Source organism: Pleurodeles waltl, chromosome 8 (genome assembly GCF_031143425.1).
Source record: "Pleurodeles waltl isolate 20211129_DDA chromosome 8, aPleWal1.hap1.20221129, whole genome shotgun sequence".
Lineage (NCBI taxonomy): Eukaryota > Metazoa > Chordata > Amphibia > Caudata > Salamandridae > Pleurodeles > Pleurodeles waltl.
In genome coordinates this window covers 992,602,161-992,746,339 of record NC_090447.1, presented here as the reverse complement: position 1 = coordinate 992,746,339, position 144,179 = coordinate 992,602,161, and positions in this window count along the sequence as shown.

Below are 144,179 nucleotides of genomic sequence, written 5' to 3'. Positions count from 1 at the left end.
GGGTTCGGTGAGCCTTCATGTCCCCAGATATAAAAATGTTTTTTTTTCTTTAATTACCCCAAAACTACTGAACAAATTTACACTAAATAACAAAAAGGCTGGGACTGCGGAGCCTGAAGCTCCTCTCGCAGTCCGGTTGCAAACTGGGTGCCTACAGAGCACCCAGGAGAGATGGCTGGGCTCTGGGGGATCAGGTCCCCTGGACAGAGATCAGCCCAGGAAGGGAGCCATGAGGCCCTCCTACCCCTTTTAATAGAGGTGGGTCCTGGGGATGGGGTCCGCGAGGCTGAAATCGGGAGGGGGACCGCATGGCCCCCTCCCCAACTGCTCTCCTTTAAACTTGCTAAGAATATGCAAATGTGCAAATTACCTGGAAGCTGCACCCGCTTGGTCCCGCACTGTCTACCTTAGTAGTATACATGTGTCTTACCCCCTTTGCCAGGATGATGGACAGCTTCCTAAAGCCCCCCACCAGTGCATTTCCCACTGATTTTGATGGTGCGTTCTTGATGCCGAGCAATATGAGGACATCTCCACAAATCAAAGAAGCACTTCGCATAAATAAGAGGATGGACCCTGGTTTGGTGGAGATTTAGGCCTTTGTAGTCTCGTTGGCCTCTCTATAGGAGGATTCATCTTATCACAGAATTCTGGAGATAGATGCATGAGGAACAATCACATTGCCAAATGCACACAAGGTCACTGGTGATGCTTCCTTGTGCTCCATTTTACAGCTGTAGTGTAGAATACATAATGGACATTTACCCAAAGAGGCATAAAGAACTCCACTTAGGTAGATATTTCATGCACAGCTGTAGATTCTTGTTGGATAAAAGGGAAATTGAGGTTCCTCTGTGACAGAGTTACTCACATAACTCCTGATGCACCTATACAGACACTCATATACCCACTCACAGATTTACTCAGACACTCACTCAGACACCCATTCACCCACTCACAGACCCACTCAGAGACTCATGCACCCAATCACAGACCAACTCAGACACTCACAAACCTACTCACAGACCCACCTACACACTCAAGCACCCACTCACAGACCCACTCAGAGACTCATGCACCCACTCATAGAAACACTTCAAGACTTACAAACCCACTCACAGACTAGCTCCAGACTCTTGCACCTGCTCACAGACCCGCTAAGACATTCATGCACCCACACACACAGACCCTCACACATAAACTCACAGACCCACAAAGACACTCACACACCCACTCAAAGAGACACTCTCACCCCCACTGCCACACCCAGAGACACCCTCTTACACCTCTTACAAATAATTATTTAATAAAACATTTACCATGATAAAATGATCTATAGAAATAAAAAAGCAAGCCCCTTACAAATCTAACATAGCACCACTAACACATGAGATACATTTACAAAAATAATAATGTATTACAAATGGTTAGATAAAATATTAAAAACAATTATTCATTTAACCAATAAAATGTAATCATCATTAATGATTATGAAAATTTGTTATGTATAATTTAATCATAATTATTGTGAGAAATTGGGTGGTTGGTTCACTGGGTTGTGAGCCCTGGTCAAGCACCAAACACAATCCATTTCATGGTAAGGCACAAGCAAAACCCCAAATAACATCTGCTTACCCTCTGGTAGCTTGGAGCAGAGCACTTAGTCTTAACTTGAATGCAATGTGTAAATTATTTGTACAAACCTTCAAAGAGTAAAACAATGAAAACACCACACAAAAAAGATCCCACACCAAGTTAGGAAAATAGAACTTATTTAATAAATAAAACAAGACCAAAATGAGAAAAGCCCAATAAGTAGAACTTGAGTTATGATTTTTAAAAGAATAATGTAAAATAGTGCTTAGAAGCAAGAAACACCAACCACGGATATCTGGTTGCACCGCACTGGGACAAAGTCAAAAGTTCAGGCCGACTGTAATGGAGCACGGGCCGGCGGCAGAGATGAAGTTCGGTCCGCTTGACCAAAGTACCTTATATTCTGGTTTCAGAGCGTTGCATGGATCCGGAATAAAGATCCATCGCACAGCGGAGGTGATGCATCCATTCTGAGATATGCCAAGACTGCGTTGCGAGATCCTGATGCATTGCCATCAAAGATCCTGTCAACGATGCCTGTAATATGAAGGCAGCAAGGATGTGTGCAGCAGTTGAGGCACTGCATTGGTTCAGATGAGCAATGAAGCTGCCATGCGCCGGTTTGGGGTTGTCGTTGAGGCTGCTATCAACAGAAGATGCAAGGAGCTTGACAGTGGGAAAGCGATGCGCAGTGGCGGTTCTGAAGTCGATACACTGGTCCCAAGATGCACAGTGCAGCAGTGATGTGAGTCTGTTGCATTGATTCCAACCCACGCAGTAGATGTGGTGTATCAGTTGTGCGCCACGCAACAGTGGCAATGCATTGGTTCTACTCCTCTAGCGGAGGATGTATCAGTTCGATTGGAGCAAACACCTTAGGCACACTTACAAGGCTCCGAGACTGGAGCGGCACCACTTGGCCGGGAAGCTTCACAGATGGCAGAGTCCAGGAGCAGAAGGAGAGTGGTTGAAAGTCTCTTATGACCCTGAGACTTCAGTCAGGAGACCAGCCAGCTTGCTCTTGGAGGCACTCTGGGTTAGAAAAATGCAGGTCCAATCTTTTTCACTCCCAGGCAAGAGGGCAACAGTTATAGGTCAGCAAAGAAGGAATCCAGCAAAACAGCAGTCCAGCAGTGTGGCAGTCCTTCAGCAGCACCGTGGTCCTATGTCCTGGCAGAGTATCCACATGTCCAGAAGTGTTCTGAAGTGGTGGTGTCTGAGGTCCAGTTCTTATACTTACTAGTGCCTTTGATGTGAAGGACCATTCAAAGGTTTGCCTTTAAGGTGCACAGATGCCCTGCCCTTCCTGCTCTGGCTCCAGTCTCACAAGTGGGGTGTATGCAGCCATTTGTGTGGGGCAAGACACAACCTATTCAGGTTTAGGTGTGGCTGTGTCCAGCTCCTCCTGCCTATCCTGCCCCGGATGGCTTATCAAGGCCCATCAAGTCATACCCAGCCTACCATTGCACAAAGCCCAGCTGCCACCATCGCAGACAAGTGATCAGAGACAGGCTGCAGGCACCAAATGGCTAAGGCAAGAAAATGCTAACTCTAAAAGTGCCATTTTCAGAATTGTAATTTAAAATCTGAACCCATCATAAGGTGAACTTTTGTGTTATCCTATGGGGAGATAGCACTTGCAGTAGTGAAAAATTAATTTACAAGTGTTTCACTACTAGGACATGTAAAAGTACATGTCCAACTCTGAAGACATTACGCCCTGCCCTTGGGGCTGTCTAAGGCCTACCTTAGATGGGACTTATATGTATCAAAAAGGATATTTGAGCATGGCAAAAGGTTTACTTTGTCAGGTCGACATGATAGTTTAAAAATGTACACACAGGATCTGCAGTGGCAGGCCTGAGACATAATCAGTGCAGCAGGCCCACTGTAGCATTGAATTTACAGGCCGAAGGCACAGGTAAGACACTTAACTAGGGACTTACAATTAATTAAATATGCCAATGTTACCACATTTTAGGAAAAGAGCACAAGCACTTTAGCACTGGTTAACAGTGGTATAATGCACAGAATCCTAAGGCCAGCAAAAACAAAGTCAGCACAAACAGGAGGTCTGAAGGCAAAAACGTTTGGAGAAACCACACCAAGGATGCCAGTTCTAACAATTATCATTATCCATAGAGATGTATATTATAGAGGTAATGAAGCAAAACAGTGGTGGAACCTGTTATAATGTCATAGACAGGGTGGTTTACAAAAAGAGTGTCATAATATACCGAGTTTTGCTGGAGGAGATAAAGGAGTTGTATAGCACTGGAAAAGTATTGTTATCTGAGAAATACCTTTCTCCACTTACCTAAGGTATATTTGCTCCCTGAGGTACATAAGAACAACATCAATCCACCTTGAGAACAGTAGATAGATGGACAATGAAGAGTCTGAAACCATATGCATGGTGACAACATCCAGTAGTTGTTCCAAGGAAGTACGTAAAGTAATTCACAGCAATTAGGTCACCCTTAAACGTAACCCCATCCTAGGTAATCTGCTAAGTAACAGGCCTAATATGACATATCACAAAGGGCCATCTCTTAAATACATGTTGGTACACAGTGACATCACTGTGATTAGCAAAGCTAGTAAAAAGATGTGAAAGCTTTCCACTGTGGCAGACGATGGCATGTAAAAACAGCTGCAGCAAAAAAGAGTACTAGGTCACCAACGGGAAAGGCTATGTTTTTACATACAACTTGTTTGGGTTCATGAATGATTTATATTTATTTAATCTGTCCCAATTTTGTTATGAAGTGGATGGGTCACTCTCACTGGGTGCCAGTACTATACCAGTCTCAATTTAATATGTTTTTTAAGAATCATTAATATTTGAAAAAATGGATTTACTTGTATTTACATCCGTATCACAATTGGGAGACATTTTTATACAATCTGAGAACATAGGTACATTGTTCACCATGTATTTGTTTATTTGAACTACTCCAAAATGGCGCCCATCCTTTTTGTTTTTTATTCACCTTGTATTCACTTAGTCCTCTTTTGATGTCACGAGGATATATGTTTGGATTGATTTGCTGTGTTAATTAGGTGATCATTGCACTTTTACAGCAGAAAAGTGTCAGGAGATGCTTTGCAATAAAACTTCTTTTCATACTGTAGCTGTGTCCTGAGTGAGCATATACGTTATTCACGTTTTTGAATTAAAAACTAATGTACATATTAATTACATTAAAATTATCAGCAACAAAATCCCCCAAAACTCAACAATCCACTACTAAAAGTGTAAATGATAAAATTCAAACAATAATAAACTAATTCCTGCTTATATACAAACACAATTTACAGTACAGCACACTCCAAATTAAATGTACAGTCTTCAAAAGGTATTCCCTGAGTCCGCTCTGGAGTACCACTTCCCTTAGGACCACCATAATTTCCCATTCATATGCAGAGACATCGAAGCTAGACACTGCTAGTAAATCCAATTCTTAGAAGCTCCACAATGGGTTTGAGAAACTCAGAGTCCCCACAACAGAGCGGTGTAGAGGAAGATCCCCCAGCGGTCCAGTGGCCTAGTATTTAGTGTTACTCACTCTCCCTGAAGTAGCAGTGTGGAAGTCCCAGGTGCATCTGCGGTCGGTGATGCAGCAGTCTAAATGCTGCTGTCAAGGCGCAAGCATCCATGGTTCTCCTCCAGTTACACTGTAAATCTCAGGGAGCCTGGTGGCAGACCTGGGGATCCCCTGGATTAGGGTAGTTAAATTGCTGCTCTTCCATCACAGGTCAAGACCTGCTTCTTCTTGGCCGCATGGTTATCTATGGCAACAGCTCTTTCACTTCACAACAGTCCCCCCCCAGGCAGGATGGAGGAGGGATTTATACACAGAGGCACACAGGGCGACGGACTCTTCGTGTCACAGTTCTGCACAGGGCAACGGTTCTCCTCTTCTTTGAGGCAATGCGCTAGAGTGAAGGCCGTCTGTCTTCACTGCGGCCCCTAGCAGGCATATAAGGGTTACAAGTTGCACAAATTAGGAGACAGCACTCTTCAGTTCATAGTGCTGCACAGGGTGATGCACATGGGGGTCAAGAACAGCTCACACAGGCAGACAGCCCAATCAGTATGGTGGTTCGGCAGGACCATATTCTCACACTCCACTCTCAGGATCCTCTTGGCAGAATCAACACTGGACCTTGAACAGAAGTGGATGAATGAAAATACTTCTAAAGCGCACTGCTTCTACAAGAGTGTCCCAGCACTAAGGCAAAAGGAAAAGAGACATCGACCACTTTACAAGTTAAACAAATAGTTTTTAGTTGCTTCCGAAAGATGGTTCCACTTGGCATACATCTGAGTTGAAGGGGTAGCTCATCCCAGTGCTAGGCTGCCAAGCCAGAACACGCTGAACCACCAAACGCCTTCTGTTTAGTATGTGCAATAACCAACAGCCGGGCAGACTGCAAATGTAAAGTCCCAGGTAGGTGATATTCTTGTAGCCTGTTGGGCAGGTATTTAGATGCAGCCTTGTAAAAAGTTCCCTGCGCAATTGTTAAGGCATTACAGATAATTCTTTTCCTGGCTGGTAACCAATGCAATTGGTTAAGATAGTGAGATACTGAAGCACATTTGGTAAGCTTGAACAAAAGTGAATTGTGTATTCTGAACGATTTGCAGCTGATGTATTAAGAAATCCGGAATCCCAAGATAGAGAGCATTGGCATAATCTAGCCTGGAGAGAATCAGGGACAGGACTACTGATTTCCAAGCTTTCCAGAGCAGGAAGTTGAGAAATGTCCTTTACCATTGCAGAGATGTGAGGTTTAAAATAGAGGTGAACATCAGAAAGCATTTCTGAATTCTTTGCCTCCTCCGTGTAGGGTAGAGGGGCAGTGTACAGCTGACCTTGTTCCGTCTAGATGACCTCCTTCTCCTTACAAGCAAAAAATTTGGTCTTGGGTAAGGCAGATGCTGGAGCTCCAGACTCCAGCATCAGTGTTCTTGATTATCTTAGGTGATGTCCCCTCACCCAGAGGTGACACTGGCAGACTCCCAGTCCCCAGTTCTGGAGAGCTTCTCCATACTAATGTACAGCTTCTATTGGGAAGACTAAGGCCCTCATTATGACACTGGCGGTAAATCCCACTTACCGCCATGCCGACTGCCGCCAACATAATGCCGCCGCCACGGATAACCGGCAAGCATATTATGACACATACATACCAATCTGTCACTAAACAGCCACACACACAAGTCCGCCAGCACAAAGGTCAGTGATAAACTGGCGGTATCCAAACCCACACCGTTACGCCAACAGAACTACACTCATAACATTATGACCCATGAATCACTGCAGCGGTCATTCAATGGCGGTAAACCATTGGCGGAAAATACCGCTGCGCTCAAAATACACACACCTAAACAAAACTACTCCACATTGAACAATTTAAACTACACACACCTGATACACATACACACACCACACCCACACACCCACAGCAATATAAAACACACACCCACATTACCCACAATCCTTTATGACTAGAAAGAATTGCCACCAGAGAGACATATAGCAAGAGCACCCACACAACCAGAGCCACACAACATCATCACCTATACAAAATGCACGCACCTTACATCACACACTCCAACACATCACCCCACACACTCTCACCCACACCACTCACACTACACCCATGGCACCACAACGACACCTCAGGTTCTCAGAGGAGGAGCTAAGAGTCATGGTCGAGGAAATCATCCGGGTAGAGCCACAGCTATTTGGATCACAGGTGCAGCAGACATCCATTGCTAGGAAGATGGAGCTATGGCGGAGAATCGTGGACAGGGTCAACGCCATGGGACAGCACCCCAGAACAAGGGATATCATGAAGAGGTGGAATGACCTATGGGGGAAGGTGTGTTCCGTGGCAGCAAGACACCAACTAGCTGTAAAGAGGACTGTCTGTGGACCACCACCTCCTCCCCCATAACTGACAACATGGGAGGCGCAAGTCTTGGCAATTATGCATCCTGAGGGCCTGGCAGGAGTAGGAGGAGGCCTGGACTCCGGTAAGTCAAATCTCTATTACTATCACCCTCCCTACCTGCATGCCATCACAAACCCCCACCCTCACCCTCACTCCCATCACTTCACCACCTCCCACATACCCCACCATCACAACCCACTCACCCCAAAACCAAGCCCTGCATGCAACACCAATCCATGGACACCCTCACAGACCTGCATAGACACCTATCACCACTGCATGCACACTTGAGGGAATCACCTAGCCTACCAAAACACAACTCACACAAAGGCAAATCTGCCAGGGCAACAACAACCATAGAGGGCAATACACCCATGCACATGATGTCACACGCAGAAACAATAACACTGCAATCACATCCCCACAGGTACCCCAGCCAATGTCACCGGAGAAGAGGTGCCAGCAACATCCAGTCCCCACCCGAGAAGAGGCCCACAGTGATGATAGCATTTCTGCTCGCCTGGATCTGGATGACCAACCTGGCCCATCAGGGATCTCTGGATAGTCGGTTACCCAGGCACAGTCACACACCACCACAGAGCCTCCCCCCTCAGGAAACACCACCACAGCACCCACCCAGCGGTCCCATACCTCTGCCCCAGGACACGTCAATCAGCAGTGTGTCCACCTCTGCAGGGACCCCAGGCCAACCCACAAACACAGGATGATCAGGGACCCGGGGTCAGTGGCAGTGGGCACACGGTTCAGGGGACAGAGGCACAGGACAACAGGGAAGCTGGGGGGACTGCTTTGCAACAGGGGGAGGAGAGGCCTAGGAAACCGTCTCTCCAGGAGGCGAACCTGGGAGCATACCAACATTCCCAGGATACACTGGGACAGATACTGGACAAGTTGCAGGAGAACATATGGCTGCAGGAGGGACAGTACCAGGGGAACAGGGAGGACTTGAAGGACATCAACACCACCCTGGTCTCCATGGCAGGGGTGCTGGCTGACATGGCCAAAAGTATGAGGGAGGCAGTGTCACACCATCGGGCCCCTGACACTAGCCAAAACGATGAACAGCCCTCCACCTCCCCTGCCGCTATGGACAGGAGGCCCCGCCACAGGACCAACAGGCCTCTAGCACTCCTCCCCCTGCAAACGTTCCCTGCGATCCAGGCAGAAGCCAGAAACTATTGCCACGACCCCCGCCAGGAAATAAGACTCTCCTGATTGTCGCCCTTGTGTCCCACTCTGTCACCCTGTCCACCTTGAACTGCCATTGCTCCCCTTCCTATGCCCCATTAGAAAATGCACCTGTGATTCCAAAGAGACTAGACTCTACCCTGGACTTTCCTCCATCATCAACCCCGCCCATTCCACTACCCCCTCTACTTCTTAGCACTTAAATAAACACCCTTTGAAAAAATACAAGTATAGAGTATGTCAAATGATTTAAGTATGTATTCATTTAACAAGGTTTAAACATTGCACTTCAACTGTACAGTAATATAGATATAGGAAAGACCTGTAGTTGGCTGCAGCAACACACCAGAAGCGATAGTGGGGCACAAACATCGTGAACTAGAGATGCCAAAAGGTACAGTGAGTGGTCATAGAAGTGGTAAAAACAGCCTGCCAGTGACAATGTCAAACACAAAACTGTCAATTAAATGTGAAGTTACACTGTCTTACCTGTGTGTCATTGGAAGTATTGATGAATTATTGCTCTTCTGTTGTCCTCATCCTCATCCTCTGCCTCCTCATCTTCACTGTCCACAGGGTCCACTGCTGCCACACAGCCATCTCCAGCCTCCTCCTCCTGCAGAAAAGGCACCTGGCGACGCAAGGCAAGGTTGTGCAACAAACAGCATGCCACGATGATCTAACAGACCTTCTTGGGTGAGTAGCACAGGGATCCACCTGTTAGATGGAGGCAACAAAACCTGGCCTTCAGGAGGCCAAAGGTCCTCTCTATAATTCTTCTTGTTCACCCATGTGCCTCATTGTAACATTCCTCTGGACTTGTCCTGGGATTCCTCACAGGGGTCAGGAGCCATGAGAAGTTAGGGCAACCAGAGTCACCTGCAAATATTGAAAGACAACTGTTAGCCACACACTAACCCTTAGGGCCCACACTATACCCATACACCAACATATACGGGAACCAGGGCTCACCTATTAGCCACACCCTGTGCCTCTGGAGTTGAGCCATCACATTTGGGCTGCTGCTATTCCTCAGGATAAAGGCATCATGCACAGACCCAGGATATTTAGCATTGACGTGGGAGATGTACCGGTCCGCCAGGCACACCATCTGCACATTCATGGAGTGAAAGATCATTCGATTTCTGAACACCTGTTCATTTAGCCGGTGGGGGGGGACAAATGCAACAATGTGTTCCATCAATTGCCCCAATAATGTTGGGGATATGTCCCATTGCATAGAAGTCAGCTTTCACTGTGGCCAAATCCTCCACCTGGGGGAAAACAATGTAGCTGCACATGTGTTTAATCAGGGCAGACGACACTCTGGTCAGCACTATTGAGAACATTGGCTGAGACACTCCTGCTGCCAAGCCCACTGTCACTTGGAAGGAGCCAGTTGCCAGAAAATGGAGCACTGATAGGACTTGCACAAGAGGGGGTATCCAGGTGGGGTGACGGATAGCAGAGATTAGGTCAGACTCCAATTGGGCACACAGCTCTGTGATAGTGGCCCTGTTCAGTCCATAGGTGAGGATAATGTGCCTGTCCTCCATTGTTGCCAAGTCCACCCGGGGTCTGTACACGGGGGATGTCTCCATTTCCTATTCATCCACAGTGGTTGCAATCTAGGGGGCAAAATGGTAAGTAGCTGGTCATTACCTCTTAATTCCAACCACTACAGTTCAATGCATGTTGTGATTGTAACGTTAATTTGTTGGAGATGTCCAAATGGTGCATTTGTGTACTGTGACGCAGTTAGTATCCTTGGCCTGCCCCCCACCGAAATGGCGTCCGCCTGTCCTGTATAGATTTACAGGTGGATATGAGGTAATTCCGCTGATGTTGTGTGCTGTTGCGGGAGGCAGTCGAAAATCGCTGTGCAACTCCTCATTGGTTAACATTGAGCCCTTTGGGGTACAGTGGCCAATGGTGATGTACACCGGCGGTGTCAGTATGTACGGTTGCGGACGTCACCGCCATTTTCTGTCTTGCTACCTGACCTTCAACAGGAGAGGACCTACACTGCATGTGCTGCTGTGACCTGTGTCTGGAACTGACCATGGCTTGTGTTACTGGGGTAAGAGCCCCTGCCTTCACCTCAGCGGAGTTGGAGAGACTGGTGGGTAGGGTCCTACCCGAGTACCGAATGCTGTATGGGCCTCCAGACCAACAAGTGAGTACACCGTGAGTACGATGCATGGTGCGTGAATGCATGAAGTGCTGTGTGTGAAGGCCTCATGTACGGGGTGGGTGGTGAATGGGCCCTGGGCACCGTGCAGCATGTATGGTGGGCCATGTCTGTGCTATTGGGGATGGGAAACGGGCATGGTGGACAATGAGTGTAACAGGCAGGACGGTCGAACTAATACCTTTCCCTGTGTCCATTCACTGGCAGGTCAGCACCCATCAAAAGAAGGGTATATGGCATGACATAGCCAAGTACGTGCAGACCCTGGGGGTCTATGGCAGGCAGAACACCCACTGTCGGAAACGCTGGGAGGACCTGAGACGCTGGGCACGGAAGACCGCGGAGGCCCAGCTGGGGATGGCCTTCCAACAAGGAAGGGGTGCCCGTTGAACCCTGACCCCCCTGATGGCCCGCATACTGGCGGTGGTCTATCCGGAGGTCGATGGGCGCTTGGGGGCATCACAGCAGCCCCAAGGGGGTGGATACAATGCCCCAATATGCAAATTTCGCATGGTGGGGTGAGATCCGGGTGGAGGTGGGGGCCCTGTGGGTGCCCAAAGGCCAGGCCTGGCAGGGTTAGTCCCATGTTGGGCAGGGTTCTGATGTGAAAGTACTCCAACCAAGCTAGTAGGCATCCACTACTGGGCAGGGGGCTGTGGTCTCGGTATGCTGCAATTGGTGTTAGGTGTCCCTATCCATGGCCTGGTGACTAGCATTGTGACTGGTAGTGCATTGCCTAGTGCGTAGGGCTGTTCCCTGTGTGTGAGTCTGTTGTGTACTCCAAACGGTGGTGTTGTTGGGGCCATTGACCAAGTGAATCCTTTGTCTATTCCCCCTCCTTTTTGTTTTGTCACCCTGCCCTTATGTGCATTAGCATAATCTGGCAGAGGAGCAGAGGCACCGGCAATGGAGGGAGCTGCATCCCACAGGACCCAGGATGCCGAATCCACCGGTGGTGAGGGCACCAGTGGGATGGAGGGCGAGGGAGCACCATGGCAGAGACAGGAGGGGACAGTTTGGACAAGGATTCCTCCTCCGATGGAAGCTCCTTGGTGGTGGTAGACACCTCTGTGCCCACCACATCTACCGGTACAGCTGCCATCCCCGTACCAGCACCGCCCTCCCAGCAGCCCCTCATTGAGTTTCCCGGGCCCATTCACCCAGGAGGGTGGGCATCTCCTTTGCTCCAGGCACCTCAGGCCCTGCCCCAGTTAGCCCTGCTGCCCTGAGTGAGAAGGCTATTGACCTCCTGTGATCCATCTCTGTTGGGCAGTCAACCATTGTGAATGCCATCCAGGGGCTGGCAGCCCAAATGCAACAGACAAATGCTTTCCTGGAGGGCATTCACACTGGCATGGCGGCCCAACAAAGATCAATCTAGGCTCTGTCCTCCTCTCTGATGGCAGCCATTGTCCCTGTTTCTAGCCTCCCCTCTCCAACTTCCTCTATCCAATCCTATTACCCTCAATCCCAACCTATCTCAAACACACAGTCAGACGAGCATGCACCCAGGACAACACATAAGAGTGGACATGGCAAACACAAGCATCACACTTCATCCCAAAGGCACTCACACAAACACCATCCAGAATCAGACATATCAACATCCACTGCCTCCACTGTGGCCCCCTCCTCCTCATCGTCCACCTCCCTCCCAGTTGCGGCTCCACTCACACATTCATGCACTACATCCTCATCCACTACCCATATCCCCAGCACACCTAACAGCTCATGCCCCTCACTGGCAGTCACTACCCCCACTTCAATGCACACGTCCCCTGTGTCCTCTCCCACTGTGCCTGTGCCCCCTTCTCCTAAAGTACACAAACGCAAGCACTCAGACACCCAACAGCCATCCACCTCACAACAGCATCCAGCCCATGCACCTGCACCCAAACACAGCAGACTGATGCCTCCTACCACCACTCCCTCTTCCTCCACTCGCAAACCATCTCCCTCTTCCCGCCCCAATGTCCCTAAGAAGATTTTCCTCTCCACCATTGACCTCTTCCCTACCCCTCCCCAACCCCGTCCCTCACGTCAGGCCAGGACGGTCAAAACCCAGGCAAGCACCTCAGCCACCCAGTCCACGGGCACAGTAGTGTTCACAGCTACTCCAGGTGGGAGAGGATCCCGGGCACCAGGCAGCCACACTGAAAGGGTGCCTGCATCAAGTGCTGCAAGGAAGGGCAAGAAGGCACCCCCAGCTACTAAACGGAAGGGCAAGGAGGCACCCCCAGCTGCTAAACAGAAGGGCAAGGAGGCACCCCCAGCTGCTGAAAGGAAGGGCAAGGGGCTTGCACCAGCAGGCAGCAAGGCCAAGAGGGCGAGTGCTGGGGCTCAGTCGGAGCCCCCACCACCAACCATGGTGGTTTAGCCATCAGAGGCTGCAGAGGAAGGGCTGGAGCCTCCCCCCACCACTGCCAGCACAGCCACCAGCACCGCCACCAGCAGCATCCCCAGTGGGCAGCTGTTCGAGGCTGCAGGGGATGGGCTGGAGCCTGCCCCAACCACTGCCAGCACCGCCACCTGCACCGCCACCAGCACCACTGCCAGCAGCAGCGGCCCCAGTGGGCAGCCATCCAAGGCTGCAGAGGGATGGGCTGGAGACTCCACCCACCACTGCCAGCACCGCCACCAGCACCGCCACCAGCACCGTCACCTGCAACACCACCAGCACTGCCACCAGCAACACTGCCAGCAGCAGCAGCCCCAGTGGGCAGCGGTCTGAGGCTGTAGGGGAAGGGCTGGAGCCTCCCCCCACCCCTGCAAGCTCCACCAGCAGCGCCACTGTCGCGTAGGCTCTCATTATACTAATGAGACTACTGGCTTTTGAGCAACAAGATCGTCCACGATGTGGGGGACTGAGTCTAACCCACTGTGAGTGACACTTGTCACTCCAAATCCGGGTTTTGTTCCGGCTAACTAGCAGGGAAGTCGTGGTCACTCACGTCACAACCGGTTCTCTGGAACACAGTACGGTCTCACATATAAATGACAAAGGCAGTTTAAGTTTTAAAGATTTGTTTAATAACACGACTGCATTTTAGATAGCGAAGCGTGAGCTGCAATAACCAGAACTATACAACACAGTAAGATTAAAATAGTAACGATGGGGGTGAAGCACAAGAATAAGGCTATCATAGTGCCGCTAGATTATTTTCTCTCAAAGTTCTATTTCGAGCATAGCATGTTAAGCTCTAAGCCTGCCTTTCAGGTTCCCCCGGGAGGACATCAACCCTCATACCTGAGCAAAGGCCTGTAATCTGCATCAGCATCTGCAACGGGGCATTCAGCATCTAATTGTAGGTCCCGGGCTAGAATCTCCCTTTTGACGTGTACTAAGACTAGGAAGTGTTTTAATAACTAACACGCAGATGTTCTAAGAAAATGTCCCTATGTAAGGATGTGTATTTTCTACGAATACTGGAGACTAAACTTCTACCACGTTTACCGGCAATGTACCAGACTGTAGCCTTGACCGAAGCACAGGGCGATCAAGAATGCATTATTTGAGAACACAGTGCTGAACTAAGCTAAACAGTGTGATAGAAGAAATTAAAACAAGACAGTAAAAACTGGTTATTGTAAAATAACAGTGCAAAGCCAAATAAAATATATCTAGGGCAAAGTGCACAGCGGCCTAGTATGTTAAACTAACGTGCATGAAGCTATATTAAAAATGGCTACACTACACCACCACTACAACCACTGAGCAGCCGTCACCGCCAGCAGACAGTGTGTAGTCCTGCCTCCATGGGCTGTTGTGCGGCCTGGCACCAGCAAATCCTGTGTGTCTGACACCTAGGTGTGAGACTGTGGCATTGCACTCCCCAAGATCTGCATCACAGGGTACAATGCCCCCTCCAGAACCAGTGGAAGAAGCCATCCACTCACCCAATCGTCCACAGGATGAAGCTCACTGGGCACAATGCCCCCTCCAGAACCAGTGGAAGAAGCCATTCACTCACTCCATCCTCCACAGGAAGTAGCTCACTGGGCTCAATGCCCCCTCCAGAACCAGTGGAAGAAGCTATCCACTCACTCCATCCTCCACAGGATGAAGCTCACTGGGCACAATGCCCCTCCAGAACCAGTGGAAGAAGCAATCCACTCACCCCATCCTCCCCAGGATGACGCTCACTGGGCACAATGCCCCCTCCAGAACCAGTGGAAGAAGTCACCCACTTGAGAGACTGTGGCATTGCACTCCCCAGTACCAGGCATTGGGCAAATCACCCACTTGAGAGACTGTGGCCTTGCACTCCCCAGGACCAGGCAGTGGGCAAATCACCCACTTGAGAGACTGTGGCCTTGCAATCCCCAGGAACAAGCACATGGCATGTTGCCGCCTCCAGGACCAGTGGCATTGTACCATCTTCCGGCTAAGGTGCCCCTCCATTCTCCATCCCCCTGAGGTGCCTGTCTATTTTCAGAGAGAAAAACTATATGGGGGATCCCTACAAGAATGCTAGTAGCTCAATCAGGGAAAAATACAAATGGGAGAAATTACAACATGAGCTACAACTGTAATATAATATCTGAAGATATACTAAACTTCAGAATCAGATCCTTATCAGACTTATAAAAGCAAGCTAATAAATTAAAGTCATTCCAAGAAAAATAATACCCGGCTGCTGTACAAAATCAAATAATAACAGGAAAGAACAAAGAACAGGTTCACAATTAGAAAACCTTTAATAGAAGAGTGTGAATAAACATATTATTGTGACTTATATGTGTTATAAAAAAATGAAACTCTAATCTTAATTCAGACACACCACAGTCAGACTAGGCGACAAAAGACAATATATTACAATGGAGCCAAGTATTTAACTTACACATGTAAAAACATGGAGAGACTAATACATGATAAATACAATAAATACAGACATATAAAAACATATAAAAAACAGAAAAACAATACTCAAACTCTGATAGTATGATACAGAGATAATCTATATTTGAAAAAGAGCAGGTCCAAATTGTGTCGCTACAACAAATATATGCTGTGGGAACCAACGGCCTACGCGCGTTTCGGTGTTCCTAGTGATTACAGGTCACCTTCTTCAGGGCCATTCCCATTGATAAATGACAGCAAAAGTCTAATTTAAGCAGCCAGGTTCTTAAATTAATTGAATATTGGATGCTTGATATACTGAAGTCACATAGTCATGTCATTTGAGTTGACTGTGTTGGTAATACGGACAATAGTGTAATCTCTTATTAAATCCGATTCTTTATATTGACATGGCAACATCCGTTGTGCCAAAAGAAGATGGTCTGGCTGCCACGATTGAAAAAACTTCGAACTAATGTTCTATATTTGATGATCTCAATTAAAATTTCGGGCTGATGACACTTTGAGTAGAGAATCCGATATGCCGATAAGTTCCCCTTTGGTCGGTATTTTCAACCTGATGCCCCTGCAGTGTTCTCTCCGTGTTGTGGGGCCTTGGACTATGTGATGTGGCCCTGTGGCCCACGGACATTGAAGACTGGGCAGTGTCCCTACATTTGTAATTATGTATATACTTTATGATTTTGATGCACGTATTTATAGTATTTCATCTTGTTACACTTACTTTAATCTATTCCTTTTGTCCTTGCATTATTACTGAGGGGTACGGGGTGTATATGTAATATTACTGCATCTGGGTATGTGTATGGTGTTGGGGGTCGGGGGTTGTGTGTGTGTGTGTGTGTCACTCTCTTTCCACCCCCTCCCCTGTGTGCCCGGTGGCAGTACTCACTGTGGTCGTCTTCCCCGGCATTGGTGTTCGTAATGGAGCAGAAGGTAGAAGATCATGGGGAGCACATGCAACTTGGGCTCCATGCCTGCGTGGTTCTTCCCTGAGTCTCCACAGGTGAGTCCTTTGACTTCTGAGATCTGTTTCCGCCAGGCTTTTAATGTCATTGGTACCACCCCAGAAAAGCTGGCGGATTGGTGTCTCATAAGTCAGTGGACGGAACATTGTCTTCCATCTGGCTGTAGGGGGTTACCACCGTGGTGCCTGTTGATTTTGCATTGGCTGTCGGTGTGTTAAAGTGGCTGTCTGTCTGAGCGGTTTCGGCCATGGTAATAATTTCATATTTATTACCGCTGGCCTGTTGGCGGTATTACCGCCGCTTTGTTACCAACCGCCAGGGTCATAATGAGGGCCTAAATCTACAATTTTTATAATCTAACACTCCCATTTTTATAATCTGTTCCTAGACACAAAATTCGATTTAGTGTCTCAGTCCCTAAAATTGTGTTATGCATGGTGCTCTTTTTGAAGTGCCCTCTCCCCTATTCTGTCACTTGTACTAGATGCAGCCTATCTTAGTAGGGGTGACTCCAGGTTTGAGCGCCTCACAAAACAGGCCGTGAGAGGATCTTGAGGTTGACACATGAATGTCAACCTCATTGATGGCTACACAACAGAAGGTTGGCAAAGGGCCACAGCCCTACTCTTTATGATTCTTATATCAGATCCATCTGTTTCCTGAAATGTGCCCGGCCTCTTTGACCTGTGACCGCCTCTAGAATCAAATAGCATATTTGAAGTGCACAAAGGGTCTGGCTCCTGGCTCTCCCTTCCTCCAGTGTGTTCATACCACTCAGCTCTCCTGAATGTAGCAATCCACAAATCTGTCTGGGAGGCTCCTCTACCTTTACCTGCCTTCTCCAGCCAGCCTTAGGGTTCCCAATATGGAAACTACAGCTCTGCATACCCTGTACCAGTCACAGGCACACACCCATACTTAGGCACCACATGCAAACATGATTGTAGCCTTACATGTGCTGCACCAGTCACAGGCACACATGCATACCTGATCTCTGTAAACAACACACAAGCAGGCAACCATGCACTGCAGCCACAGGCACATATATATACCAGCATGCTGCATACTAACACATGTGCAGCCCTCTATGTACTGCACCCCCAGGCACACATATGTTCCAGCACAATACACACAAACACACAAGTGCTGCCAGCCCTTTATCCATCCTGTTAAAGGCCACGGGTGAGTTAAGCTCACAGCAGTGGAACTTTACTGAATAAGTCAGTCGGCCCAATCCCATGACTGAGGTAAAAAGGCCTAGTCTTATTACTGATTACTTATTATAAAATGGTATACTGCCAACGCAGTGCTCAGCGATGATGCATAGGAAATACGGCCGCAAATTGACAAGAATCTGCACTGCATGGGGTTTGTGTCATTTTCAGCAGCCGCAAGCAGATCTTGCATCTTTTCTCCAGCCGTGATGCAGGTGATGCGTCGATTTCCCAGCCAAGATGCAGGTGAGGGGTAGTTTTTCCAGCCGTGTTGCAGGTGGTGCATCAAAATGTTCCCCGCTCGGCTCCTGAGCGTGGATTTCAGTCTTTGTTCCACCAGCTTCACCTTTCAAGGGCCCAGGGACTGAATAGTGCACAACTTGGCAGGGTAGGAGTCGCAGCAGAGAGTCCAGGTGCTGGCAGAGGAAGTCTTTGATGGCCCTGAAACTTCACAACAGGAGGCAAGCTCACTCCAAGACACTTCACAAGCAGGAATTTACCACAAAGTCCAGTCTTTGTCCTCTTTCGGGCTACTGCAAGCCAAATCAGCAAAGCACAGTCACAGGCAAAGGGGCAGTACTCCTCAACCAGCTCTTCAGCTCTTCTCCTTGGCAGAGGTTCTTCTTTTATCTAGAAGTAATCTAAAAATCTGGGGTTTGGGCCCACTACTCATACCCCTTTCTGTCTTAGAAATTGGCAAACTTTGAAGGAAAGTCTCTGTTGTTCACAAGAGCCTGCCTTTCCCATGGCTGGGTCCATACTCACACCAGGGTGTTAGGGACTGCATTGTGTGAGGGCAGGCACAGTCCATTCTGGTGTGTCAGCTCCTCCCTCCACTCTAGCTGAGGTGGCCCATCAGGATATTTAGGCTACATCCAGCTCTCTTTGTGTCACTGTCTGACCCAGACAGGGAATACACAAGCAGGCTGAGTCACAGAATGGTTTACGCAGGAAAATGCACACTTTCTAAAAGTGGCATTTTCAAACTGACAATATAAATGCTAACTTTACCAAAAGATGTTTTTTAAATTGTGAGTTTAAAGACCCTAAACTCCATTCTCCTTCTGCTCCCAAAGGGAAACTGCACCTAAACGTTATTTAAAGGCAGCCCACGTGTTAACCAATCAGAGAGATAAGCATAGCAACAGTGAAAAACAAATGTGGCCGTATTTCAGGACATGTAAAACACATCACTACATTTCCTACCTTTAACATACACTGCGCCCTCCCCATGGGGCTACCTAGGGCCTACCTTAGGGGTGATCTACATGAAAAAAAAGGGAAGGTTTGGGCCTGGTAAGTGGGTACACTTGCCAGCTCGAATTGGCAGTTTAAAACTGCACACACAGACACTGCAGTGGTAGGTCTGAGCCATGTTTACAGGGCTACTCATGTGGATGGCACAATCAGTGCTGCAGGCCCACTAGTAGCATTTGATTTATGGGCCCTGGGCACCAAAGTTTGGGGATGACCCTGCAAAAAGGGCCAGTTCCAACAACCCTCATGGTCTGAGAGAAGCGGGAATGGGTCTTTGGAGGCTGCAAAGGGTTCCATTGCTTAAAACAACAACAGGGGTGACAGCGGATAGCCCTGCTGGGTCCCGCGTTCGATTGGGAATAGTTCTTACAGGAGGCTACTACAGTTGACCTGAGCTGTGGGGGAGTCATAGAGCCAGTGGATCTTGGAGATGAACCTTTCTAAATTGTAAAGTATTTATACAAATGTACTTATCTGAACTCATTGATTCTGGTGCCGAAACATACATAAAGATACATTTTTGTTGTAAATTGGTTTGGATGTCCTTATTGAGTCGTGTGTCTCATTTATTGACTGTGTGTGTATTTGCAGTCATCTCACACTCCTTTCCGATAACCCTAAGGCTGCTTGACCACACTACCCCCTAAAAAGAGCACCTTGGGACTGCTAGAGCAAGTACCTGGCCACTGGAAAAGAAACCCATGGACTCTTTGCACGGTTTACCTCATTTTGGTATACCATATAAAGAACCAGCTTCCTTCAAATATTACATAAAAGATTTTATAGCAGGTTTAAGTTGAAGTCTCCAGTCAAGCGAAAGTGTGTAATTGTATAATGCATATGTTGCATGACAAAAATTAAGTTGAAGAGAGATCTTTAATGGTCACAGTCAATGGCAGCTACTACATCAACTGACAACTTAGATCCTCAGCCTTGCCCCAGCACTCTACATTCCACATTCCACTGACAACAAGTCTAGAGTTTAGAATGTGGAGTGCAGAAAAGAGACCAGATTGCCATAACATCTTCCTCCTTATATAACTTAAATAGATTTTAAAAAAAATACATTATGCACAAAAGAAATAAACTATAGAATGTACATAACATTCTGGATTTCTATATTCACTTGAAGAATATGCAATGAAAGGCTGACACAATAAACATGGCTAACAATCTTAAAAAGATCCATGCATCTCGATATCTGGCAGGTTTTCTAATCACCCGTTTGGGTATCATATAATTCTCATTATCCTCATTTGATCTATTTTCACTTGTTGACTCCTGTCGACAAAATGACATTTCTTTCCTCTCTTTATTATCAGAACAAAATGCATTGTCGCTTGACACCCCTTTATCCCTCTTGTTGATTTGCACCACCCTATTTCTATTCCACCATTCATGACCCTTAATTCATATAGCATTTTTTGAAATGGCATTAACTCTTTATGGATTTCTGAATTTGGCAAACCTTTAGCAACCTGTGTGGGATCTTTCACACGCACTCAAACTTATGCTTGACTTTATGGCCCTCATTTTGACAGGGCCTTAACATTGCAGCCGGCTCCTAATGGAGCTGACGGCAATGTGGTGGTGCGCTGGTTACACCAACACCCGTCGCGTATTCGCACCAAGGGGCTGTGCACGGGGGCCCCTGCACTGTCTGTGCGAAGTGCATGGGCAGTGCAGGGACACCCAAGGCCCTCCTTAGTCCCCCATTCCGCCAGGCTTTCCATGGTGGTGTTTACCACCATGGTCAGGCTGGCAGATGGGGACTCGTAATCCCCAGGGCAGCACTGCTTGCAGCGCTGCCCTGGCAGATTACAACCACGGGACCATCAGGCTGCAGGCTGGCGGCAGCCTGGCGGTGTCAGCCGTTTGACCGTAACGGTCATAATGTCACGGCTGGACCGCCACTTTGGCGTCAGTCCAACTGCAACCGTGACCCTGGCGATCTAGTGACGCCCTATATTCATTTTTCATTCCGCTTTGAACTTCTGTACACAAGGCCTTTTGATCTCATCCAAAGACTTAACTTTCTCAGGTTTTCGCAGAAGTTACCTCAGCTATGTGGACCACAACAGAGAAGCTGGGATTCAACCTTTCATAATTTCAAAAGGACTCAAACCTGATGCAGCATTAGGACTTGAGCAACGTGACCATAACATGTTTTCTACAACCTCATTCACATCAATGTTGTTTGGTATCACCCATTGTATGCATTCGCTCAAGGTGTGATTCATTTTTTCAACTTAATGAGTACCCTGTGGGTGATACAATGCTATTCTTTTGTGTTGAGTAGCATACTTCATAAAAATTTGTTTCATATCTTTTTAAACAAATTGTGTCCCATTGTCTGATACAATTACTTTAGGGCTTCCTTTTCTCAAGAAGAGTTTCTTTAGACATTTTATAACTGCACGAGTGTTGGGTTCCATGATAATCTCTGAAATTCACAGTACTGGCAGGTACTTGTGCCCAAAGTATGGCTGCCATGCGTGATTAGCATCGCTCTCTAAAGGGAGTGGAGCTTGTCACATCAGGAGTAAACCTTCGGCGTGAAATGTTGCTCGAAGCTGGACACATCGCAGGGTCTGACCCTGCAAGAGCAGTCAGCATGAGACAGAACAACAGTACGAGCCCAGAAACAGTGATAAGACATGTGTGGGTAGGACGTTGGGCACTTAAATAAGTGCTTTGAAATTGTTATATTTCCAAAAGTTCCATGGTTCACACCTCAACCAGATCGCAGTACTCTGTGACAGTTAGACATCCAACCACAATCATGAGTTCATCAGGTCTCCACAGCACCCACCAAATTGGTTGTAGTATAATGAACATTTGCACAACAAAGATTGAGTTCATCACAAGGTGTTAAGATGGTTGTGCTTCACAATTAATTGCACTAGCTCATGCACCTTTTGATTGCTTCCTAGTGTTGCTGGGTGTATGTACACATTTAGCAGAAATAGCTTGCCCCTCATCAGATTGTGTTTCCTATTCTTACTCTCAATGTGGTCGGTGGGGTACTTGGTGACTGCAAGGTGCCAATGGGATGTTAAACAGAGGAAGAAGTAGCTACTCATAGAGAAGCTGTCCTAAGCTGAGGTACAGTCGACTGCCCACGCTCTCACCAGCAACAGAGAAGCAGAAGCGGGTGGGATTGTTTAAAATACATTTAAGGATGCATATAGCCCTTTCTTCCCAGAGCTATCCAAGATTGCATATTAACATGGTGGCACCCTCAAAAACATGTTGTGGTCATCATTAAGGTCCTCATTATAACTCTGGCGGTCAGTGATAAAGTATTACCTCTAACAGGCCGGCGGTCAAAATAATGGAATCACGACCATGGGGGAAACTTCCAACACAGACAGCCACTTTAACACTCTGACCGCCACAGCGGTAGCAACAAACACTGCGGCGGACACCGCCAACAGACAGGCGGAAGACAATGTACCGCCCAGACTATTACAAGGCACCAATCCGCCAGCTTTTCCGGGGCGGTACCAACGCCACCTCAGCCACTACCTCCATCACCAGCATGCCCATCACTACACACCGCTCACGTGTAATCACCACCCCACTACCATTCACACGTCCCCTGTGTCCTCTCCCAGTGTGTCTGTGAGCCCTCCTCCCAAAGTACACAAACACAGGCACACACCCACTCAACACCCATCCACCTCACAACAGCCTCCAACCCATGCACCTTCACCCAAACACAGCAGACGTACACCTCCTACAACCAGTACCTCTTCCTCCACTCCCAAACCCCCTCCATTTTCCCATCCCAGTGTGTCAACAAACCTTTACCTAGCTAACCTGAACCTCTTCCCTACACCTCCCCCAGTCCTTCTGTAGGGCCAGGATGTCTAGATCCCAGCCCAGCACCTCAGCCACCAAATCTGCATCCGCTCTGGTCTCTGCTACTCCAGTATGGTAAAAGGGGGCACCCATCAGAGCTGCCAGTGTGCCACTGACAGAAAAGAAGGAACACCCTATTCCATAACCTGCAAAGCTCAAAAGGGGACCGGCTTCAAGCAGGGGACAGTCACACCACCCACCCAGCAAGGCCTCACACAAACACAGAGTGGACAGTGCCAAGGTCCCTGCAGCGACTGTCAAGATGGGGACGGGCCACAAGCCAAAGGGCACATCACCTCTGGGCACGATGTCACCTGGTGAGGGGCTGGTGACCACCAAATCATCAGGGATGGCAGCCACATGCACCACAGTCACCACTGCCGCTCCGACCGCCACCTGCACCGCCACCTGCACCGCCGCTGCCACAACGTCAGTCTGCAGCATTCCCCCCAAGGATCAGCCATCCGAGGCTGCCGGAGACGGTATGGTGTCTTCATCCACCCCAACAGTCACTCGCACCATGGCCAGCACTGGCAGCATCTCCGCCGCAGCCACCGCCACCTGCACCACCATCAGCACCACCACGTGCACAGCTGATGACAATCTGTCGGACGTCAGCCCCATCCCCAGTGTGCAGCCCTCAGAGTCTGCAGGTGACGTCCTGGACCCTGGACACGCCACTTGAGCCACCACCTCCACCTCCAGCACTGACACAGACCAGCAATTGGCAGCCTAAGTCACTGCATGATGGAGTATCGGTCTTCCTCCATGGGGTATCATGCTATCTGTTCCGGGTACATTGCGTGGCTGTAACACCCAGGTGAGACAAAGTCAACATGCCACACCCCGGGTGCAGCATTACTGGGCACAAACCCCCCTCCAGAACCAGTGGAGAGAAGCATCCACTAACACAGTCCTTGGCAGGATGAAGCACTCTGGGCACAAAGCCCCCTCTAGAACAAGTGGAGAAATGCATCCACTAACACAGTCCTTGGCAGGATGAAGCACTCTGGGCACAAAGCCCCCTCCAGAACAAGTGGAGAAAAGCATCCACTAACACAGTCCTTGGCAGGATGAAGCACTCTGGGCACAAATCCCCCTCCAAAACCAGTGGAGAAATGCATCCACTCACACAGTCCTTGGAAGGATGGAGCACTCTGGGCACAAAGCCCCCTCCAGAACCAGTGGAGAAAAGCATCCATTAACACAGTCCTTGGCAGGATGAAGCACTCTGGGCACAAAGCCCCCTCCAGAACCAGTGGAACATGTCACCGACTTGAGAGACTGTGGCTTTGCACTCCCCAGGACCAAGCAGTGGGCAAACCACCCATTTGAGAGACTTGAGAGACTGTGGCTTTGCACTCCCCCGGACCCAGCAGGTGGCAAACCACCCACTTGAGAGACTTGAGAGACTGTGGCTTTGCACTCCCCAGGACCATGCAGTGGACAAACCACTCACTTAAGAGACTGTGGCTTTGCACTCCCCAGGAGCATGCAGTGGGCATGGAGCCCCCTCGAGGAGCAGTGGCGTTGTACCATCATCCGGCTGAGGTGGCCTTTCCCCTTCCCCCTGAGGTGCCTGTTTTTTTATCGACCTGATGCCCCTGCAGTGTTCTTTCTGTTTTGAGGCAGGTGTCATGTGTGGGCTTTGCCCATGCTTTTTGGGACCACTGGTCCACGGACATTTCATGGGACAGTGTATGGACTTGTGTACTTGCTGTAAATATTTGTGTATACTGCTTATTTGCTGTTCTCTTGGGCTATCTGATTGTTTGAATATTACACTAGTTACACTCATTTCGTTTGGTCCTTGCGTTCTTCCAGGGAGTGACGGGGTGTATCTGTGATGTTATTGGAGATGGGTGAGTGTGTGTTGTTGTGGGTGGGGGTTGGAGGTGTTACGTTTTGCGTGTGTGTGTCACTCTCTTTTCCATCCTCCCCTCTCCTGTGTGCTAGGTGCAGTACTCACCGTCGTGGTCGCCGCCGCCGCCTTCTTTTCACTTCGTGGTGTATTAATGGATACAGCTACATGAACAGGGCCTGTAACTCGGGCTTCATGGCGTCCTGGTTCTTCGATGAGTGTCGAGAGGTGAGTGGTTTCCCTTCCAAAGACTGTTTCCGCCGTGCTTTTGCTTGTGTTGGTACCGCCCCGGAAAAGCTGGCGGATTTGTGCCTTGTAATAGTCTGAGCGGTACATTGTCTTCCGCCTGTCTGTTGGTGGTGTCCGCCGCAGTGTTTGTTGTTACCGCCGTGGTGGTCGGACTGTTAAAGTGGCTGTCTGTGTTGGTGGTTTCCGCCATGGTCGTGATTCAATTTTTTGGACTGCCGGCCTGTTAGCGGTGTTACCGCTGCTTCATCACCGACCGCCAGGGTTGTAATGAGGGCCATAGTTTGTTGGCAGCATTTCTTGTCTGTAATTGAACAATGCAGTTTATCATACACTTTCTAAAATATTGTTTGCAATCTATATATTGCACCTATTTCTCCAGTCTATGTACTTCAAACACCATCGAAACATTTTCAAATCCAAAGAAATAGGAATCAGTTATTTTCTTTATCGTTTTTACCAAGCTCTATTAATTTATTTTTTTTAATCACCAGTTGCATATTTTTTTACTATGTACACTACGATGTATCTAATGATCTTGCAACTTGCGGTAAACCTATCATCATCTTCACATTGTATCCCGTTTTAGCTTTACCTATCAACAAGCACTGGCAAAGCCAATGGTCCTCGCCCATGACAAATGGGCATAGACCAATTGTCTTTGGCAATGTTTTCTTTTTGTGCACACCTTGTGGTGGCCATCTTGGAATGAGTTTTTCTTTTGCTGTATGAAAAATCATTCCAAGATGGCCACCATGCATGAATGCCCACATGTGTACATGTGTGGCATTCATCTTACAATACAATTTTTTAATTCTTTAAAAAAAGCATTCCAAGATGGCTACCATGCTTACGCAGACATGGACTGCTACCTTGGAATAGTTTAAAAAGCATTTAAAGATGTCTGCATGCCGACATTGCGGTAGCTGGTGGTCTTAGTGCAAGAGGGCTATGAGGTGCAGGTAGGGGCTGGAGGACCAGATTGCTTTAAAAGAAGTAGGGCAGGTAATGGAGTGGGGAGTAGGAAGAGATAGAGTGGGACAGAAAGCACTGCAATGCAACATGTGTTGTCAGTAGCAGAAGAATGCAACACATGTAATCAAACATTTGAAGCCAACATACTCCTTGAGAGGGTCAAACACAACAATAGGGAGCAAAAGCATTGACTCGGGCGCAGAGTACACATATAGACAAAAAAAATCATTGACTAAGGGCACAGGACAGAAACAAACTAAGACTGCATTGGATTAAATAGGTGTGTAGCCAACAAACATCTAAAACTGTCAGTAGGCGAGTCCTAAAACTGGTGTAGTTCAATATGGACAACTGCTATTCATAGGACGGTAGCACTACACAGATGCTATTTCGCAAATATCAGCCTATCAACAACAACAACAAGCTTTATTCAGTCCATGGACCATAAAAGCAACACAGTACAATAAATAATCACAATTAAATACAATTAAGTACAATCATCAATGATCTAATATAACAACTGTAATACATATTAATAAAATTATGTTACACATAAAAATGTCATCTGTGTCAACTTCATGGGTCCTTGTTTTTAAGAGACAGCGACGTATGTGCCACGCTGCCACTAAAACCTGCTAACTGAGAGAATAAGGTCACTTGAACTATGACTTTTTAGGATCTTAATTGCAAAAGTACGGTTATTTAATCCCATATCTCGGCAGATCTTACGGATCCATTTTGACCGTGGGATAAAATAAGCAGGACAAAAAAAAATAAAGGGGGTCATTCTGACCCTGGCGGTCGGTGATAAAGCGGCGGCCAACCCGCCAACAGGCAGGCGGTCAAAAAAATTTTATTCTGACCTTGGCGGGAACCGCCAACACAGACCGCCACTTTAACACTCCGACCGCCACGGCGGGACAGACAAACAGCGCGGCGGTCACCGCCAACAGGCAGGCGGCAGACAATGTACTGCCCACCCTATCACAACTCACCAATCCGCCACCTTTTCCGGGGCGGGAGCCCCGCTGATAAAAACACGGCGTAAACAGACTACGAACGGGAAAACGCTCACCTATACACACTCCACGAGGAAGGAGGACAGCATGGAACCCGAATTAAACATCCTACCAGCTATTGTCTACCTGCTCATCTACAACGAGTACAAACGCCGGCGCAGACGACAACGGTGAGTACTGCACCTACGACACAGGGGAGGGGGGAGGAGGAAAGGTTACGGGCACACACATACACAATACCCCCCACTCCCCACCTCCCCCCCCCAAATACCTACACACCAATGCAGAGCAACAAGTCAGAGTGACACCCCCCAAACCCCCTGGAATAATGCAAAGACATAATTAAAATGATCCATAAAATGTATGTATAAAATAGGTTCATCTAAGTCGTGGTAAATATGCAATATGAAATATACAAAATAACGAATGAACATAGTGTAAATTTGAAACATAGGCAATCAGTCCTGCACAGTCAGTTAAATTTACATAGTCCGTGGGCCAATGTGTAAAACACATGGGCAAAGCCCACACAGGAGACCGGATACCATTGGAGAGAACACTGCAGGGGCATCAGATGATAAAACTACAGGCACCTCAGGGGGAAGGGAAGGGGGGGCACCTCAGCCACATGAGTCCACGATGCCAGATCCACGAGGGGCCTCCATGCCCACTGTACCATCCTGGGGAGTGCAAAGCCACAGTCTCTCAAGTCTCTACAGTGGGTGGGTTGCCCACTGCTTTATCCTGGGGAGTGCAAAGCCACAGTCTCACAAGTCTCTACAGTGGATGGGTTGCCCACTGTACCATCCTGGGGAATGCAAAGCCACAGTCCATCAGATGGATAACAGACTCCACTGGTATAGGAGGAGGCATGGTGCCCAGAGTGCTTCGTGAACACCTGCTCGACACAGAACCGGCACTGTCAATGGGCCAGCGGTGCTTGAGACGGCGGTGCCCAGCGGAGCGGTGCTTGAGATGAAGGGCGGAGCGGTGCTTGACAGGAAGGGCCCAGCGGAGCGGTGCTTGAGACGGCAGTGCCCAGCGGAGCGGTGCTTGAGATGAAGGGCCCAGCGGAGCGGTGCTTGAGATGAAGGGCCCAGCGGAGCGGTGCTTGAGACGGCGGTGCCCAGCGGAGCGGTGCTTGAGATGAAGGGCCCAGCGGAGCGGTGCTTGAGATGAAGGGCCCAGCGGAGCGGTGCTTGAGACGGCGGTGCCCAGCGGAGCGGTGCTTGAGATGAAGGGCCCAGCGGAGCGGTGCTTGAGATGAAGGGCCCAGCGGAGCAGTGCTTGAGACGGCGGTGCCCAGCGGAGCGGTGCTTGAGATGAAGGGCCCAGCAGAGCGGTGCTTGACAGGAAGGGCCCAGCGGAGCGGTGCCCAGCGGAGCGGTGCTTGAGATGAAGGGCCCAGCGGAGCGGTGCTTGAGACGGCGGTGCCCAGCGGAGCGGTGCTTGAGATGAAGGGCCCAGCGGAGCGGTGCTTGAGATGAAGGGCCCAGCCGAGCGGTGCTTGACAGGAAGGGCCCAGCGGAGCGGTACTTGAGACGGCGGTGCCCAGCGGAGCGGTGCTTGACAGGAAGGGCCCAGCGGAGCGGTGCTTGAGATGAAGGGCCCAGCGGAGCGGTGCTTGAGATGAAGGGCCCAGCGGAGCGGTGCTTGAGATGGCGGTGCCCAGCGGAGCGGTGCTTGAGATGAAGGGCCCAGGGAAGCGGTGCTTGAGATGAAGGGCCCAGCGGAGCGGTGCTTGAGATGAAGGGCCCAGGGGAGCGGTGCATGAGAGGAAGGGCCCAGTGGAGCGGTGCTTGACAGGAAGGGCCCAGCGTAGCGGTGCTTGACAGGAAGGGCCCAGCGGAGCGGTGCTTGAGACGGCGGTGCCCAGTGGAGCGGTGCTTGACAGGAAGGGCCCTGTTCAGCGGTGCTTCTCACGGCGGGGCCCTGTTCTGCGGTGCTTCTCACGGCGGGGCCCTGTTCAGCAGTGCCTGTCTTGGCGGGGCCCTGTTCAGCGGTGCCTGTCTTGGCGGGGCCCTGTTCAGCGGTGCTTCTCACGGCGGGGCCCTGTTCAGCGGTGCTTCTCACGGCGGGGCCCTGTTCAGCGGTGCTTCTCACGGCGGGGCCCTGTTCTGCGGTGCTTCTCACGGCGGGGCCCTGTTCAGCGGTGCCTGTCTTGGCAGGGCCCTGTTCAGCGGTGCCTGTCTTGGCGGGGCCCTGTTCAGCGGTGCTTCTCACGGCGGGGCCCTGTTCAGCGGTGCTTCTCACGGCGGGGCCCTGTTCAGCGGTGCCTGTCTTGGCGGGGCCCTGTTCAGCGGTGCCTGTCTTGGCGGGCCCTGTTCAGCGGTGCCTGTCTTGGCGGGGCCTGTTCAGCAGTGCTTGTCCTGTCTTTCTAGGGAGCCAGACCTGGCCAAGACTCCCCGCTTAGTCGCCCTCCGACCTTGCGGTTGTGGGGCCCTCCTGTGATGGAGTCCTGGGCCCGTGGGTGTCGTCCGTCACACCCGGAATGGGGCTGGTGGGGCCCTTCTGGTCAGCTCGCCTGCTGCATGACTTCTCCGCCCTGCTGCCCTTGCCCTCCTTCGCTGAAGCTCTCTGGCCCTTGCCTCCCTTTGATGATGTGGCAGGTGACGGGGCAAGGCTACTGTCCTTGGTGGCAGCCGTCTCAGGCTTCTCGCGCCGGCCCTTAGTTTTTTTTGTCCTCTTCCCAGGGGGTGGGCTGGCTGTCCCATTGCTGCTGGCCGATGTCCCTGCCCTAGGAGCTGGTGGACTCCAATAGCCCTGCACAATGGTCATACTAGATGCAGGGCTGGTGGTGGCTAATGTGCTCTTTGGACTCTTACCAGATGGAGGGGGTGGGTCAGGTGATGCAAAGAGTTTAATTTTGAAGAGGAAAAGTTTTTTAGGAGCAATGGGAAGGGTAGGTGCAGTGGGTATGGGAGTGGAGGAAGAGGATGTGGTTGTAGGAGAGTCAAGTGTGCTGTCTTTGGGTGCAGGTGCCTGTGACGGAGGCTGTCGTGAGGTGGATGGCTGTTGGGTGGGTGGCTGCCTGCGTTTGTGTGTTTTGGAAGAGGGGGTGACAGACACACTGGGAGAGGACACAGGGGACGTGTAAATGGCAGTGGGGGTGGTGACTGCACGTGTGCGGACTGTACTGGAGGGTGTGCTGGTGATGGAAGTACTGGCTGAAGGTGGTGTGCATGCATGTGTGAGTGGAGACGTGACAGGGAGGGAGGAGGGAGATGAGGGGGAGGGGGACACAGAGGTGGTAGTGACTGTTGCCATGTCTGCATCTGGATGTTGCTTGGGTGAATGCTTGTGGGATCTGTGGTGCTTATGTCTGGATGAGGTGCCCTTGGGTGTTGAGGTGTGTGCAGGCTGGTCTGATGGTGTGGATGGGATAGGCTGAGGAACAGGAGACTGGGACTGGGTGGAGGCAGTTAGAAGAGGGAGGCTGGAGACAGGGACAATGGCTGCCGTCAGTGCTGAGGCCAGAGCGTTGAACGATCGCTGATGGGCAGCCTGACCCGAATGAATGCCCTCCAGGTATGCATTGCTCCCTGGATGGCATTCAAAAGGGTAGACTGCCCAACAATGATGGTCCTCAGGAGGTCAATGATCTCCTCACTGAGGGCAGCAGGGGTAACTGGGGCAGTGCCTGAGGTGCCTGGGGCGAAGGAGATGCCCGCCTTCCTAGGCGAGCGGGCACGGAGCGAAGGCTGAGGGGCTGCTGGGAGGGCGGGGCTGGTGCGCTGGGTGGCGGCTGTACCTGTTGTGGCGGTGGGCACGGATGTTGCCGCCACCGCAAGGGAGCTCCCTTCCGAGGACGTGTCGGTGTCGCTGACGTCTCCACGGGTCCCCGTTGTGGAGCTCCCCTCGCCCTCCGTCTCACTGGTGAACTCGGAGTCGGTTGCATGGCCCTCCGGGGCCATGTGAGATGCAGCTCCCTCGTGCGCCGATGCCACTTCTCCTCTGCCTGATGATGCTAATGCACACATGAACAGGAAGACAAAGAAAATGGGGGGGGGAGAAATAAAGACAGTTTGAGTGCATGCATTGGCAACACCGTTGTCGGAGAGGACAGACAAAGAAGCCCCCAACACTACGCCACGCAATCGGGGTACACTACTCAGTTGTTGTGACTAGGCCTACAGGTCTATGGACGACAAATGCACACATGGGTGATGCAGGACCATGGATAGCTGTACTTGGCACCTTACAGAGGTGGGGGGAGGGGGCACAGGACCATGCCTAACGGAGGGGACTAGCCTACAGAAAGCGCCCTGGCCTAGAGTTACCCACAGCCCTCCTCCCCAACCCAGACACCTCCACTGCGCGCAAAGATAGCAGAATGTGCAGATACTCACCCCCTTGTGCTGCTGTGATGTCCTCACGCGCCCATCCAAATCGGGGTAGGCCACCGCCAGGATCCGGGACATCAGTGGGGTCAATTGGCGGCTGGCACCCCTCCTATGTTGGGAGGCCATCCCCAGCAGAGACTCGATGGTCTTTCTGGTCTCGCGGCGGATGTCCTCCCACCTCTTTCGGCAGTGGGTGCCCCGTCTGTTGTGGACCCCCAGGGCCCGGACGTCCTTGGCGATGGCACGCCAAATTTCGATCTTCTGATGGGCGCTGACCTATGTGATATGTACAGGGTGGGAAAGGAAATATCATCACTTTTCTGCATGGTCGATGTGAGTTACCCCCCCTCCCCAACCTTGCCATGTGGCACATGCTCTCATCTTTCGTGCGTTGCACTCCTCATTCGCTCCCCTCCCCACCATCTTACATACACCCCACTCAACACAGGCACAGCCCATTCAACGTGCACCCTGTGTACTAACCTGTTGGTCTGGAGGACCGTAGAGTAGCGCATACTGGGGTAGGACCCCATCAACAAGTTTCTCCAATTCTTCGGAAGTGAAGGCAGGGGCCCTTTCCCCAGTCGCAGCAGCCATTGTATCTCCCAGACCGAGGTCACAGCAGCACTTGCAGTATAGGTCCTCTCCTGTGGATGATCAGGTCTCGAGTGATTAATCAGATAGAAAATGGCGGTCACGCCCGTGGCGGTGCGTACCGCGGCGGTGCGTACCGCGACCGCCGGCGCACATCGTCATTGGCTCCTGAGACCCATAGGCTTCAATGTTAACCAATGCGGCTTAGCACCGCGGTCTTCAACCGCCTACCGCCACGGTGTGCCACGCCAGCGCATTGACCTCACATCCCACTGTCACACTTCACAGGTCAGGCAGCCGCCATTTCAAGGGCCCATATGGCATAATTTCAACTGCGTCACACAGGCCTAGGCCGTGCATTGCCACTCATACAAGCCTTTCTATGCATTGCGAATCTTTTACTGTGCAAGCTGTGTGAACGAACCTGTGGTTTGCTTGACTCTGTGCTCCATGTTGTCCTTCCTAAGCACCGTCCGCTGGGACTTGCGAGGAGAAGGATGAATCCTCCCGTGTACCGACCGCTGGTGGACCTGTCGACAATGAAAGAACGACATATTATACTTAGATACAGGCTTGACCGAGCCACTATACATGAACTGTGTGCCCAGCTGGAGCCAGACCTGATGCCCTCCATCCGCCAACCCACAGGGATTCCCCCTCTGGTGCAGGTTCTGTCAGTACTCCATTTTTTGGCAAGTGGGTCTTTTCAGACAACAGTGGCCATGTCATCAGGGATGTCTCAGCCAATGTTTTCTAAGGTTTTGGCCAGAGTGTTGTCTGCCCTGATGAAATACATGCAGAGCTACATAGTTTTCCCTGAGGTGGATGAATTGGCTACAGTGAAGGGTGATTTCTATGCCCTTGGACATATCCCCAACATCATTGGTTCCATTGATGGGACCCATGTGCCTTTGGTTCCCCCCAAAGGAAGTGAGCAGGTGTACAGAAACAGAAAAAGTTTTCACTCGATGAATGTCCAGGTGGTCTGTTTGGCTGACCAGTACATCTCCCATGTAAATGCCAAGTTCCCTGGGTCAGTGCATGACGCGTATGTTATGCGAAATAGCAGCATCCCTTATGTGATGGAACAGCTACAGAGACATCGTGTGTGGTTATTAGGTGACTCTGGTTACCCCAACCTGTGGTGGCTACTGACCCCAGTGAGGAATCCCAGGACCAGGGCAGAGGAAAGGTACATTGAGGCCCATGAGCGTACTAGGAGGGTGATCGAGCGGACCTTCGGCCTCCTGAAGGCTAGGTTTAGGTGCCTGCATATGACAGGTGGATCCCTAATGTACTCACCAAAGAAGGTGTGCCATATCATCGTGGCCTGCTGTATGCTTCACAATCTTGCTTTGCGACGCCAGGTGCCTTTTGTGCAGGAGGATGGTCCAGATGGTGGTGTTGTAGCAGCTGTGGAGCCTGTGGAGAGTGAAGAGGAGGAAGACGACGGGGACGACACGGACAATAGGGATACAGTCATACAACAATATTTTCAGTAGCACACAGGTAAGAATCACCCACGCCATTTCACATTTACTTAAGGCCTCCTGCGTCTCTACTGTCTGTGTTTCCCCCCAGTTCCTTTTAACTGAGATGTGACTTTCCCTTCCCTTTTCAGAGCTGTATGACCCACTGCGTGACTTCTGCTTTGTTTGCCCATGGACTAGAGCTTATTGACATTGGTATGTTGTCATCACAATGTAACTGAACATTATTGCACCGTTATGTGTAATACATTTGTGAAAAATACAAGCAGACTCCTGTTATTGTAAGTGCAATAAGTGATTTATTTCAAGTGCTACATATAGGTACAGGATTGTAAAACGGTGATGGGTGGGGGTGGAGTAATGTCCATGGCAGAGTCCAGTTCTCAGCTTCACAGGTGCATTGTCCATATGCCTGTGGAAGGATGGAGCAGGAGCAGTTTAAGGTTGGACAGGGTGACAATGTGGGACAGTGGGAAGACATCAGGGGGTATCTTATGCTGGCGGGGGTCTTGCAATCCTACTCTGTCTTCTTGTGAGATCTCAGGTTCCGCTTGCGGGTGGTTGTTCTTCAGCAGGAGGTGGGGTTCTGGTGGTCTGTCGTTGTGTGGGGGCCTCCTGTCCACTAGCGCCGGCGGAGGTGGTAGGCTGTTCCTGGTCCAGGCTAGTGACAGGGGCCCTTTGGGGTGCCACATGGTCCCGCAATGTGGTGACTATCTGGTTAAGGGTCAGGACTATGGTCCCCATTGCGGAACCAATGTTCCTCAGTTCCTCTCTGAACCCCATGTACCGTTCCTCCTGCTGTGCCTGGATCTCCTGGAACCTGGCCAGTACCGTCGCCATCGTCTCCTGGGAGTGGTGGTATGCTCCCATGATGGTGGTAAGGTCCTCTTGGAGAGTGGGTTCCCTGGGCCTGTACCCCCCCTGTCGCACGGCAGCCCTCCCAGTTCCCCTGTGTTCCTGGGCCTCTGTCCCATGGACGGTGTGCCCACTACCACTGCCCCAGGTCCCTGTTGTTGTTGGGGTGGTGGGTCAACCTGGGTGCCCTGTAGTGGCGGACACACCGCTGATTGACGTGTCCTGGAGACAGAGGCATGGGCCCGCTGGGTGGGAGCTGTGCTGGTGTTCCCAGAGGGGGTTAGGTCTGCTGTAGCCTGTGGCTGTGTGTGGGGAACCGACTGTCCAGAGGTCCCCGATGGGCCGGGCTGGTCATCTGGATCCAGGGAGACAGAGCTGCTGTCATCGCTGGGGGCCTCTTCTGGGGGTGGGATGGACATCTCTGTACCCTCCGTGGCGGTGTGGTGGCGTTCGGGTCCTGCAGGGGTGTAAGGGTATGGTTCTTGCTTCTGTGTGTGGCATTTCGTGTGATGGGTGGGTGTCCGTGTACCCAAGTGTAGGCATTCCCTTGTGGTGGCTTTTGTGAGGGTGGCTTGTGTGGGTGATGTGTGTGTGCAGTGGGCATGCTTTGGTGATGGGTGTCCATGCTTTGTGGTCGCATGCAGGGCTTGGTGTTGGGATGGGAGGGTTGTGATGGTGGGACATTTGCAAGGAGTTGGTGTGATGGGGGTGGGGGTATGTGCTGGCAGGCAGGTGGGGTGGGGGTGGGAAGTAGTAGTTAAGAATTGACTTACCAGAGTCCATTCCTCCAGATACTCCTGCGAGGCCCTCAGAATGCAGGATGTGCAAGACTTCCTCCTCCCATGCTGTAAATTCTGGGGGAGTAGGTGGGGGTCCGCCGCCAGTCTTCTGCACCGCAATGTTGTGCCTTGATACCATGGAACGCACCTTCCCCCGTAGGTCGTTCCATCGCTTCCTGATGTCCTCCCGATTGCGTGGATGCTGTCCCACCGCGTTGACCCTGTCGACTATCCTCTGCCATAGCTCCATCTTCCTAGCAATTATGGTGTGCTGCACCTGTGCCCCGAATAGCTGGGGCTCTACCCGGACTATTTCCTCCACCATGACCCTGAGTTCTGCGTCAGAGAACCTGGGGTGTCTTTGGGGTGCCATGGGGTGGTGTGGATGAGGTGAGGGAAGTTGTATGTGTTGTGGAGTGTAATGTGTGTGGTGGTGTATGGTGTTTTGTGCGTGGTAATTGTGTGGGTGATGTTGCGATTTGCCTCTGTGTGATGGTCTACTCTAAGCAGTGCTGTCTCTCTCTGTCCTTGATTCGCAATTGTGGTAGTAGGGGTTTGTGGGTGATGTGGGTGTGTGTTTTATATTGTATTGGGTGTGTGGGAGTGGTGTGTATATGTGTCTCAGGTGTGTGTATTTCAAATTGTCCAATGTGGTTGTGTTTTGTAAGGGTGTGTGTATTTTGACCGCGGCGGTGTGTACCGCCAATGGAATACCTCGTTTGTAAGACCGCCGCGTGGATTCGTGGGTCGTAATGGCATGGGCGTATTTCTGTTGGCGTGGCGGTGGAGGTTTGGTCATCGCCATTTTTTTGCTGACCTTTGCTGTGGCGGACTTTTGTGGATGTCGGGTTTTTGGAGGTTTTCAGGTGGCGGGTCAGAATGACCGTGGCGGTTAACCGCGACCGCGGCGGTGTTATTGCGGTCTTCTGACCGGCGGTAAGCGCCTTTTACCGCCGAGGTCAGAATGACCCCCTAAAAATAACTTACGCACAGTGGTTCCACTACCATTCTGGAATAACAGTTTCATCAAGGTTGCCTGGCCCAAAGTGATGTCCAACCCCCATTTGGTAAGAGGGATCTACCAAGTTTTTTTAGATAATTTAGCTGCGTATGAGGATCAGGCTGTTGATAACATCCCAATTCTCCACATACATGACAGTTTGGCTAAAGAACTGCAGAGTTTTTTCCTTTGCAAAAAGGGAGGGCCCAGGCCCATTAGAGGGAAAGTGGTCCGTAAGGGGTAGTTTGACGAGAGCTGCTCAAGGGCAAAGTCTGGGTTAAAAGCAGCGGTTATCTCAGGCCCCCGGGGGAAGTCCAACAAGCCAGACGTATATACTAAGACACCATAGCAAAAAGGCTGTGGGAGGACCATTTATGTCAGGAATTATTTGATGCCTCAAGATCAAATAACAATAAGTACTTTTGGGAACTATTGACCAAAAGACAAAATGGTGGCAGGAATTCTCCTGATAATCATATACAACCTGAAAGCTGGTTGGAGCATTTTTCTAGCCTTCTAGGCACTCGATAAAGATTATTCCCAAAAAGCAAGGCCAAACTTCAGTTCTAGTTTGCCTTTATCTGGGAGGTGTGCCCACGCCACTGATAATTATATTTTATTCTCCATGGATGAAACTCTTGACGCTATTAATTCTTTAAAACCCGGCAAAGCACCGGGGCCGGATAAGCTCCCAGGAGATCTTTATAAATCAGAACCAAATACATGGTCCTGGTATATAAATGCAATCTCAAATAGTATAGCTGCAGGGGGGCAAATTCCTGACACCTGGAAGGTGGCTGAAATTATTCCAATTTACAGAAAAGGCAATGCAAATCTTCCCACCAACTATAGACCAATTAGCCTCATTGACAACTTACAAAAGATTTTTGCTAAACAACTCCTACAGAGGGTAACTAGCTGGGTTGAAGATCACCAGATTCTTTCCCCACTTCAGGCCGGTTTTCGGTTGAAAACAAGCACAGTGGATCAAGTCTTTAGGCTGGCTGTTCTTTATTGGAAACATGTTGTCCTTTCTAAACAGTGCTTATATGTAGCATTTATAGATTTACGATCTGCCTTTGACCTGGTCCCTAGAGCTAAATTGTGGGAAGTGTTAGGAAAATTGGGGGTTCCAGCTGATATATTACGCTTGCTAAAGCGACTTCATGAAAATGCTTACGCACAAGTGAGATGGGGCAAGCAAGGCAAGCTGACTGAAAAAATCCCATTCAAAAGGGGAGCTTGCCAAGGTTGCGTTTTGGCCCCTCTATTATTTACCCTCTTTATCAATGAGGTGGTGAAGGATTTAATCACATGCCAGAATGATGCCCCTTCTTTGAACGCACAAAAAATCCCCATTCTCCTTTTTGCAGATGATTCACTTCTCATTTCAAAGACACCAAGGGGGATGCAAACTCTTGTTGATAGATTTCAATTATTTTGTAAAGAACATGGGTTGGAGGTAAATATCAGCAAGACCAAATTGATGGTCCTTTGCACAGGTCCAAGTAAAAGATGTACTATCAACATTGATGGACTTCCTTTGAATAAGGTTAGCTCTATATATTATTTGGGTTTTAGGCTAACCAGTAAATTATCCTGGGAAAATCAGATTATGAAGAGTGCGGGGCTGCTACAACATAGAGCTGCGTCTATACTGCATTTTTATCAAAGCTCTACAACAAAAGCAGTATCCCCTGCGATCAAAATCTATATAGCTAAAGCACAGGGTGCAGCACTGTACGGGGCGGAAGTATGGGGATTTTGCAACTGCAGTAAGATATCAGTAGGCGAAAACATTTTTATGAGGGCTCTAATTGCATGCCCCTGCAGTACACCCTTGATTGCCCTCTTTTTAAGGTTGAGCCTGAGTTTCATGCGCTCGCGCATGCGTATCACAGCGAGACGCTTTAGTGCTTAGAAAAGGGCTCGGAGCCCTGTCAACGTCATGTCAGTGTTTTTTATTGGTTGGTGGGCGTGCCTATTACAATCTGCTTGCTTTCATTAGTCGAGGGCATGCACACGTCATGCCTTTTCCAGTGGATAGCTCTCCTCGAGCTCAGCGACCAAGCACAGAAAACATGCGAGGCTCGCTGTTTTCCATTGGGCTCGTGGACTTCTTTTTCTCTAATTTACAAGCGCGATCTCGCTTGGCAGAAGTCGAGCGCTTTACATAGTTAATTTCAATTTTTCGGGTTATGTACATAAATGCACTTTTGCCCGATAGGTGAAAAGTCGGGTTAGGAGTTTACAACGCGATCAGCTCTAACATGAGCAAATGCGAGACCCGTTGCATTGCAAATGCTTGTTTGATCTGGGGTTAAATCGAGTAGCTGACCTAGATGTCTTAAGACCTCTTTTATACTCTGGATAAGGTTATGGACTACCCCTGAATTGGACATATATAAGGTCTCACTGCTCGACTTACTAAAAAGCCAGAATGTTGCCACAATTTTATGGATTAGACACGTGTCCCACTGGTTTCTCTTGTTGGCTCTGGGCGATTATTGGGATGACCCTCACAATTTAGAGAGGCGCCATAAAAATGTCTTAAAATCAGTTTACTGGTCCTATGTAAGGAACAATTATATAATTTGTAAATCACATGGCCGCCTGATGAATCTTTATATTGATTTTAAATGGCTCCCACAGTATAAACAATATTTAGATATCATACCCAATTTGCAGGGTAAGGGCCTGTATGCAAGATTTCGGTTTGGAACCTTAACATTGTTGTCCTTAACTAGCAGCTGGGGCTGTCCACTCTTTCTGATATATGTCCTGTCTTTGGAGGTGCCCCAGAAACCGTTGAACATTTTGGGGATAATTCTGACCTCGGCGGTAAAAGGCGCTTACCGCTGGTCAGAAGACTGCCATAACACCGCCACGGTCAACCACCACAGTCATTCTGACCCGCCACCTGAAAACCTCCAAAAACCCGACATCCACAAAAGTTTGCCACAGCAAAGGTCAGCGAAAAAATGGCGATGACCAAACCTCCACCTCCACGCCAACAGAAATACGCCCATGCCATTACGACCCACGAATCCACGCGGCGGTCTTACAACCGTGGTATTCCATTGGTGGTACACACCGCCGCGGTCAAAATACACACACCCTTACAAAACACAACCACATTGGACAATTTGAAATACACACACCTGAGACACATATACACACCACTCCCACACACCCAATACAATATAAAACACACACCCACATCACCCACAAACCCCTACTACCACAATTGCGAATCAAGGACAGAGAGAGACAGCACTGCTTAGAGTAGACCATCACACAGAGGCAAATCACAACATCACCCACACAATTACCACGCACAAAACACCATACACCACCACACACATTACACTCCACAACACATACAACTTCCCTCACCTCATCCACACCACCCCATGGCACCCCAAAGACACCCCAGGTTCTCTGACGCAGAACTCAGGGTCATGGTGGAGGAAATAGTCCGGGTAGAGCCCCAGCTATTCGGGGCACAGGTGCAGCACACCACAATTGCTAGGAAGATGGAGCTATGGCAGAGGATAGTCGACAGGGTCAACGCGGTGGGACAGCATCCACGCAATCGGGAGGACATCAGGAAGCGATGGAACGACCTACGGGGGAAGGTGCGTTCCATGGTATCAAGGCACAACATTGCGGTGCAGAAGACTGGCGGCAGACCCCCACCTACTCCCCAAGAATTTACAGCATGGGAGGAGGAAGTCTTGCACATCCTGCATCCTGAGGGCCTCGCAGGAGTATCTGGAGGAATGGACTCTGGTAAGTCAATTCTTAACTACTACTTCCCACCCCCACCCCACCTGCATGCCAGCACATACCCCCACCCTCACCCCCACCCCCATCACACCAACTCCTTGCAAATGTCCCACCATCACAACCCACCCATCCCAACACCAAGCCCTGCATGCGACCACAAAGCATGGACACCCATCACCAAAGCATGCCCACTGCACACACACATCACCCCCAACAAGCCACCCTCACAAAAGCCACCACAAGGGAATGCCTATACTTGGGTACACGGACACCCACCCATCACACGAAATGCCACACACAGAAGCAATAACCATACCTTTATACCCCTGCAGGACCCGAATGCCACCACACCGCCACGGAGGGTACAGAGATGTCCATCCCACCCCCAGAAGAGGCCCCCAGCGATGACAGCAGCTCTGTCTCCCTGGACCCAGATGACCAGCCCGGCCCATCGGGGACCTCTGGACAGTCGGTTCCCCACACACAGCCACAGGCTACAGCAGACCTAACCCCCTCTGGGAACACCAGCACAGCTCCCACCCAGCGGGCCCATGCCTCTGTCTCCAGGACACGTCAATCAGCTGTGTGTCCGCCACTATGGGCACCCAGGTTGACCCACCACCCCAACAACAACAGGGACCTGGGGGCAGTGGTAGTGGGCACACCGTCCAGGGGACAGAGGCCCAGGAACAAAGGGGAACTGGGAGGGCTACTGTGCGACAGGGGGGGGACAGGCCCAGGGAACCCACTCTCCAAGAGGCCCTCACCACCATCATGGGAGCATACCACCACTCCCAGGAGACGATGGCGACGGTACTAGCCAGGTTCCAGGAGATCCAGGCACAGCAGGAGGAACGGTACATGGGGTTCAGAGAGGAACTGAGGAACATTGGTTCCGCAATGGGGACCATAGTCCTGGCCCTTAACCAGATAGTCACCACATTGCGGGACCATGTGGCACCCCAAAGGGCCCCTGTCACTAGCCTGGACCAGGAACAGCCTACCACCTCCGCCGCTGCTAGTGGACAGGAGGCCCCCACACACCGACAGGCCACCAGAACCCCACCTCCTGCTGAAGAACAACTACCCCGCAAGCGGAACCTGAGATCTCACAAGAAGACAGAGTAGGATTGCAAGACCTCCGCCAGCATAAGATACCCCCTGATGTCTTCCCACTGTCCCACATTGTCACCCTGTCCAACCTTAAACTGCCCCTGCTCCATCCTTCCACAGGCATATGGACAATGCACCTGTGAAACTGAGAACTGGACTCTGCCATGGACATTACTCCACCCCCACCCATCACCGTTTTACAATCCTGTACCTATATGTAGCACTTGAAATAAATCACTTATTGCACTTACAATAACAGGAGTCTGCTTGTATTTTTCACAAATGTATTACACATAACGGTGCAATAATGTTCAGTTACATTGTGATGACAACATACCAATGTCAATAAGCTCTAGTCCATGGGCAAACAAAGCAGAAGTCACGCAGTGGGTCATACAGCTCTGAAAAGGGAAGGGAAAGTCACAACTCAGTTAAAAGGACCTGGGTGGAAACACAGACAGTAGAGACGCGAGAGGCCTTAAGTAAATGTGAAATGGCATGGGTGATTCTTACCTGTGTGCTACTGAAAATATTGTTGTATGACTGTATCCCTGTTGTCCGTGTCGTCCCCGTCGTCTTCCTCCTCTTCACTCTCCACAGGCTCCACAGCTGCTACAACACCACCATCTGGACCATCCTCCTGCACAAAAGGCACCTGTCGTTGCAAAGCAAGATTGTGAAGCATACAGCAGGCCACAATGGTATGGCACACCTTCTTTGGTGAGTACATTAGGGATCCACCTGTCATATGCAGGCACCTAAACCTAGCCTTCAGGAGGCCGAAGGTCCGCTCGATCACCCTCCTAGTACGCCCATGGGCCTCATTGTACCTTTCCTCTGCCCTGGTCCTGGGATTCCTCACTGGGGTCAGTAGCCAAGACAGGTTGGGGTAACAAGAGTCACCTAATAACCACACACGATGTCTCTGTAGCTGTTCCATCACATAAGGGATGCTGCTATTTCGCATAACATACGCGTCATGCACTAACCCAGGGAACTTGGCATTTACATGGGAGATGTACTGGTCAGCCAAACAGACCACCTGGACATTCATCGAATGAAAACTTTTTCTGTTTCTGTACACCTGCTCACTTCCTTTGGGGGGAACCAAAGGAACATGGGTCCCACAAATGGCACCAATGATGTTGGGGATATGTCCAAGGGCATAGAAATCACCCTTCACTTCAATTCATCCACCTCAGGGAAAACTACTTAGCTCCGCATGTATTTCATCAGGGCAGACAACACTCTGGCCAAAACCTTAGAAAACATTGGCTGAGACATCCCTGATGACATGGCCACTGTTGTCTGAAAAGACCCACTTGCCAAAAAATGGAGTACTGACAGAACCTGCACCAGAGGGGGAATCCCTGTGGGTTGGCGGATGGGGGACATCAGGTCTGGCTCCAGCTGGGCACACAGTTCATGTATAGTGGCTCGGTCAAGCCTGTATCTAAGTATAATATGTCGTTCTTCCATTGTCGACAGGTCCACCAGCGGTCGGTACACGGGAGGATTCATCCTTCTCCTCGCAAGTGCCAGGGGACGGTGCCTAGGAAGGACAACATGGAGCACAGAGTCAAGCAAACCACAGGTTCGTTCACACAGCTTGCACAGTAAAAGATTCGCAATGCATAGAAAGGCTTGTATGAGTGGCAATGCACGGCCTAGGCCTGTGTGACGCAGTTGAAATTATGCCATATGGGCCCTTGAAATGGCGGCTGCCTGACCTGTGAAGTGTGACAGTGGGATGTGAGGTCAATGCGCTGGCGTGGCACACCGTGGCGGTAGGCGGTCGAAGACCGCGGTGCTAAGCCGCATTGGTTAACATTGAAGCCTATGGGTCTCAGGAGCCAATGACGATGTGCGCCGGCGGTCGCGGTACGCACCGCCGCGGTACGCACCGCCGCGGGCGTGACCGCCATTTTCTATCTGATTAATCACTCGAGACCTGATCATCCACAGGAGAGGACCTATACTGCAAGTGCTGCTGTGACCTAGGTCTGGGAGATACAATGGCTGCTGCGACTGGGGAAAGGGCCCCTGCCTTCACTTCCGAAGAATTGGAGAAACTTGTTGATAGGGTCCTCCCCCAGTATGCGCTACTCTACGGTCCTCCAGACCAACAGGTTAGTACACAGGGTGCATGTTGAATGGGCTATGCCTGTGTTGAGTGGGGTGTATGTAAGATGGTGGGGAGGGGAGCGAATGAGGAGTGCAACGCACGAAAGATGAGAGCATGTGCCACATGGCAAGGTTGGGGAGGGGGGGTAACTCACATCGACCATGCAGAAAAGTGATGATATTTCCTTTCCCACCCTGTACATGTCACATAGGTCAGCGCCCATCAGAAGATCGAAATTTGGCGTGCCATCGCCAAGGACGTCCGGGCCCTGGGGCTCCACAACAGACGGGGCACCCACTGCCGAAAGAGGTGGGAGGACATCTGCCGCGGGACCAGAAATATCGTAGAGTCTCTGCTGGGGATGGCCTCCCAACGTAGGAGGGGTGCCAGCCGCCAATTGACCCCCCCTGATGTCCCGGATCCTGGCGGTGGCCTACCCCGGTTTGGATGGGCGCGTGAGGACATCACAGCAGACACAAGGGGGTGAGTATCTGCACATTCTGCTATCTTTGCGCGCAGTGGAGGTGTCTGGGTTGGGGAGGAGGGCTGTGGGTAACTCTAGGCCAGGGCACTTTCTGTAGGCTAGTCCCCTCCGTTAGGCATGGCCCTGTGCCCCCGCCCCCCACCTCTGTAGGGTGCCAAGTACAGCTATCCATGGTCCTGCATCACCCATGTGTGCATTTGTCGTCCATTGACCTGTAGGCCTAGTCACAACAACTGAGTAGTGTACCCCGATTGCGCGGCGTAGTGCTGGGGGCTTCTGTGTCTGTCCTCTCCGACAACGGTGTTGCCAATGCATGCACTCAAACTGTCTTTATTTCTCCCCCCCCCATTTTCTTTGTCTTCCTGTTCATGTGTGCATTAGCATCATCAGGCGGAGGAGAAGTGGCATCGGCGCCCGAGGGAGCTGCATCTCACATGGCCCCGGAGGGCCATGCAACCGACTCCGAGTTCACCAGTGAGACGGAGGGCGAGGGGAGCTCCACAACGGGGACCCGTGGAGACGTCAGCGAAACCGACACGTCCTCGGAAGGGAGCTCCCTTGCGGTGGCGGCAACATCCGTGCCCACCGCCACAACAGGTACAGCCGCCACCCAGCGCACCAGCCCGCCCTCCCAGCAGCCCCTCAGCCTTCGCTCCGTGCCTGCTCGCCCAGGAAGGCGGGCATCTCCTTCGCCCCAGGCACCTCAGGCCCTGCCCCAGTTACCCCTGCTGCCCTCAGTGAGGAGGTCATTGACCTCCTGAGGACCATCATTGTTGGGCAGTCTACCCTTTTGAATGCCATCCAGGGTGTAGAAAGGGAGGTGCATCGGAGCAATGCATACCTGGAGGGCATTCATTCGGGTCAGGCTGCCCATCAGCGATCGTTCAACGCTCTGGCCTCAACACTGACGGCAGCCATTGTCCCTGTCTCCAGCCTCCCTCTTCTAACTGCCTCCACCCAGTCCCAGTCTCCTGTTCCTCAGCCTATCCCATCCACACCATCAGACCAGCCTGCACACACCTCAACACCCAAGGGCAGCTCATCCAGACATAAGCACCACAGATCCCACAAGCATTCACCCAAGCAACATCAGATGCAGACATGGCAACAGTCACTACCACCTCTGTGTCCCCCTCCTCCTCGTCTCCCTCCTCCCTCCCTGTCACATCTCCACTCACACCTGCATGCACACCACCATCAGCCAGTACTTCCATCACCAGCACACCCTCCAGTACAGTCCACACATGTGCAGTCACCACCCCCACTGCCATTTACACGTCCCCTGTGTCCTCTCCCAGTGTGTCTGTCACCCCCGATTCCAAAACACACAAACGCAGGCAGCCACCCACCCAACAGCCATCCACCTCACGACAGCCTCCGTCACAGGCACCTGCACCCAAAGACAGCACACTTGACTCTCCTACAACCACATCCTCTTCCTCCACTCCCATACCCACTGCACCTACCCTTCCCATTGCTCCTAAAAAACTTTTCCTCTCCAAAATTAACCTCTTTGCATCACCTGACCCACCCCCTCCATCTGGTAAGAGTCCAAAGAGCACCTCAGCCACCACCAGCCCTGCATCTAGTATGACCATTGTGCATGGCTATTGGAGTCCACCAGCTCCTAGGGCAGGGACATCGGCCAGCAGCAAGGGGACAGCCAGCCCACCCCCTGGGAAGAGGACAAAAAAACTAAGGGCCAGCGCAAGAAGCCTGAGACGGCTGCCACCAAGGACAGTAGCCTTGCCCCGTCACCTGCCACATCATCAAAGGGAGGCAAGGGCCAGAGAGCTTCAGCGAAGGAGGGCAAAGGCAGCAGGGCGGAGAAGTCATGCAGCAGGCGAGCTGACCAGGAGGGCCCCACCAGCCCCATTCCGGGTGTGACGGACGACACCCACGGGCCCAGGACTCTATCACAGGAGGGCCCCGCAACCGCAAGGTCGGAGGGCGACTAAGCGGGGAGTCTTGGCCAGGTCTGGCTCCCTAGAAAGACAGGACAAGCACCGCTGAACAGGCCCCGCCAAGACAGGCACCGCTGAACAGGGCCCCGCCAAGCCAGGAACCGCTGAACAGGGCCCCGCCAAGACAGGCACCGCTGAACAGGGCCCCGCCAAGACAGGCACCGCTGAACAGGGCCCCGCCGTGAGAAGCACTGCTGAACAGGGCCCCGCCGTGAGAAGCACCGCTGAACAGGGCCCTGCCAAGACAGGCACCGCTGAACAGGGCCCCGCCAAGACAGGCACCGCTGAACAGGGCCCCGCCGTGAGAAGCACCGCAGAACAGGGCCCCGCCGTGAGAAGCACCGCTGAACCGGGCCCCGCCGTGAGAAGCACCGCTGAACAGGGCCCCGCCGTGAGAAGCACCGCTGAACAGGGCCCGCCAAGACAGGCACCGCTGAACAGGGCCCCGCCAAGTCAGGCACCGCTGAACAGGGCCCCGCCGTGAAAAGCACCACAGAACAGGGCCCCGCCGTGAGAAGCACCGCTGAACAGGGCCCTTCCTGTCAAGCACCGCTCCACTGGGCACCGCCGTCTCAAGCACCACTCGCTGAGCCCTTCCTGTCAAGCACCGCTCCGCTGGGCCCTTCCTGTCAAGCACCGCTCCGCTGGGCCCTTCATCTCAAGCACCGCTCCTCTGGGCCCTTCATCTCAAGCACCACTCCGCTGGGCCCTTCATCTCAAGCACCGCTCCGCTGGGCACCGCCGTCTCAAGCACCGCTCCGCTGGGCCCTTCATTTCAAGCACCGCTCCGCTGGGCCCTTCATCTCAAGCACCGCTCCGCTGGGCCCTTCCTGTCAAGCACCGCTCCGCTGGGCACCGCCGTCTCAAGCACTGCTCCGCTGGGCCCTTCCTGTCAAGCACCGATCCGCTGGGCCCTTCATCTCAAGCACCGCTCCGCTGGGCCCTTCATCTCAAGCACCGCTCCGCTGGGCACCACCGTCTCAAGCACCGCTCCGCTGGGCCCTTCATCTCAAGCACCGCTCCGCTGGGCCCGCCGTCTCAAGCACCGCTCCGCTGGGCACCGCCGTCTCAAGCACCGCTCCGCTGGGCCCTTCCTGTCAAGCACCGCTCCGCTGGGCCCTTCATCTCAAGCACCGCTCCGCTGGGCACCGCCGTCTCAAGCACCGCTCCGCTGGGCCCTTCATCTCAAGCACCGCTCCGCTGGGCCCTTCATCTCAAGCACCGCTCCGCTGGGCACCGTCGTCTCAAGCACCGCTCCGCTGGGCCCTTCATCTCAAGCACCGCTCCGCTGGGCCCTTCATCTCAAGCACCGCTCCGCTGGGCACAGCCGTCTCAAGCACCGCTCCGCTGGGCCCTTCATCTCAAGCACCGCTCCGCTGGGCCCTTCATCTCAAGCACCGCTCCGCTGGGCACCGCCGTCTCAAGCACTGCTCCGCTGGGCCCTTCCTGTCAAGCACCGCTCCGCTGGGCCCTTCATCTCAAGCACCGCTCCGCTGGGCACCGCCGTCTCAAGCACCGCTGGCCCATTGACAGTGCCGGTTCTGTGTCGAGCAGGTGTTCACGAAGCACTCTGGGCACCATGCCTCCTCCTATACCAGTGGAGTCTGTTATCCATCTGATGGACTGTGGCTTTGCATTCCCCAGGATGGTACAGTGGGCAACCCACCCACTGTAGAGACTTGTGAGACTGTGGCTTTGCACTCCCCAGGATAAAGCAGTGGGCAACCCACCCACTGTAGAGACTTGAGAGACTGTGGCTTTGCACTCCCCAGGATGGTACAGTGGGCATGGAGGCCCCTCGTGGATCTGGCGTCGTGGACTCATGTGGCTGAGGTGCCCCCTTTCCCTCCCCCTGAGGTGCCTGTAGTTTTATCATCTGATGCCCCTGCAGTGTTCTCTCCAATGGTATCCGGTCTCCTGTGTGGGCTTTGCCCATGTGTTTTACACATTGGCCCACGGACTATGTAAATTTAACTGACTGTGCAGGACTGATTGCCTATGTTTCAAATTTACACTATGTTCATTCGTTATTTTGTATATTTCATATTGCATATTTACCACGACTTAGATGAACATATTTTATACATACATTTTATGGATCATTTTAATTATGTCTTTGCATTATTCCGGGGGGTTTGGGGGGGTGTCACTCTGACTTGTTGCTCTGCATTGGTGTGTAGGTATTTGGGGGGGGATGTGGGGGGGGTATCGCGTATGTGTGTGCCCGTAACCTTTCCTCCTCCCCCCTCCCCTGTGTCGTAGGTGCAGTACGCACCGTTGTCGTCTGCGCCGGCGTTCGTACTCGTTGTAGATGAGCAGGTAGACAATAGCTGGTAGGATGTTTAATTCGGGTTCCATGCTGTCCTCCTTCCTCGTGGAGTGTGTATAGGTGAGCGTTTTCCCGTTCGTAGTCTGTTTCCGCCGTGTTTTTATCGGCGGGGCTCCCGCCCCGGAAAAGGTGGCGGATTGGTGAGTTGTGATAGGGTGGGCGGTACATTGTCTGCCGCCTGCCTGTTGGCGGTGACCGCCGCGCTGTTTGTCTGTCCCGCCGTGGCAGTCGGAGTGTTAAAGTGGCGGTCTGTGTTGGCGGTTCCCGCCAAGGTCAGAATTCCATTTTTTTGACCGCCTGCCAGTTGGCGGGTTGGCCGCCGCTTTATCACCGACCGCCAGGGTCAGAATGACACCCTTAGTGTCCTCCTAAACATCTCTCCGGACAGAGTGAGAAGCAATGGAAAATGATCACTCTCGCATCTCACTTCCACTCTCATACCCCTCAAGTGAGGCCACACCCTAACGTCCACAAGAAAGTAATCAATAGTACTTGTAGACATACCCTGTTTGAAAGTCAATGCACTATTTAAGTCAGTGGGTATTCTGCCATTGCAGGCCCTAAGACCACGTTTTAAACATAATGTGGCCATTGTGAGGCCACTCGGGAACGTGAGGAGAACTGAGTGCTGGTTAACTGTGGTATCCCCCATAGCTCATCTTCTTCATCGGTTAAACCACTGAGCAAAGAGGAGGGTTCAAAGGTGCAGTTCATGTCGCCAGCAATAATGAAAAAAGTGGAAGGTTGGAGACTGTCCAAAAAATCGGACAATAAAACCAAAGTCTGGGACTCAGAGCCTCGAGAAACAGATCGAATGTAAACTTTAACAATAACAATTGTAAAATCCTGTTTAAACTTAATTCGTACATCCATCAAATCATCGGAGTCAATGTCCAGTGGCAGAAAGTCACATTGCAGTTTCGTATTTAAAAGTAACAACAACCCATCTTTGACATGCCCGTCTCTTTTCTGGAGGTAGGGCAGAAACCCAAAGTGAAAGGAATCCATCTATATTATAGGCACCCTCTGCCCAAGTTTCCTGGAACAGGCAGATATCTGTATCTTTAGTATAAGTAACCCATTCTGGATCTGCCAATTTCTTATCAAGACCGGCTACATTCCAAGACATTAAAGACAATGTACATTTATCTTGGTCAATTTCAAGTGTCGAACTTCCTATATCCCTCATATCCATAACGTTACCACAAGTGTCCAACAACGACACCCTATCGCTCTCCTTAATATGTAGGGCCTCAGGACTAGTCACCATACAAGCTGCCAAATCGGTGGCCAGTCACACAGTATCAGGCGGCAAACAGGGATTAATAGTTACCGTAGATGTAGCACCCCCCCGGGGACAATTTAAACCACCGGCGTCTATGTCTTGACAGGGACCAAATTGGTTCAAAGTAAGCCTTATACCCCCCCTACTCGATACCTTGTTCGAACGGGTACGGGTGTCAAAGTCCATAAGTTGAGTCACCAGGGTCTTGTCTACAAGATGAATGGAGATTTTATAAAAATTAGTGTCTGGAATGCAGCTTCTAACTACTTCTAAGATGTCCGAACGAATAACAGAAAGACAATACCGATGGGAGCGCATTACCTTATTGGTTAAAGAATCATGACTCTCAACTAATCCTGGTGGCAATTTTGGAACATCAGCCAAATAAATAATGTTATCTCCATCTCCCATGCCCAGATCCTGCACCATGATATCTGTACCACCAGTGTCTTTACAGGAGGGTGTTTTGCTTTTATGGGGAGGTTCAGATGTCCTAATTGGAAGCAGAGGAAGTCTGCCCTCCTGGCCAACTATTTCCGGGGGATTATCTCCCCTGGCCCTTCCGCTGTCAACATCAGGGTGGACAGAGTTACTTGTCCAAATCCTGTGGCGATCTCTACGTCTAAGTGTACTGTCGGGGACTCCTCTATGTCTCAGGTCGTCTTTAGTGTGATTCGAGTAAGAACCCTCTCTACCTGATGAGGACAATTTCTCACAATCAGAGGATGCCATAACCCCTTGCCACAGACCCCGTTGATGGACTAACCCAAGTGGGGGCTTTGCTTTCCCTTACCACCCCACTAGCCCCTTGGCATTTACATCCACATTGGTACAATGATTTTTCCTTCATTAATCTTGTTAGCACTAGAACAAGATCCCTGACTTCATCCACTCTCTGGAGGACTGAAGCCAGGTTAATACTACTGTCTGGGGTCTCGAGATCTTTCAAATCATGCAGGGAGTTAGGTAGACTGGCAATCGGGATAACTGGTCTAGGCGAAGATTGAAGCATGCCCGTAGACATAGGCTGGTCCCCTTTTCCTAGCAGAGGCTCAAAACGGTTTGTACATGGTAATGATGGTAACAATGGGACCACCTTGATCACCGGGCTCAGCAGAAAAAAAGATGGCATGGCTGCCTCAGGGCCCTTCCGGGATGCTAAGGGACAGGATACACTACAGGATGGGGACAGCGTAGGTGCTGCAGCAGAGTGTCTGTGGATGTGCAGTCCCTCACTTCCATCAGTCTCTGATAAAATATCAGAAGATAGTCTTTTTCCCCTTTTATTAAATATTTCTGAATTTTCCTGTCCCTGGAAGAGTCCTTCTTAGGGAGCCTCGACCCCATTGGATGAGAACTTGAATGAGAACTTAATATGGATTCCACCTCCTCGAAGAGGAGGTCGATTGCATCAAATGAATTTGGCCCGCTCAAGGAGACTGAATTCAAGGATTTGCCTGAGTGTTTTTTTGCTTTCTTGGTTCCCTTGGCTGGAGGCGATATATCTGCGGCCTTTTTTTTCCCCATATTACACAAACAGTTACAGAAAGTCACAGGGCCACAAAGTGCAAATTGTGCAATTTCATTACTAGCTTACATTTTGTGTCCCCCTACAGCCAAGATGGTCGGCCCTGCCCGGCCTCTTCTGGGCAATGACGGGCGAAGACGGGCCTGTCTTCGCCTGGTCTTCGCCCGCTCGCGTCCCGTGACGCGCGGGTGCAGGAAAATGTATATGTAGCCTGGGGGATGTAGTCGCACCCCGGGCCGGCGTTCGCAAATTGTTGAGCGTCCCGCGATGCGCGGGTGCCGGAAAGTTTATATGTAGCCTGCGGGATGTAGTCCCAACCCGGGCCGGCATTCGCAAATTGCTGAGCGTCTCCTATCAGCCTATCGTCTACCACTGGTGAGTAAATAAGTTATTATGGTTGAGAATTTAAAATTATAGCAATCCTAATAGGTTTGGGCATTAAACTCAGTGGCGGTTTCTCTGTAGGAGCAAAGGAGCATCACCCGCCTGCAGTGCTGTGCTGTGCGGAAAGCATCAAATATAAAATGGTAATAAAATTATTATATTTTTGATGCTCTCTGCCAGCAAACAAAGTGCAAGGGCGGGGTTATTGAGTCTCTGCTGCCAATGATTGGCAGCAGTTAGGAGTGGCCCATTTGTTTTAAGTGCACAAAATGGTTTGGCCGGCTACCTTGCTTCGTCCAAACCGACATGCACATTTCAAACCTCTCCAACCCGGCTGTCTGGGGCAGCTGGGTTGGAGAGAAGGCACAGGCATAAAGTGCCTTGGGAGCATGCAGCCAGCCTGCTCGAGCCAATCAAGACGCTTTTTTCATGCTGCTTAACAGCAAGAAAACAGTGTCTTGATTGGATGATGGAGTTGGCTGTGGGCTTTGCGCTGCGAGGACGTGCTGCAGAACGAAGATGTGCTGCAGGCCACTGAGTAAAGTAGGTGTTTCTTTTTTTTTTATTTATATTGGTGTGCATGTTAAGTGTATATGTTATGTGTGTATGTTATGTATGTTATGTGAGTATGTTATGTATGTTATGTGTGTATGTTATGTTGTGTGTCTATGTTTTAGTTTTTTGTGCCCCTCCAATTTATTTCGCTGCCAGCTTCCACTGATTAAGCTTTCCTTCACTTATGACATAGCCACTCAGCATTATGATCTGATCTGTATATCAACATAAGAAAATGCATACTTTGGAAAATGTTCTCCTACATTTTCCGAAATTACCCTATAGGTTCAGTTCTGCTTTAGTCCAAGATCTTAACGTTCAAAGCTCCAGTGACATTCTATTTTATGACAGGAAATATTGCATGACATTTACCATCAGAATTCCTAGTTGTGTTCATGTGTTACTTCATAAGGAACATTTCAGCCAAGTTCTAACTCCAGCGGGGGTTGTAACTTGGCAGAGGAACTTTAAGGACGAGTACAGCATTAGGCTGTGGTCTTTAATTCTCACTGGTAATTTGATCAAGACTCCCTCAACAATTAGAAGGCACTTGAAAACAGAACTGCAGATATGTCCTATATTTAGCAAAAAGTATTCTGAAACATGCCACTGCTGATTGCCTGTTCCACTGTTTACAATAGAATATCCAATTATGTTTTGATGAAAGAGTTCAACAATGTTTTTTTTAGTAGCCCAACATGCCACACACTGAGCACAGATTGTTCTTCGGTCAGCCACCTTGTAATCTAAGAGTAATCTAGCAACTAATTTAATGGTAACATATTAAGCAATCCATAGCTGTCTTGGACAATTTAATAAAAATATCAATGCAGACGCACACAGTAGGCGCATATATGAGAATGCCCCTTTTGGTGTGGCCATCACTACTTTTTGCTAGATATGTTGGTTGGTTTTTGTACTCTGCCAACTGGAAAACTACTGTCCAGTGCCCAGCGTATGTGCTATGACCCCTAAAAACATGTTGAAAAACAAGGGACATATTTAACTTATCTATAAATTCCTACTATATGGTACAAGTGTACCCAGGGCCTGTAAATGATATGTCACTAGTGCCATCACTAAAGTGAATGTGCAAAACATGGCTACAGGCCCACCACTGTAGCCTGGTTGTGCTGTTTCAAAACTGCGAATTCAACCTCTCAAAAAGAACCCCGTTTGACAGGCCTAAACCATCCTTTTAAATACTAATGTCACCCTGCATAGGGATCAATGACCAATGTATGGTATTGAAAAGTAGGACATGCAAGTTTTAAATGTTAGATATATCTCCATAGTGACAATTCCCTAAACACTATTTTCAGAATGTATGACGGAATAATGCATGCACTTTTACGCATGCCTTTACAACGCATGCACTTACCACAAAATGTTTTCACCATGCATTTGCTTTTACTATGCATGTCTTTATCACATAAATATTTTATAGTAAAGGCATGGTTGGTAAAGGAATACATACATATATATAATTATATGTATATATATATATATATATATATATATATATATATATATATATACACCTTTACACCTTTACACAAAATTTGTTGTAAAGGCATGCGTGGTAAAAGTATATTCGTGGTAAAGGCATGTGTGGTAAGGCCATGCATGGTAAAACCATATGCATGCTAAAGGCATCATGGTAAATGCATTGCATTGCATTTGTCTAGTTGTAAGTGATGTTTTCTCTATTTTCACTGCAGCGGGGTTAGCTGTTCCAAATGAAAGCATATTGGATTTAGGCAGAAAGGGGAATTGTGGAATTATTTGCAGTCGGACACACAAGCACTGCAGCAAAAGTGGATAGAGCTATCCTTGGGAACTTTGTCCCTATTGGTAAGGGAGGGGCCAGCAGTCAACCCTACGTACAGGCTAGAGCTAGGCATACATTTGTCACACCTAAGGACAATCTTTAGAGCTTTACTGGACCCGTGAAATACAGGGGATGGACTGCACCTACTGTTGATACCTGTAAGGGTAGCCCTAAAGGCTTGATCTGCTCCCACTTGCACTCAGGACAAAGAAATGGACTACAAAGGTCAGTTGGCTGGCCTGCTGTTAAGTTACAGGGACACAAAAGCTTAAGATATAGGAACACAAATGCTGCAAGAAAACCACTTTTCTAGACTGGACCTGTCCTGGTGGCATCTGTTGAAGTGAGTCCTGTCCCCTACTGCTGTTATTGCTGTATTGGAAACCTTGACTGGTTTCAGAGTGTACTCTTCCTCTTTTGCTGCATTTCTATATGGAGAACCACTGTGGAACTGGGACCGACCTGCAATCCAATTCACCAAGGCTGCATCTCCAGTGAGCTTGATTTTGCTGCAGCTCCCAGTATGTTCCTCTTTGCAGCAGCATATCTGATTCAGTGGACCCAACACTAACTAGCATCCAACGTCAAACCCTCTTCAGTTTTAGCCTACAGCATTGCCCTACTGGGAAAATCCTATTTTCAGAAAAGAGTCTATGGGCCTGATTTAAATATTGGCTGACATGTTACTCCATCACAATGGTGACGGATATCCCATTCTCCGAAATCTCAATCCTGTAGGATATCATGGGATTTAGATTTCGGCAGATGGGCTCACTGTTGTGATGCACGGACTCTGGACTGTTCCTGCTCAGAGGTTTACCACCTTCGTTGACAGCTTCACAGAGACCTTGTCCTTTGTCAACCCATCACCAATGAACCTTTATTCTGGCCCAGCCTGCAACCTTGCCCCACTGATGACTCTACATTCTTGAAACTTAAGTCCCATGGTAACTCTTTGACCAGGACCAAACAGGTCCAAAAATCCAACCCCCGCTCCATCCCTGATAGCCTCAAACCTTACACTTGTCCAAGTCTAGCATGACCAGTTGCCCACGGTTGGTGCTTTGCAGTACTTGGTGCTATACATATTTAAATCTTTAAAATTTATATAGCCGGTTCCCCCTATATGATTTTTTTTTCTTTTGGTGTCACTTTGTTCTGCCTTCTCTAGTAAAATCAAACAGAAAACAGCAAATTTTCTCACCACCTATTTAATTAAAAAAAAAAAAAACACTGAAATTCAACATTTATATATAACTGTAACCGACAATAGTATCATTTACACCACTGTGATGCACTGCTTCTGACCTTACATATTACATCATATATATATATTAAAGAAAAAAGATGTTTTGAATCTAGAAACGCAGATCCAAAGTGGGTCCATCACAGTAGATCTGTGGATCCAGGCACCAACAGCATTGCCGTGATTGGCTGGCTGCAACCTGAGAGGAAATTTGTGGCCAGCATTTTATCTACTGGCACTAAGGCCCTCATTATGACATTGGTGGTAAATCCTACTTACTCCAGTGGTGATAGCAGCCAACATACCGTCACAGAGGCAAACATCTGTTCGCCATATTATGACACACACACACATAAAACCGACTGAATACTGTCACAAACACATATCCGCCAGGCCAAAGGTAAGTGGTAAAGTGTTGTTACGAACATCCAAACCGTCACGCCAACAAAACAACGCCCTCATGACCCACGAATCACCACGGCGAACATTCAACGGCATTAAACCATTGGCGGTACAAACCGGCGCGGTCAGAATGGCCACCCAAATTTATAACAACACAACATTGGCCAAAACTAAAAACACACACCTGACACTGGTACACACACCACACACACCCACCCACAGCACTATAAAACACAAACCTACATTACCCACAACCCTTTACGAACACGAAATATATGCAAGAGACAGCCACGCAAATCACAGCAACAACTACACACACCACTAACACCCAGCCATCCGTCATGCACCCCACACCTGACCACACCATACAACACCCACTGCACAACATACACCACACAACACCCATGTCCCCACAAAGACACCCCTGTTTGACTGATGAGGAGTTGCAGGTCATGATGGAGGACATAGTCAGGGTAGAGCCACAGCTGTTTGAAGCACAGGTACAGCAAATCTCCATTGCCAGGAAGATGGGACCATGGTGGAAAGTCGTGGACAGGATGAACGCGGTGGACAGCATCCAAGAACAAGGGGCGACATCAGGAAGGGGTGGAACGACCTACGGGGGAAGGTATGTTCCATGGCAGCAAGGCACCAACTTGCCATCCAGAGGACTGGTGGTGGACCCCCACCTCCTCCCCCACAGCTGACAGCATGGGAGGAGCAGGTCTTGGCAATACTGCCTCCTGAGGGACTCCTCACAGAAGTTGCAGGAGGACTGGACACTGGTGAGTCAACATTTACTACCTATTATCCCCCCATACCTGCATGCCACAATCACCACCCCTCACCCTGACACCCATCACCACCTCCATCACACAGAGTGCACCAACACAATTGACTAACCCCCAATGTCAAACCCTGCATGCCTTACACACTGCATGTACATCCCTCCCAGCCCTGCATGTACACCCACCACCAGTGCATGCACAGCATGGAGAACTAACAATCTCACAAGACATCACCATACACACAGAAAGGTGGCAGGGCAACAGCAATAGTACAGGGGAAGCCAGGGATGTAGAATGTGCCACATACATGTAGCATAATACATCACTTACATCCCCACAGGTGCCCCTGCCAATTTCAGCGGTGAGGAGGTGCCACAGCTATCAAGTCCCCCAACAGAAGATACCCCTAGTGATGACAGTAACTCTGGACTTCTGGATCTGGATGAACTTCCTGGCCCATCAGGGACCACTGGTCAATCGGCCAGCCTAGCACACTCCGAGTCCACCACAGAGCCTCCTTCCTCAGTATCCAACACAACAGCACCCACCCAATGTCCCCAGGACACGTCAATCAGCAGTGTGCCAACCTGTACAGGGAGCCCAGTCTACACCTCACAGCCAAGACAATCAGGGTCCTGGGGTCAGTGGCAGTGGGCACACCATTCAGGGGACACAGGCAGAGGCACAGGGGGGACAGGGACACTCAGAGGAGAGCTGTGCGACAGGGTGAGGACAGGCCCATGGAACCGACTGTCCAGGAGGCACTCACTAATGTCCTGGGGGCTTACCAACAATCCCAGGACAAGATGGGCCAGATTCTTAACATTATGTAGGAGAACCAGCAGCTGCAGGAGGTACACCATCAGGAGATCAGGAAAGATTTGCAGGCCCTCGACACCAACATGGATTCCATAGCAGGGGTGCTGGCTGAAATGGCCAATGTCATGAGGGAATGTACAGCACACCAGCAGGCTCCTTGCACTAGCCAGTCAACTGAACAACCCTCCACATCTGCTACAGCTAGTGGACAGGAGGCCCTGCCACAGGACCCACAGGCCACCAGCACCCTTCCCCTTGCAGAAGGTGAACCACCCCACAAGCGTTCCCGGCGACCGGACACATGGTAGAGACACTTGCCAAGACCAAGACTACTGCCAGGAAATGAGACCCTCCTGAATGTCCCCCTTATGCTCCACTCTGTCACCTTGCCTACTTTGAACTGCCATTGCTCCCCTTCCTATGGCCCCTTGGACACTGGACCTGTGCTACAAACAGACTGGACCAGTACCCTGGACTTTCCTCTACAATCACCCACCTCAATTGCACTATTCCTTCTATATATTTCACTACAATAAACACCCTTGAACACAACATGAGTGATAGTGCTTTATGTGACGAAAATGTGCAATTATGGTAACAGTTATATCTTGTGCAATTGACCTAATCTGTGTGATTGCATACAAATAATGACCTGTAACTGTCTGTAGTCATCATATCAGTACACAGTTGTAATAATACCAACATCTGCAAAATGAGAAGGCATAGGTGAAAGTCAGTTGAAATGCAAAGAAAGTGACTGTCATCCTGCTACATCCACACTGAAAAGATAAGAGGAATGGTCAGTTTCACTCTCTTACCTGTGTCATCGGAAGTACTGCTGTATTACTTATGTTCTGTTGTCCACATCCTTATCCTCTACCTCCTCATTCTCACTGTCCTCAGGGTCCACTGCTGCCACAGGAGCATTTCCAACCTCCTCCTCCTCCTGCAGATAGGGCACATGTCATCTGAGGGCCAGGTTGTGCAACATGCAGCATACTACAACTCTCTGGCAGATCTTCTCAGAGGAGTAGCACAGGGATCCACCTGTCAGATGGAGGCATCTGAACCTGGCCTTCAGGAGGCTGAAGGTTCATTCAATTATCCACCTGGTTCACCCATGTGCATCATTATACCGATTCTCAGCCCCTGTCCTGGCATTCCTCACAGGGGTCAGGAGCCACGACAGGTTTGGGTAGCCAGAGTCACCTACAAGAATTGAGTTGCAAACATTAGCCTTAAAAAATGGTTTGAGGGATGACTCCTGAAGGCATTCACTGACATGCATTGGGTGGGGCCTCAGGCTCACCTATTAACCACAACCTGTGCCTCTGTAGTTGTGCCATCACATTTGGAATGCTGCTATTCCTCATAACGAAGGCATCATGCACTGACCCAGGATACTTGGCAGTGACGTGGGAGATGTACTGGTCAGCCATGCACACCATTTGCACATTGAGTGAGTGGAACCTCTTCCAATTTCTGTACACCTGTTCATTGTGCCGGGAGGTACAAATGCAATATGTGCTCTGTCAATGGTCCCAACAATATTTGGAATATGTCCCATTGCATAGAATCCAGCCTTCACAGTGGTCAAATATTCCACTTGGGGGAAAGCTATGTAGCTGCACATGTGTTTGAGCAAGACAGACAAAACCCTTGCCAGCACTACTGAGAACACTGGTTGTGACTTTCCTGCTGCCAAGCCCACTGTCACTTGGAAAGAACCAGTTTCCAGGAAATGGAGCACAGATAGAACTTGCACAAGAGGATAATCCCAGTGGGATGACTGATAGCTGATATAAGATCAGTCTCCCATTGAGTACACAGCTCTATGATTGTGGCTCTGTCCAGTATATAGGTGAGTATTATGTGCCTGTCCTCCAGTGTAGCCAAGTCCACAAGGGGTCTGTACATGGGGTCTTTCCTCCTCCTCCTATTCCCCCGCAGTGGTAGGTATCTAAGGGACACAAGAGTGAGAAGGATGTCACAGACTGAACAATGGACCCACCACTTCAGTGTAACTGAGCATGTATATAATCGGACAATGCAAATGGCAATGTATGTACAATTTACAGCAATGACGCAGTTTCCAATTTCAGACTGTTGTCCCCCACCATAAAATGGCAACATCCTGTATGTATGGACAGGTGGAAGTGATGTAACTCCCCCGGTGTTGGGCATCATGGCAGAAGGAGGTCTTGCATTGGCTAAAATGGGGCTCTATGGAGTACAGTGTCCAATGGGGATCACCGGCGGCGGAGTTGGTGTACACCGGCGCGGACGTGACCACCATTTTCGGTCCATAACCTCACTTGATTCCTGACTTTTCACAGGACAACACCTCCGCTGCGTGTGCTGCTGTGACCTGTGTCTGGAACCTGCTATGGCCCGTGTGACAGGGGAAAGGGCCCCTGCCTTCACTTCGGAGGAGTTAGACTGCCTGGTGGATGGGGTCCTACCCCCGTATGAACAGCTTTATGGGCCTCTATGGGGACGATGTATGTGACAAGGTTGCATGGAGATGTGTGTACTGGCAGTGTGTCATTTGGGTGGGGTGTATGTCTGGTGGTAGTATACATGCAGGGCTCCAGGTGATGTGTGTGCCAATGGAGATGGAAATGGTATCTGTGGCCCATATGTGTGACAGGCTGGATTGTATGGTTAATGGTGTCCTCCTGTTTGTGGTACCTCTGCAGGTCAGCGCCCATCAGAAGAAGGGATTGTGGCGGGCCATTGCCAAGGAGATGCAGACCGTGGGGGTCTATAGCAGGTGGAGCATCCACTGCACGAAAAGGTGGGAGGACCTGAGACGCTGGGCACGGAAGACCACAGAGGTCCAGCTGGGGATGGCCTCCCAACGAGGGTGGGGTGCCCGTCGGAACTAGATCCCCTGATGACCCTCATACTGCCAGTGGCCTACCCAGAGCTGTATGGGCGCTTGAGGACAGCACTGCAGCCAGAAGGGGGTGAGTACAGTGAGCATAATAACTATCTTTGTTGGCTGGCATGGGATCTTGGTGGTGGGTTTCAGTCAGTGAGTGCCCCTTAATACCAGCTCAAACAATGCTGTGTGGTCCTGCTCAAGGTAAATGGGTGTATAGCAAAATCTTGTAAACTAGCTAGGTGGCATTCCTTGTCAGACAGGGCTTAGTGGGCCCAGGAGGGGTGCAATTGCTGGTGGTTGGCTCTCACCTTGCTGTGGTACCTAGCCAATGGAATGCCAGTGTGATGCATAGTGTTCAATCTTGATCCCTGTGTGTGATGGTAATGTGTATGACATATGTGGTATTGGTGCTGTAATTGACCTAGTGCTCCCTTTGTCTCTCCCCACCTATTTTGTTCTGTCATCCTGTCCATGTGTGCATTAGCATCATCTGGCAGAGGAGTAGGGGCACCGGTGACTGAGGGAGCTGCATCCCACAGGACCCAGGAGGCAGAGTCCATTGACGCTGAGGGGACCAGTGGAACAGAGGGCGAAGGGAGCACCACAGGGGAGACAGAAGGTGACAACACTGTCTCTGATTCCTCCTCCGATGGAAGGTCCCTGGTAGTGGCGGACACATCTGGAACCACCCCAGCTACAGGTACAGCCGCCATTCCCCCTAACCGGAACAGCCCTCCCAGTAGCCCCCCAACGATTTGCCTGTGCCCACTCACCCAGGAGGGTGGGCATCTCCTTCGCCCCAGGCACCTCAGGCACTGCCCCAGTGAGCCCTGATGCCCTCAGTGAGGAGGCTATCGACCTCCTGAGTTCCTTCTCTGTAGGGTAGTTAACCATAGTGAATGCCATCCAGGGGCTGGCATCCCAGATGCAGCAATGCCTACCAAAAAGGCATACACAGTGGGTTGGCGGCCCTACAGAGATCGTTTGAGGCTCTGGCCTCCCTCCTGATGGCAACCAGTGTCCCTGTTCCAACCGTCCCTCCTCCAACTACCACTTCCTAGTTCCAGTCTCCTCAACCCCAACCCATCCCATGCACACATACAGACAAGCATGCACAAAAAACATCACACAAGAGTAGCACAGACAAACACAGGCAGCACACTTCAGGCTGCACACACTCACACAAACAACATACAGTTGCACACACAACATTGACTGTCTCCCCCTCCTCCTCCTCCCTCACAGTCACATCCACACTCACACCTGCAGGCACTGCATCAACTGCCACCATCACCACATCATGTAGCAGACACCTCCACAACATCCATTCACGCGCCCCTTTGTCCTCTCCCACCCTGTCTGCCCCGCTCCTAAGAGGTACAAACGCACGCACTCAGACTCCCAACAGCCAGCCACCTCACAAATTCACACTGTCCATGCACCTGCACCCAAGTCCAGCAGAACTACACCTCCGACAACCACACCCTCAACCTCCACTCCCATCCCTCCTCCCACATCCCATCCCATCGTCCATAAGACGCTTTTTCTTGCACATTTTGACCTCTTCCCTACCCTCCACCCCCATGTTCTGCCCATAAGAGCAGGGTCCCAATGACCCGGCACAGCACCTCAGCCAAACAGTTTGCCACTGCTCCCATCAAATCATCAGCTGCTGGCACAAAGGGACCCCTGAATGTGGCGGCTGCCTCTCCTAGCAAGAGCACACCTCTGCCTCAGAAAAGTAGTACTACGGTGGTGAAAACCAAGGGACAGGGGACGGGGACAGTGGAGGCACCCCCTAGTCCTGGAGGCAAAGACACAAGTCACATGTCGAAGGCCAATGGGGCCTGTTGCAAAAGGTGCCAAGTATCCCCCTCCAACACCAAAGAGAGCCAAGGTTCCCACTCCACCACCAATGAAAGGGTAGGTTCCCACTCCACCACCAAAGAGAGGCAAGATTCCCACTCCACCACCAAAGAAAGGCACCAGAAGAGGGCAAGGAGCCCTCCCCTCCAGCAGAGGCAGCCAGGGTTACACATTCACCAGCAGAGGGCAAGCAGCCCTCACCTCCAGTAGAGGCAGCCAAGGTATCACCTCCACCAGCAGAGGCCAAGGAACTCTCACCCCCAGCACAGGCAGCCAAGGTATCCCCTCCACCACCAGAGGGCAAGGAGCCCTCACCTCCAGCAGAGACAGCCAAGGTATCACCTCCACCAGCAGATGGCAAGGAGCCATCACCTACAGCAGAGGGGATGTAGTCCACCCTCCAGAAACTGTCGGGCAAGGAGCCCCCTCCAGAACCTGTATGCATGCTCCCAACTTCAGAGACTGTGGCCTTTCACTCCCCACCAGAGACAATTGGGCAAGGAGCCCCCTCCAGAATCAGTGGGCCTGTTCCCCACTTCAGAGACTGTGGCCTTGCACTCCCCACTAGAGACAATTGGACAAGGAGCCCCCTCCAAAACCAGTGGGAATGTTCCCCACTTCAAAGACTGTGGTTTTTCACTCCCCACCAGAAACAATTGGGCAAGGAGCCCCCTCCAGAACCAATGGGCATGTTCCCCACTTCAGCTGAGATGTCCCCCCACCCTCCTTCCCTCTGAGGTGCCTGCCCATTTCATACATGATGTCCCCGAAAAGTGGATTCCGGATGGTGTCAGGAGTCAAGTTGGGCCTTGGACTGTACCCTGTGGCCATGTGGCCCTTTTGTACTTTGGACTGGCCATTGGCTCAATCTGGACATTGACGCCTGCATTTGCTTTCGATTTGACATAATGGTGGCTGTTGGCATCAAATTAGTGGTCCTTGTTTTAATTTAACGTGGGTCCTGTGACATTTGTTTTACTCTGCAGCTGGTTTTGTGTAAGGTGTGTGTGTATGGTGTGTGTTGTGCATGTGTGTGTCACTCTCCTATTCCTCCCTCCCTCCATTTTGTGCTAGGTGACTGTACTCACCGTTGTCGCCTTCATTGGTGTTGGTATTCCAGGAGGGCCATGGAGTGGTAGAGCATCATTAAGACTTGAAGTTCCGGTTCCATAGCGGCGCTGTAATCCTCTGTGTCCCTGAAAGTGAGTCTTTTGTTTTCTGTAATGTGTTTCTGCCAGGCTTTTGATGGTGTTGGTTGCCTTTGGAAGACCAATCTTACTGATGTGGAGTTTTGTAAATCAATCAATATTTTTGGTGCACACTTTAATTGATCTCTGTGACATTTCTGGGATTAGGTTTTAACTTGACATCAATAATGATATCAATTCCAAAGTGCATTGATGAGTTGGCATTGGTGTGACTATCTCAGTTTATCTCATGATTAGCTTATCTTACTCATGAGCTGATGCATGATACTATGGGAAAAACCCGTACGAGACATGAAGTCAGCAGAGTTGACCGCTGGCCATGGTTTGTGTGTACTAAGCCCTGTGTGCACCATGCCCAGTGTTGATTCCTGCAATCAGTAAATGTAGAACAGAGTGTATGCCTTGCTTGATTGACAAGTCATCATTCATGAAATGTCCGCTTGATAACTTGTATGTACTGGTCTAATACATCCTTAGAATATTGCATATGAAAGGCATGAGTATATTGGGAATAAGGAATGCTCCTCCTCTTGCCTGGTAATTCTCCCTTTAGGTCTATTCCCATTTTAAGATTGTCACTTGACAAAGTAATGGCTAATGAGCATCTTCATAGACACTAACAGGTGAAAAATAATATTTTCTTATAAGAAAGTTCAGAGAAGTGATTAACACAGGTTAGATTGTGGCTTTTGCTGTCTTGACACTAAACACGATAGTGATGAGCTATGACAGTGTAAGTAGAACCTTGTCAGCACAAGTCCTCCTTGTTCTGCTCTGCTCTTGAATGATCACAAATCAGGAGATGCACACTGCTTTAACTGCCCCTCCTAACGTAGTGCTAAAAGGCAAAGGGGCATATTCACTAGGAGCGTGTACCACTGTTGCTCCATTTTTTTGATGCGCCACCGGCACAATCCGTGCTCCTTACTGTCCCATATTTACAAAGTGACTCATTGGGCCCAATGTGTCAGTTTGTAGAGGCCTGCATCACATTATTTGTGCACCAGATATGAAGGGTACGTGTTCCCACATTAAAAGCCACGTAGACTGACACAGTGAAATTTACAACTTTTCACTGCATCACTCTACGACTTGACTGCACCAAAAGCCTTATGCCTCCTCAAACCATGGGTAAGGATTAATGCAGGGCTTTTGAAATGGGACTCACCTCTGTGTTCTAAACACATTGTTGGATTTGCATCAGTTTTATGACTCAACTCCAGCAATGCACTATGTTAGCGCCAACAGATGCATCAGAATTTCTGACACATTCATGAAAACTTACACCATGGAGCACTGTATTGTAAATACAGTGCATCCATGGCATCATTATTGCATTTGCGGCAGCCGCAAGAAATCTAAGGCATCAATGCCAATGCGTCAGTGCCCCAACCTGTTTTACTAATCAGCTTCTGAATTCTGGAAAGGTTCCAGATAATAGGGCTAATATTCTGGTTCATAGTTCATGCATGATAGTGAACTTAACTGGTTGTATATGCTCAACCAAAAGTGAAACAAGTAGGCTTTACTTTATTAAGACTGATATAGCAGAAATGTTATTGCTGCCTTGATGTCACAGTAAGCATCTATACGTGACAAACATTGCATTTTGTTATTTGAAGTCCTAACAGTTTACTGTAAAGTGGTGCACTGAAGGCCTATATTGAAATGCAATCACTGTAGTATAGTCATTTTAAGTGATGTGGTATAGCCACTATAATTAATTTGATTTCATGTGTTTCTCCATGATGTGAATTAATAGTTTTTACTAGAACACTAATGAACTTCTAGACAGAAATGTTTTAAATGTCACATGCTAATGTTTAAAATGTAGTTCTATGTTATACTGACTGAAATGTATTAACAAAGTTATTTCGTTTTACATCTACTGTAACATGAACACTGACACGGCTTATTAATGATCGATTCATAATTTTGCATGTTATATGTCCCTTGCTTAATGTAAATGAATGTGACATTTTAATTCACATTAGTTAGCCTATGTGCAGCATACAACACGCTATTTTCTAAAATATAAAGGAAAGTGTTTAATCATTCTTTCTAACATTGCATTCCTTTCAGACTTCGTTCCCATGAAATGTTAGCTTAGCAATGGATGCCCTATTCTTTTACACATAGTGAGCCTGAGAAAGTAACCTTGAACCCAGTACATTGAGGGACTGTGGAAATGGACGACTTACAATTGTTTGAAGTCCTACAGATGAGCTAAGATGGAGGTCTTTCCCATGTTGGTAATGGGAATCTTTCCTGATGCTTCACATAACTGTCTTATGATTGACCATGATTGGATAGTTGCATCTTCCAATTTGTGTTATGTGATGGATTGACAAATCATTGTGCATATTGGACTTAAATACACTGTTCCTGAGTTGGATTAGCAGCATTCTTTTCTTGATTCCCTTGGACTGTGACAGGTACAGACCTCTCTATCTTTACCCTTCATTTTCAATGCTTTGCTGAGAATTAGAAATGTTCCCCTGATCCAAGGAGAAGACTCTTGACCGAGCTTCTAAAAAGCTGATGCCTTCCCTTTTTACCGACTTTTTTCCAACCTTGGTTAGCCACATTTTGCCCAAGGAAGTCATTTTTCTAAACTCTTTTGGTCCTCTATTTTCTTTTTTTTTTGTTCTCATGTGTTGTAGCTCAGCACATGCTTACTTGAAACTTGCCAAATTTGTAGGAATTTCTGTTTGTCCTAGCTAGGTAAACTTAGATAACTCTTAAATTGCCTTCATGCTTTAAAGAATTGGACCTTGTTCACCAAGCACCACATAATTGTTTTGTGTTTTGTATTGCTAACATAGAGTATTTAGTTCTGTTAATCTAGGTTTGTATAAACTTCTTTCAATGCCTTGGTCAACTGATAGTGATTCTGTGTCTGTATCATATTGTTTTGAAAATAATTTACATAAACTTGAGCTTTAGTCTGTAAGAAAATCCTTAACCTTATTCCCGATTGGAGTTTTCCTTCTATGGCCAAATGGGTCAAATTGTCATTTTGAATTGTTGTTTAAATTTTGATGTCTAACCTTTCTACACCTTATGCTGGGTGAAAAGACCTGTTGACCTTGTTAACATCATCCCTGATATGCTGCACCAAATCTGGTAGCAGAGGATGGTTCCTCCCACGAGGGGGGGATCAAAGATTAGGCATAGTGTTAGGAAACCCTAGTCCTTGTCCCATTATGAGATTATCCAGACTTAATCTAAATTCTGATCCCATGGATCATTTGGAAGATTAAAGAAGCTCCAGCATTGTTCCTTTACGGAGGATGTGTGAGCATTAATAAGGATTGCACTTGGCTAAAAATTGAGGTAAAGTGTGATGTTGTAAAGTGTTTTGTGGAATTTCCAAAGTTGTGTGAATGTGGCGCTTTCTGCTAAGAAATTATGTAGGTTAATGGGTCAATCATGGTCTAAGATCCTGGGTTAGGGCACAAGTGTAGAAGACACTAGGCTAATTTGCTGTCTGCATTGTAAGGTGCCTGTCATGAGATGTCATCAACAGTGCCAGTAGCATTCCTTGTGTGAATATGGGTGATTGGTATTAGTGAATCCTGAGTGCACATCGAGGAACTGTATCAACCGAAGTGATATCTGCTGGTCGAGTCTCATTTGTTGTGTATTTATGGAAGCATAGACAGAAAGTGCAACTTTGCACTGCCTTTGAAGTGTATGGTTACCCTTTCTTGTAGTGAGCAGACAGCTGTAGTTGTTTTTTTGTTCACATTATTTTGCATCAGGTTTGCGTGAAGAGTGATTCTGAGAGAAATTATAAAGGAGGGTGAGCTGCTGCAAGGACTGAGACTGACTTTACACTGTGCCAACCTGGTATATATCGTTGGTGTGAAGTTAAACTGGTATTGGTGGACTACTTCATAGAGTGTTGCGCTGCCATTGGTTGTTAACATCGAAATGAGGATTGTGGGAACAGAATTATTTCTTGATTCAAATGAAAGGTTTATTGTGAATTACTCAAATAGATTGAAAATGAAGTTCTTTAAAGCATTGAAAAGTCTGATGAAAGGAGATGTATTTAACCCACAGGGAATAGAGACACCACCCGGAGGTACTCCAGGTCATCATGTTTTGTCCGAAAAAGGTCTTCATGCATGTTTGTGGCTTGAACAATGGTATAAGATTAGCAACAAAAAAGGTGCATTAGCATTTTCCTGCTATGCAATATTAAATTTAAGAATCTTTGAGACCCTGAGGCAAATACTTTATGAGATGAAAATGCCTCCAAGACCTGCACAACTTGAAGCACTTAATACTTGGTAACATGTGGCTTAAGAAACAGAGAGATAAGTATGAGAATAGAGTAACAAAGGCAAAAAGGACAGTTGTAGAGGTAAGAAGGGAGCGAGGTTGTAGCCAGTCATTACCAGTGAAGAAAGAGAAAACACTGAACCAAAGAGTAAGAACGTTGCAAATACAACAGAACAGACAACAGATACTGAAAAGAAAGCTGAAACTTATAAGAGTGATTTGGATGATGATTATATAAATCAGCTATTGTTAAATTGTTCTCCTCCTTATAATTCTCAGCAGATAGAAGTGACAGGTGGAGGAGCAAGAAATGTAACCTTTGATGTACCTACTGTGCCAGTTGAGCAGACACTTAATCAGATAGTGCCAGATCCAAATGAGTTCAGTAGGATAGACTTCCAATACAAATCAACCAGCTCAGAGCTTTGCCACAAATCAGTCAGTGCAGCGATCTAACACAAATGAGCCAGTATAGAATTGTATTTTGAATCAGTCTGTGCAGAATTTGACCCTGAATCAAACAGGGCAAGACTTGAATGCTACCTTGACTGGACAAAGTTCAGAAATTTCAGTTTCACAGAATCCTACTATGACTGGACAAAGTTCATGAATTTCAGTTTCACAGAATCCAATGATTTACGTAAACCCAGATGCATTGACAGTTCCAATGACAATCGGCCCAGCTGTTACCTTTTATGCTCCAGGCATTACTAGGAAGAAATGTCCTGACTGTTCAAAATGTTTAGAATGCCCTGAATACCCCAGTTTTTCCAAATGGTTTTGCAGCAAAGAGTGCACGGGTATTTGTGAGTCCAAGTGGTTCAGAAATAGAGAAAATTAATTCTCTTTTAGACTATTGCCCCTACACGTGTTTTAGATCCAACTTCACTGACAAGTCAGACAGGACTTACCCCGATGCAAGGTTTCCACAGAGATCCTCACTGTATTTTATACCCATATCAGAAGAGACTTCATATATTGGATACAGTACCCAATATAGGAGGTTACCCTTTAACAATACAAAAGACATGTTTACTTTGAAATCCCCAGATCAAGTAGTTGCAGGTCCTTCAAGAACAGAAGCATTACTGAATACTCCAATAACTTTGTGACGTTTTACTGCTGAACATTTAAATAATTGGCTGAATAATTTGAGTCCTGCAGGTGCAACAGAAAGAACAAGTTGCAGAGCAAGAACAGAACATACCCAGAAAGAGATAGGTCATTTGATATACCTAGATTAAAATTAGAATTAAATGTGATGATACTGGGATCTGTAGACAGAGCTCAATTAGATGTTTACCTGAAGACGAACTGCAGTTTGTATTCAAAGACATTACAAAACATGCAGGGCAAGCCTATGAGAGATTAACTGAAAGTAGCACAGTTATATGATGCTTATTTAGATAAATTAAAATCCTTGAAGTAAAGTTACAGATTAGAATTCAGTGACAAGGAAATATTGAACATGAAAACTCCTGGAATGAGAATGCAGATTAGGGAATTGAATGTTTACATTCAGAAATGGGGAGCTTTAGACAAGTGGGAAGGAAGATGGGGAGTGAAAAGAGATCAGAAGGAAACAAAAACAGATTTGCCTCCGGCAGGAGCATGTCAAGTTTAGGAAAATGTATAGATGCTTCCCATGAGAGAAATGTATGGTGGAGGATATGTTCATGTACCTTAGATTAGACGTGATATTTTGTCCTTTACAAATGATTACCTGAAATTGAGAGAGGAACCAGTGGAGTGGTATAAGCAGACAGAACAACTTGTGATACTTTCAAAACACCTGTGGGAAGATTTGAATACATTAATTGCCATTGTGGTTCTGAGTGATTTCTGGACTGGATGTAAAGTTGCTGTTGATGGGCCTGACAGTGAACCTCCAAGCGATCTACTGACAAATGTGCCATCTGAAGAAGTGATCAAAAAGTATCAGAGAGTGATTGGCTTTTTGAAAGACAAGGTGTCCCCTAAAGACATTGATTGGCTGAGGATTGACAGGAAGACTCAAGAGTCGAAGGAATCAATAGATTCCTGTGTGAGAGATTGTTGCAGGCTTTCAAGCATTTCAGTGGTACTGAAACCATAGAGGGTAACGACATGGGTTATTTTGTGTTCAGATTTGTATGCAGATTGAAGTCATACATAAGTAACAGAACAAACTGATTGATGAGATCCTGCAGTATGCAAAATACTGCAGCGACAAATTGAAATTAAAGCAGAAAAAGTTGAAGGAGTCAGAATCAATAGTTTGCAGGGAATACTGGTGGTATGCAAGGAGTGCAACAACAGGGAGGTAATAATTTCCAGCAGCAAGGTAAAGGACATGGTGTTCCTTCAGATCAGAGTGGAGTTGTGAATGTGTCGACTTTGAAAAGAACAAATCTGTGTCACACGTGAGGCAAATTGTGCCAGTGGAAGAGGGAGTGTCCCCTTAATATAAATAATAAGGGAATGCATAATGATGGAATGATACAAGCACAAAGCAATAATCAGGTTCAAATGCATAGAGTACAGAGACCTTGAATGCAAAATGTGAATATGTCCCAAAAACAGCAGATGCAGGATCCACAAGCCTGGATGCAACATCAGCTGACAAATGCTCCCTGACAGATTTGAATCAGGTCACAAGTGTAGATGTGAATCAGATGACAGCACAGTTTCCTTTATTTGATCTAAGTGATGATTATTTTTCAGACATTTTTCAGTTACAATGCCCCAAAGTAGAAGAGGAGTGCATGCTTGGTGCTTCCTTAGATGTGGATCAGTGTGGTCCATATGTTGATGGTGATGTGAATGGTCACCATATAACATTTCTAGTCTATACAGGAGCTACATGCTCTACTGTCAGAAGTACCTAACCTGCCACTTTCAGGAAAGAAAATTCAAGTTGTAGGAGTTGCAAATAAGCAGTTGTCCAATCCAGCGACAGATGCTGTCCCCATAAAATTGGTATCCTTTGAGGATGAACCCCAATTTGTGATGTATGATTCAAGTCCTGTAGGTCTGTTTGGATGTTACTTGCTGTGCAAGTTGGACTGTTCCATCAGTTGAACCCCAGGTGGTATTGAGATCCATACAAATGATGAAGATACAGCATTTACATGTGTGAGTCAAACTCTAAGTGTCACATTATACCCCATGTTAATGTGTAATGACTTACCCAAGGATTTTAAAAAAACTGTGTCCCCTGAAGTTTGGGAACTTTCAGGAAAAGAGATAGTACTCATTAAAGGAGTTGACCCTATCAAGATAACTGTGAAACCAAACGCTGTCAACCTGAGAACTCCTCCAACAACATGACACCTGAAACAATTGCGGAAAAACCCTATTTATTGAGTCATTGATAGAACAGGGCATTCTAAGAGAGATAATGTGAAGTTCATGTAACTCTTCCATTATGGGACTGCAGAAGCCCAGTGGAAAATACTGCATAGTCCAGGACCTTAGAAAGGTGAATAAAATTGTCATCCCTTGTAGCCCCATGGTACCGAATCAAGCAGTGATTTTATACCAAACTTGATGTGAAGCGGAGTGGCTCACCATGATTGACTTGTACCATTGCATGGGGAGAACCAGTTTATTTTCACGTTTCAGTTTGGCAGTCATGTTTTGGCATGGTGCCAAATCCCACAAGGGTATACTGAGAGTCCTTCCATTTTTAACCAGTTCTTGAAAAATAATCTGAAGTCTTTTTAAAATGCCCTACCAGTCAGTCCTGGTTCAGTATATTGATGACCTAGGAGTGGCATCAAATACTCAAGAAGCATGTGGATGAGATACAATTGCCCTGTTCAATCACTTAGCTGAGAATGGACATAAAGGCCCTCATTTCGACCTCAGCGGTGAGGTACCGCCGTCCTGAAGACCGCCAGTGCAGGCAGTTTTCCGCGCAGCGTATTATGACTGCTGGCAGCCCTCCGTCCTATTTTGGACGGAGAGCCGCCAGCAGCTATACGGGCGGTCGGCGGGGAAGTTGAGGCTGCTCCACCTCCACCGCCCCGTCACCAGAACACCGTCCACCGAATCACGTCCCATGATTCGGTGTGGCGGTGTTCTGGTGACTGGGAGCTGGTGGCGGAGCAGCCCCCATGGATCCCGTCCCCTCCCGGAGGATCAATGGACAAGGTAAGTTGATCGTCCATTAGGGGAGGGGGGTAGGGGGGGTATTGTATGTTGTGTGCATGCATGGGTGTGTGCGTGTGAGTATGTAGAGGGGGTGTGTGAGTGCGTGTATGCATGCGGGGGGTGTTTTGAAGAAGAAATTTCCTGCACTGATAGTGCCTACCGCCTGAAATCCATGGCGGTATGCAGGGTCCTGATACTGCCGGCGGTCTGGTGACGGCCGCTGGGCTAGAGACCGAAGTCTCCAGCCCAGCGGTCATCACCGCCCTGGCGGTCGGAGTGGAGAAGTGGCGGATGACCATGGCTGTAACCGCCATGGCCATAATTCCATTTTATTTTCCGCCTGCCTGTTGGCGGTTTTACCGCCACTTTTTCCCCGTCCGCCAGGGTCATAATGAGGGCCAAAGTTTCCCCAACTAAGTTTCACTACTGTAAGAAAGAAGTCTTCTACTTAGGACATCAAATTGAGAAAGATGCAAAGAAGATGTCACAAGAAAGCAGCAATTCTGAAAATGAATTACCTAAAGACATAGAAAGATGTCAGGATGTTTTTAGGAATGTTTGGCTACTGTCGTCAGTGGATTCCAAACTTTTCCCTTTTGGCTAAGCCTTTACAGAGGCTGACACACAAAGATGTGTCTGATCCAGTACCATTGGATGACAACTGTGCTGAGAGTAAATCTCTGTCATCTCCCTGCACTAGGAATGCCAATAAACGTTTACTTTGTACGGCTGTGAGATGGAGGGATGCAATCTCTTAATGTTGACTCAAATGCATGGAAATGCCAAAATACCTGTGGCATATATTTCTGCCACTCTTATCCTGTGGCTTTGGCTTTGCCTGGTTGCCTAAGCATCAGCATTGAACGGTGTGAAAGCATTGTTGTGGGTCTTCCTTTGAGTGTTTTTGTTCCCCATTCTGTGGAAATGTTATTAACACGCAGCAAAACCCAGCATTTGACCAGTACATGTTTAAAATGCTATGAACAGGTCACATTGGCTGCACAGAACATTTCTCTTAAGCACTATACCACTTTAACCCCAGTGAATTTGTTGCCCTTCTCTGTAGTAGAGAAAAATGTAAATGATTGTATTGAGCTTCCCGTATGCAAAGAGCTGAGATAGATCTTATTTATTGTTTGCATGTTCTCTCGTTGGGTTGAGGCTTACCCAACTAGGAGAAATGACAGTCTCACAGTTGCCAAATTGTTACTAGGAGAGCTGATCCCGAGGTTTGGTTTCCTGACTTCTCCATAGTCAAACCAAGGGACACACTTCAACAGTGAGGTCCTGAAATGATTATGTGTGGCATTACAAGTTGAGCAAATACTTCATTGCAGTTACAGGCCTGAGGCTCCCAGATTGAAGGAGCAGGTTAATGGGACATTGAAGTCTAGATTGGCAAAAGTGTGTGCCTCCACTTCTCTCAAATGGCCTCATGCATGGCCTCTTGTTTTGATGAGTTTGCGCAGTACTCCAGAATGCAAAAAAATGACCTGTCCCCACAAGAGTTTATCATGAGGAATGCTATGAAAGTGCCGGCTGTACCTGAAAATGCGCTTGTGAACATCACAGATGACTTACCACTGGATTACTGTAAAGGACTAGTTGACGTGGTTCATTCTGTGTCTCATCAAGTTGGAGAAGCTACCATCTAGCCGCAGCAGGAGTTGTGCCATGACTTATGTCCTGGTGACTATGTTAGGGTGAGAAAACATGCATGGAAGTCCTGCTTGGAACTGCAATAGAAGGGGCCACACCAGGTCATGCTGGTGACAATGACAGTTGTGAATTGGGTACACTTGGCTAATATCCACAAAGTTCCAGGTCCCCTTGAAGATACAGCACTAGTCCCTGAAGGGTCAGTTATAGTGAAACAGAGGGGACAGGTTGGTCAAGCTGTTGGGGATGCACAAGTAAACAGTACAGCAAAATTGCGGTCCGAGGAGTGTCTGAATGAGTCAACAGCAGTGGTTGGTACAGAAGGATTGAGACAGAAGCAGTTGGCTCCTCAAAGCTCAGATGCTGACGCAGGACGTAGTGTTGTAGCAAAAAAGAGTTGTACCCTGAGACAAATGGCCAAATGAGCAAACTGTGTGAGTAGTGTAAGTGCCCCTAATGATTTCAGAAGAAACTGAAGAATCTGGTCAGAGCAACAGTGTTACAGAGCAGCTCAGAGATCAAAGAGAAAGAGAGTTCCTTGTCGAAAGTATGCAACACCTCAATGGATAGATTTTGCAACAAATGACTGGGAGAAGGAATTTGCAACCTTTTGTTTTAACAATACATATCCAGTTTAACATTTTTGAATTTGTTCTTGCAGCAGAGCTGAACTTTGAAAATGTATTGCCACTTGACAGACTGAGACATTATACCTTTGGTGTGATTATTAATGATTAGGATCAGCGCATTTATTAGAAGCTTTTGAACCTTTATTAGAAGGGGTTGATGGACCTTGAAAAAAATAAAAAAGGTTTTTGCAGCTAATGTTTGAACCATGCGGAAGAGGCAATTTTGCTATTTCCTTTGCTCACAAATAAGAAAAGACTGGAAGGTGCAGTTATTGTTTTTGTTGCCGCAAATGTGCATTTTTGTTTTCTTATTTTTGGTCTGAAATTAGAGAACGCATGCACTCAAATGGCAACAAGAGTAGTAAGCTTAAGTATTTATGTGTAGGAGGGCTAGTTGTGACAGTTAAAATCATTATTTTATTAGGTATAGGATAGCGTTTTACATGCAGATTTACATGCAGATGGTTCCAGATGTGGTCTATCTACAAATGTATATTGTAATCTACTGTATGAATATGTTAATAAATAGGGAGTTAAACAATTGCTACGTTTGTTCCCAATTTCCTTCATCAGTTAGTAAGGGAATCACATATCATAGTATCCTCTTGACTTATTGAACTTCCTGTAGTTTGTTGCTGACTCTTTTGTATCAGCAAAAGTATTTCCAATATTATTATTAGAATTATAATTTGTGTTTCTCAATTGTCCCCATCTTAAAACATTTGAGCAACACTGCAAAAGTTAAAAGCATTGACACAGTGGTAGGTTTGTTTGAACCTACATTGGCAGTTTGTACAGTCTATGCCTAGAGAAACAATCTGACTTGCATTCTCACCCCAGTAGAAAAGAAGTTTATAGGACAAATTGAAGACAGAAGAAGACCAATAAAAGTTAAGATAGAGAATGGAGTAGGACTAAATAGTTGGGGTACAGAAGAAGAAGCCCATTTATTAGCACAAAATCAAGAATCCCTTGCCCTAGATTGACAACATGTAGGAAAACTGTGTGTATATAGACCTAAGCCAAAAACTGACACAACATTTGTAGGGACTAATGAATGTAAACATGTGTTTTTGTTAAAGAGTGTTTGAGCATTTAAGTTAGCTGGACAAGACCCAGCCCTACCGGGAGTTTATTTAATCTGTGGAAAAAATGCTTATTATAAACTACCTAAAGGATGGTTTGGAACATGTTATCTCAAGGTAGTCTTTCCAAATATTTATCATGATGAGTACTTTAATGATCCTGTTTGGGATCAGAAGTCAAATTCCTGAGTCAAGAGAGGTACCAGTGCTTCAGATATTGTAGAGTTTTTTTTGGTGCCATAATTCCATCTGAGGGAGTGATCCTGAATGATCACAAGATAAGGTTGTTGTCAACAAATTTAGATAAGCTATCTGCAGAAACAGAAGGTGCCTTCTTGTTAGAAGACACTGAAATGGTTGCCCTAGGATCAGTAGTTTTGCAAACTCAACGTGCGTTAGACATCCTTCATGCAAAGGAATGCAGAGTCTGTATGATCGTGCAGGTCAATAATGTTGTACTTACATACCGGACAATAGTAAGGAGCTGAAAAAGTCCATTACGATTATGAAAAACCTGAAAAAGGACTTAAAGAAGTTAGATGACAGGTGCCTGGGAATCAATATATCTATGGATCAGTCTCATTGGTATGAGAAATTGTAATCTGAGGTGATGGCTTGATTTGCCGTCAGAGGGGGGCTTGATGTAGCAAAAACGTTATTGCTGCTTTGATGTCAGTAATCATCTATACATGACAAATATTGCATTTTGTTATTTCAAGTCCTAGCAAGTTAACTGTAAAGTGGTGCACTGAAAGCCTATATCAAAGTGCATTCACTGTAGAATAGTGATTTTCAGTGATGTGGTATAGAAATAAAACTTTATATATGATCAATTAATTTGAATTCATGTGTTTCTCCATGATGTTAGTTGATTGTTTTCACTAATGCGATAATGAATTTCTAGAAATAAATACATGCTAATGTTGAAAATGTAGCTGTGCTTTATGCTCACTGAAATGTATTAACAAAGTTATTTTGTTTTAAATCTACTGTAACATGAACACTGACAAGGCTTATTAATGAAGGATTCATAATATTGAATGTTATATGTGCCTTCCGTAACGCAAACGAATGTTCCATTTTTATTCACTTTAGTTAGCTATGTGAGGCCCGCAAGGTTCTTCTTTCTAAAATGTGAAGAAAAATGTTCAGTTATTCTTTCTAGTGTAGCTTTCCTTTCAGACTTCGTTCCAATGAAATGTTAGCCTGGAAATAGATGTCATATTGTTTTACGCATAGTGAGCTTCAGAAAGTCACCTTGAAATCAATACATTAAAGAACTGTGGAAATGGACGATATACAATTGTTTCAAGTTGTACAGATGAGCTAGGATGGATGCCTTTCCCATGTTGGTAATTGGAATCTTTCCTGATGTTCCAAATGACTGTCATATGATGGACAATGATTGGATAGTTAAATCTTCTGACGTGTGGTATGATGGATTGACAAATCATCGTGCATATTGGACTTTAATATACCATTTCCCAGTTGGATTAGCAGCATTCTTTTCTTTACTCCCATGGACTCTGAGAGCTACAGACTTCTCTACCCTTATCTTTCATGTTCAATGTTTTGCTGAGACTTAGATATTTCCCCTCACCCAAGGAGAAGCCGCTTGACTGAGTTTCTGAAAAGCTGATGCCTTCCTTTTTTACCTAGATTTTGCCAACCTTTGTTGGCCACATTTTGCCCCAGATGTCATTTTTCCAAATAGTTTTTGGCCTCTATTTTATTTTTTATTTTTTGCCCTCATTTGTTATAGTTCAGCACATGCTAACTTGAAACTTGCCAAACTTGTAGGGGTTTCCCTTTGTCATAGCTAGCTAAACTTAGGTGACTCTTAAATTGTCTTCATGTTTAAGAGAATTGGACAGCACTTGTTCACCGATCACCAAATATGTATTCTGTTGTTTTGTATTACTATCACAGAGTGTTTAGTTCAATTGATGTTAATCTGTCTAAATTTATTTTGACACCTTGGTCAATCCATGGTGATTCTGTATCTCTATAGGATTCTTTTGAGAATCATTTACATACATTTGAGCATTATTCTGTAATAAAATGCGTAATCTTATTTCTGACTAGAGTTTTCCTTGTATGGTGGACAAATGGGTCATACTGTCATGACCCAGGGAATTGTTTAAGCTTTGATGCCTAACCTTTCTACCCCTTATGCTGGGTAAAAAGACCCATTGACCTCGTTATCAGCCTACCTGATATGCTGCACCAGGACTGTTGAGGTTCGGATGTAATGGAATTTTCATGTGGAATTCAAGTCTGCCTGTTCAAAACTGGCCTGATGTTCCCGCACCACATATCCCTGGTTGTAGGAAAACCAAAACCAATTATGCAGGTCAGAAATACTGCCTGGAAAAATTGTTTTAGAGGTTGGCTTGCAACAGTAGTCATGCCTCTGCCCCTGTTGCTGCTGGTCCTTCTTTTACAACATGGGGGATGGGAAGCATCCCGAACAACGAGTCCTGAACAACGAAGTCGTGGAAAACGAAAGCGGAACAGCGCTTTCGTTTTCCACGACTTCCTTGTTCAGGGCCTTAACCACGCATGTGCTGAACCACGTACATGCATGGTTAAGGCACAGAAGAAGGGAGTTGACGCGATAAAGGAGGAGGTAAGTTGGGCTGGGACTGGGACTAATTTTTTTTAGGGGTGGGGTGGGGGCTCGGGGTGATTAAGGTTTAGGGGCGGGGGAGGGGGGTGTCAGGGTTTAGGTTTTAGGGGTGGGGTGGGGGTTGGGGTGCTTTAGGTTTTAGGGGTGGGATGGGGAGTCGGGGTATTTTTAGTTTTTGGGGGTGGGGGGCTCGGGTGATTAAGGTTTAGGGGAGGTTGGTCAGGGTTTAGGTTTTACGGGTGGTGTGGGGGGTTGGGGTGCTTTAGGTTTTAGGGGAGGGGGTTGGGGTTGCATTAATTTTGGGATGGGGGGGTCACAGTAATTTTTAGGAGTGAGGGCCAGGGGGGACGCATGCTGGAACCATGCATGCCGTTCACTAATGCCTTTACCAGGAATGCCTTTACAACGAAAAATCGCTGTTAAGGCATTCGTGGTAACAGCGAGGTCGTTGTTCCGACTTCATTGTTCAGGCATGGGTGGTTCAGGTACTCGTTGTTCTGAGATATAACCTGGGGGGATGCATATAATGCTCCCTATTTCCAGGACACATCTTCCCCAGTGCTTCAAGCAGGTAGTAAATGGGAACGTTAAACACTTAGGAATTGCAAATTTTGCGCAGTTTTACAATCAGCAATATCAAACCTGCACAGTTACTCCCGCCTTTCATGAAATGTGAATTGTAACTACACACTAATGGTGGGATCTTACTGTCTGGTAATAGCCATTACAGGATTTTGCACCCCACCAGAACTGTTCAACATATAATTGGGTTGTAAGTGTTTTTCGGGTAGTGATTTTACCAACTTATATATCTGGGGTTTGATTTTCATAATAGTTCTCTCTGGGTGTTGGGAGACTAAGGGTTATGTTTTGTGAACTCTTTCTAAAGCAGTCGCCAGGGTCAGACATTCATCTGTCACAGAAGGCTCTGGGAAGATCCCTTTTCTGGTGAACCTGAACTTTTGGCCAGGAATGGAGGGCCGGAAATCCCTTTGGTGCCTGCTCTTCACACCGCTGAAGGTGGACAGACGTAACTATGGTCAAGAGGTGAGAACTCCCTCCTATTAGGGAGATCTACATAAGTGGCGAGGCACCTCCTCCTGATGCGAAGAAAGATGGCAAATAAGCAGCAGGTTCTCTCAGAAACCAGGAACTCCCACATACTTATTTGAACCAGACGAAGCACAAAAGTCGGACCTTACATTTATCCCATAATTAATTTTGTATTTTTTACATGAAATAATTCATCATTAAGACCAATAAAGTGTTACGTAAATTCTTCATGTAATTGGAAAATGAATGGGATTTCGTTGTTTTACTTCTACATTATCCTTAGCCTGTAAGCAATGGTGCTTCTTAGTATCCTCACAATCTGACATATGAATTTAATTAATATCCACATTGTTGAATTGTATACCCACAGCATTACATAGACTACAAAAGCATGCATAAATTGTTCTGCAAATTTCACACACATGCATCGTTGGTCATCGCTAAGGAGCTGCTAGATTAAGAAACCTAATGACTACACCATATGCCTGCTTTTAATTAGTGTTTTAGTTGTCGGCTTTGGCATTTTTACTTTTTTGACAGTATTCTTGTTACTAATTGAGAACATATAATTGGATTTATTTTTAAAAAGACCTTCTGGCAATAATCAGCTATGTGGGATTTCAATTCAGAGAAAAATATGCACTGATACTTTTCAATTAACAAAATGAATGAAATGTATTTCTGTATTATTGCAGCTCTCCCGGGCTGGATAGCCTAGGGACACAAATCTCACATTTCTGAGGTAGGGAGAATGAGATAGCTTTCTTTTAACAGGCAGTTTGTTGGAAGCTTGCAGAGTGTGCACCCCTTAGAACCAGTGGTGGTGCCATGATCCCATGCTGTGCTTACACACGTCCACAAGTGAACTTTCCAATCATTTTTTGATGAAATAATTTCCCGGTCTACAATGCGTACTGGTACTTCATAACTTCACAATCTAGCATTCATGGTGCAGATCGCATTTCTTGGAAACATGTTTTCTATGCAGAGATGTCGACTCCGGTTGGAAAGATCTCTGTACTCATCTGTATGTCATTGTAGCAAATGTGGGCGGGAGTGGGTGCAAAATGGGGAATACTTTTACAACACAAAATAAGAAGTCTAGAAAGGGCTAAGAATGACTTAAGGAGAGTGTTAGGGAGGGACAAACAATAAGCCAGTAAAGGGGAAGCCCATTGGTATTCATAAACTGTACTCCTAAAGATACTATATTCAAAATGGACCTAAGTCCTAAACGTACTCCAAATCGGCCTTGGAATGAGTCCAGACCCACACATGGGCATCTACTGGCAATACAGCATATTTCCATAAAATACAATGGGGAATAAAATGAAGCTACCAAATAAATATAGAAATAAAATACAAATAAAATAAAATAAATGTTATTTTTCTTGTAAAATCCAATATTTTCAAAAACAAATTAATCAAAATGTGTATAATGTTATTACAAGATATATTTTGTTTTATTAGATAATTTTTCTTCTTTAACCCTGAAGGAGCAGATATGTTAAGTAAAGAAATTACTAATGATTAATGTGTGATTATTATTGAGAAAAAACGTGTAGAGAAATTAATATTGGAAAATAACATGTATAATAAAAATGTGCCCACGGGGAGTGGTCACCATGTGTATTAACAGATGTTCAATAGTGAGATCTATATAAAAAGTATTAATATATCATAACTGAATGTATAACCTATGTTTTGTGTGAATTCATATTCTTAAATTAGCTGGACCAAAGGCCTGGTTTTGCTGGGCCCTGCTTGCTCATAACGTGGAGACTTTGAAAAGCCTTGCGAGGACTGGTAACCAGGAGAACGGACCTTGAACTGTTCAGAGTTCAGTCGGCTCTGCTAGAACATTCTGCAATGTACCAGCGGACAGGAGATGATGAAGACAATTTGATACAATTATGTGTAGTGTAGGCTAAATGTCCTTTCCCAGGACTTCGACAAAAGAGGCACTGACTACAGACTATGCATGCAACAATTTCGTTATCTGAAGAGCCGGATGATGTTCTCATCACAAAAAGGACCAATCAAATTTAGGGGGCTTGAAGCCCATGCAGAAATAGAGATTTGGTAAATAAAAACTATAGGTTAGAGTCATAACTTCGGACGAGACTGGCCAATTAGCAATTAGTGGGATGGACTGGGAGACCCTAATAAAAAGTCATGACAAGGGGAGAGAACTCAGAACTGTGAGGAGAAAGTTGATGACGTCAGGAGACGCTGTCTGAAGTGCTGGTAATTGGGCTTATATTCTGTGAGCCTGATCCGAAGCTAACCACTGATGACCTAGGGATGAAGACTTACTTGTTGCTGATCTATCCTGGATAGGTAGCTATGAAAATGTCAATTATTATTTGTAGCGCCGCCAACATGACGTAGAGGGAAACGCTTGAAGATATTCGAGGCTTATCATGGTCCTCGTATTTTACCTTCTTCAATCGTTTTTTTTCATCATATACGACATTAATTTGTTTCTAACAATTTGGAATTTCGAGATATTGTCCTTACTATAGCCTTGATAAAGTCTATCCAGACGAAACACGTGTCGGCTGTTTGTACACCATTTGGACTGCTGTCCACGGCTGTTATATATTATTTGGACTTGGCTGTTTGTATACCATTTGGACTGCTGTCCACGGCTGCTATATATTATTTGGACTTGCATACTTGAACAAGGATTCATTTTTCCATCTTTGATTCTGGTTCCAAGATGTCAGTTTAGGCCACAGGCCATTGTTATTATTCAAAGACAATACGAGGAATAAAACTGAACATTACAGCTTCTTGGGATGTACCTTGGTGTTTTTTCTAAGCTATGAAAATGTGACTGACTAATTTTGTGCCTTTTCTTCTAGATACCAACTGCGCTGTTTTATAGAAATTCCCTCTTAGGTAGATTTTTCCAAATTAATGTTTTTTCTCTAAATTATTTTCGTCTGAAGACCCACATGCTGATGCTAATCTTGGTTAGGTAGGCTGATAGGGGAGACGTTGACAGTGACAATGACTGACTAATTGAATTGCTGAATTACTCCATTAACGTTGATAATCACTGACTTATGATCTGCATTGTTGCTTATTATTTTCTTTGGAGAATACAGATTTCCTTGATGATTAATGAAAGCAAAATTAACTTTCGATTAGAATTGTAATCAATAGGAAATAAAACTATTAAGCTTTTCCATGAGTAATGGTTATTTTGATCAATGTGGTTTTCAATTGATTCTTTAAGTGGTTGATATCTTCTGATGTTGATTATTGGTACAGTAATCACTGCATGATTAGGATACTCCATGCGATTCAAAAGGTTAATCGACCTATACACGTCCCCTTGTAAGTTTACTCACTAAGGACCAGGCGCGCTAGCAACCCTTTTGCTACCAGGCCTTTTCCCTCTCCTGTGCTGATCCTTTTTTAGCTATTTGGGGCAGTTCACACTTAAGCCCTCATAACGTTTTGTCCACATAAGCTACCCATACCAAATTTGTGTCCTTTTTTTCCAACATCCTAGGGATTCTAGAGGTGCCCAGAGTTTGTGGGTTCCCCTGGAGGAGACCAAGAAATTAGCCAAAATATAGCTACAATTTTGTTGTTAAATAAAGATGGGGAAAAATGGGTGCAGGAGAAAGCTTGTGTTTTTTTCCCCTGAAAATGGCATCAACACAGGATTTGTAGTGCTAAAATCACATCACCATCTTCCCAACTTTCAGGAACAGGCAGACTTGAATCAGAAAACCACATTTTTCAACATAATTATTGCATTTTACTGGGACATACCCCATTTTTACTATTTTTTGTGTTTTCAGCCTCTTTCCACTTAGTGACAGAAATGGGTGTGAAACCAATGGTGGATCCCAGACAGCTAAACATTTCGCTTTTTTTTACATTTTCTCATATATTTTTTTATGTCCATACACTGGTGAAGGTCTCTCCCTTTTAATTAGGAAATATGGATACACATATAATAATAGGTACTTATATAATTTACAGCCCTGATGAAGTCATTGGGAAACTCCCGGACGAAACACGTGTTGGCTATCAATTTGGATGCGGCTGCCAAAATTTAATTAATAAGCTATATCATCCTTTGAAGAATATGATTGAACCTTGATTTGAGAAAATCTGGATTGACTATCAATTTGGATGGCTGCTAAAGTTTAAATAATAAGCTATATCATCTTTTGAAGAATATGATTGAACTTTGATTGGAGAAATCTGGACTTGGACTTTGGATTATAGTAAACTTGGAACAACAGATCAATCAATTCTACTATTTGGATTTGGACAGTGATACTGTAATTGGGGATTATGTTGGAAATAATCCTATTAATTTTCAGAAATATATGACAAAACATTGCCTATGTATACTGACTCATGAGTACTATTATTTTTCATGTTATAATGAGTGCCTCTTGTATTTTATGTTTGCAACATGAGACCTACTCTGCAATATCAAGCTTGGCCTAGGGGCACCCACTGACACACATCCCCCACCCAGGTACCACCCTCCCATGCATAAGCTGTAATGATGGGCACTGTACTCACCACCTTGTGGCTGCTGTGATGCCCTCAAGCGCCCATCCAGCTCCGGAGAGGCTACCGCCACTATGTGGGCCATCAGCGGGGTCAGGGTTTGACGGGCACCCCTTCCTCATTGGGAGGCCATCCCCCACTAGGCCTTTGCTGTCATCCATTCTTGGCATCTCAGGTCCTCCCACTGTTTCTGACAGTGGGTGATCCGCCTGCCATAGACCCTCAGTGTCCGCATGTCCTTGGCAATGGCACACCATAAACCTTTCTTTTGATGGGAGCTGACCTGCAGAGAAATACAAACAGGAAATGGTATCACTCAGACTGTCCTGCCTGTTACACTTATGGCCCACCATACCCCTTCACATCGCCATTTACACACACATGGCCCAGCACACAAGCTGTATGCCGCCCAGGGGAAATCCACCCACCCCCCTACACGAAGCCTTCAAACACACCACTCCATACATTCATGCCACATGCATTGTGCTCACAGTGTACTCATCTGTTGGTCTGGAGGCTCATACAGCAGTCCGTACTGGGTTAGGACCCCATCCACCAGTCGCTCCAACTCCACCGAGGTGAAAGTAAGGGCCCTTTCCCAGTCAGACCCTCCATGGTAGGTTCCAGACACAGGTCACAGCAGCACATGCAGTGTAGGTCCGCTCCTGTGGATGGTCAGGTAGCAACTGAGTGATCAGATAGAAAATGTAGGTCACGTCCGAGGCTGTGCATACCGTCACCGCAGGCGTACATCACCATTGCCCACTGTACCCCAAAGGGCCCAATGTTAACCAAAGAGGAGTTGCACAGTGATTCCCTACCGCAACGGCACACAACGTCAGTGGAATTACCTCACTTCCACCTGTCCCTCCACACAGAACAGCTGACGCCATTTCAGGGGGGGGCAGGCACTGGATAATAACTGTGTCACAGTTAAAAAATAGACATACAGGACAAATACCACTTACCCATTACAAATTAACATCAGGCATTGTACTGTTGTGGCTCTGTTGTTCAGTTTGTGACCAGCTTCTCACTCTTTTGTCCCTTAGACTGCAACCGCTGCTGATGAATAGGAGATGGAGACATCCCCCGTGTACAGACCCCTGGTGGACTTGGCAACAATGGAGGACAGACACATTATCCTCACCTATAGACTGGACAGGGCCACAATCACAGAGCTGTGTGCCCAATTGGAGCCTGTCCTGATATCTGCTATTCGTGCTCCGTTTCTTGGCAACTGGTTCTTTCCAAGTGACAGTGGGCTTGGCAGCAGGAATATCACAGCCAATGTTCTCAATAGTGCTGACAAGAGTGTTGTCTGCCCTGATTAAACACAGGTGGAGCTACATTGTATTCTCCCAGGTGGAGGATTTGGCCACAGTGAAGGCTGACTTCTGTGCAATGGGACATATCCCCAACATAATTGGGGCAATTGATGGAACACATATTGCATTTGTCCCCCCCTGGCAAAATGAACAGGTGTACAGAAATCAAAAGAGTTTCCACTCCATGAATGTCCAGATGTTGTTCTTGGCGGACCAGTACATCTCCCTTGTCAATGCTAAGTATCGCAGGTCGGTGCATGATGCTAATAGGTGAGCCTTGGTTCCCACCCAGTAGATGTTGGTGTATGGGTATGGTGTGGGCCATATAGGGTAGTGTGTGGCTAAATGTTGTCCCTCGATATTTGCAGGTGACTCGGGTTTCCCCAACCTATCATGGCTACTGACACCTGTGAGGAATGCCAGGACAAGGGCAGAACGTTACAGTGAGGCACATGGGCGAACAAGAAGGATAATCGAATGGACCTTTGGCCTCCTGAAGGCCAGGTTCAAGTGCTTACATCTAACTGAGGGATCCCTGTGCTACTCACCCAAGAAGGTCTGCCAGATAATCGTGGCATGCTGTATGTTGCACAACCTTGCCTTGTGACGCCATGTGCCTTTTCTGCAGGAGGAGGAGGAGGCTGGAGACCGCCGTGTGGCAGCAGTGGACCCTGTGGACAGTGAGGATGAGGAGGCAGAGGATGAGGATGAGGACAACAGAACTGCAGTGATTCGACAATACTTCCAATGACACACAGGCAAGACAGTGTTAATTCACATTTAATTGTCATTATTTAGAATATCTTTGGCACTGGCATGCTGATATTTCCCACTTCTATGCCCACTCACTGTACCCTTTGGCAACTCATTTTGCAGATGTTGGTGCCCCACTATCGCTCCTGGTGTGATCACTGAAGCCATTTACAGGTCTTTCTATTTGAACATTAATGTACATTTGAATAGCAATGTTTGAACCTGGTTAAACAAATACATACTAAAATAAGTTTGACACACTCCATACTATCCCTATTTTTTCAAAGGGTATTTATTTAAGTGCCAAGAAGTAGAGGGGCAAGTGCATTGGGATAGGGTGATGATGGAGGAAAGTCCAGGGTATAGTTCCAGTCTATTTGTAGCACCGGTGCATGTCCATGGGGACAAAGGAAGGGGAGCAATGGCAGTTCAAGGTGGACAGGGTGACAGAGTGGGACACAAGGGTGACAATCAAGAGAGTCTCATTTCCTGGTGGGGATCTTGGCAATAGTCTCTGGCTTCTGCCTGGATCGCAGGCATTGTTTGCGGGGTGGTTCTCCTTCTGCAGGAGGAGGGGTCCTGGTGGCCTGTTGGTCCTGTGGCGGGCCTCCTGTCCACTAGCGGCAGCTGACGTGGAAGGCAGTTCAGATGTCTGGCTAGTGGCAGGGGCCCACTGGTGTGAGACTGCCTCCCTCATAATGTTGGCTATGTCTGCCAGCACCCCTGCTATGGAGACCAGGGTGGTGTTGATGGCCTGCAAGTCCTCCCTGATCCCTTGGTACTTTCACTCCTGCAGTCGGCTGTTCTATTGCAAGTTGTCCTGCATCTGGCCCTGCATCTGGCCCTGCGTATCCTGGGAATGTTGGTATGCTCCCAGGATCTCAGAGAGTGCCTCCTGAAGAATCGGTTCCCTGGGCCTGTTCTCCCCCTGGCACACAGCATTCCTCCCAGTTTCCCTATTGTCCTGTGCCTCTGTCCCCTGAACCGTGTGCTCACTGTCACTGACCTCAGGTCCCAGATTGTCTTGGGTATGAGGTGTGCCCTGGGGTCCCTGTAGTGGTAGACACACTGCTCATTGATGTGTCCTGGGGACAGAGGTGTGGGTACGCTGGGTGGGTGTTGTGGTGGTGTTTCCAGATGGGGGAGGCTCTGTGGTTGTCTGGGACTGTGCCTGGGTAACCGAATGTCCAGAGGCAAGGTTGGTCATCCAGAAGCAGGCGACCAGAGTTGCTGTCATCAGTGTGGGCCTCTTCTGTGGAGGGACTCGATTTTGCTGGCACCTCTTTGCCGCTGATATTGGCTGGGGTACCTATGGGGATGTAAATGCAGTGTTATTGTTTCTGTGTTTGAATTAGTGTGCATCAGTGGATTGCCCTTTTTGTTTGTATGTGCCCTGGCAGCTTTCACTTGTGTACATTGGTGTATGTTTGGGTGATTAGGTCTCTCTAGTGTGCATGCTTTAGTGATAGGTGTCTATTCAGGTCTGTGAGTGGATGCATGCATTGGTATGACATGCAGGTCTTGACTTTGGGATGAGTGAGATGTGATGGTGGGGTGTGTGGAAGGAGTTGGAGTGATGGGAGTGATGGTGGGGGTATGTGATGGCATGCAGGTAGGGGAGTAGTAGTAATATAGAGTTGATTTACCAGAGCCCAGTCCTCCTGCTACTCCGGCCAGGCCCTCAGGATGCATGATTGCCAAGACTTGTTCCTTCCATGTTGTTAGTTGTGGGGGAGAAGGTGGGGATCCACTGCCAATCCTCTGTACAGCGAGTTGGTGTCTTGTTGCAATTGAACACACCTTCCACTGTAGGTCGTTCCACCTCTTCCTGATGTTTTCCCTTGTTCTGGGGTGCTGTCCCACACGTTGACCCTGTCCACGATCCTCCGCCATAGCGCCATCTTCCTAGCAATGGCTATCTACTGCACCTGTGCTCCAAATAGCTGAGGCTCTACCTGGATGATTTCCTCCACCATGACCCTTAGCTCCTCCTCTGAGAATCTGGGGTGTCTTTGTGGTGCCATGGGTGTTGTGTGAGTTGCGTAGGTGAGGTTATGTAGGGTGATGTGCTGGGGTGTGTGATGTGGGGTGCGTGGGTGGTGTATCGGTGTAGGTGGTGTGTGGCTCTGGTTGTGTCTGTAGTCGTGGTGTCTGTCTCGTGGCAATGGTTTGTAGTCGTAAAGAGTTGTGGGTGGGTTGGGTGGGTGTTTTATAGTGGTGTGGCTTTGTGGGTGTGGTGTGTGTACGGGTGTCAGGTGTGTGTTATTTAAGTTGACCAATTTAGTGTTGTTTTGTATGTCTGAGTGCCTGTGTATTTTTAGCGTGGCGGTATGTACCACCAATAGTTTACCGCCGTTTTCCTGACTGTATATATGACATGAAAAAACTGTTTTTGGGAAGAGGTTATAAAGATGAGATTGTGAAGAAATCTATGAAGAAAGCATTATGTCTACCTCGGGAATACACTTAGAAATACATGACAGGTAACAAACAGAAAAGTAATGAGCATATACGAATTATACTGGATTATACAGAACATTCGGCTTTATTATTAAAAAGTATGAGGAAATATTGGTACTTTCTTGCACAAGATCGTACACTAATTAAATATATAGATAAAAAACCCATAGGGACCTATCGTAAAGGGCAAACTCTAAATCATTTTCTTTGTCCCAGTTACTCTAAACAATTAGACACCAATTGGTTGAAAGTACATAATAGAGGTTTCTTTAAATGTGGTAGCTGTTGGATGTGTAAGTGAGCTTGTCAAGCACAGAGAGATTTTGTAGGAATTGATAGCAAGAGATAGTTAATACAAACACATATTAATTGTAATACCACATATGTGATATATATGTTGATCTGCAAGTGTAAAAGGATATATGTTGGAAGTACTATTTGTTCGCTCAGAATAAGAATCGCTGAACGTTGGAGAGCTATCAAACAATGTGATGAAAGATATCGCATTGCAAAACATATGAAAGAATGTAATGCTCAAAATTTGCATAAGGAATTTAAATTTTGGGGCTTTGAACATGTTAAATCTAGTCCAAGAGGAGGCAATAGAGAACTTGCTCTTAGAAGGAAAGAATTCATGTGGATCATGAAATTACAGGCAGTAGAATATGGTCTTAATTCAGATTATGAATTAGAATATTTTTTGGGAGATCGATGAATTATTTTGAGCATATTTGATGTACATGTGTAACAAACAATGAACACACTTAGGAATTGCTATGCCTTTTTAATTGGACATTTGATTATATTTTTTCATTTCCTCATCACTACGGTGTACACAAATACCAGTTTTCAGATTCAATTACATTTTTTTGATACATTTCTGGCAAATGAAAAATATTATTTATGTGCAGTCTAATTATGGTTATTTCTCCCCCCCTCTTTTATAATAGACCTATAGTAATGTTGTATTGGGCGTCTTTTCATTCATAAAGAGATAGAGAGCCTTACTTTGGCATATACTTTAGGGGCATTGTTATTTGAGAACGGACTATAAGCAGCTGGAGTTAGTCCGCTTTTTGTTTTCTTTCTACCATGAGGCTGGACTTTTCAACAATCCGGAAGAGTCGAGTTTCCTAGGTCATGCGTACTCGCGCTCAAATCAAAATTATTAGCTACCGAAGACAGTCCGTCATTGACCTTTACTATTACGAAGCGGGGCTTTATTAGCCCGAAAGAGACGCTTTGCTTGTGTCACCTAGTCACGCGTACTCACGTTACACAAGCGAACACGGGAGACCTATTGCATTGCAAATGCTTGTTTTCCTGCGCTGCTAGTTTGGTTGCTGCATTTTGTGATTGAACAGTGTCCTGCCAATGATGACAGGTGAACTACCACACTGTCAGTATACACCATCCTGAGACAACTCTGTTTAATTTACATAATGTCAACAGCAAACATTCTGTGCTCTAGTAAAAAGTAAATTGTCACTTCAATTTTCATAGCATTCAAAAACATTTCACTAAGAATACTTAAATACAAGCTCTCAAGCAAAACACCCATGCCTTTAAACATACATATTCACAAATGTAGGTTTAACACTTGAACAACATATACAAATAATATCTGGTGTAATTTTGGGGATCCTCGTAATTGTTTGGAATTTCTCTGAGGGAGGGGTCTCCCTCATGTATCTGGAGGTTTATCCTTTGCATTTGGAGAGCTCCTGCCCGCAGGGCATGGATCTCCATAGTCAGGAAGCAGATCTACTTCTACCACAACAAACAGGACATAACATACAGCAAGAAAAAGTCATTCATTTTTTGAGCATTCTGAATCATTTAACAACAACAGCATCCTCCTCCATCCTGCTCTTCCTTACTTTATCCAAACCCCTAACACTACTGAGGGACAAGATCAGAGGAGAACAATTCACTGATGCAGAAAAAGAGATTATGTGTGAGGGGGTCTTCTAAATGAACCCTCAGCTTTATGGGGGTTGGGAGATTGAGATGAGTAATGCAGGGCAGGCCCAAATGTGGCCCATGCTGCATTGGAAGTTTACAATCGGCAGAGGAAGGAATTCTGGGCCCACTGGGAGGACATTCATCGCTGGGCCTAAATGTAGGTCCAGGACATTCTGGGTGTATCCTCCCAGCCTCATTGTCTGTACCCCTGCTTGACACTCCCACACAGGAGAATCCTAAGCACAGCCACACCACTACTTCATGCTAAGCTGGAAGAGTTTGAGAAGCAGACAGATGTTAAGTGTATAATTTGTGTGATCACTTAAGAGTACACAAGGTTTGAGAATGATGTCCAGTGATGTTTGAAGTCTGAGCTTTATTCTAACATTCCTTGTTGTTTTTAACCTCTATTATTTGTGTATTATATATGGAAAGAAAGCTTACAAATGCTAACATGCATGAAATGTATTTTGGGTTCGATTTAATAATCATCTTGTCATGTCATATCAGAAACGTTTTTCAAACTGTATATTTTGTGACAATATAACAGTTAAAATGCAACTTTAACATATGAAATATTTCCATTTTGTCAAAGTTTGTTTATATGATGCTGACAATGGGTACCCTTTCCTTACTTTCAAGCCACCATACTTTTTCCTTAAAATATGCAAAATTCAACTCATTAATAAAATATTTTCCAAAATGTTTACACACAATTCAAAAATAATACATTATCATTTAGAAAGAATTTTTGTCTTTAAAACTACACCAACACATAAGATAGGTAATGTGTTGAAGAGGCTGAAAAATATTTCTTAGTAATGTTATCACAGAATTATCCATAACCTACCCGTTGCACAAAACCTCTCTCCTTGATTCAAAATAATTGTTGTTATTCACTTTTACTTGTATTTAAATGTATAATTTGAAAGTTCATAAGTATTAGTAAGTAAACATAGGCGTCTCAAACATTTGTTAACAACTGCACAATGGCATTTCTTGTATTCAGGAATCTCATGTCCTTTTTAAATGAAGTTGATTTACTAAGAAGTATTGAACATATGAATTAAAATTCCTTTCTTTGTTCACCTTCTTTTCAGTTCGGTCTGGCCAAGCATTATAAGAGCAGGATCCAGGGCATAAAGGAAGATCCTTGAGGAAGAGGCTTGGACATCATTTAGTGACAATAGGAGCTGAGGAGTACTTTTTAAGACCTAAATGAACCGGGAGCCACTGTTCAGCTGAGATTCCCAGCGACCTTCAAAGTTATGTGAAACAACAGTATGCATGATCTGAGAGAGCCCGAGGAGGTTGAGAGTCTAATTATGTGATTAGCACTAGAAGAGGAGCTTGAATGGCTACTATGGAAGTACCCCCGCGGAAATCATAGAGGGTTCCGTGGGGTTTGGGGCAAGGTTTGCTTTTGGGTGAAGTGAGGCACAGGGTGGGGAGCATTAGGAAAAAAACAAAAAATGCCCTACGTTGCACCAAGATTTGAAGAAAGTTCTGACATTAGACTACTCTTGGCTCAGAATCAAGAGAGACACTTGAGCAGTGGGGAAAGCAAGAACAAGGGCAGCCATTTATAGGGAACAACCCCTACAATTGCTTACTTAGAATGTGACTGAGCTTAGAGAGAGTAACAGGCAGAGAATTATCTTAAAGTATTTAAATCAGTCAGATGCTCCGATTATAAAATTACACGAGACACATCCATTTAAGAAGGAGTTGGACAAACTGCTGAAGATGCAGAGATGGATCAAGGGGTTTATTTGCACGGACCACATTTGTTGCACTAAGAGAAGAGCTATATTGATTAAAACCTCAGTTCAGGTGACCGAGGGAAGGTACATAGCAAAGTTTTACTTTATGGATCTTGCATTGGTATTGTAGACTGTTGTAGCCCACATACAGATGACCTCAGCCCCCTCAAGCTTCTATACCTTCACTTACTGATAGTTACAACACCAATAATTAAGGGGGGGTGTTAGAAATAGGGTTTCTGGTTGGGAGAGGTATGCACCCTGTCCATGCAGAAACCACAATCCTAGTCAGGGTAAGTCAAAAACACCCTAAATTAACCTGTGCTCACCCCCAGTAGCTTGAGTGACCACTCCTGGTTAGAAGCATAGAGGTGACTTTAATGAACAAAACTAGACCAAAATGACAAACATCCAAAACATAGATGTTGCGATATGATTTTTTTAAAGAATTAACTAAATTGTAGAGCTCAGAAGCATAAAACTTCAACTAGGGCTATCTGGTTGCACTGAACCAGATCAAATCTAAAAAAGTCGGGTCGATCATGATAGTGCATGGGTCGGGTAGAGGGCCCAGCCTTCCGTAGATTCTTCGAATGTACGTGATGCATCGGTTCCGAGCCGCTCAAAGTCTAAAATGTATCAGAACTGGGTGTGCCCATGGCGATGCGATGTCCCTAATCCTCACAGCAGCTGCAATGCATCAGGTCGATGGAGAGGGAGATGCACCAGTTGCATGTTCCGCAGCAGCATTGAGGTGTGTATTTTGGATTGAATCAGCACTTTACACCCACTTCCAAGGGCCCAGCACTGGATTGGCACCGCTTGGCAGTGCAAGATTCACAGATGGCACAGCCCAGGTGCTGTGGGTGATGAGTTGGAAGTCTTTTGTGTGCTGACACTTCAGAAGAACCAGAGGCAAGACAGAAAGCCCTTAGAGTCACTGTGGTTCTGGGTTCAAGTGTTGTGGGACCAGTCCTTACCCAGGTAAGGAGGGCAGCAGGCAGCAGGTCAGCACAGCAAGAAAGCAGTTCTTCCACAGCAACTTTCCAGCAGAATAGCAGTCCTTGAAGAAACAGAGCAGTCCTTCCTGGCAGAATATCCACAGGTCCAGAAGTGTACTCAGTTGGTAGAGCCAGAAGTCCAGTTCTTATATCTAGTGGTGCCTTTGAAGTAGGGGAGACTTCAAAAAGGGACTTTGAAGTGCACATACGTCCTCCCATCCTGCCCTAGCTCAGGACTCACTACAGGAAGTTAAGTAGTCCTTTGTGTAGAGTTAGGACATAGCCTATTCAGGTGTAAGTGTGGGGCGGTGGCCAACTCCTCCCTCCCATCCTGCCCAGAATGGCCCATCAGAATGTTGATAACCCATCACTCATACCTAAGCTCCCTTTGTGTGTGACTGCCTAGAGGGAATGCACAAGCCCAGCTGTCACCCCAGAAGACAGGCTGCAGGCACACAGGACTAAGACCAGAAAAATGCCAGGTTTCTAAAAGTGGTATTTTCAAAATTGCAACCATAAATTTGACTTTACCATTAAAGAGAATTTACCATTACATTTCCATATGTAGAAAACATGACAGATCTACCCCCTTACCAAACCAGAATTATAGCTTATTAAATGTAATAAGGAATTCCCAATGTTATCCTATGGGAGGGGCAGGCCTCACAGTAGGAGAGAACGAATCTGATAATCTTTCACGAACAGGACATGTAAAACTTGAAAGTATATGTTCTGTCTTTTTCTTACATAGCTCACTGCCCTATGGGTTACCAGGGCCTACCTTATGGGTGGCATATGTAAGAAATGGGAGTTTGAGGCTTGGCAAAGGGGTTTAATTGCCAAATTCAACATGGCAGTGTAACGCTGCCTTCAGGCTGCAATAAGCTGCCAGGGGCATGTTTTTTTAAAGTGCTAAGTAAGTGGGTGGCACACGCAGTGCTGCAGCCCCACTAGTAGTATTTAATTTACAGGCCCTGGGCACTTTACTAGGGACCTATAAGTATATCAAAAATGCCAATTAGGTAAGTACCAATCAACAATGTTTTGGGGGAAAGCACATGCACTTTAGCATTGGTCAGCAGTGGTAAAGTGCTCAGAGTCCTAAGACCTGCAAAACGAAATCATCAACAAATGGGAGGCAACCAGGCAAAAAGATTGGGTGAAGACCACCCCAAAGCTGTCAACTCTAACAAGGGGGCTTTATTCCACACTTGATAGATCCACTACAAGGAAAATAGCACAAGTTACAAGTTAGGCTCATGGTCAAGGACTTGAACCAGTGTGATATGTAGACACAAAGGGCTGGTATGATGAGAGAATTAACTTTTGATAGTTAGAACTATGCCCACTTCTCCACGATTGATATTCTTTTCTGGTTGATGTTAAAATGACTAGTAAAGTGAAGGAGGTGGTTCATCTACCTAAGCACTTATCAGATTACCCGGCTCTCATGCTTGAGATGTCGTAAGTGAGGGCCAGATCCCACAAGACGAACTCTAGCTAGAAGGCTGCTTCTGATGAGATGGTATAGATCATTTGAGAGCAGATACATAAATGAGGGATCGGCTCTTCTCCACATTGTTTGGGATTCTTTTTGGGCATTCATAAGGGGGAGAATCAGAGAATCATAGGTATAGCTGCGCATCAGAACAAAGTAGCAAAGAATAAACTTTGAGATCTTGAGGGGAGTACTTCTAGGCTTCAGTTGGAGGCAACGGAGTCTGTGGGTGGAGCACAGGAGGCTGTCACCATAAGTAGAGATGCTAGGGAATATGTAGCAGACTATATGGATGATGTCGGGTAGCGATGGGAAGTGAACAAATTAGCTCACATTAAGCATGGAGAAGTGTGTTAGAGCTCCTAGCTTGGAAGACAAAGGCAGGCAATACAAGAAACCTGATCAGGGGGATAAAGGATAAGAGGACTAGGAAATTATACACTGATGAGGGAGGCATAGAACACACCTTTGATAGTTTTTATCAAGAATTGTACACCAAGGAGTCAGACATGTTAGGTGATCAGATAGAAGACTGGTTCAATGAGTCCCCAGTCCCGAAGCTTTAGAGTAAGCTAAAAGCTGCCCTTAACCAGAAGAAAAGACAAGGTGAGGTAAAGGGAGTATTGAGGAAAATGAAAGAGAGAAAGGAATCAGGCCATGACGGTCTTCCACATGAGTTGGTTATCTTTCTGGAGGATAATATACTCCTGGCTTATGCTAAATTAATTGAAATTAACTGCGCTGCAGGAATTACTCCCCCACGATCATGGGATGAAGTTACAATAAGTGTAATTTTAAAGCCAAATAAGGATACAAAATTCTGTGAAGCCTACAGGCTGATCTCGTTGCTGAACTGCGATTATAAAATCAGTACATGTATTCTAGCATTGGACAAAGTGATCGGAGGTTTAGTTAGTACATGACGACCAAAAGGGCTTCATATCAGTGGCAGCTACAGGAGTTGACATATTGGATGGTGGAAGCAGAAGATTTGGCAACACTGTGCAAGCTACCATTACCTGTTTTGACATTTGATGCTGCCAAGGAATTTGTCAGGGTGAGCTGGCCATAATTAAAGTTTTCCATAGCAATCCAGTTAATATATAGAGAGCCAGTGGCAAGAACTGCTCTAAATGGAAGGCTGTCTACAGGTCAAAATAAGAAGAGGTACATGGCAGGGATGCCCGCTTTCCCCCTTACTATTCAGTTTGTTTATAGAGCAGCTGGCAAGAGGGCTGCAGGATAACACAAGCATTGTACCTTTTCAATCTAATGAAAGGGAAAGCAAGGTTGCATTAGAAGCAGATGACCTGTTGGGATATACTTCAGATCTAGCAGGTTCATACCCTAATACACAACAGATAATTGAGAAATTTGGTGAAGTTTTGTTCTATTGAATGAACACTTCAAAAACAGAAATCATGGTTTAGAACACTCCATGTGATAGCCCTTTAGTAAACAGCAAGATAAAGTATCTTGGATTACAGGTGGTACAAGAGCTGGATAGGATGGCACAAATTCATTTTAATAAAGTTATGATGAAAACAACATGTCTGTTAAGGATATGGATGAACATCCCTCTCACAGTTTTGGTAGATCCAATATAGCAAAAATGTCAATATTATCAAGTTCACTTTTCTCTTCAATGCGATTCCACTATTGTTTAAAATGGAGGTGGTTTAGTAAGCTGCAGGCGGGAGTTAATAGTTTCATCTGTGCCGCTAGGGGAGTCAGAATTGTGTGGAAGAAACTTTATAGAAGAAGGGAGAAGGGAGGTATAGCAACTCCAGATTTCCAACTTTATTACTGCACCTTTCCATGGAAAAATAATAGACTGTTGTTACAGGGTCCAGACCAATCACAAATAAGTGTTATGTTTCAAGCAATGTTTTCAAGGAGACATACTCTTTCTTTACAAGTTTTGGCACATTACATTTTTCAAGGAAGTGAGGCTGAAAACTCTGGGTGCAGCAATTAGACTTTGTGCACAAATTAGATGTGTTCTTGGGATACCATATTGCTGTGAATTGGCCCCCATCTGGAACTCTCCAGGAATCTCCGGATTGTTTGCGAGACCTCTTAGCAATGTCTTTGAGGGATGCTGGAATAGATAGATGGGAACAAAAAATCCAGGATGGAAGTTTGATTCCTTGGAAAGTCCTTTTGTTGATAACAGGGGATAGGTTCTCCATGTTTAAATATCAGTTGTTTAGCAAGGCACTTTCAGTGGGATGGTGGGGCAGGAGTGAAGCACTTTTAAATCACCAGCTACAAGATAGCTCCCTTAAAAAGAAAAAGAGGTGGAAGATGGTATTCAGAGATATTGGAGGCAGAGGATGGGGACTTCACACTGCAAAAGGAGATCTGGGGAACAAATAACTGGCAAGTATCAATGCACATTTTGTATGAAATGGTGAAATCTGCGACTTTAAATAAGAATCACTTGTTCACATTACACAGAATGTTTTGGACCTTGAAAAGGCCGGCAATGTTGAGGAATTAGGTGGTGTTGAAGTGCCATAAATGGAGATGTGGGATGGCAGATGGTGTACACATATTTACCCAGTGTCATGGTATACAGCGCTTCTGGATGAAAGCAGGTAAGGCTCTATCCAAAATAATGGATGGAGAAATTAAGATAAGCCTTACCTTGCTGATTTTTGGCATCCCGGAAGAAAGTAGGTCTATGGATAACCCAAGACACAGCAATCACTGTTATTATACCTGGCCTTTTTGGCCAGAAGGGAGTTGTATATGAAATGGGACCCCTCCCCCCCTGGGTTTACAGAGTGGATACAATTGGTGTTGTGCTTTGGTAAGTTGGATCGGAAATGCTTATCAGCGGGAACAGTAGAGATGTGACTGCTGATTAATCACTGGTGGGAGAGTTGGAACCCTGCAAGTCTGGATAGAAAGGTGGGATGATTAGGCCAGAGGACAAACCCATTGAGGCCATTGGTTCTAAGGAGTATATGTTGGAGAAGGTCTCACTCAGATTGAAGTGCGTCTGTTAGATCGATGGAGAACACTGATCTCTCAGGAGGGCAATTATTACCTTGTGCATAATGAGGACAAAAACATTTGCCTTCTATCACTATGGAGTATGTAGTTCTCCTGAGTGCCTTCTAGGGAGATTGATAAATGTGTTTTGAGAGTCCTTAACAAAAGGATTTTTTAACTGTTTGATAAAATTGTACTTATGCACAGAGTGCACATATGTAAATGTTTTTAAACTACTATGTATACAGCAGAGTTGATATTTTGCTCCTTACTTTAATATGTGGTTGAAATACAGGTAAAAGATTACAGGGCAGAATCAACACATATTTTTATATTTAAGTAGGCTTTATTTTCACAGCATCCAGGTGCATAAACTGAAAGATAGATACAGTTTTATCCCAGATCAAAGGGAAGTTGATGAACCCAGATTTCTAGGTGGAGGAGCCAAAAATCCCTTTCCTCAGGGTGCCACATAACCAATAGGCTTATCATTGTGGCAATGGCCAAGGGGGGGGGGAAAATAACTCAGTGAGGAATTTTGTGAGGTTTAAGGAATTTTTTCACCTGCTTCGTAAACCAATGGGCTAGACTCCCTCCTCTCCACTTTTGTTTAGATACAGTTGCCAGTTGCTGAGTAATAACATTGATGTCCATGCCCAAATATGCTACAGTACCAGGATACATTAGGAAACTATAATTTAGAGCTCCTTCAGGGGCAGGAAAAGATTTACATGTTTGTGCTGTAAATTGCATTGAGAATGGTTAAACTGGCTGTCTACACCGTCTCTCTCCTTCGTGAGATCAATCGAGTGATTTTCCAATCAAACCAAATTTGTGTTGAAAAAGTGGTTGAATGAGCGATAACAGAGTAAAGAGAGAAAGAGAGAAGATAATGCCTAAAGTGATGTTGCGGAATGATGTGGCAGGCAGCAATGACATTTAGGAATGCCAAAGTCTGTCATGATTTGGAAACCATCTTAAGCACTTGAGCTATCTTCCATCCCCATGAAAGAGGTTTGCTCCATGTTCTGTTAATTTGACCAGAACTCTGGCAGTTTTATTATTTGAATGCTGACTGGTGAATCCTGTTTTAGCACATAAACTATGTTTACCCCACCTGATGGCAAGCAAACAAAGCATGTTGCTAGATGTTGGACCTAACATCCATGGCTTGCTTTTCCCCCTGACATTTTGCCTTCAATCCTCCTGTTTTTGCTGAGTTTGTTTTTGATGCCTTAGGACTCTGCACACTTTAACACAGCTAACCAGTGCCAAAGTGCTTGTGTTCTCACCCTAAAACATGTTGACATTGGCTTGCACCTAACTGGAACATTTAATTTACCTATCCGCCCCCTAAAGCTTGTGTGTGCAGTTTTAAACTGCTATTTTGACCTGACAATATAAACTTATTTCCAGGCCTAAACTTTCATTTTTAATATATATAACGCACCTATAGGGTAGGCTCTAAACACCCCCAGAGAGAAAAGCACGGATTTAAAACATTGGACATGTACTTTTACATCAACTGGTAGTGAAAACTCTTAAATGTGTTTTCCACTACAGCTAATGGCTTCTTCTCCCATAGGATGACATTGGAGTACCTTATTACATTTGGTATGTGATAACTTTCAATTGAGAGTAGGTGGATATCTCAAGTTTGGTGTCTAAAGAATTGTAATTTACATCCCTCCTTAATGGCAAAGTCAGATTTTAAGTCACAATTCAGAAAATGCTACTTTTACGAGGATGGCATTTTCTTGTCCCAACCTTTGCTGAAGCATGTATCCTGCATCACATGAATAGGTATAGCTAGCAGTTAGTCTTTATGTATTGCTGTCAAACAATGAGACTGCACTTGTGACTTTGTCCCGGCCTGGCATGACCAGATAACCGCAGTTGGCACTTTGTGCCTTTTAGCACTATTTTTTGTGAAACCTTTAAAAAATTGCATTTCTCTGTATCTGCCAATTAGATTTCTGTTGCTTTGGTCTCAAATAACTTATCAACGTTTACTCTATTTTTCTAAATTGATGTGGGATATTTCTTATGTTGTGTTTTTACTTTATTACTGTTTGAGGAGCGGCATAATACTTTAGACTTTGCCTCCTAGTTAAGCATGGCTGCCTTGTACCAAGCTACCAGAGGGTTAAGCAAAGGTTAATTTGGGGTTTGCTTGTCTTTCACTCTGACAAGAAATGTGGTTGCTGATTAAGTAGGGTTTCACCCTCCCCCCATCAACTAGAAACCCAATTTCCTATACTGTACCATTGGCTTCTGGTCTCTGATGTGAGGGTAAAGAAATATTTGCTGTGTGCTCATAGAAATCTACTACTTTTATATGCTACCTCTTGGAACCATTGAGTATACCAAGTCAGTGAGAACTACATGAACAGAGCCGGCACTGCAAGATTATGGTGGCACATTTTGAAAAGGAAGCCCATGTTGCTTAAATGCCTTCTTCAATCCCCTTCTTTGGGAAGTTTCTTAGCTAAAACAGTGAGCACAAAATGCAAACGGAAAAAGACCCATTAGAGTTTAATGTATTCCATGTGATGAAGAGACACCTGAAGAAAAGGGCACCAAAAGTCCACCAGGAGAAAAGAGGTACCCTCTAAGTGGGGGGCAGCTAGTTAGTCCTGTCTGAGGCTACTGTTAACCCATTTTCACTTGTGAAATTACCCAGGAGGATATAGCCATGAACAGCAAATGAACTAAATCAAGTGGAGCTCACATAGTAGTATTACTTAGCGCATGGATTGGCTCATCCTGAAACGGGAAGCCAATACCAATCCTGTAGGCACTCCCCAGAGGATATCACATTTGCTTGAGTTCCTGGAGTTGCTATGCACTTCCAGGCATGAAAATCATAAGAATGAGTATCAATATGCCCATGGTTTCCAAATTATAGCCATTAGAGGTACTACACAACACATGTGTGGTCTAAATAAAACAGCAAAACTGGAGCAGGCATGAGGCAAAAAACTCCTTGAATCACCTCCACATCATTGTAAGTTGTGTAGCTGATGAGGAAAATGCCCCAAATTTCTTGAGGGAGAATATGAAGTCAATGGAAAAATGGTCAACCTTCAGGATCATATGCCAAAACTACTGCCCTGTTTAAATATCTGAAGTATTTGTAGTCTGATTAGACCAAAGTCAAAAAATGAGAAGTTAATGCTTGTTCCATCAATGGCTCTGACCCATCACTTGCTTTCTAAGCGACTCCTTCTGCTTTTCTTCTCAACCACACCCCTGGTCACAGCCTCTTGACCAATGCCCTTGACTATTCAGGAATGGACTCTAAGAATAATTATAAGATCTCTTGGACAACACTGCTTTCTTATTAATTGCTTTATATTTGACTACACCTCATAACTTCCCTTGCGTTTCCTATTACTCACACTCTGAAGAAAACTAACTCCTTGCTATGTCTGGTATCAAGATTAACTTCCATTATCTTTGATTCCTTTTTATCTGCACATAACGTCTAATGTTGTTCTTCTTGCTTTCATTCTAATACTGTTCTTACATCTATGTATATGCAATGGATACCTTGCAGATCATAAATAAACAACACAAAGGAATTGAAGAGTTACACAAATAACATCAAGATGGAAAGCACTACTTTGATGATGATCTCAAATTACATTTATATACAGTCTATGGCTTCCCTACTATGTCCTTTTTTCCTTTCTGGGCAAATATCCGCTGTAGCAAATCCGACTTTTCTGCATGGTACCTAGAAGATATGACCCCTTTTTCTGGACTCTATTTTTGCTGTTATTAGGACTCTGTGCCCATCCGCACCCCCAGTGAGTGCTACAAGGGATGTGCTCTGGACCTAAAATTGGTACTGATATTTAACTTTCCTGTAAGCTGGTACATGGATCAGAAAATGCAGTAGTGGCACGTGAATTAAATGTCATCCATGGGCTGCAATGTGTATTTATACTACCAACATATATGACAAAATACATGGATGCCAGGACCACCACTGTGCTCTGGCTAGGCTGCAGTTGAAAGTGAAAGGAAAAGTGCTTTCACCATCTAGGAAGACATGTATTACATATAAGTCACCTGTAAAGTACTCATTATAAGCAAACAAGTTAGGGTGCCTAACATATAAAATGGTGTCACACTTTATATTTTAAAAGTTTGTGTCAGGAATAAGGAGTGGTTGTTATAGAATATGGTCGTGAAACTGAGGAAAGTTGTGAAGGACTAGTCTGTGGTGTCTGGGGCGTCAGGATTATCAATGATGGACATCAAGCAGTGACTTCCAGGTCGTGACTGGCAGCAGGGCTTTATAAAATACCCACTACCCTTGGGAAGGTGCCTGCCAACTTTTCAGTGTTGTATTTGCTCCTGCAGTTTTACTCAGTCTGTTCACGATTTTTGCATCCATCACCTTTGTTGTTTTGTTCCTTTTTCAGTTCCCTGACTTAATTGTCTGAATTCTGGCCTACTCTCTGGATTATGATTTGGTACTGTTTGCAGACTTGCCTGAACTCTGTTTTACCTCTGGTTTATGGCTTTGTTTTCTGTGCTTGCTCTCCCCCTTACTCCCTGAATTCCAGGTTCTCTATTGATCCGCAATTCTACTGTTGCTGGTTACCTGTTCACCCCCTTCACCTTCATTCTTAATACCACTTCTACCTGCCTTCCCCCACACACCCCACACCTCCAAGTGCCCTATGCAAGAAGTTTTCGCTCTCCTCTACTCTGGCACCCATGAATGAAAGAGACACACATTTTCATTTTTTCATCTTCTGCAAGGTGTAAGTTAAATATTTGGGAGCTTCACTTAAGTGGGACATACTTAAGTGGGACATACTGCGTGTGTACATTTTACACCAATGTTCATTTATGTGCATTCATAACATTTTCCAACAGGTCCTCATTAAATATGCCCATTCCCACTTTGATAAACACTTAAACCTTCCTTTGAGATCTGTAACTTTCCACGCTTTTCCAGAGTGTGAAACTGTATGTATGAGGCACCTGACTTTAGCTCGTCAGCCATCCAGAAATCGTCACAAGTGAAACCTGCATTTTCAAATGCATTTTTCTATGTAAATTTTTAAAAACCCTGATGCTGAGACTACATACATCAGGACTGAGTATGTATGTGTACAAAGGTATCATTTTGCGCTCCTGCGTTCAGTTTAATTGCTCAGAAAGAGCATTATGTTGTGGACTTGATTCACAAACATCTTGCTGTGTCTCATGGCGTTATTTCAAGATTGATAGGAAAGAGCGGATTCACAGACCACCATACAACAAGTGCATAATGGTCACAGGCACTGAAAATATAATGGGTGGTTCATTTGCCACATATTAACCCTGTACCATGTTGTCCACGCTCTAAATAACGCTCTGCCCTTACAATGTAAGGGAGGTGAGGAGAGGAGAGGAGAGGAAAAAACAACATATTTCCATGGTTGTTGTGGTAAATATATGTAACACGTTTGTTTTCCATGACTCTATAATTTTTATTGGGCATTTTCAATATTTACAAATACTATGAAATTACACTGACAATATTTAATACTCAGACAGGAATTATTCTAATTCTGAATTATACAAGTGCAAATGAGCAGTGTTGGAGAAACTCTTACTTTCAAAGTTACCCTCCACCCTTCGTGGCATGTCGTACTTGCTTCCCTGGTGGCCCTAAAACGGATCTGTTTGTTGTCCTCAGTCATCAGACAAGAGGCCTTCAGGAGAAGCAAAAATCATCCTGTTTGAGGCAATGTCACGATTGTGTGCTTCATTGTAAGCTTGGTCCTGTACGTTTTTATGGCAACACACTGTACAGTATGGTAAATACGTCAGAATTAGTTGTTGCTTGATTATTTAAAATCATTACAGTTTGCATAACTGCAAGTTTTGTGGACCACAAATTCAATTACAATAAATTAAAATAATCAACCAATCCAAATCATAAAGTGCAAATGCAGAGAGCTATACAACTTCCAAGGTCACTCTCTTCCCTCGTAATAGACAAACTGAAATACCTTGTAATGAACATAGCTGGTCACTAATACAAGCATGATTAAAAACAGAGTATAAAAGGCCATAATGAATCATAAAAGGGTTAACCAACAGATTACACATTTTGGGATGAAAAATAAAGTGCAAATGCATGTCAAGTGAAGTCCAAACCAACAAAGTCATAGAAAGAGCTAGTGCATGAATATGGGAGAGAAATGGGCCCCTATTTTGCTAGGTCAATTACTGTGAGAGGTCTGCCCCCCCACCCGACACATCAATATCAATATTTATATCAATGTCAATATCAGTGTTCTTCCAGCTGTTTTGCTGCATGGATGAGGAACCTCACTGCCTTGCAAGACGATTGTATTGAGATACCATTTAATAGGGTGATCACTGCTGGTTGGCATGACCTAACTTGGAGGGCCCTAAGGGCAGGCTGTAGGATTGTTCGCCTTCGGACAATGAGGGCTGGGGACACACCAAGGTGTGGATTGAATTGAGGACTCATGCAGTAGGGTGATCACTGCTGGATGGCGTGACCTAACTTGGAGGGCCAGAGGGGTAAGCAGTAGTATTGTTCGCCTTTGAACTAGGGGGGCTGGGGACACACAAAGCAGGTGCAGTATGCTTTCCTGTTTGTATCCAAGCGACACTCGTCTTTGGGCTAAGTCTGCTTCCCAACGGGAACCAGGTCCTTTGATGTATGTACACCAAGACATGCGCAACAGGGTATATTTCATGGCCGTGGTAAAGTGAGCAGTCAAGTATGGCTGTGGGCCACCAGGGACATATGATGACAAGACCGCCACAGCATGGCGTTTGTGTGCACTGTCTGTATTCATCAAGAGTTCGTGAGGAAAGCTTGATGGCTTAAAGGCAGCATATTCCATGGGTGTGTCCCAAGCATTCTCTAGTTTTAAAGCTTTGGTTGCTTTTTGTAAAACAGAAAGTCAAAAAGCCTCATGATTCAGCTGTTTCCTCTTTTCCTGCCAATACAGGTGAGCCACTGTGTCAAGTTGTGCAGATCTCAATCTCCAAGATAATTTTACCAGGGCACCGTTCCTTGCCAGTCCCTGGCAAAGGAGGCCAAATTCTAGCCTGACTTGGGAATGCAAAACATGCTGTGGTATCCCAAACAGCTTTTTGAAAAGGTTCGACTGTAGTCGACTTAGGGAAGCCATGTCTTTCCCCTTCAGCAGTTCGGTACCATAGGTGAGGGTTGGCATGAACTTTACACTGATGACCTGGAGTAACTGATGAATCGATGTATTGCATGTTTTTGTGGGTATTGTTCTGAATGCAAACAGTTTAGTTGATGTTGCTGTTCAGGTGGATAGGTGTTCTTTGAACGTTTGATGGGAAGCCATGTTGATGCTGTGAAAGGTGGATTCCCTAATGAGTGTGGCTGTGTTTTTGAGGAAGGTAACAACTGTTCTACCCTTCTTGTTGTCCTTATGCTTCGAATAATTAGAGACTGTTTCACTGGGTAATACCTTCTGCTTGACGTCTGGAAAATTAATTTGCGTCATCCTTATAGAGTTGAATGTGGCCACTAGAAGACCAAGGTGGGGTAAATGCACTAGGTGGTTTTGATTTTCAATGTGGATATACTCCGGCCTGCCTTGATTGCTACATGTTTCTTCCCTAATGTCATAAGTCACTTCTTTATGTTTATTATGGAAATTTTACTCTTTTTCTTCAGCATGTGATTGATTGTCTTTGACCTTCTAGGCTTAAAGTGACATTTGAATATGACATATCTTTGCTGTGGGTATGACAATCTGAGATTCAAGGGGGTATTTGAAACTAGTTGTCTCACAGTTGCTTAAGCGTTTTTAGCACCTTCACTTAATGCACCCTGTCACTCATTCCTAGAAAACCTAGCAAGATGGCAAAAGGTTGTGAGTAGTAGGAAGGGATACCTTTAATCACCATATTAAAAGTGACAGTTGTCCCGCCCCCCAGAAGTGACGTAATTTCCGGTGGCTGGGACTTCCGGTGTCCCTGAAAGCCCTCCCCGGATGTGACGTGGGTGCATGGGGGTGTCACGTGGTTTGTGACCTCATGGTGTCACGTGTTAGCCCTGTGTCTGGGTCCTAGCCCCTGGGTATTGGCCTATGGGCTGTGTAAAAAAGTATGACTTAGTGATGTGCAAGTGGTTTCAGAGCTTGAGAGGGACAGGTCTGGACATGTCAGACATTCATCACCAAGTGGCTGTTAGGGGACCTCTGCATAGGGCTGCAAAGTGGGCGGTCTGGCCAAACCTCCACATTGCAGGCTAATCCAAAAAGTGGGAATGGTAAAATGTTGCTTTTGTTAGAGCCAGCCTATCAATTTAGAGAGGTAGATCTAAAACAGCTGTGTGTCTACAGCCTTTCCCAGGGGCCTAGTGGGGGCTAAATTAGAAACAGGCCCTGTAATTAAAAGTTTGAAACACAACAGAGGCTGTTGTGGCATGGCTAATCTAAAACAGAGGTGTGCCTACATTCTTTCCAGGGGTCACAGAGGGGTTTAGATTAGAAAACTGACCCAGTAATTAAAAGTTTGAAACACAACAGAGGTTGTTGTGGCATGGCTAATCTAAAACAGAGGTGTGCCTACATTATTTCCAGGTGTCACAGAGGGTTTAGATTAGAAAACTGACCCAGTAATTAAAAGTTTGAAACACAACAGAGGTTGTTGTGGCATGGCTAATCTAAAACAGCTGTGGGCCTACATTCTTTCCAGGGGTCACAGAGGGGGTTAGATTAGAAAACTGACCCTGTAATTAAAAGTTTGAAACACAACAGAGGTTGTTGTGGCATGGCTAATCTAAAACAGAGGTGTGCCTACATTCTTTCCAGGGGTCACAGAGGGGTTTAGATTTGAAAACTGACCCAGTAATTAAAAGTTTGAAACACAACAGAGGTTGTTGTGGCATGGCTAATCTAAAACAGAGGTGTGCCTACATTCTTTCCAGGGGTCACAGAGGGGTTTAGATTTGAAAACTGACACAGTAATTAAAAGTTTGAAACACAACAAAGGCCAAGTATTGCTAACCTATAAAAGATGTCTATTTCCAGGTCCCACCAATCATAGAGCCCAGGCATAATTACCACTGTGAGCATAGTATAAGAACCCCCCACCTTCACAGACCTCTTTTTTCTGAACTACATACTGACATTTGTGGCAAGCAGGGCTGCATCAGGACATCATGGCTGGAAACATGAAGGGCAGAGCTCAGACTGTTGTTGCTAAACATCTTCTACTTAAGGTCTGTAACAGTGTGGTGTGTGTATGTGTTTTACTAAAGTTTAACAATGACATTAGCCCCAACCTGTTTAACTATACATAGATATGTAAAATGCCTGCTTTTAAAAAATAAATAAAAAATAAAAATTTAAAAGCTATGTGTATTTTTGAGACACTGTAATTACTTTGTGGGGTGATTTTGTTTAATTGGTACTTGTAGGGTCTTGTGCTATGTATTTGTAGGTATTTTTACGGGGGGGCGCAATTATTTTGGGGATTGTATTGGTACTGCTTAACTTGTACCTGCGGCTTCTGGGCCTGTGTATGGGCATGTATTTTAGAAAATCTACACTCATTTTGTGGGATGGTCTTCTTTTAATGGGTATTTGTGGGGTCTGTGTACTAGGTATTTTTTTTTTTTTTTTTTTGCGTGAGCGCCCTTGTTTTGTGGGGTGTAATGGTACTGCTTAATTTGTACAGGCTGAATCTTATGTTGAGCATTTACATGAGTTTCTGATGATTTGCACTCATTTTGCGGGATGGCGGCGTGGCTTAATTTGTACTTGTAGGTTCTGGGGCTATGTATGGGCATGTATTTTTGAGGGTCTGCACTTATTTTGTGGGCTACTGGCCATGCTTAATTTGTACTTAAGGGTTCTGGTGTTATGCATTTGTATGTAGTTTTGATGGGCTGCACTTGTTTTGTGGGGTGGTGCCATGGTTTAAATTGTACTTGATGTTTCAGGGGTGTTGTATGGGCGTGTATTTTTGGGGGTCTGCACTTATTTTGGGGTCTGCGGGCCATGCTTAATTGGTACTTGTGGGGTTTTGTGCTATGTCTGGGCCGGTATTTTTGTGGGGTTGCACTTATTTTGATGGCTGTATGGAGGGCTTAATGTGTACATAATGGTTCAGGGGGGTGTGTAGCTGATGGTATTTTTTTTTGGTGTGGCTATATTTAATTTGTACAGGAATGTTATGGGTCTCTTTAGGTATTTTTTTTTTTATGTGCATTTTATTGTATGGGCCAGCATTATATGCTCCCACAATTAATGGCCGCAGTGTTGTGTTTAAGTGGTGAGCTTTTGGGGGGCATAGTTATTAATTTTAGAGCTCAGCGCCATGAGTTCCAGGGTGCAGAGCTCTAAAATTAATAACTATGCTCCAAGGAGTCAACCAGCGCTCTGGGGGGCCCATGCTATGAACTTTTCGGAGCGACTCTCAAGCGTTGCCTCTTGAGAGCCGCGCCGAAATGTTCATAGCAAGGGCCCCCCAGAGCCATACTGCGCTCTGGGGACCAGCTTGATTAACTTAGCAAAACTGTTCTCAGAGGCCTCGAGGTCTCTGAGACCGGTTTTGCTAAGTTAATCACGCAGGTCTCCAGGTGTCTGCAGCATCAGGTGCCCTGCGTGATTAACTTAGCAAAACTGCTCTCAGAGACCTCGAGGTCTCTGAAAGCTGATTTGCTAAGTTAATCACGCGGGTCCCCAGAGCCGTCCTGCGCTCTGGGGACCCTCGTTATTAACTTAGCAAAACGGCTCTCAGAGACCTCGAGGTCTCTGAAAGCTGCTTTGTTAAGTTAATAACGCGGGTCCCCAAAGCCGTCCTGCGCTCTGGGGCCCGCGTATTTAACTTAGCAAAACTGCTCGGAGAGGCCGCAAGGTCTCTGAAAGCTGCTTTGTTAAGTTAATAACGCGGGACCCCAAAGCCGTCCTGCGCTCTGGGGCCCGCGTATTTAACTTAGCAAAACTGCTCGCAGAGGCCGTTAGGAAACCGTGCAGCAAGGTGAGTTACAGGCCATAGGTCATTCTAAACCGAGTTGTCAGGATTGTTATTTTTTAATTTTACTTCTAATGGGCACCCATGTGTTTGCATAGGTTACGATGCAGAACTCAGGTGTGCAATTGCCTCTCTCCAACAAATCCTTCATGTTCAAGATGGGTCAAGCACCTTGTCACAGGATAACGTTTCTGCAGGTATATATTAGGGTTCTTTTTGTAACCCCTCTGAAAACCTAACAGGCCCAACAATCAGACCTATATTTGGTCATCGCTGTGAGTTCGTATAGTCTATGTATTATATTTTAAGTGTAACATTATTTTTTTATGTTTTTTATCCCGAGGGGTCTCTATGGAAGAAGCGATCCGGAATTTGGATGCAAAGTTTAAAAACCAGCCCCGCAAAAGGAAGTCCCATGCGTCTAAGGACGGCCCGCCTATTAAGAAGGGACCCTCAAGCCGAAAAACCCAAGGTGAGTTTTAGAAAATGTAGAGTCTGGTGTATACAGTCCCTAGTGTGTCTAAACGTCTTTCACACCCATAGGTATAGCCGCTATAACTAGCCCTAATATGTATTTTGCTATCTTTACATCCTAGAATCATCACAACAGAGCTCCGGAGACGCCGACCCTCAGCCTAAGCAGCGGATGTCGTCTTTAAAGGTCTGCACTGGGACTGCTCAAAAACCCACAGCGTCATCGGTACTCGTGAGCTACCCCGAACAATAAGACCCACCCTGCAACCTCTCTACAGCCACCGATCTTGGTCCAGGTACAACTCTTAACGACACCATACCAACTATCATAAAGGGAATACATAGTACAGCGAACACTTCTGCAACAACTATCACAGGGACAGGGCATGGACAAACGGACATTGTCGTTCTTACATCACCAAACGCCCAACTGTTTGTACCGTGTGAGGCCTCTGGGGGGGCCCCAAAACAGTGCAGCCGTCCTAAAATAAATCGGCTGTCCTTAAAGATTCGTAGGAAGAAGTTCCAGACCCCTGAGCTACAATCTGGGCCTTTAGACCTGTCTTTTAAAAATTTTGATAAGGTACAGCCGGTTCCACCTATGTCCCAGAGTTCTAATACCAAGGTGTATGGCCTCGCCCTAGCCCCTCCAGGTTGTACAACAAACCCAACCCTGTTACATGACTCATCATTGGAAAATGATCACCCTGCAGAGGATCCTTATTCCCACTGTATAGGACTTCTTAAGGCTCTAGCTGGTACTACCCAGAGTTCTGAAGCCCCGCAGCCACTTGTGATACTTCTAAGATGAGCCCCTCAGGGTTACAATCAGTAGGGTCACAATCATCAGCACCCTGCCACAGCCCTGCCTCTACAGCAGCAGCCATCCGTTATTACGATAAACATTTAACCTCCCCATGTCTGATGTCCCCTGATACACCCCCGGGGGCATACGACCCCATCAGTCCTACACCAAGTGCCTGTGCACAGTGGTCTTCACCATCCTCCTCAATATACCCCACCAGCAGTATAGGGTGTAGCGGAACGCAAAATCAGAGTTTTGGAACACCCTCGAGCGATGATCAGGGTTCTCAAACTCCTGGATGTTCACACTGGAACCCTGTTTTTACGTCCCGCTCTGATCCATCAACAGTGAGTGGGGGTGATAACGCCAACCACTGTCCTATAACTGGGGCGGCTCAGGGAGTTGGTAATCATACCTCTAATGCCACAAGTACTGGCCTTGAAACCAACCTTTCAAACCTTACTAGAGTTCTAGACAGCTACATTAAAGAAATACATCACTCGTTCAGACAATTAAAATGCCAACTCCGTCTAAAAACTTTAAAATTGTGTAAGAACGACTGTAATACAGGGACATCCAGAGCTAGCATAAAGGCTTTAAAACAGCTGATGGCTCAGTGTAGAAACACAATGGCCCAAACTTGCGCTTCAACAGTTGTAGCCATGGGTAACATACCCTCATGACTAGTCGAGTGTACATACACGGGGAATGTTAGAGCTACATTTACCAGTACAATGTGCCGTGGGTCTAAATATGAAAAGAAGCCACAGCAACTGCTTAGTAGAGCTCTAAGAGTTTTACGAGCGCTCAAAATTCAGAGGTCATGTCAACCCCCAAAACCAACGCCCATAAGACCTCAAAATATAGAGTTAGGCGGTGCTGATGGTCTTTACAGGCCCTCTGGGGGTGATGGTTCGAGCAGTCTCAGCCCTAAACAGTCTGAAGGAACCCCATCCGAAGTAGGTGTAGTGTCCGTGTTACCATTTGTAAACAACCCTAATATTGTTCAGATCGGCGGGGGTCAGTTACCAAAAACCAGATGGGCCCATAAGAAGCCAAAGTGGCTTGGTAGCTCTAGAAACCGCAAGTTTGTAATAAAAAAGTTAAAGAAAGCCAGACTCTGCGTTACCAGAAGGTCTAAAAACACACCTACATCTAACCATACCCCTGTGAGCTCTCCAGCAGCCTGTAATTCTCAAACTGAGGCTTCAGAACCAGTATTTATGGAAAGTGTGAGACGGTATAGTCGAGTTGTAGAGCGGTTTAACGCTACAGAGCACTATGAGGAGTTTAGGTTCGTTAACCTAGATCGCCTACACTCCTCAGATCATGGCATTATAGCTATACATCAGGCTGTGCAAACGCTAATCGAACGATTGTTACACGATGTGGGTCCTAATGATTTCTTTCAGATGCGTTTTCAGGGACAGGGTCTCAATAGTCCCCTGTTCACCAGACGGTCATCTCGGGATGTGTTTGACGCTGTAACGTTTTTAGAAAACCTATCTAAACTTTTACAGAGCAAGGCTGAATTATTGGCGTACGGGTCCTTTAGAATCATCGCCCTCGTTGTTAGGGGTCGCGAGGGTGGTGCTTCCAGAGCCTTAAAGAGCGTTATGTACAGTAAAATCATTGGCAAGAAATCTCGGTGGTTGCTCGATTTTAATACCGGAGCTACCAACATGTGTCTGGCCGCAAGCATTGCAGGCTTATTGATGGACCGCTCTACCCCAGACGCCATCATTATGTCGATGGCTGTAGCAGCACATGAGACACTTCAGATACCGGCTGACAAAATGGTAGGTTTTGGGGACCTGGGACTTTTTGAGAATCACTTTGCCGTGACGTTTAAAGTTCTATACCATGCCGGCTCTTGGAAGTACTTCACTACCAATGAAGGTGTGAAAAACAAGACCGTGTATGTGCTGCATCATGAAAACCACTTTTACGGTGTCTTGAACCTGAAGGGTTTTCTAGGTGCCAAGTATGTGTGCGAGCATTGCGATCACATATACAACAATCGGACCAAACACAGTGTGAATTACACTGTAAAATGTGTCAGAGGGACGGTTGTGTCAAAGACAATGCTCAGAAAGTGAACTGCACAAAGTGCAAGCTGTTTTGTCGGTCGCAAGACTGCTTAAACACGCACATCGGCCTAGCCCAATGTGTTCTTAAAGCTGACTGTGGGACTTGTGATCGCTATAAACCTGTCGACCACAAATGTAAAGGTATGCAATGCCCTAGGTGTACAGAGGCTTTTATAGCCGGAACAACACATGAGTGTTACATGGTCAGAAGTCACCACCAGAAAAAAACAGAAGACTATATTGTATTTGATATAGAGTGTACGCAAGAGACGGGTGTGCACCAGCCAAACTATATTTACGCCCACCATCTAACAGGTGATGGGAGCTGGGAGTTTGAAGGACGGTCATGCGTGAATGATTTCCTCAACACGTTCATGCAACCGCGATACCAGGATTATACATTTCTGGCTCACAACTCCAAAGCATATGACTCATTCTTCATTATCCGTGACCTGATACTTGAAAAGCTGCCCGTTAGTCTCATAACCCAAGGTTCCAAACTAATGCTGCTGAAGGTTGTGCCTTTTGACATTAGGTTCATAGACACCTTGAATTTTCTGCCCATGAAGTTGAGCAAACTGCCAAAAGCCTTTGGGTTTGAAGGCTGTAAAGGTTATTTCCCTCACTTTTTTAACACCTGGGCTAATCAGAATTATAGCGGACCTATGCCTCCGCCCGACAGTTATGGTTGCGAGTACATGATGCCCTCTGAAAAAGAGAGTTTTCTACAGTGGTACGATGAAAACCGTGAAAAATGGTTTCATTTTCAAACTGAATTGAAAGCATACTGTCAGGCGGATGTTATGATATTGCGAAAAGCATGCAACCTTTTCAGAGATGTTGTGGTGGCGATGACGAAGCGGGTCCAGTTTATTAAAACCAAATCCCGCAAGAGTAAAAAAAAAGAAAATAACAGTATACCTGGACCCATTTCAAAACATTACTCTGGCTTCAATGTGCATGTCTATTTATAAACACATGTTTTTATTGTATGGAACTATCGCCTTAGTACCACCTGACCTCTATAACGGCAAGCAGAAACGTTACTCCACCCCCTCTATTCAGTGGCTTATGTACGTCTCTGCGAATGAGAGCATCTTCATTCAGCACGCTTTGCAGGGCGGCGAATACCGTCTGGGACGCTACTATCTAGACGGGTATGCATTAATTAACGGTGTGCCAACTGCCTTTGAGTTCAACGGGTGTTTTTACCATGGATGCCCTCAGTGTTACAAGCCCCATGAGTTTAATAGACTGCAGGGAACCACGTTTAAACATCTGCACCGCAGGACTATGGCGAAGGCGCAGTATATTGAGAATTGTGGGTTTGTTCTGAGAACTCTCTGGGAACATGATTGGGTAACTGAGCTATCGAAAGATGGTGAACTGAGCACTTTTATTAAGAGCCAGCAGTTACCTTCACCGCTGGAACCCCGTGACGCCTTATTCGGTGGTCGTACAAACGCCATTCAATTGTACCGTGTAGCTGGCCCTGGTGAGAAAATACATTACTACGACTTCACAAGTCTGTATCCGTTTGTGAACAAGGTGAAGTTGTACCCTGTGGGCCATCATACAATCATATACCGGAACTTTAAACCTCTCAAAGAGTACTTTGGAATCATTAAGTGTCAGATTCACCCTCCGCGGAAACTTTACTTCCCGGTGCTCCCTTATAGAGTTGACGGTAAGCTAATGTTCCCCCTATGCCATACCTGCGCTGAAAGTAAACAGCTTAGCGAATGCCTGCATAGTGATGAGCAGAGGCTGCTGGAAGGGACTTGGTGTACCATCGAGGTGCAGACGGCCCTAGAGAAAGGGTATCACCTAGGTAAGATCCTGGAAGTCTGGCACTTTCCAAACACAACAACCCAGCTCTTTTCTGAGTACATCAACTTGTTTCTCAGAGACAAGCAGGAGGCCTCGGGGTATCCAGAATGTTGTGTCGATGAGCCCTCAAAGAAAAAGTATATCGCTGATTACAAAGCTCGCGAGGGTATTAAACTGAGACCTGCGTTCATTAAGGTTAACCCCGCCCGCCGTCAGCTAGCTAAGCTCTGTCTCAATTCCTTGTGGGGAAAGTTCGCACAGCGTACCAATTTGTCAAACACATCCATCGTCACAGATCCAGATGAGCTTTTTAAGTATATATTCACACCGGTTTATGACATATCCAGTTGTGAATTTATTGACGACGAGATGGCCGTTCTATGCTGGAAATACGCCAAAGAGTACCCCACAACGTGTAACAATATAAACATCCTTATAGCCTGCTTCACAACCGCTCACGCCTGGCTAGAGCTTTACAGGTTGCTGGACAAGCTTCAGGAACGGTGTTTGTACCATGACACTGACTCGGTTATCTTTGTGAGTAAAGAGGGTGATGAAGATCCTCCGCTGGGTGATTATCTAGGGGATTTGACCAGCGAGCTCGAAAAGGGGGAGTATATACAGGAATTTACCTCATCAGGCCCTAAGACGTACAGTTATAAGACCTCAAACAACAAGGTTTGCATGAAAGTCAAAGGTATCACTTTAAATGTCAACAATACGATTAAAATAAACTTTGACAGTCTGAAGGGTCTGGTGCACGAATACTCCGCCTCGAGCGATCACAAAAATAGCAAAGCCATTGTTGTAAACCACCCGAGCATAGTCAGGTCCAAGAAAAAATGGGAAATTACAACCCAACCTATGTATAAAACCTTAAGAGTAGTGTTTGACAAACGGGTCCTCACATCGAACTACAAAACACTGCCTTACGGTTACTAAAAGACATTAGAGGCTCGAACTCCACCCAGATATGGACACCAGACTACAACACCCATTCACCTGCGTTTTAGCTGGTCCCTCCAATAGCGGTAAAAGTTTTTTTATAAAGAAACTGCTAGAAAACGCTCCCGGTGTTTTATCTCAGACCCCTAACAACATTGTGTGGCTTTATTCATGCTGGCAGGATCTTTACACGGAGCTCACCCTAAAGTTCCCCCACATTCGGTTTATAGAGGGTATCCCCGATAATCTCAACGACGATGACTTGCTACCAAAACAACTTGTAAACATGGTCGTGGTGGATGACCTCATGCGTGAAGGCGGGGACCACCCAGAGATTGAACGGGCTTTTATGCAATATTCACACCACCGTAATCTGAGCATATGCTATATAGTGCAGAACCTGTTTTACAAGGGCAAGAGCAGCCGGTCCATAACTCTCAACGCCTCATACCTGGTCTTATTTAAAAAACCCCGAGACAAACTTCAGATCTCAATTATAGCTAAACAAATGTACCCTGGAAACACCCTGTTTTTCATTGAGGCCTTTAACGATGCTCCAGCAAAACCCCATGGTTACTTACTGGTGGATTTGAAACCCAACACTCTTGAAGACTACAGACTACGAGCCGGCATACTACCACCTGACTTCCCTGTCGCCTACATGCCTAAAACAATGCCCAAAACCTATAAAAAGAACAAGTAAAAAGATGTTTATAACATTTACACTCTAAACCTTGTAATATAAGGACCCCACAATGTCTGCGAGGTTGCGGCGTAATTTAGGCCTTCTAAAAATGTTGATCACAGCCAGCCCCTCTAAAAGAAAAGCAATTCTTTTGCGCTGCCTCGGACGATTTAGTGGCCGGCATTTCAGAAATAGCCCTAAACACCCTAAAAGGTAATGTCCCGATATCAACGAGCCAGTTCCGTGTTCTGAAGAAGAAGCGCGACATTATTAAGAAGCTCAGCAATAAGAGGGCATCGCTCGTTTCCAAAAGAAAACTGTTCAAACAGTCAGGAGGCTTTATAGGGTCGCTGTTAGGTATAGCTATACCCCTAATCACAGGGTTACTGTCGCGATCCTGATGGAGCACGCCCACAAAATGTACCTCGTACCACGGCAACAGCTGGAACATCTGGGCCCTTCTAACACGGATGTCTGGGACATACGCAAAAACGAAACGCAGTGTCTCGATGCTGAAATCAAAGCCATTTTGAACCGAACTGATTTAAAACCCCACGACAAAGCAGGGCTTTACTCAGGAGCCCTTCAAAACTTTCTACAATACTACAAGCAACTAACCTCTGAAAAAAACAAACTGACGCTGTATACCCCAGATGCTGAACAGCAGCCAGGACCCTCTACGGCATCTCAAGACATAGGTCCCACACCCACAACTGATACCTTTGTCTTAGACCTTTTAAAAAATATCAGTCAGAAATATAGAGGGGCTGCTCAAATGTTGCTCAGTAAAATGACTACTACTAAAAATTTGACCACTTGGAATGACCGGGGTGAATTCGTTTACAAAGGGCAGCCGGTTGCTGGTTCCCATATGTATGATCTGGTCCGGGGTCTCACACACGGTAAAACCCTATCGACACAAGAAGCTCCTAGAGGCTGGGAGCAGTTCCTAAGTGCAGCTGCGGAACTCAACATTCCCTCCACGATTATCGGAAATGCAGAGAATCGCCGTAAGCTTGAAAGTTTAAAAGATCCGGCCCCCGCTGTTTTCACAAGGAGCCCCGCTATATCGACATCGCCTTTCTTTCCACAACTAACACCCGTTCGGAACAGTGCTGCTCTTCCTATGGAGCCTAAAAAGAGACTATTCAAAATGAACACCTGGCTACCACTCTAATTTTGCACATCTGTACAGTTTTTGTTAAAAGTTTTTACGGTTCGAAAAATTGTGCTTCATTTTATATGTTTGACCTTGTAAATGTTTGTTTTGAAACATGCTTGTAATAAACACTTTTAAATTTTCATCAGTAGTCTGCCATCTTTTTGTTTATAAATGGTTTGAAAATGTGCGCAGTGTGAATTCCAAAAAAAAAAAAAATGCCTAGGATGAAAGCATGTTTAAGATGTTTTTTATTTTAGGCACACATAAGTACAAATAACAGCTTTACAATACCTTACACTTTTGACAAAGACCATATTCTGCTTTAACAACATGCAACATTGTCCTGGAGTTTTCATTCACATATTTAATAACAACACCGGCGTTGGTTACTAGATCATCTGAGTACAGATTAAAAAAAATTCTAAACGTTATACCTTCAGACATTTTACTAATAAAGTATATACAATGTTCCCCACATGTGTTGGCCAAAGGATCCTGTACCCGAAGTTTATTATACACAACCGTGGGTGATGCTTTTTTTACATATTTGAATATCGGCTTTGTATAAATACTATGCTCAGGGAATTCGGCTAAACTATCAAACACTATAACCTTGTCCACATCCAGAAACAGAGCCGCCCAATGTGTACCACCCTTGTAATGGGGATCGGTGTTAAAGACGAGGGTGCGGGGCCTTTCTGGACCTATCTTTTCAGGTAGTCCATCGCTAGGGTATACCCCTAGAAAGTATTTCTTAGCATATTTATGTCTACTTAAGAAGTCCCGTATCTCCGTAGTGTCCATTTTATATATTTTTTTAAAAAATTACATTTCTTTTTTTTTTTTTTTTACACTCTTTCAATGGTAGTCAAACATAAGCTGACGGGCGTGGTTGACCTGGATAACGCTGTCGAATACCGAGAACACAACCATGTTCACATTGGCCGCCAGCGCCTGTGTAAAACGTATTTCCGCTTTTAGATTTCCGTTTTTGATCAGGTTGTAATGGTCGCCGTCTTCCATGTCAGGCGTCAGGTCGAACGCAAACAGAGTGTAGCCGGCAGCATACCCTTCTCTTGAAACAACTACTCCAGAGTCCCGCAGCTGTTTCCCCGTTATCGAGACCAGTCCTAGATATTCCCGGACAAAATTTGATGTTCCAAAATTTGGCGTGAAAGGTTTTGCGGGGATCACGGCGCCCTCGTGAACCAGAGCTGCATAGTTGATATCATAGTGTTTGAAGTTGAAAGGGTTTGAGTTGTAGAGGCCACTAAAAGCGGTATTGTCCACAAACCCTATGATGATGAGTTTCGGTAATTGCCCCAGAAATAGATTCTGCTGCTGCGTTAATCAGGTTCCGGCGGGGATGCTGAATATCTTCAGAGCAACTCTTTCAATGGCATACTTGGCGTTCGATAATTGTAAAGCTTCAGCATGGGCCAGTCTGACACTTGGGGACACTTTCACTCTCTTTACAAACAGGCTCGCTGACAATATAACCAGTTTATACTGCTCTGCATCACCGCTGATGAGACAGAAAGCGTCCTTGTTACGATTGAGTTTGATCTTAAGATCGATACCGTTGACTAACAGTTTGTCTTGGAAGAAAAGGTCTGAATGTACGCGCCCCAGGAGGTCAAACTGCCTACTGCCGGCGACGAAGCTGGCTCTTTTTTTAAATCCCTCGTTGTCCCCGTCCAAAGCCGTGTTCTCCAAATGCGCTTCGGTATCTCGGTAGAAGAGCCCCGCTGAAAGATGTGTGTCCAGTGCATCGCGACTATAATTTAGAATACTCTCTATGTAGGCCCTGTAGGCATACATGTTATCACTCTGTGTGACGAGGCGATCGCCTAGGTTAATGTCCACTTGATTAAACATTGTTGCGATGGGGTAGGCTATCAGGGCCACTCTAGCATCGGCCTCGATGTTGTCACTGTTCGCTTTGGTTATTTTACAGACGAGGTGCAGGAGAGTGTTGTTGAGATCAAGGTACATATCCGTGGACCCCGACACATAAAACTCTATCGGTGCAAGGGGTGTCAGAGCGGCCATCGGCTACACTTCCATGAAAAAACTGTTTTCAATGCTGGTCTGTGTGGGTTTGAGAGAAAACAGATCTAACTCAGATTTGGCGCATTCACCCGATGCACAGTGTACGAAGGCCATGATCGATGTTTTAAAAAATATTCGCACTAGAACGAGTTCTCTTCTTCTTGGTCGATCTCTTCCGTCTTACGGCTCTTCTTTTGTGAGGGCCTTTTGAAGTAGTCCGTCGCTTCTTATAGGGCATTGGTGGACCCCTACGCCTCGAAGCCCTTCGCTTCCTTTTAACACCACCATGCGCTTTATACAGCAACCCCGCTCCTTCTAGGGGCTGTCTATTCATACGTTCGGCTACCGCAGACTTTACACTACCCACGACATCCTGGGCGATGTTTGTAGCAGCCGCTTTAACATGAGGTTTTGCAATTTCGAACCCTCTTCTCAAAAAGGGCATGGCTCGCCTAAACATGCTCCGGAAGAAACCCCCCAATCCCGCCCCATACATAACCGGAGCGCCTTGAAAGTAGGGCGGGGGGCCTCCATACCCAGCCTGAACTCTATAATAGTCCCTGTACATAGAGGGATCCCCGTAGGTTTTCATGATGACCATTGCAGCTGTCTAATAGTCACCTTCGCGCCGTGGCCTTAAATGAAGCTTAACAATAACTTTCCCGTATTTAAAGGCAACCGGCTCCGACTGATCGTTGTACACCATGATGGTTATAGTGTCAAAATGGTTTTTAGAAATTGCAACATAGTCGAGTTTGTGATGTTGTATATTAACCATTGTGTTATTTTCGCCCTGCACAGGGACCCACCTCAACAAAGGTGAATAACTGTCCCCGACCCTCTGCAGCTCTACAATATCGCTATAAACGTAGAGTGTATAAAATCCGCCGTTAATATCGGGACATGTAGGGTCTGGATCCACCTGCCTTTGCAGATGTTGTACGGTCCCTAAAACCCGTTGTAATTTACCACTACATTTAAACACTGTACTGAGCTCTGGGGCTTTAAGAAACACTTTTCTTCTAATGTAATCCAATACCAGATATATATTCGCATACATCTCGATGCTGCCCATAGATTTGTTGATGGCCTCGATCACCGTCGCTACGGTAGGGTAATAGCCGTGTGGGAAAGACAGGTGATAGGTCAGGGCATCCTGAGGGTGCTTTATATGAAATTTAACATCGGGCTTTGTAAAGGTATTCCAAGTTCTAGGGTACTGTATTTCCGTTAGTGCCACCTCCCATGGGCCTTTCAAATCCACTGGCTTTGCCAGTTTCACCGTATAACTCGAAATCTGATTGTCTGGGAACATGTCCTTCGAAGCATTGGATGGCAGCATGATATAAAAAGGGGAGTTCTCCATCTTGGCGCTTACAGCTTGACCTCACACACCGTGCAACGAGCTGGCCAGAACCCAACTGTTAAATTTCTCGGGCCACCCGCGCCATTTGACCAGCGCCTGTCTCCGGGCACTGCTCCCTTTCCTTTTCAGAACCTTTTCAACCCTGTACACCCTGTTCGGATCGTAGGGCACCTTTTGTAACTCTTCGGTGTAAAAGACACCCGATACCTCTTCCCAGCGTAGTCTTTTAACCTGTAAATATATACCCCTTCTTTAAGCTGCACACTTTCCACTATGAATATCTCATCGCTGAATGTTTGCTGGTAGCCTTTGGTGAAGACCCCCTTCAACTTTGAAACCCTGACATGATCCCCTTCTTTTAAATACGGTTTCTTGACCTTCGGCGTGAGACGCCCACCGTACACCGTTCTCCACACCGTTAACGAATTATCCCTTGTTACCTTAACAGGGGCCATTTTGATTGTCCTGTGGTAGGTGGCGTTATAAACATCTATAAAAGCCTTTAGAACATCCACGTATCTGTAGGTGTTGTTGGCGGAGAAATATCGCCACATCTTCGACTTTAAAGTACGGTTAAAACGCTCTACAACAGCAGCCTTTACCTCTGTGTGCGTTACAAAATGTTGAACAGCGTGCTGGTCTAATAATTTTTGGAAATGTTTGTTTAAAAATTCCTTTCCGGCGTCTGTTTGTAGTTTCTGGGGCACACGCCCTCTAGCGAAGATGTCTTTAAAAGCAGATGTAACGCTGGTACCACTTTGATCGTTTAATGACTCTGCATAGGCGTACTTGGACAAGACATCTATGACTGTTAATATGTACATGGCGCCATCGTTATGTTTTGCTAGATCTTGAAGACTGATTATGTCGGCCTGCCACTGATAATCGAGATGTGCGTTAACAACGGTGGCCCTCCTCTTAAAGCGTCTCCTGGCAGGTTTGTGTAGCGAATAAGCCTCTTCCCCAGCTAACCATGTCTTCACACTGGCACGTTTTACAGATTCATTTTCAGCTCGAGCCCTTCTAAATAGAGCTTCGGAGCCTCCGAAACTGCCAACCCCCTGTTTATCGTAATAAAGCTTCCTTAAATCTGCATCCGTCATGCTGTCTCCCACCAACACCACGAAATGAAAGACGCCTGTTTTGTGTAAGTTCATTTTATTAAACATAAAAAACATAAAAGTGCGGCTGGGCTACACAACCAGCGTGTATTTGACATTTTGTGCTACATAGCTTATAGATGTCAAAACGCTGGACCACTGTGGCCTTTTTATAAGCGTATACATAGTACAACACCCACTACACATGTTATTCAGAGCATGTCCTTTTACAAACCCTAAGCGTCACAAACTTTGATATTTTTATAGCTATACTCTCAATAGCTCTATACATGACTTCCCGCTCCCCACGCCTATAACTCTGAACGCTCAGGATACTGACAGAATTCAACAGTTCATACAGTTCTAGGTAGGACAATGCAGAACCTTTATTTGTGAGATAATCTTCAGTCATGTTCTCCAAAGCCCCATGTATCCCCGTCTCAGGTGAAAGTCTTAACTTGCGATTGTGATCTTTGTCCGAGGTCCGGCATTTAACAGATGCGTTTAGCCGTCCATTGATACACCACTTGGCGATACACACATGACTGCTACATTGCAACAAGGCCGAAGGTTCCGAAATGTCAGATACCGCAGAGTCACAGGATGTATTTCAGCTATTCTTTCTTTAACCAGCACAAAAATCAATCTCCCGATACAGATGTAGCCCGGGTGTAACTCATAGACATCTTGCATCTCGATACCCAGATTCCCCGCCTAAAAGTGAGTAAGTATGGAGCGTTAAGTAACACATTTATGATCTACTTTTTTTTTTTTTTTTTTTAAACAGCTTTCGTGGGGCTAAAGACATAATTCTTCTGTTTTTATAATAAATGTCACACATTCGTCTTTCTATAACCCTTTCTATCATACTTTTGTCAAAGTGGGGACACATCCCGTGCATACGGTCGAGTTTTGAGCAGGGCTCAGCAGCGTATCGGATCTCATTGACAGCCGCAGCCAAGACCTTAATCATATCACAGTGGACACCTTTCTTCACAGCTGACAGCCCATACACAACCCTTAACAACTTATATACCCGGTAAGGGTCTATCCGGCTACAAATGTGGCGAATTGTTCTTGCAGTGTATGCATCGTATAGACATTCGTGAGCCTCCTGTTGAGGTTCATTAATTTTATGCCCGTAACAAAGGTCATAATAATCCCGTTTAACACACGCGTTCACAACGGCCGCTGCAAAACCTTTAACTGGCCATATGGTGTCACAGGGTACGCCCGGAGCTTCCTTTTCAAAATCGCGGCTAGTGTAGGTGCAAACACATTTCTTACGAGGCTCTTTGTTCTGGCTTGTAATACTTTCAGACTGTCTGGAACAGCATAAGCAGTAAAAATTTACGGCGTTAACCTTTGGAGCTGACCCTTCTAGAGGCTCTCTTTCTTCAGCTACGTTCTAGGGTTCAAACAGAAATCACAAGACACATTATTAGTTAAAAGTATGACATTAGAGTATAAAGGCATAAAAAAATAAAAGAAAAGAAAAAAGAAAAAAAAAAGAAAATGTCTTTACTAACCTCAACATTCGCGTCACACTCAGAGGCTCCTCTGAAATCTTGGGAGTCGCAGAGGTCCATTGGGGTAGAAACATCGCCGGAGCTTTCAACTGATGGCTGTACAATAACGGCCTCTGACTCGGGGTCCTCCTGGAAGCCCATGTCTTCATAGATGGGCGAATTCGGTGGTGCTACACATTCTTCAACATCTTCAATGTCTATGAAGTTAGATAAAACACTTAGGGCCTGATTCTAAGCTTGGCGGGCGGCGGGAGCCGCCCGCCAAGCGGGAACCGCCAGAAGACCGTACCGCGGTCAAAAGACCGCGGCGGTCATTCTGGGTTTCCCACTGGGCTGGCGGGCGACCGCCAAAAGTACGCCCGCCAGCCCAGTGGGAAACACCCTTCCCACGAGGAAGCCGGCTCCGAATGGAGCTGGCGGAGTGGGAAGGTGCGACGGGTGCAGTTGCACCCGTCGCAAATTTCAGTGTCTGCAAAGCAGACACTGAAATTCTTTGTGGGGCCCTCTTACGGGGGCCCCTGCAGTGCCCATGCCACTGGCATGGGCACTGCAGGGGCCCCCAGGGGCCCCACGACACCCCATACCGCCATCCTGTTCCTGGCGGGCGACCCGCCAGGAACAGGATGGCGGTATGGGGTGTCAGAATCCCCATGGCGGCGCAGCAAGCTGCGCCACCATGGCGGATTCCCATGGGCAGCGGAAAGTCGGCGGTACACCGCAGGCTTTCCGCTTCTGCCCGCGGCTGTACCGCCGCGGTCAGAATGCCCAGCGGAGCACCGCCAGCCTGTTGGCGGTGCTAGCGCCGGCCCTGGCGGTATTTACCGCCAAGGTCAGAATGACCCCCTTAATTCATCTTTCGAGGCATCGCTGTCACTGTCGGCCCCCTTAATAGGGGATATCAGGGTCGACACATCCTTGAGGTTGAGCTTTTCAAGCCGATGGCAAAGTTCCTCTTCAAAACCGGTAACATCGGTATCCTGGGCATCAGGGACACCCTGTTGTGCATTCTCATCCATCGTAAGAGGGGCTAGGGTCCGGTAATATCTACCAATAGTGTTCAGGGCCCCTGAGGAGGCGACTTTTCTGGCGATCGGATTGTATCTCTTCATGGCGCCTTGCCAAACTGTTTCAGCCCTGGTTCACGGTTTGACAGCCGGTCCTAACCAGCTCCTTATATGCAACATTTAAAAAAAAAAAAAAAAAGGGGGCTCTACTAGGCAACACCATGCGGACACGAACCACGTGACACCCCCATGCACCCACGTCAATTCCGGGGAGGGCTTTCAGGGACACAGGAAGTCCCAGCCACCGGAAATTACGTCACTTCCGGGGGGCGGGACAGCTGTCACTTTTAATATGGTGATTAAAGGTATCCCTTCCTACTACTGTTGTGTGTAGTGTCAGTTGCTTTCAGTTGCTTCTGACATCTTCAGAATTGTTTCTCTGAATAAGGTAATTTAATGAAAGGGAAACCAGAGATATTTTATGTAACCACAACTATGCCACTTGCTCTGTCATTGCTCCCAGGTTTCATCAACATCTTCCCTTCAACACAGACTTGTGGCTGTACAGGTTGTTGTATGATTACCCCTTATCTCCTTGCCCTCTAATAGTGCACCAATGTGTGAATTAATTCTTCTGATAGAAGCTCTCAAACTATGTTTCAAAATGAGAGAAATGATGTTGATTTCCCTTTTCTGTGTGATTGACTATCTTATTGTTGGTTGGAAATATGTTCTTTAAATCTCCGTGAGAGCTGCAGCTCATATGTTCTGGGTAGATTGACCAACCCTTTCATGCTGATACAATAGATATCGTTGACTTTGGATTACTTACCTTGCATTTAACTTCAAGTGCTTTACAAATAATACACATGCATGATTCTGGGCATGTGAAATGAGACGCCTTCTCATGTGTCATGGTAGCAGTTACTTTTATGCTACATATTTAATGTATTTCACTTTCAGAATTTCAGAACCAATGGCTTGGAAGAGGAAGAGCATAAAAAAGGAGCAGGTCATTTTCAAAGTGTGAAAGCTGTTGTGTCCTTTGTTGATTATCAATGGACTTCCTCTCTGTAACAACGGGTCTCCCTGTCTCTTGTATTGTGGATAAACAATTCCGCCTTCAGGATTTTGTGGAAATACTGAATCAGGTTCTGCCCGTGGTGTCATGAAGAATTTCCTCTTTGGAATGTAAAAGGTCCTTCTTTGAATGTCATAGACCAGAGTCTCTAAAAAGAGCCGTTACAGTGTGACCTACTTTTGTATTGCTCTTGGCTTACTCTTAGATTCCAGCAGTAAGCTAGGAGTAATACAAGAATGCTCCTAACTGACGAATCGTATGAGTAATTCAGGAGTACAACAACAGTGTGTACCATCTCCTCACAGTCAAATCTTTGTCAATCTTACCTCAGTGGCTGCATGTAGACTTTTTCCAGTTTCTTACAGGTAAGGTCCTGTCTTCATTCATGCTTGTATTAAGGGGATCTATGTGTCCTGTTTCTGTAAGCAATGACTTTGCTGAGTAGGACAATTTAAAATATTCTCTAATACTGTGGAGTCTTAACTGGACGGTGCATTTCTATGATGTAAATATTCATACACTTCTATTTCAAAGTGCATTGATTTCTTTATTGATATCTGTAGTACCGGGCGGGGGCATGCCCGACGTGTGACACATACATGCACACTAGCTCTGACCCGTACTTTGGAGGTCAAGGGGAGCTCAATAAAGGGGGAGGACCCAGCTCACACAGTTGTTGTGGAGTAAGTTAGCAAGCACATATCGCCTCCCTGAGCCTTATTGTCAATGAGATCACAAGCACTGGGGCACCCGTTATTCAGTGCACCACAGTTGCAATGGCGGGGATGTGCCCTTGTGGCACATAGGCACCATACTTCCGTTGCCAGTTCACTAAATGCATGCTCCTCCCCCAAGTCATCAATGCTCTGTATATGAACACCACTTCCCCATCTCAGCTTCATCAGCCCACAGCGCACAGCTTTTTCCAGCAACAGTGGTCGCCTGCTGAGCCTTGTATTTGCCCATGCTTCCCTGGCTCCTCTCCAAGTGAGTCTGGCAGCCTCCCAGATTTTGTTCGACACCTGCTCGGAGCCCTGCATCCTAGTTCCTTGCCCTGTGCTGCCTCTAGGTACCTGCCTTATTCCACCATTACAGTGAATGCCTGCCCATCATCCTGCCCATGGCAAGTCTGCACCAGGTCAAGTGAGTCAGCCTAGTACACATTCATCCTAAGCACCTCGACTCCTGCACATGACCACCACCCACTATGCAGGCAGAACAGCAGGCCACCACTAAGGCTGTGCCACTCCTACCAACACAGTTCCTTATGACCACCCACACCACTGGCTGTGTGTCCAACCTACTGCCTCCCTTCAGCGAGCTGAGTAATCCTGTGATGGCTGCCCCCACCTACGGGTGCACATAGGTAGCATGCCTAAATAAATATTTAAATGACACCGAGACTAATGGCAAATCCAAGCACTCCGAACTTCTTCGCTATGCTGGTAAGGAGATTTTCAAACTCTCTCTGGACTGGTGCTGATGACTATTACGATGCTGCCATGCAGCTCTCAACACCTACTTCGACCCTGATGAACCAGTACTTTGGAAGGTTCAAACTGAGGCAATCCCATCAGTACGAAGGTGAATCTATTGACATTTTCTATGCCTGCTTGAGCTAACTTGTCAGCAATTGCACAGAGGACAATCCATGGAAAGAAGTGTGTGCCCAGATCATACAAGGCTGCCATTCTGCTAAGCTTGGATGCCCTATCTTCCACAGGCCCAATATGTACATTGATGAGCTTCTGATGCTCGCCCACTCCCACTAATTGTATAAAGACCGGGTAGACCACATCGAACTGCAGATTTTCCCCACACCCTCCTTCTGATTGTCTGGCTAGAGGCAAGACCAGCTCTGCGTGTCTTAGCCACAACAACATCGCCATCGTTTGTTGTGGTGGGCGTCATGCATCCACGGTTGGAGGTCATGGCATCCATTCACCAAGGGGTGAAAGCCATCGTCCACAACCAACATTTGGACCCAGAGGGTGCAGTTGGTAACCCCGACCCCAAGTGCACCAAAGAAGAAGACGATGATGATAAAATCTTACTAATATCAAGCACCCTGCATCCCCAGCACCCTCACCACGTGTCCTCCCGATCTGCCAAGTCAAAATTGATCGTACCCCCAGCAGGACACTAAGTGATACTGGAGCTTCAGTTAACATCACAAGCTTGGCGCAGTTCAATGCCCTGGTCCCACGACCCTCTTTTTGTCCTCCACAGCCCACATCTTTGTCTACAGAAGTGCTGCGCCATTCCATTGGCAGGAGTCTTCATATGTTCAGTGTCCTGTGGCACCCACTCCTGCTAAGGGAGGTTCTTCACTACATCATCAGACTCAGAGACACTCTTCAGCTGAGACAAGGCAGATCACCTGCACCTCGTTCACTTCGTTGCAGCCATCAGACACCTCACAAGCTATGTCAACTGCATCCTCTGCGAGCTCCCTCACCTCTTCACTGGCCTTGGCCACCTGAAAAGGCCTCCAGTATCGCTTCATATTGATCAAACAGTCAGCTATGTTGCCCTTTGGCACCACAGAGTCCAGTTTCACCTCTGCCCTGCGGCTGAAGCAGAACTATAAAAACTTGAAGATGTCAGAGTCATCAAAAAGGTCTCCGGCCTGACCCCTGGGGTGTCTCTCATGGTGGTCGTGAACATGCCCAAGCAGCCAGGGTACCAATCAGACTATAAAGAGAGCGCCACATATCCCCCACCACTGGCAATCTCTTTTCAAATGTCAATGGCTCCACATGGTTCTTGAAATTAAATCTGAGCTCTGGGTACCACCAACTTGAGCTCCATGAAGACAGTAGGTATGTCATGACATTCTCCACCCACATCGGCCTCTGCCGCTATAAGAGGCCCACATTTTGAATACTGTCAGCAGCAAAGGTGTTCCAAAATGCAATCTGTGAAGTTCTTGTAGGACTGGAGGAAGACGTTAATGTCAGGAATGACATCTTCATACATGTACCCACTCTTGAAAGCCATTGCCACCTCCTGCACATTGCCATCATGAGGATTGATATGGCTTGCCAGAAGATGGAGTTTTGGGGTATATTTTCTCAGATGGTGGCATCAAGTTTGAATGCATTGACATTCTGGAAGCTGCCATGCCATCATCCACAGGGGAAGACAAGAGTTTCCTTGGTCTTGTGGGCTGTTCATCCTCAACCTAGCAACACTGGTGGGCCCGTGGAGATACCTCATGAATGCATTAATGTCATGAGCATGAGGGACAGCGGAAGAAGATGCCTTCCAAGCCATCAAAAAAGCACTCCTCCGAGACAGTCTTACAGCCCATTTTGATCCTGCAAAGTACTCCAAGCTTGTGGTGGGTGCCAGCCCCATGAGCCTCAGAGCCGTTCTATTGCAAACTGCAGGAAAGGACTGCTCGGCACCAGTTGCATTTGCCAGCAGAGCTCTAACTGACACTGAAAAATGCTATGTCCACATCGAAAAAGAGGCTCTTGACATCAAGAGGGGCTGCCACCATTGCCACTTCTATCGATTTGGGTGTCCCTTTCAAGTTCACAGACCACAAGCCACTTATACCGCTCTTTGCTAGCACCATGCCACACCCACCACTTTGTATTGAAAAGTGGGCTTTACAACTCCAGAAATTTAAGATGACAGTGGGATACAAACCGAGCTGTGACAATCCCACAGACTACCTTTCGCACGACCGCCACTTTTCACCTGACAGGCCCTCTGGCCTCTTGACCGACGTGGATGAATACAGCAACTGGGTCACAGAGGTAGGCTGCCCTAAGACCGTGGCCTTACAAAACATCACCAATGCCACCCCATATAGACCTCTGTATCCAGAAGGCTTGGCTGGCAAAGGTATCCATATAGTGAAAGGATTTTCTCTGAAACTTATGAAAGTTTGATGACATCATCCATCTGACTGCTCCACTCTCTAGAATATCCAACAAGCCCTTGCCTCCACAATTATAGAACTCCTCCTGTGCTACCGACAGATTGTCATCCGTCACTTGCTGTGAGCAACCATACTGGTCCTAGCACATGCAGGTCATCAAGGAGCCACCAATACGAAGGCTCACCTGTGGTGAAAAGTCTGGTTCCCGAAGCTAGATGCCAAAGTTGATGACATAGTCGCCAAGTGCCACTGGAGCCAAGTTAGCAAGTTGTCAGACCACCCACCCCCAGTTGCGACCAACGATCCTACAGACAGACCCTGGAGTGCCAGCAGGATGGACTTTGGGGCTTTGCCCGGTGGATGCCAAATGCTGGTTGTCTCAGGTACATTCTCAAAATTTCTCATATTAGAAACACTAACAACCACCACATTTGAACACATGAAGAGGTGCCATAACAAGATATTTGTGGCATTTGGAGCCCTGAATACCCTTAAGAGTGACAATGGACCCCTGTTTCATGGTCAGAAATACATGCAATACCCACACTCCCTTGTGATCACTCACAGGAAGATCACACCCTGCAAGTTTCAGGCCAATGGCGAGGTTGAGAGACTGATGCACACCCTTAACAAAACCATCCGAATTTTGTGCAAGCAGCAAGTGATTTGGAAAAAGCCATTCATAAGACTTTGGGTGTATACTGACATGCTCTGCACAGCACAACACAAACAGCACTGAGAATGTCCTGTTTGGGAGTACTGTACAGGACAACATTCCCCGTGCCACAGTCTGGACTCCTGAAACCACAGATGTTGTCACCATACAGCAGAACAGAATGCAGAACAACAACAATGCCAACCAAGCCTGCAAAGCCAGAGAGTCAGATATAAGCATAGGAGACTGGGTCCTAGTACATGACAGATGCTACGGAGAGAAGTTCTGGCTTTTTTTGAAGCGAGACCTCTCCAAGTTGTCACCAGAAGCGGTATGATGGTAGCGACCATGGGCATGAGGGACAGTGGAAGAAGGTGCTTTCAAAGCCATCAAAAAGGCATGCTCTGGGAGCTGCCACGCCATCATCTGCTGCGGAAGTCAAGAGTTTCCTCGATCTTGTGGCAGACTGTGGGATGTTCATCCCCAACCTAGCAACACTACTGGGCTTGCTGTGTTGCCTCATAAAAGCATTAATGCCATGGGCATGAGGGACAGTGAAAAAAGATGCCTTCCAAACCATCAAAAAGGAACTCTTCCAAAACACTGTCAGGGCCTATTTCAACCCTGCAATGGACTCCAAGCTTGTGGTCAATGCTAGCCCCATTGGCTTCAGAGCTGTTTTAATGCAATTTGCAGGGTACGACTGCTGGACAATAGTTGCATTTGCCAGCAGAGTTCTCACTGACACTGAAAAATCTTATGCACACATCAAAAATGAGGCTCTTATTATCAAGCGGGCTGCCGCCATTTCCACCTCTATCTATATGGGTGTCCCTTTCGAGTCATCACCGACCACAAGCCACTTATATCCCTCTTTGCTGGCACCATGCCAAACCCGCCACTCTGCATTGAGAAGTGGGCTTTACAGCTCCAGAAACATCGGATGACAGTGGGATGCAAACTGAGCTGAGACAATCTCGCAGACTACCTATCACACCACCTGCACCTGTCACCTGACAGTCCCTCTGGCCTTTTGATCAACTTCGATGAATACTGCAACTGGGTTACAGACCTAGTCTGCCCTACAGCCATGCCCTTACAAGAAATCACCAATGCCACCACCAAGGACCCATGTATCCAGGAGGCTTAGGTGGCAGAAGGATCCAGGAAGTAAAAGGATTTGCTCCAAAACGTACAATATTATGATGACATCACTGAGCGTGATCGCTTGGCCCTCTGGAACACCCGTCATGCACTTAGCACCACCATGCCAGGCCTCCTCCTGGGTTGCCACGGGATTGTCATTCCCCACTCGTTCAACCACCACATTCCAACACATGAAGAAGTGCCTTGACAACATATTTACATTTGGAGTCACGAAAACTCTTAAGAGTGACAATGGTCCCCAGTTTTGCAGCTAGAAATACAAGCAAAACCTACACTCCCCAGTGATCACACAGAGGGAGATCACAGCCTGTTGGTCTCAGGCCAATGACAAAGTTGAGAGACTGATGCACACACTTAACAAAATCATCCAAATTCTGTGTGAGCAACAAGTGGTGTGGAAGAAGCCATTCAGAAGACTTTGGGTGCACACTGACACACACCTCACAGTACAACACAAAAAGCACCAGCGAATGTCCTTTTTGGGATTTTGTATTTGGATTCTCGCTCCCTAGCGAGGTTGCTAGTTTAGGGGTGTCTGCCGCCACCGTACCAGAGCCATCTAGATCTGGGACATACAAAAGTATCCCAAAAAGGACCTCATAAGGAATGCCCCCAAGAACCGTCTTTATGTATTATTCAGTGCTTTCTGGACCCCATATAGGTGATAAAGCCAACTGCGAATAGAACCTGATAGTCTTGCTGTTAAGGACTGCTTTAGGTCATGATTCCTTCTCTCCACAACAGAATTACCCTCTGGATGATATTGGGAAGAGTAATGGAGTTCAACACCCATCGTCCTCCTGGTGACCCTGAATGCCCTATAGGCAAAAGTAGGGCCTTGGTCCGAGTGGAATGCTGCAACCACACATGTAACGATAAAGACCAGCAAGTCTTTTATAACAGTTCAAGCGTCAGCCGACCACTGTGGCCATAAACACAGGAATCTAGAACAAGAATCAACAGAGACTAAGATGTATTTGTATGCACCATCAGGTTGTAAGGTACTACAGTGGTCCAGGTACACACATCATAGTGGCCTATTGGACACTAAGAGGGATGTCTGCGGTGGGCGTTTGATGCTGCAGCCCTTTATTTGCTGGCAAATGTTACAACAAAGTACATATTGCTTGGTCTGTTTGTAAAGACCCGGCCACCAGGAGCGTTTTTGTAAAAGTGATGTTGTGGCCGCTGCACCAGCATAAGTAGATGTGACACCCTCATGCGCTGGTTTGATGAGATCTAATCTCTCGGCTTGGTTGGGGATCACTTGTTCTCCCACCCCAGGAATTGTCACAAAGGCAACATTCTGTGCATTCATATACAGTTGTGTATGAGAATGAGTCACAGCAGCAACAGAAGCCATAGCTACTGCTGATTTGGCTGCTTCATCAGACAAAATGTTACCTACAGTGTGTACTCCAACATGCTGATGGCCCAGTGTATGTACTACAAGAGCTTCTGGTAGCTTATCCTTTAGGTCAGCCACTCTCCCCAACAAGTTCTGTGCTTAGTCTCTGAACCTGTTCAACTGCCAATGATTAAGATAATCATTATAGAACTGAACACAGTAGTATGAATCACATACAACAATGTGAGCTCTTCTGGATCCACATGTTTCAGTGCCAAGAGCTTTAATCTCGGCCAACTGAGTTGTGCAGTCCCACAGGGTCTGTGTGTAGGCATGTTGAGGGTGGAATACACCATCCTTCATTACTCCACTCACAGCTGTGCAAGTGGCTGAGTATTAGTGTTTTATACCTACAACTGGTAGTACTGAACCATCAGTGTAAATGACGGTTTGGTATCTGTTAAGTGGCAACATGTTAAGCGGGATGTGGTACTCCTCTTCATACTGGAGAAATTCTTGTGTTTGAAGTTTTGGGTAAAAAATATAGTCAACACCAGTGGCAGTCAGGGAGGTTGCCCATTGAATCGAACATGGATGTAATGCTTTAGCATTAGGAAAGTTGTTTTGGTGACAGCCTCTAAGGCCGGGACCAGGGTAACGACAATAATGCGTTTCCCTTGGGCAAGTGGCCTCTCCTTTAAGACAGACATCTGTACGGCAGTCAGAATCTTTTCTGTGGGTGCAAACCTTTGTTCTGTGTTGAGAACAAATGTGATTTGTATGCTATGGGTACCATGTCGCCCTCATTAAAAGTGAGTATGTTTTTTTCCTACCATGTCTTGCTGCAGCCCTCCAAGGATGCCAAAGTCCACTCACAGCATAGGCTCACTTTACTGCATCTGGAACAAGATTTGAGAAAGAAGGCAAAATAAAATCTTCCCCATATGGGAGCTTGCGGACGTGCTCTGGTAGCCAGTTTTTTGTCTGCCACTAGGACATCACAATTATGTTCTTCCCAAAAAATTATACTAATAGTGCACTCTATGTCTCCTTCAATTTGGATATTTAAATCATAAATCCTACTGGGTGGGAAGATGTGCCTATCTGCAGTCTTTCCTTTTTAATTTGGGGCTTCGGTTGTAGAGATGTGTCCTCTTTTTTGTCTGAGGAACACTGTGGTGGTCATTCCGACCTCGGCGGTCTTTGTTCAAGAATGCTGAGGCTGGGGGAGACAGAATACCGCCATTGCCGGCGGTATTCATGCCTCCCTATTCCGACATTTCCGCTGGGCCAGCGGACGGTAACAGTGTTACCGTCCGCTGGCCCAGCGGAAATGGCACATCAACATTGCCGCCGGCTCGTAATCGAGCCGGCGGCAATGTTGATGTGCAGCGGGTGCAGTAGCACCCATCGCGCATTTCACTGCCCGAAATTCGGGCAGTGAAATGCGCGACGGGGCTACGCCTGGGGGCCCCTGCACTGCCCATGCCAAGTGCATGGGCAGTGCAGGGGCCCCGTGAGTCCCCTTACCGCCATCCTTTCCATGGCGGTGTCTACCGCCATGGACAGGCTGGCGGTCGGGGACTCATAATCCCCAGGGCAGCGGTGCTTCCACCGCTGCCTTGGGGATTATGCCCACCAGGCGGAAACCTGATGGGAAAATGGAGGGGCCGGCGGTATGGCCGTGGCTTTTGCGCCACGGTCATACTTGCTGCCGGAACACCGCCAGCCTGTTGGCGGTGTTCCCGCCAGCAATCCGCCAGCCGCCAGGGTCGGAATGACCCCCTGTTTGTCTTTCCTCTGCTTCACAGAGTCAGTGTGTTGCTCTGACTGACCTGCTCTCCCACTCCATTTATCCGGCATGTCCTGAAAGGAACGAGAGGGACTTGTATCAGTATAACTGTCAGAAGCCTTTAAAGTTTCTCTACTTCTGAGATTATGGCCCTCATTTGAACCCTGGCGGTCTTTTGACCCCAAGCTGGCGGTACATACTGCCACATTATGAGTGTGGGGGTTTGGCTGCAGCTAACCGGCCACTTCTCCACTCATAACACCATGGCATATGAGCTGCCAGGCCGGAGAGATTAATTTCTGACCCGTAGGCCCACAGGGTACCACCGGTGGCATTATGATCCGGCCTATCACCATGGTTTCCATGGCATTAGCAGTGCCACGAAAACCATGGCGGAAGGCCCTGCTGGTGACTGGGAACACCTTCCCTGTCACCGGTAGGCGGCTCCACCCCCCCCCAAAACGCAACTGACATCCCCTCCATCCAAACAACCCCCCCTCTGATATACGCATTCACCCCCCACCCCACATAAACACACACAATCACCCCTCCTCCCCTAACCCCACAACAGTCACAGCACCCCCTCACCCCCTCTCCCTGCATACACACACACACACCCACATGCACCACGCATCCAGGTATTCAATCATTCACTGGCAGCCACGCATTTACATACGCATTCGTCCAGACATACTCACAGACATACTTACACACAGACACACTGATATGCAGACACACACTCACTTCACCATTCTTACACACATGTACTCACACACTCAGACTGACACATACACACACAACAACCCCCACCCTCCCACCCCCTTCCCTGTCGGACACCCGACTTACCTTGGGCGAGGAGGCCCTCCGGCAGGGAAGGGGCGCTGCTACCGCCAGCAACGGCCCGCTAGCAGAATACCACCAGAACATATTTCTGCTCAAAATACGGCTGGCATCATTCTCCTGGCGGGGTGGTGCTGGTGTTAGCAGAGCCAGTCACCACCATCCACCAGTTTGAACACTGCCGGATTTCCACACTTCTTGTGGCGGAAGTCAGGCAGTGCTCATAATCTGGCAGACGGATGGTTGCCACCGCAGTGGTATGGTGGAGGCCGTCACCGCGGCGGCCGTAAGTTTTTACCACCAATGTTAAAATGAGGGCCTATATCTCCTTTCAGAGCTCTCCGGATGTGGAGAGTCTGCTCTCTGACTTCTGTCTTTATTTTGTTTTTGTTTATCCCAGGGTTTTTTAGAACCCTCTTGTGCTTGTTTAGTACTGTCCTTAGGGATGATATACACGTTCTTCAGGCTTGACTCCCAAACTATCCTGTCTTATACTAGTATAGGTGTCAGAAATAATTTTCGGTACTTGACACTCTTGTTCCAACTGTGGAATCTCCCGCAGCCGCTGGCGTATAGCGAACTCTACTGCTTCCCCTTTAATGTTACTGAGAATTATTGAGGAGACTGTGTCGAAGTTGGGCATCAGTTTTATCCCCAAATCCAGGTTTGGAGCAGACCTGTGTTCATTTTGAGTTCGTTTCAACGCTTCAAAGTACGTTGGAAAGTGTTGGCGTACCATGCGTGGTAGTGAAAATTACAGCAAAGACTGTAGCCATTGTGGTGCAGTCGTCCACTGAGGGAACCATTCTGAATGCCAAGCACATTATGAGAATTCTATGTTTATCTTAGAGTCCCGTATGGGGAAACACTGCTTCCAGATGGTTTATTTTTTGTGCTACCCAGAACGGAATTTTCTCACATTCTGTGGGTGTCTTGCCCATGATAGAATGTGCTGTTTGTGGGTTAACCCTAGTAACAGCCAATTGGTGACTAGATGGTGCAGCCTATACTGGGGTGGAATTCAAGGAACGCATCGCAAATTGTACCAGTGGTCTGTAGAGTGCTAGTACCTTGTTATACAGTGTGCATACATCAGCCATTTGCATTGCCTGTACACAAGGATGTGGTGTGTACACAGAAAACATGGGCCACGTTGGTCTGTCATTACTTAAGGGACCTAATCTCATGGTTTGTATTATATGTGGTAGGGTGCCATTGAACCAGTATTGATGTTCTTGATAAGAAATCAGTATCTCTAGATACCGGTAAGCCTGGTACCGTTTGCTATTGTATATGTGTGAAATGTGTATGTTGTAGTGTCTTCCTCAGTAAAGTAAACCCTAGAATAAAATGTTTCTGTTTGGTAAGCATCATGAGCTTCTACTATGAATGTGATGTGGCACCCCCACCCTCATCTGGTAAGCCCTGGGCTACCACATGCTTTGTTAATGTGTGTCTGACACTTTCTGAAATGTCTATGGCATTAGCCATGTTAAATAAAGGGTACAGAGAAGGAACACCAGATGGGCAATATCCATTTTAGAATTTAATCCTGAACAATCTGCAGCCTAATTACGTGCTCCCTATTCAGCTGAAAAGGGTTACCACTAAGACCACTGACATCTCCGTATAATGGTACTCAGGGTACCTGCTGTGTGTGTGAGAAAGACATACTCAGGATATCTGTAAATTAGTGACAAAACTTCATTGTTGGTGGCGCCATGTCATAATTGGTCTCTCGCTCCCTGACCATTCATAAGACTTTGGGTGCATACTGACACACGCCTCACAGTACAACACAAAGCGCACCAGTGAATGTCCTGTTTGGGAGATCGTAGTTGGACTCTCGCTCCCTAGCGGGACTGCTGGTTTAGTGGTGACAGCAGATTTCAATGTATTTATTGAAAAGACTGCAATCTATGGTAAAATGCATGAATTGCAATGATTAGGATAAAGAGCAATAACAAAAGCAATATTGTGAAGATGAGAGTTTTGAATATGAAAAGCCCCACCATGTTGCAATAAACATAGGATATGCAGTTCCTAGCAAAGAGAGCCTAATCTCTACACTAACGAGAGATAGGTCTGATAAACCCTAATCTGCCAGTACCATGTCCATGAGAAGCCCCCCGTCCCTCATTAGCTTTGAATGAGGTCTTTAGGTCAAACTCTGTGAAGACACAGAGGCTGAGTTCTGCAGCAAGGTGACATGCAGCATAGATGGCATCTGGAAGGAACCCCTCTGATAACCTTGTCCATGTGAGGTGTATTTATACAGCTCATATAGGATCCCTGGGGCAGGTATGTTCCTAAACAACTGATAATGTGGCAGACTTGTGTCTGCAATTACATTAAAAATCCATAACAAGTGCACATTAGGATACCTACGTACATCTCTGATAATAATGATTTCTCAGAATGGCACTGATAAGCAAAAGCAAACAATTTTGCATAAAGTGTAGGAAGCTGCAAAGTGCTAAAAGAAATAATAAAATAAATGGAATAAAACAGAGAATGCTAAGTGGGTAAAAGGTCACTAGGTGATGGGGGCAACAGGCCTGCACGCTGAAGGCTAAGCTAACTCCTGTGCCCAGCAGGGAACTAAAATGGATTCACTACTGGGAAAGTTGTACAGGACAACATTCCCCATGCTGCAGTCAGGACTCTTGAAATCATAGATGTGGTTGCCAAAAAGCAGAGGAGAATGCAGTACAACAACAATGCTAGCGAAGCCTGCAGTGCCAGAGAGTCAGACATCAATATAGGAGACTGGGTCATAGTATGTGAACGATGCCAGGGAAGTAAGTTCTCTCCAAGTTGTTGCCAGTAATGGTACCATGGTGGGGGCCAAGAACAACTTGAACTGTGTCATGAGAATGAGAAATGTGTCTGCTGCTACCAAATGGTGTCCACAAAATGATGATGAGCCACACAAACTTACTACAGTTACACACAAACAGAGTAATGAGAACGAAGGAGGCCTGGTCCCAGGTCAAAAAAGCGGCACCTCCCGGTCCACCCTGTTATCACATGGGGAACCACCACTAAGCTGGACAGTAGCCAGGGCACCAGAGACACCTGATCATCAAGTCATGCCTCCAATGACTCGAGGTCACTCATGTCAACTGAAACCTGCCATCATGAGACCCAAGAGTTTTGTGGACTATTTATGTGGCTAGAGGAAGAGGAACACTTTGCACCACAATTACCAGAACTCAAACGTGTGGTAAACTGTAAGGCCTATGGTTGCAGTTGTTTTTTTTCTATTGAAAGTTGTGGAGGAATGAGTCCAGCACAGGGGCATGCCCGACGACGTGACACATATGTGCATGCCCTGGCCCCCACTTTGGAGGTTACATAAAAGTGGAGGACCACACCTGTTCTGTTAGCGTAAGTTTGAAAGCACATATCAGCTCCCTGAGCCTAATTGCCGACTCAATAGCAAGTGCTACTTGCTCTGTGATTCACCACACCAGTAAATTAAAAATATAATGAAAAATAAATTAGTCTACATTTTTAGAATCTCGTTCATTTTAAGGCACCATAGCTGTGCTTTCCTATGAGTATTGCAAAGTATGTTTTGGGCTTCAAACCTGTGTTCTTGTGTTATGAAAATACTAGACATAGCTCTTTCCCATTCAATGACTAAGCACTTATTGCACAGAAAGCCCTCTTCACTGATATTTAGCTATGACTTACTCACGTAGTACTCCAGGAGTAAGCCAGGAGTAATCCTGGACTACTCCTGAAATTAGTAAACCAGTTGTACTACAAGGAGTAAGCAACCCTACCACATGCACCAGTTTCTGTGAATCAGGACCAAAGTTTGTGGAGCAGGTTGTGAGTTAAATGCTTCTGCCCTGCTCTGAGAAGAAATGTTTTTTTTGTTGTTCATTTATTTTTTATCTTTGCTGTAGGATCATTAGATCTTTTAGGGGTTTAGAGGAAAGCTGTAATATGCTTTCGGCCAGACTGGTATGCAGAAGTGTATAAACCATTGGAGAACTAAGGAGCAGGAAGCAGCTCAGTGATGGCATCCTGTGGTGTTGTTGAGACCAGGGCTGCCGTGTGAAATGGTGCAGTGCGACGTGCGGTGTCTCCAGGTCGCGGTGCAGGCAGCGTTGTTGTTGCTGAGGAGATGTCAGGGGTAGGCCCAAGATGGCAGTACGATGTGGGGCAGACTCCGTGCAGCACCCACGGGTCACAGTGCAGACAGGGGCATCTGTTGACGATGCTGGAGTCAATGGCGCTAGTGTCGGTTGACTGGGGCTTCGGTGAGGGACGGGACAGTGCTTTGTGTACCTCATGAGAGGTGTCCTCAAGCCACGGTGCAGGCAGCATAGAGCTTCATCCTTGGTGATACCAAGGCTGCGGTGTGAGAAAGGCGATGCCGAGATCGCAGGCCCATAGGTCACAGTGCAAGCAGTGGCTCGGTGAAGACATCAGATGGAAGCATCAGCGATACCAGGGTTGCAGTGCGAAGTGGGGCACGCCTCTGTATGAAGTCCTCAGGTCACAGTGCAGGCAGCAGCGTTGTTGATGGCTTGGTGGTGTTTTTTTCTGTTGCAGTGCAAAACACACAGTTCCCTGTGCTGTAGGCAGATGAACCTGAAGTTTGATATCCCAGAGACTTCCAACATGATGCAAGCTCTTCTTCAAGCCCTTGTAGAAACTTCACAAGCAGGATACACAGCAAAGTCCAGCCATTGTCCTCTTTAAGGTAGAAGCAGTAACTGCAGGCTTACCCAGCAAAGCATGCACAGCAAAGGAGCAGTTCTTCTCCTCCAGCTCTTCTCCTTGGCAGAGATTTCTCTTGATCCAGAAGTGTTCTGAAAGTCTGGAGTTTTAGGTCTACTACTTATACTCATTTCTGCCTTTAAAGTAGTCAAACTGCAAAGGAAAGTCTCTGTTGTTCTTAAGATCCTGCCTTGCCCAGGCCTGGCTCCAGAAACACTCCAGTGGGGTTGGAGACTGCATTGTGTGAGGAAAGGCACAGCCCTTCCGGTTCAGGTGTCAGCTCCTCCCTCCCACTCTAGCCCAGGAAGACTCATCAGGATATGCAGGAGACACCTCAGCTCCGTTCGTGTCACTGTCTAGAGGGAATTCACAAACAGCCCAACTGTCAGTCTGACCCAGACGTGGATTGCACAGGCAGACAGAGGCTCAGAATGGTAAAGCAAGAAAATGCCCACTTTCTAAAATTGGCATTTTCAAACATACAATCTAAAAAACAACTCTACCAAAAGATGTATTTTTAAATTGTGACTTCAGAGACCTCAAACTCCAGATCTCTATCTACTCCCAATGGGAAACTTAACTTAAAAGATATTTAAAGACAGTCCCCATGTTAACCTATGGGATAAATAGGCCTTGCAATAGTGAAAAATGAATTTGGTGTTATTTCACTATCAGTACATGTAAAACACACCAGTACATGTCTTACCTTTTAAATACCTTACACCCTGCCCATGGAGCTACCTAGGGCCTACCTTAGGGGTGACTTACTTGAAGTAAAAGGGAAGGTTTGGGCCTGGTAGTGGGTGCAGGTCGAATTGGCAGTGCATAACTGCACACACAGACACTGCAGTATCAGGTCTGAAACATGTTTATAGGTCTACTCATGTGGGTGGCAAAATCTGTGCTGCAGGCGCACCAGTAGCATTTGATTTACAGGCCCTGTGCATCTCTGATGCACTTTACTAGGGGCCTATCAGTTAATCAAAGATGCCAATCACGGATAAACCAGTCACCAATGCAATTTAAACAGGGAGCACTTGCACTTTAGTACTGATCAGCAGTGGTAAAGTGCACAGAGACAATAAACCAGCAAAAACAGAGTTCAGCATACCATAAAAACAGGAGGTCAGAGGGCAAAAATAAAGTGGGGAAACACGCCAAAAGATTCCAGGTCTAACAGGAGGGGCCCTGAAAGAGACATAACCTCCAATCTGTGATTCAGAATAAAATATCTCAATAGTGTGATACCTGAATTTCTGTCATAAACCATTCAAAACTTACTCACTCCTTAAGAAGTAGGCAAACCATTCACAAAGGAGGTGTTCTCCCCATTGGAAAGATTGGTCTTTGGAAACTGAGCAGGACGACTGTTTGGGAAGGAGGCAGTGGTTCAGTGGACCACTGCCTGCTTGCCCAAGGTCTTCCCATTAGTGAAACAAGCATCATCACCTTTAATGGAATGTAAACAAGAGATGGTATGCTGTTGTTCCTTACATGTCACTATCCTTGTGTTTGTAGCCGATCACAGGGGGTCCAATTAGTGACTTGACTAATTAATATTTATTAAGTAGGTCGTTCTGTGAATCCCTGCATCGTGACATTTTGCAATGTGACTTATTAGTACATATATCTCATGGCAAAATGAGAGAGAAGTTTAAAAAGTTGTTGTGCAATTTGCATGTAGTAGCTCTGACCTGCCTTTTCTTAGATATGGCTAATAGGCTTATGGATCAGGCGGTACACCACAAAACAGTTCCTTCCAACATTCACATGAAACAAGTTTAAATCAGCTCTTACAATTGTTTTATCATGTGTGTTCCATGACATCTTTGTCTAGTTGAAATGTGCTTGTTTCAGCTTCTCCTTTGATGTTCCTTACGCGGTGTTGCGTGTGTTGTCTCAAATACTTGTAGCAAAAGCCAAGATCTACTTAACTTGTTTCCCCTTCTTCGCACAGCTTTTGGGTTTCGAATTGTCAAGCTTCCTTCTATCTGAGTTGTTTTTATCTTGGAGTTGCTTCTTTGCTGTACTGCATGTTTCTCTACATAAGGATTTGGGATGAGCATGAAGATATGGCATTGTGTAGTAAGTGGTGGCCTGGTAAAATAGCTGTTATGGTGTTTGCTGGTTAGTGCACTTAAGCACTTGTCTGAATTCTGATGTTGCCAGTTGGCTGTGTGACCTTGGGGACTTGGTGCTCGACTTATTCACTCTGAGTGGGTATGATAACAAAAGCGTTGTTTGGATGTGAAGCAATCAGTGCTGAGGTGGATTTCTCAAAGTTCCCTTTTACCTTTCGTTCCTAGGCCCATCCTATATTCTGGGATTGCCTTTAGCATAGTCCATGGATGACTCCTTGGTTTCCTTGGGTTCCACACTCCACACTTCGAGCCAGATGTATGTTCATTTCATTTTGCAAATCTCCTATTGCGACTTTTTGGGAGTCACAATTAGAGAGTTGCAAAATAAAATGTACAAATGTGTCACACACACATTAAGCGATTCCCAATGGGATCGCAAAGACCTACCTCATCAATATTCATGTGGTAGTTTGCAATTTGCGACCCCATTGGGTTTGGCAGCACCCACAGGGATGGTGGCATGCTGGGGACAGCAGACCACCATGTCTGTAACTGCTTTTAAATAAAGCATTTTTTTTAAATGCAGCCTGTTTTTCTTAAAGGGAAACATGATGCATTTCAAATAAAAAAATAAAAAGTTTTCTTTTAATTTTTTCAGAGTAGGCAGTGGTCCGTGGGATCAGTACCTGCTCTGAAAAAATATTTACTCTTCCATTCACAAAGGGAAAGTGGTCCCTGGGGACCACAGTGGGCCGTTTGCGACCATAAAAATGCTTTTGGCCCTTCATGTTTAAAAGTTGTTCTCATTTACTGCCTGATTACTATACTTGGTAAAGGGCTACGGTGTGAATTGTGATTTTGAACTGCACAGCCTGCACTCTTCGAGTTAGTATATTGCAGTGGTATATTTTTGAGAGTTTTATTATCTGACAATTATTATTAAGTTCCTGTGGCCTTTCTCTCTTCTTTTCAGTGAAACTTGGTTTTATGTGTGCCATTTCTGGGATATTTCACTCATTAGTGGTATCAATAGATATACCTCTTCTTAAGACATTTCCACTCTTGGTTTAGGCATTCACATACTTTAAGGCACTGGTCATCACAGAGTTTAGAAGATTGCATGCTTGCTGACATATATGCAACCACTACAATTGCTTAATTGGGCTTTCTTTCACATTGGTGCTTTGATATACGTTGCTATATTTTTCCCCACTGGGTGGGTGGTATCATGCTCCTTTTATGAGGGTTTAGCGTAACATGGTTCATCAGCACTGGCTTAACGCTATGAGGTGTGTTAGAAAACCATTGAAGCGTCATGTGCAGTAGATGTTTCTTGGGCAACCGAACAGTTGAAAGTGCTTGGTGTGTTGTGCTATGGTTTGGTATGATCAAGTAAGAAACAAGGGGAGATGAAGTAGTAAGGATTTTAGGTCAAGAGGTATGACATTTAGTTTTGCGATTCACAATTTGCGATCCGTTAGGGAATCACAAATTGTGAGTTGCAAAAAAAATGTACAACAGTGTAAAGCACACTGTTTGGGATGCCCAATGTGGTCGCAAAGACCTACCTCATGAATACCTTTGAACAAAAAAATTTAAAGATTTCTTTTCAATTTTTCAGAAGAGGCAGTGGTCCGTGGGACCACTACCTGCTCTGAAAAAATACATATGTTACTTATGTTTCCTTTCACAAAGGGGCAGGGGTCGCAGAAGCAAAACGCGATTCAGTAAACAAGTTAGTTGCCTTTTGTACATGGGAATAAGCATTTTCCCGGTCGGCGAAGGGGAAAAATGCTTTCTACATCTGGCCCTTATTTCTTACCTTTAATCCTCATTATACGGTGTTCTACATTTCATGTCTTTTACTGTGAGAAATTGGATTGTTGGTTGAGTGTGGTGTTAACCCTGCTCAAGCAACAGCCGCAGTGTCCGTCAAGGCGAATCACAAAAGTCACTAAATTAACTTGTGCTTAACCTTCTGGTAGCTTTCCACAAAATCAGTCAGGCTTAGCATAGATGCAATGTGTAAAGTATTTTTGCAGTGCACAAACAGTAATAAAGTGAAACTACGACACAAGAAAAAACGTACACCAATTCAGAAAAATAGAGTACATTTTAATAATGAATTTGACAGCAGAACAACAAATATCCGATCTGTGGTACTGGAGTTAACATTTATTTAATTAATGGTAAAAAACTAGCATCTAAAGGATCAAAGCACCAACCCCAGACATCTAGTTGTGCAAGACTGGGTCAAAGTTGAAGAATATTGCTGCCCATGATGGAGCGAGGGATGGATACAAAAGTGGATTTGGGCAGGTCAGCATCTACCTTCAGGCTTACAAGAAATTTCAACTAAAAATCATCTGAGAAGGTAAGGTTTCAGCAGGGCAAGGCTGCAGGCAGCATCCAAAGAAGAGGCAATGTCAATCGGGGAGCCACTGGACAATGTTGCAGTGAAGACTTAGGCCCTCACTACAACCCTGGCGGTCGGTGTTAAAGCAGCGGTAATACCGCCAACAGGACGGCGGAAAAAACATGGAATCACGACCATGCCGGAAACCGCCAACACAGACAGCCACTTTAACACTCCGACCCCCATGGCGGTAGAAACAAACACCGCAGCGGTAACCGCAACAGACAGGCAGAAGACAATGTACAGCCCACGCTATTACAAGAGGCCTATCCGCCACCTTTTCCAGGGCGGTACCAACGCGATCAAAAGCACAGCGGAAACAGTACTTGAAAGGGAAACCACTCACCTCTCTAAACCTAACGAGGAACCAGGACGCCATGGAGCCCGAACTACAACCACTAACTCTTCCTCCACTCCCGAACCCCCTCCATCTGTTTCAGGAGCATGAAAGACGCCGTCACAACCACGGTGAGTACTGCACCTACAACACAGGGGGGGGAGGGAAAAGAGAGTGACATACACACGCAACACACAATACCCCCACCCGCACCCCCACCCTCCGCCACAACACCATACACACAAATACATGCAGTAACATTACATGTACACCCCCTCACCCCTTGGAAGAACGCAAGGACAAAATGAAATGATTATAACAATTGTAATAAATTAAAATCAGATAGTGCAAGTTCAAAAATCAGTATATACAAATATGTACACCAACTACACAAGTCTGGATATTAATCAAACATCGTCCGTGGATCAGTGTCCCAAAATGCATGGGCAAAGCCCACACAAGATACCTGACTCGAAACGGAGTGAACACTGCAGGGGCATCAGATCGAAATGAAACAGGCACCTCAGGAGGAGGTGGAGGGGGGGCACCTCAGCTGGATGAACACACAATGCTACTGCTCCACGAGGGGGCTCCATGCCCACTGCTCTATCCTGGGGAGTGCAAAGCCACAGTCTCACAAGTCTTTCCAGTGGGTGGTTTGCCCACTGCTCTATCCTGGTGAGTGCAAAGCCACAGTCTCACAAGTCTTTACAGTGGATGGTTTGCCCACTGCTCTATCCTGGGGAGTGCAAAGCCACAGTCTCACAAGTCTTTACAGTGGGTGGTTTGCCTACTGCACTATCCAGGGGAGTGCAAAGACGCAGTCTCTCAAGTGGATAACAGTCTCCACTGGTTCTGGAGGGGGCTTGGTGCCCAGAGTGCTTCATCCTGCCAAGGACTGTGTGAGTGGATGTGAATCTCTACTGGTTCTGGAGGGGGCTTGGTGCCCAGAGTCCTTTATCCTGCCAAGGACTGTTTGAGTGGATCTTAATCTCCACTGGTTCTGGAGGGGGATTGGTGCCCAGAGTGCTTCATCCTGCCAAGGACTGAGGAAGTGGATGTGAATCTCCACTGGTTCTGGGGGGGGGGCTTGGTGTCTAGAG